The following is a 121,896-nucleotide window of genomic DNA, read 5'->3' as shown; positions in this document are numbered from 1 at the left end:
TATATTACTGCCCAGCTCTTACTTGAAGGACCTCTCACAGTTTTGGGCCATATTGAAAGTACAGTATGCAGCATTCTGAAACTGGGCAAGCATGTGCTACTTAAACTTGAATTTAACATATGTTGTACAATGTTGTATTTCGTTGATTACCCATTTATTTATTTGCACAGTGGCATTAAAACATTTGTGCTATAGTGCAAATGTTAAGTTTATCCTTAAATGAATGGAATTAATGATAATTATCTGGGCAATATCCTTGGTAGAAGGACTTTGACAGACATTGTTTACATTTAGTATAATCTCACGGTTACTTTCCAGTGTAGCAGTGGTCTCACCCTCCAGACCAGCGGCTCTTTCTCTCGCGAGATCAGTCGTTGCTTAGCAACTCACGTCAACAATTCTATTGACAAAACTAACACCAATGCTACGCTAGCTCTAAAGACTCACTTATTTTACATTTAATTTTTGATTCATATAATGGAGGTAAGTCCTTTTGGTCTCATAAAAGTTAACAACTTAACGTTGACTTATACAGTATATTCATTTAAAATAACGCTGGTTAAAGTTATTGTCAGTAAAATAAGTTCAAAGTCGTCGAAATTTTGCAAATTTGACGTCTATTAGACCGTGTGGAAAGTGAACTGTAGCAAGTTCGCTAATACTCTGCAAATATGTATTGGCTTTACCGTAATGTAAGGTATATGTTCAAATAAAGTCAACACTTTAAAATTATTTTTTTTAAAGTAAGTAAGTCAAAGTTAAAATAAAAAAAATAATTTCAACTGTGATAACTTTCACACACCATAAGTTACGTACCTGTGTAATTTGTTTTGTGCAGCCTATCTGTGGACTGGAACCTCTCTTTTCATCAGGACAGGAGCCAAGTCTAGCCTGTTAAACTCACTCTCAGCCTTCACAAATTGTCACTTGTAGTCTGTGTCTCTGCTGTACTTACAGAAACCAGGACCAGCAGGAGATGACACGTTTGAGTCCTTGGAGGAGTTCCAGATGATCCTCAATGAGCTTGTTGGGGATAAGAGCATGGACCAGATCCGGGTGGAGTATGAGAAACTCATCCATGCACTGAAGAAATCCCGTGAGAATGAGAGGAGACTAATGTCCAAATGCAGGGAGCTGAATGCAGAGATTGTGTCCACCTCAACCAAAGTCTCAGCTGCCCTGAAGCTGTCCCAGGAAGATGAGACAACAATTACTTCACTAAAGAGGGTATACTGCCAAATTATAAGAGGTTACAGTATTGTGTGGCACATCTTTTTATTTATTTAGCTATTTAGAGTTTGTATGGCTTGATGTAGCATAATTCCAAGCATGGGTATTAGACCACCTGTAGACTGAACTGTATTTTATTATATTTAGATGATATTTTACATTTTTTCCCTTCAAGATTCATCATTCCATTAACAGACTTTTGCTGTAATGTTCCTGTGCTTACACTCTAGGAGCTGGATAAAGCCTGGAAAATGGTTGATGCTGCTCATGATAAAGAGAAAAAGGACAAAGAGACCATCGGGAATTTAAAAGAAGAAGTTGCCAACCTAACAAAAATGGCTGAACAACAAACTGGCCTCTATATGGACCAAAGGCAGAGGTGACACATTTGTCCCCCCCGTGCTCTCCATAATTTACTGTGTATATTGGTAAAATGAAAGGGACCAACTGTGATGTGTATTTTCAGCGATCTACTAAAAATGAATGAGGAGGTGACCAAGGAGAGGGACCAGCTGCTGACAACAGTGGAGAGTCTGAGAGAAAAACTGAACAAGGTCATCGCAACCCAGCAGGAGTTAGAGGCCCAAAAGGAGAGTGCTCTAGAGAATATCTCTCAGGTAAATGTGGATCAAATTCTCATTGACAGAAAACAGACTTCTAATGTAACTAATTAAATATGTAATATTTTGCCAAAGCAAAGTAGACTTGAAAGTGAATCCAGTCCAGCTGTAAACCCTGGAAAGAATACCTACTGCTATGCTGAGGCTACTCTAATAGGGATCCTGAAATTAAATCCAGCTCTGATGCCAACTTGTTGCTGCTCTGTGTGTCTACATCCAGCTTCAACAGGAGCTTCAAGTGCAACAGAATGAGATTTCCCGGGAGATGAGGTTGAAGGAAAAGCTGGACAAGGAGGTGAAGCAGCTGCATGTCAACATGGAGACCAAGATGGGGGACATCAAAGCTCTGAATCTGCAGGGCCAAAGGGCCAAAGAGGAGCAGCAGAGATTGGAGCAGCAGCTGAAAGAGCTGAAGGTGAACAAAGGATTGGGGCACCTACTCTATATGGTGTAATGTAATGTAACTGTTATATAGATGAGTGATAAATTAAACATAAAACCAACATAAAGTCTGAAGCCCCCATTCAGATGCAGTTTGTTTCCTTAGGGTAGGTGGAGTGATTTCATACAGTGTATCTGTGATTTTTCATCCTCAGCCCAGTAACAATTAAAGCCCCAATTACTTCAGTGAACTCGCTGGTCCTCTTGTAATTTAAAGATCCCTTCCAGAAACATTTAAGACATATAAAAACACTCAGCTTAGAATAACAATTTTGTGTCTGATCTGTTCATGTCCATTAAAAAATTCAGTTTCCTTGTTAGAAATTCTTTAAATGACAACTCTTTCTCCCTGATTGAAAAATCCAGAATCCATTCTCAGTATATCTGCACTGGAGGCTTCAAGCTTTCACATCACACTTGTGTAAATTGCTTACTGGACCACGATTAGCTGGGAACTATATGTGATGGTGCAGATATCGTCCCTTTCTAACAGTAAAAGCAGCCTAATCAACACTCAGAGAGAGACATTTGAGTAGTTTGCGACTGTCTCTGTTAATAATTAAATTACAGCTAAGTAATTACCAAATAATACTAATATTAAAAATAAAACAGAGCCCAGTGGTAATGAAAGTCACATGGTTTACCTGAAGCATATCATTATCTATTACAGAACCAGCTGATGTAATGTGCCAGTGGCTAAATTGCAGTGCATTTTGTTTCCAGGTAGGAGTGGGAAACGTTTTACACCTACACCTGGAAGGTGTTAGGCCCTCATGAGCCCCCAGAACAGCTTCTGTGCACTTTGGCATAGATTCTCTGTCTCTGAAACTCTGCTGGAGGGATGGAACAAACATCTCCAAAACACTCCCTCCCTCCCTCATCTGGTGTTTTAATAATGGCGGTAGAGAGCACCATCAAAACCCTCCAAAACCTCCCACAGATGTTCTGTTAGGTTGAAATCATAGCATATGATTCAGGTTTCATCTTATCTTTTCTATCTTGTCACTCATCTATTCAGAAGCAAAAATATATTTAAATAAATAAGCTATAAGCCAGTTAACTATTCTATGAAACCAGTATACAAAACTAAAGGGTACAATAGTAGAATATTCATTTAAAGAACACATTACTGCCATCTGTTACCATTTAGGATAGTTAACTCTAACATTTTAAAACCAATACGCATGTAATTGTCAGTTAATCACTTAAATACTAAATGATAAAATGAATCACTTGCAGTGATTCATTTTCTAAATGACACCTCGTACAGAGACCTCATACTGTTTTGTAATAAACACACATCATTTCCTGCCTCTCCTCAATATCCTCCCTGACTGTGACAGATCTTGAATGAGCGAGCCACCAAGGAGCTGGAGCAGATGCAAGTAAAGAACACCAAGCTGCAGCAGGAGTGTGAGCAGCTCTCATCAGTCAAAGAACACCTGTCTTTAGAAAACCAGCAGAACACAAATGAACTCAAGGTACATGTTGGTCCAGCAACACACTTCTCATCAACTCACTTCGGAAAACATCCTGAAACTTGCACCGGTGTTGTGCACGCTCAATCAGTGCAGTGAATAACAAGCTGTTTCTTTGAATGTTTCTCGGTTTTTTCTCTGAAGTTTCTCAAATCTACATCAGTGGAGGATACCTGATAATGATTTTCTTCTATTGAACCATGAGGGGGCACTCATACTCCCAGTAAAAACCTAAAAGGGTTGTTATATTTGTCCTCAGCAATGTGAAACAGTTTTGTTCCCTTCAGTTAATTTCCTAGAGAGACATTGAAAATTTGTTTAATGAGTTATAGCCCTAATATGTGCGCACAACATCTGTTATCCACTCTCATCTCCTTTTTCAAAACCTTCCTCCCTCCCTGCTACCTCGGTGTAATGCTTCATACAACTCCACCCGCCTGTCAGATGAGAGAAGAAGAGGTGAATCAGATGCGCCAGGAGATTGCCAAACAAACAAAGATGAGAGAAGCCATCCAGAAAAAATTTCACCAGATGGAGGATCAGAAAGCTGATGTGGACGTGCAGAAGGAGACATTGAAAGCTCAGATCGTTGGTCTGGAGAAGGGTACGGGAGCTCGCTTTGTGTTTCACAGTCTGACATAAATCATCATCATCTGTGTACCCTGCCTGTGCCCCTGTGAGCTCATCAGTCTAAAGCTTAAATATGTTCTCAGTGTGGCATGAGATGATGAAACCTAAACATTCATCATAAGCATCATGTACAACATGCAAGCATATGATTACAAATAGACAATTAGCCAATAAGACAAAAAAAGCAGGAGCATTTGAAATCAAATGTGTATGAATGTTTGCAGTTATTTAGACTGTTTTATACCAAGTATTTATACTACTAACATTAAACATAATATACAGATGTGTATCTTCCCAACACATCTACAGATTTGTGCACACACAAGTCTGTCTAAAAACATAAGTGTGTGTGGTAGTATCCCACTCATACCCACAAGTACGTCTTCTGATACATTCATATGTGGATATGCATGTATTTGCTAATTCACAATGCCCCTGCATAGTACAATACAAAACAATGAGTAACACATTATTCCCAACACATGTACATCTGGAGGTCTTGGAAGAAGGTAAAAAAATGAGATGAGTGAACAGAGAAAACAAAAATGTGAATTAATAAAAATATACTAGTTTTTTAATAGTATTGTTTATCATTATACCAGTATAGTCATTTCTAATTTAGAAGCATTAATCCTGCAATGAAAATTCAGAGAATTATTCTGGAACAGGTATCAATCCATCATAGTGGAAACTGTGGAGCAGGAACTCAACTGTGGAACTGTAGCAGCTGCTGAAAATGTTGTTTCTTAACAATGACTGTCACAGGGAGAGCAGAGCAGGTGGACCCAAATGCAAAAGACAGCAGGCAGACGGGATGAAAGGCAGAATATTTATTGAAGAACTCAAAAGAAGCTGAGACACAGGAACATTGCAGGCTGAGCAGAACAGACCAAACTGAGCAGATGACTCGACAAAGACTGAACAGAAAACTTAAATACAAACGAAACTAAGCAGACAACAAGGAACAGGTGGCAAGACACAAGGGCAGGATGGGAACTGATACGCTGGGAAGACACTGGGACCAGGGCAGGGCTGACGAACATGATGCAGGGCAGATGTGGAGGGGAAAAACAGACAGAGAGGAGTGCAGGAACACAGCTACAGAAAACCAAAACCCAGAAAACACAATACTCTTTATACAACCCAGCATATATTTAACATTCCAAGAATAAACATGAACATAAACCCAAGTACACAACACCACAAGCTAACCAAGAGTGCAAGAAAGTCCTTCAAACCAACCAACCAAATATTATAAACGAGCAAAACCAAATGACCAAAAAGACTGGACAACAGATGTGTAACACAGAAATCCTAAAGAACAGAGTCCATGACAATGACATAGTTCTCTAAATACTATCAGCAGGTTTATCTGAGCTAAAAATGCACTTTTACATAAATAAGGGTCATCGGGGTGATGGATAGATTGCAGGAGCTGGCAGGAGGCTCAACAACTTTATGAGGTGACTGAGAGAAGAAGAAATGGCCATGTCTTATCACAGCCCATGTGTTTGTTTCTGGCACTGTGCTGTATGTACTGATCCTAGTGATGTACTTCATTCTCTTTGTACTTTGTATTATCATCACTGTCTGTATTCTCATCATTGTCACTGTCAATACAAGCTGTCCTCATCTTCCTCCCTCTGCAGATCTTGAATCTTCCCAAAAGCAAGTTGAAGCTGACAAGAAAACCATAGACGAGCTGATCAGAGAGAGAGACATCTTGAATAAGGTATCTGCTGAGACACACATTCAACCTGAGAATTAACATACATTTCCTCATGTAACTGTATATGTGTCTACGGTCCCAATCAATAGAACACGATCAAAGCTGCGCACTCGTCTGAGAAACAGCAGAACCTGGTGAAGCTCCTCGAGCAGGACAAGAAAACCTTGGAACACGAGACCAGCGGCTACCGGCAGGAGGCCCAGAAGCAGCGCAAGATCATCCAGCAGCTGGAGAAAGAACGTGACCGCTACATCAACGAGACCAGCAACCTCATGCAGAAGGCAGGTCAACGCAGAACGACTAGATTATTGGATTTCATTATTTGAATTTATTTGAATTTTACAAGATGATTTTTATAGTAGTAGCGAGCATCAATAAAGCAGGAATAAGCTTTTCCTCTCTTCTGCAGGTGCAACAAAAAATGAATGACGTAGAAGTAAAAGAGATGGAGATATTTGACTGGAGGAAGAAGGTCACTGAGGCAGAGTGCAAGCTCAAACAGCAAGAGAACCTGCTGGAGTCTGTCGTGTCTGAAAGAAACCTGTACAGCAAAAACCTCATCGAGGCTCAGGTAGGAATGAAGTGTTGTTGTCATCCAAAGCTGTTTGTTTGTTAATCACACAGTCAGCCAGCCAGCTTCTTCTTTTCCTCCTTCCGCTGTCTCTCCGCCTCTCAGGAAGAGATTGCAGAGATGAAGAGGAAGATGAAGACCATGAACAACCAGGTCACCCGGTTGAGAGATGAGATCACTGGGAAGGAGCTGGCCCTTGCCAAAGATCAGCAGGAGCACAAGCGCTTAGAGAAGGATAATGAGACTCTCAAGGTACCACAGCCCGATCTTCCTCAGTGCTTCTGAGCTCCTCATCATCATTCAGATTGGTATTTTGCCCTTTTAGTTAGTCTGCTAAATAAATAATTGTGGATTTAACTTCAGTTTGTTCTACCACAAGAAGCTCATTGTACTCCATGTGTTTTGTTTAACATTGCATTCAGTTGACAGTTGTCATGGCAAGTACATGTAGTACTGGGAAAACCACTAACCAGCATCTAAGCCAAAGAGAGCCAGTGTTTTTTCACTTTCATAACGGAGCCTGAATAGCGTTTGTGTATGCATGTGTGTGTCCTCTCTGTGTCCTGCTACAGGGGGAGCTGCAGATGATTAAGCTTCAGCTGGAGGAAACAAAGCAGCGCATTGACAGTCAGAAAGCAGAGCAACAAAAACTGCAGAAGATTATAGCCGACGGTGATGACGAGCAAATCCGACAGAGGAAACAACTGGAACAGGTAAAGATAGAGAACGAGGTAGAGAAGAAGAGGTAGAGAATGGCTGTCTTGTTTCATGTCACCTTTATCCTCAGGTTCTCATCATAACCCAGATTATTAAGTAATTCATATGCAAACAGAATATCAATGAATTTAGATGCAAATAATTAATACATTCAAAAGAAATGTCTCATGTTAACACAAAGTGTTAAGACAAATGAGAAGCACCCAAAGACAGAATGACAGATATAGTTCTGAAATGGGGTTTCCTTTCTGTGTCTCATTATTTGTGGATGAAACATCTCTCAAGGTGATCAGAGAGCGGGACAACCTGGGCAAGCAGCTGCTACACCGCAACGATGAGCGTGCCCTGCTGTATGAGAAGATCAGGATCCAGCAATCGATCCTGAGCAAGGGGGACTTCCACTACAACCAGAGGATGGAAGACATCCACCTCCTCAAGCTGGAGATCAAGAGGCTCCGGCGCAAGAAGAACATCCTGGACAAGACTGTACCCAACACACAGGACTTGAGGTAAAAGAGAGAAGAGAGGCTGAGCAGGATAAAGAGAAAAGAGAAGAATTTGGAGAAAGAGAGGAAGGAGGGCAGGACATGAGCACTGAGCACAAAGGGCAGGATGGAGAAAGAATGAGATAACCTACAGAGAACTGTATGTAGGATAGAAGTGCACGATGGAGCGATGTGGAGAGAGATACAGAGTAGGAGGTAGGAATAATCTCCATGATATGATTATGATTGTAACCAGCCCAAGCACCAGAAGCTTTTTGCTTTGCTGGTATTTCCTGTTTTTCTTAGATCAGATATAGTTAGGTATAAAGGTCAGACATCGTGTGAAATACTACAGTGGATTTGCTGTGTTGCAGACGAGAGCTGTTCCACCTGCAGAGGGAGCTGCTCAGAGAAAGGACGAGGAACAGTGTGCTGGAGGAACAGCTGAAGCCCATAAATATTCATAGATGGAGACGACTGGAGGTGAAGGACTTGTTTAGAAGTGTCTGTGTGGGTTAGCTTGAAAACATCACTGCCATATTTGTTATTTTTTTATTTATGTGAAAGATATTCAAAGGTATCTCTCCGACAGACATTTGGCCTGTTTGAGCAGAATAAACCTCATTATTCGAACAGGAAAAGGTCAGGCCATTAACATTATGTCAGTGACTCTCCCCTGCAGGGCAGTGACCCCAGCAAATACGAACTCATCCAGAAGATTCAGTCCTTACAGAAACGACTGATCGCCAAAACTCAAGAGCTTGAGGAAAGAGAACTCCTATTACAGGTAACACTCCCTTCACTTCTCAGTGTGTACACATTCTCCAGGGTAACATGGCGTTACCCTGGAGAATGTGCGATGGGATTTCTCCAAAAAGGAGCATTACCTCCCTTCAGCCTCTGTTGTTGTATTCATATGGGAAAGTCATTATTGGGAGAACAGCAGCCAGCTGCTTAGATGCTAACACTAAGAGACGATGACAGCCAAGTTAATAGGCAGACCCTCAAACATGCAGAATAATAAAAGAATAAGAAATCGTTTATTTTAAGCACTGAAACGGTGCTCACAAATGGTGCTCAAACAGCAAGAAAAATTGCATTTGTTGGGGACTATTTTCTGTGGCCAATAAATCCACATTTGGTTGTATATGTAATGAAGGAACATGTCACCCAGTGCAACAGTGTGGCTGATTGATGTGTTTTTAATAGTTTTTTGGAGCAGGAATAAGATACAGTACTGTGCAAAAGTTTTAGGTACCCTAGATGTTTAGATTCTTATCCATTATGCAATATCATCAGGGAGGTGTCTGATTGGTCCAAAATTTATTCATGACACGACAATGACCCCAAGCATACAGCTAGAGTCATAAAGAACTATTTTCAGCAACAAGAAGAATGATGAGTCCTACAACAGATGGTATGGTTTGGCCCCCACAGAGCCCTGATCTCAACATCATGGAGTCAATCTGGGATTACATGAAGAAGCACCTGAGATGGACTAAATAATAAATCCACAGAGGAACATTCTTTCTCCAGGATGGTTACAACAACCTACCTGCAAGTTACCATGAAAAACTGTGTTAAAGTGAACCGAGGAGAACTGCTGCTGTTTTAAAGGCAAAGCTGCTCACAGCAAATATTGATTTACTTTAGGTTTCTGCTGTTTACTCAACTTTGTAAGACTTAAATTGATAAATTAAAACAATTTATAGCAATATTTTTATATCCTTCAATTCTCTCAGCGAGGAATGTGTGATTACAAATATATCTTGTGCTGCTTAGATCAGTATTGTAGTAATTCTGCCTGAAAATGTTTGACTTGGACATTATTTGGTGGCAGCATCAAGGAAAACGCTGTGGCATACAGCGATGCACGCCCCCTCACAGACCGCACCCTGCAACACTGACAATGAATGAGCTCAAAGCAGCACACAGACTACACCAGCCTTTCTTGTATTCTTTCATTTTTCTACAAACACATAGTGGCTTTAAACCAGATCTGGAGTGGAGTTGCAAGTTTTGGTGCCTTTTCCTAATTGAAATAATCAGAATAAATGTTTTCTTCCTTCCTTCATATTTCCCCTCCAAGGAAAAGGAGAAGCTGTATGTGGAGCTGAAGCACATTCTGGCCCGGCAGCCGGGTCCAGAGGCAGCGGAGCAGCTCCAGCATTGCCAGTGGACGATCAGAGAGAGAACCAAAAAGCTCAAGGTCCTCAGCTCCTTGTAGTATCCCAGTCCTTCATGTTGTCTTATTTGACCCCATTAGATTCAATGTTTCCCAAGTCAACTATATGTTTTAGTCCCTCAAAATCCTCAGTGTCCATTAAAAACATGCAAGTGTAGACAACAGTTGTTACTTGTTCTGCAAATAAAATCATTCCATAAAAAATTGGTCCAGTGAAGGCCTTTGTCAGAATGAAAGCCCCAATATGTTTCTGATCTGATGAAGGCTTGTATGAAAAGTCAGTGGAACGATTTTAATTATGTAGAACAAATTGCGTCAAAACAACATCCAACATTTATAGTATATTGCAAGAAGAAATGCCAAACTTCATTAGATCTGTGTCTATTTATTTTTGGACTTGTGAGTCCATATTGCTTCAGACAGCCAATCCTTTCATTGACACATTTTTACCAAAGTCAAATGGTCAACATACAATATATATACATATCTATAAACAAAACTGATATTTTGTCTCTGATTCCACAGGCGTTGATAGCTGAGCTGAGAGTGGTCGACTCAAAGATGAATGAGTACAAAAGTGAGAATCAAAGATTGGCCAATGAGCTGGCAAACATCAAGAAGAAGTACCTGAGCCAGAAAAAGCTTCACAGGTGAGCTTAATCTACTGGTCGGTCTCACAACTTATTTCATAAAAACATTGCCTGCACACCGACATAAAAGCAGACAAAGCTATTCATTCTATTTACTTCATGTGCATTAAGTGTCACAATAAAAAATGTGACAAAAAGTCACGTCCCCTGTTTTCACATTTTTCCACTGTTTCACTTTTTGCACATGAAATAAATGGATTCATCTTCATCTCCAGGCTCTTCTGCTATTTTGTCAGTGTGTGAAGAATCTTTTTATGAAATGAGACTGTTGTTTTTGTCCAAACACACCTGACACTACTAGCAAACGCTGCTACTATTGCCTTTTTCTTCTGCATGCCTTTTATTGAAGTCAAAGCAGCATTCTGAATGAGCTGAAGTTGCCAGAGTTGTTTTGGGGAGACCTGAGAAAAGAAGACTAGAGTAATCTAACCTGCTGGAGATGAAAGCATGGATAGATTCTCTAAAGTCCTGCCTAGACATCAATCCTCACATTTATTCTCTTATGTCTTGGTGCTCTGTGTGTTTCCTCAGTGAGCAGAGGACCAAGACCAAGGTGGAGCAGCTGGAACCGCTGCCACAGCTGAGCAGCAAACCACACTTCACTGGAGGAGGCTTCAGGATCGACAACCCTGTGAGAAGATAATGGCAATTTTAAAAGAATATTCTAGCCAAGTCCATTTTTATTTATATAGCCCAAAATCACAAATCACAAATTTGCCTCAGGGGGCTTTACAGTCCCTCTATCCTTAGACCCTCAAATCAGATAAAAAATCCACCAAAAAAACCCTTTAAGAGGGAAAAAACAGAAGAAACCTCAGGAAGATCAACAGAGGAGGGATCCCTCTTCTAGGATGGACAGACATGTCATACATATTGTGTGTACAGAATAGATCAAAATAGCAAATGGCAATATGGAAAATCGGGATGAAAAAAACAATTATAGATAGATTGTAAAGAAATATTCTATATTCTATAATCCATCCATCTTCCACCTTTTACATCATTTGAAAAGAAAACACTGTCTGGTCCACATCATCAGCAAGGGTTTCATGCACCTTGTATTTAACTATCAAGCAATCATGACCTCTCTGAAAAAGACTTTCACAATGTAGATGCATGATACTGATATGACCTATTGTACTAAATCATGCTCCAAGAACTCAGGCGATACTTTTGATCACTATATAAACCCTGAGCAACACATCAAGTCATGTTCTTATTCTTTCTTGCAAAGAAACATTTCAAAACTACAGCCTGTTGTCCCTCGCTATGTTCAGCAATTTATGTCTTTCTCTCAGTCTGAGTGGACAGTAACTTTAGACCACAATCTAAATGTGGCAAAGCAGACTTTAGAACATGGTTTTTGCACACATGTCATCATCAAACACTCACAGTACAAACAGAGTATATATTGGCCTGTTAAGCACATGATTGGTTCTGAATCAGGGTTAGGGGCGCTCATCAACAAATCATTTTATGAAATGTGCAAATGTTCATGCTGCTTGTCTCTTGAGGCTTAAACTAGACTTTGGAGGGTTGGAAGACATTGTGCTATAAAACTACATATCCAGCTACATTAAATATTACCAACACAAATATGGACAAGCAGGTTCCCTCCATATAGATTCTATATGACTCTTTCAATATGCAGAGGAACCACCATGGGAAGCACATGTGAACACTCTTATGCATGTTTAGTAATGGGCCTTTGGGAAGTGAAATGTATATATAACGCTAAAATAATCAATTTCACACAAATTATTATGCAGAAAAGAGATATATTCTCCAGCAGTGAGAACAGGTAGAGCTGCAGGTGATACAGATGAAGCATGTCCTTCTCTGAGAGCAGCAGTGCAAAGGCTGAAGATTCCATTCATTATGGACAGCTTTTGAAAATCTTTGGACATCACATCTTATTTCATAAAAACTTTGCCTGCACACTGACATACAGGTAGAAGAAGCTATTCATTCTATTTATTTCATGTGCAAAAAGTGCCACAATGAGAAAAATGTGACAAAAAGTGAAGGTTTTGGTCAAAGGACCATCGTCAGCACAACTTCTACACATGACTCTAGAGACATAAACAGGCTTTCTAACTACTTCATTTTTTTGTTATGTTTTTTGTGTCACTTTTTGCACATGAAATAAATTGATTCATTTGCATCTCCAGCCTCCTCTGCTATTTGTCAGTGTGTGAGGAATCTTTTTATGAAATGGGACTGTTGTTTTTGTCCAAACACACCTGACACTACTAGCAAACGCTGCTACTATTAACGTTTTCTTCTGCGTACCTTTTATTGATGTTCTTTTATTTGTCTGAGTGTGTGACATTTGTCATTTGCTTTGTTACTGACTTGTAAAGAGCACTTTGAGAAATGAGAAGTGCAATATTGTAGGATGTTCAGAAACCTCTGACGGGCAGTAAATAAACACTAAAGAGATTTAATAAAGAGATGATATATATTGGCGACTTTTTGTGGCTTTGTCATGTCTGATATTGAAGACAAAACTTTGCACAGATTTCATTTCAAGAAAAGGATGGAAAGCAAAACAAATGGGAATTCACCTCAGGTCAGCCATTGTTTGCACTAGAAATGAAATGTCATCTGTTATAATGAAAATAATCCATCCAGCCTCAAATATGTTCAAGTCTCAGTCCTCCAGTAAGAGACATAATGAGACCACCCAGGTCTGATATTAGGCGAGGCAAATGTATTTATATAGAGCACATTTCATACCAGACTACACTGGCAAAGCACATAACAAAAACAAATGATAACAATAAAAGCACACAGAATAAAAATAATAAAAATATACAAACACCTAAATTTGACAAGATAAAAAAAATCAATTTTTAGAAGCAAGTCAAATCATAAGGACAATAATAAAAAGTGCAAGTTGGTTTGCAATAAGTTGTGCACGCATATTAAATTGTAGCTCTAGAGTTTTACAGAGTATTACACTAATTAAAAACAACGGCAAACAGGAAGGTCTTTAGCTTGGATTTGAAAGTAGTCAGTGGTGTCTCAAATCTTAGCTCTTCTGGCAAATGTTCCACAGCTTCAGCATGTTTAGTTTGGACTCTGGGATCAACCAGCCAACCTGAGAGATCCGCAGGGTTTGTACCGGGTAAGGAGATCTGATATGTATCTAGTACTTAAACCGTTCAATGATTTATGAACAAGCAATATTATTTTGAAGTTGATTCTCTGAGAAACTTGTAAGCAGTGTAGTGATCTGACACCTGGTTATATGCTGAGCTTTTTAGGTCCTTGTTACAACCCTGGCTGCAGGATTCTGGATATGCTGAATCTGTCTGATCAGACAGACCTGTGAACAGTCCGTTGCAGTAGTCCAGCCTGCTAGAGATAAAAGCATGTACAAGTTGATCTAGATCTTGTTTTGACATCAAGTCTCTAATCCTTGTGATATTTGATGGTGGTGGAAGGCTAATTTATTGATATTACATCATATTACCATCCTGTTATAACTGAGATATCATGTGGCATAAGCAAGTTATTGACATGATATCCCTCTGATCACCACAAGATGTCAGCAAAATACAGACATAATATTGACCAGTATTCTTTGGAAAACATGGATCAAAATGTGTTTTTTACATGTATATTTGTTATGTTTGTTAGGATTGTATTATATATAATGTATATGTATGGATTTTGAGACATCCAAATGAAGGATTCTCATGAGCTGCAGAATCTAATTCTCATTAAATTCTGTTCATGTTGGACAGTGCAATGAACGCACTGTGATTTGTGCTGATCTCAGGACTCCTTACAGCTGCAGTATGCTGCTATGGGCGTGTGTTTTTCAATGCGTTACTCTCTTATAATCTCCCTTTACTAAGTTATGACACACAGACAAACACATATTAACTTACGTCATTTATATAGTCCTGTGGTCTCCGTACATGAAATGATTTTTTGCCCTAAACTGTACTTGGCACAATGTATGGTAAAGCCACAGTTGTATTTTGGGTCTTCTAATCATTATAAGTGTGGGATTTATATGCAGGGGAAGATCCTCCTTTGAGAATCACTTCAGGGCAAACAGCGCCTCATCCACTGATCCATTGTTTAGACCAACACAGCAGCAGCTCGTTAGCAGACTGAAGGTGTGCTAATCAGTGAAATCAGCTGCTGAAGTGTTTGAGTGCAATGACACTTGAAATATAATCTGTCTCCATCTTATGATAACCTGCAACAGCTGTCATTATTCACTTGTTACAGTAAATGTGCATACTGGATATACAGTATGCTGTACATTCATCACAAATTTAAACAAAAAGACACTGCACATTTAATATCAAATGAATGTCACTGCAAATATAATTTATTATTACCTTGTGAGGCAGCTGGATCTCTTGATCTCTCAAGAATCCATCTTTACAGGCTTCAAGTTATGTGCTTGTGTCCGAACTACCGGTAATTCGGACAAATCAGCGTCACAAATCCAGCCGCCTTGCGAGGAAAGACGATGATAGACAAATGGTTCATCCAATCACCTGCCAAGTATTTTTTTGAAAGTGCCTGCCCTTTTCCAAACAGTTTCGATGGATGACTTGTGAGATGGTTCTGTGTAAGAAACCATCTGGCGCCTCAGGTTATCAGTGTGCAGTATGGCTATTTCCTATGTTCTTATACAAATTTACAAAAAGTCAAATTCTATATATTTACAAAACTTACAAAGGCAGAACATTTACAGCCACTTCTGGCAGTGTTTACTGTATTCAAAAAGGACAACAGAGTGAGAGCTCTCTCCTTCTTGTTCCTCTGTGTTGCTTGTAGAGTAATTCTTTAGCCAGTACAATTACAGTATAACCATGGCAACCAGCGTCTGTGCAATGCTTGGCTGTGTGAGCTATGTTGCCGTAGTAATGGGAGGCCTCTGACTGGTGAGATCTCCTTTTCTTCCTTTTCTTTCTCTTGTTTTGTGGGGAAGAAGCAGCTGCTTACAGAGACTAATGAAGTTGGTGTTTGTTGGCTGGTTTGCTATGTTGCCTCCAATGGTGTGTTTCACACTCATAATGATGAAATTTGAGTAGATGCGCTGCATACTGAGTGCTCAACCACAGAGTGCTTACTGTACATGCTTTTGTGTTACCGGTTTCTAGCGTCACACATCATAAACGAAGAATCACATTTAAGATTGATGTGTTTCCCTACTGTTGTAGGTGTTGTGAGCACAGTATGTTCTGTCATGTGTGATTTAATTTTTTATAGTGTGCAACATCTTTAACCCAGCAGGTGGGCGCAGCACCTCCTGTGTACTGACGTCATGTATTCACTGAATCAGTCCGCAGCTTCTCTCTTTGTCTTTGCCTGGTATATTTTTGCTTGCCAATTTCTAAAAGTCTATTTTGGGAGGACAAAAAACACATTGATGATTTTCTGCTAATGTCCTAATCACCAGGTAGCCTAGAGTGTGCACAAAATGGATCATCTTTATCAGTAGAGTCACAGATGGGCTGCAGGAAAATAAAACATGCAACATATACAAGTCATCAGTCAAACACACTCTGACTGCTTATTTTCTCAATTCTCTCAAACCATCAGGCTATAAAAAGCTTAATCTGTCAAATCTGCTCATATCAGGGAGAGCTGGATGTTCCAGGCCACAAAGATAGCCATATTATAATATTTCCCAGTCTGAGTGTGATAATAACAGTAATGTGAGTGCATGTGTTTATACTCCTGCAGCTGGAGGATTTTAGACAGGAGGTCTAAACCGCGACCACAGATTGACAGCAGGGATTATGCAGATTTTAGATCACAGGCTCTGATGGACGCAACATGAAGTTCACAATCTTTGAGCCTTTTTCATTAGCATCTGTCGTTGTATGTTGTCTTATACTGACGTTAGGATTCATCTTTTTAAAGATCAGGAAGAAGTTTTGCTGCGTTTTAAAATGTTCAAGTTTTCAGTATTGAATGTAGTTTATAAATTGTGTTTATATATGATTTCTTTTTTGAGAGCTGCCTGTGAAATGATGTAGTGAAGAGCAGTCAGTACAAGAGATTCTCTGGCAAAACTCACATTTTTTTATATTTCTTTAAAAGACATCGACTCTTACTGTATTTCTCAAAAGCACTTTTATCACCATAATATATAATATATAATAACCTTAATATTCAACATAGACTTAGACAACGAGACTTGTTGCAACGTTTTGTATAATGTAAATAAAATAAAATAAAAATCACTAGATCAAATAAATCACATGAAACACAACATACTATTATTCATAAATTGCATGTAATTCTTAAGATTGGTAGTAAATATGATGATTTATGTTCTGCGGCAGTGTGTCAAAACAACTTGTCATTTAATGTGGTCATGTCCATCCAACACTCTGACTTTCAAACACAGATTGAAAAAATACTTTAATTATTCAAATATTGATGGATTCAAAACAATGTGTTCTTGGTGCCGTCTCCTCTTGGTCAAAATGCAAAATGGGTTCGTATCATTTCAATCCTGCATGTGTGTTTATCCTCCCCATACTCTATCAATGTGGTATAAAAAATGACTTACTGTTTCTTTATGAGAGAGCATGTATTCTGGTTGTAAGAGCCTTTATTGAATTGAGTAGATTGTTTATTCAGCTCACAAAACGTTGTTGTTTTTTATGCTCTTTTGTGTTTGACTTTTTTCCTGTTTTCTATGTATGGGTACATGCATAATCTAATTACATATACATTGCTTCCCTGACATGTTCTCTTTTGTTTTTCAAAATAGAAAGAAAGAAAGAAGACACCGACATTGGGAGCAAATACAAGCTTGATTTCAAATTTTGATATGAGTTTTCTTCATGTTACCCATATTCTCTCTGTGCTAAACAGGTTCAAAACAATAAATTCTCTTTTGGATGTGTTATTCCACTCAGGTCTGTGTCAGAGTGATTCAGCAGGTGAAAGGGGGGCAGCTGGTGTCATAGTAAGCATGTTTTTATGTACAAGGTGGGCAGATGTACAATGTGTTACCTTGCCACAGAAACATCTCCTTCCCCCAAACCTCCTACTGCTCCCCCTCCTTCTCCTCTCCTCATGAATATTTGGGAATTAATGCATGCAGGGAGGGAGGGAGGGAGCGAGGAGGCAGGCACAAAGAGAGAAAGAGAAGCTGGTGAGAGAAGAAAGGAGGGGGTGAGCTGATATCGTCAGAGGCCTGGCAGTGCGCAGGCTCTGTATGAGCTGGGCTGGCTGCCTATTGATTGGAAAACAACGGGCTGTGGGAGGACAGATAAGGGTGGCTGTGGGCTAACGGGTGAGGGAAGGGATACAGACCAAAGCTCAGACCACGCTGCCATCTTTCTCTCCCTGATATTTTTTTCCCCGTCTTTCACCCTGGAATGAATGTAGCAGCTGCTCATCCGAGGGTTTTGCAGCGGAGGGAGGCTTAGACACAGATTTTCCTTGTCTAAGCAGGTCCTGTCTACACACCAAGCCATAACATCGGCAGCACGTCTACTGCAGGTAATCAGTCTTCTTACTGTCCGTATCATCCTGCTGTTCATTATTCCATGTTCATGCTCAGTCCTGACCCCTCTGAGGTCCTCGCTTTGCATCATCTTCCTTCCATCCTTGCCTTGTAACCATGGTTTCCTCCATCTCTCCTTCCTCTATTCTCACTGCTCTTCTCTCCCTCCCCCCACTCTCTTCTTTTTTTCTCCCTCTGATGAGCTGATGACATGCACTTGCTTGATTTCCATTTCTGCCTCGGCCGCCTGAATATTGATTTGAAGTGGAATCCATTACAGTTATGTTTATGTGGGACAAAATCTGAATGGTTTGACAGGTATTTTCAACACAAATGTGATTAAATTTCTGTAAGATTCCCTAGGGTCCTATTTTGTTTTATGCCAAGGGCCTTAATAGATGTGAACAATAATTTCATCCCATATTCCTGATAAACAACAGGCTCACACGTATTGATTTTAATAGCAGCTGACATGTGTTGGCATTGTTCTCACCCAAATTACTAAATAAACCACCAAGTGAAAAATGGCTGCACATGACAAGCTTGATTGTGTTGGAGAAAAAAAAATAGAAATCTGCTTTAAAAATCTGCAATGAAATTGTTTTTTTTGTTCGATCTGGTAGTAGTGATCGCCTCTCCCATGGTAAAATAGAGTTATAGATTTGTCTCCATTGAATTAAATGACCTCTGATGAGCTCTTGTGATTGGCTGTTTTCATACCTGCATCCTTGTGGAGCAGGGAAAACGCACCTGAGACCCCCACTCTCTGTGAAGGTCACATACAAAAAAGGCTGACACATATATCTAACATACACTGGCTATACATTCCACTATACAGACCTTCAACACAGTTACCTGCACATTTCAACACACTCCCACCTCCGCACCATCCATACTGCTGTCAGCTGGGATGTGGATGCTGGGATTTCATGCCTCGCTTTCGCTAGAGGAAAATATTCCAGCATTTTCCACATCCAGTTTGCTACACTGACTTAGCAGTAAACAGAGTGGCTACAGCATGACTGGAAAGTGCTATTAGGGAATTGAATTTGTGATTGTTCGCCCTGCCAACTTTTCAAGGAGCAGAGCATCAGCTCCTCCTGCAAAGACTCCCTGTTGTGAGGTTAGAGTCAGCTAGTAATTTCCATGTCCATGTTCTTTATTTGAGTGGACAAAATGACCTTAATTAGGTCTATTGAAAGACATAGTTGTCAGTCACTGTCACTTAAAGGAGGCAGGGGATGATACATCTCAACATGGAGTCTTAGCTATAGATCTCAAGAGAAATGAGAAATACATGTTGGAAAAATGGAACAGATGCAATAAAAAAAGACAGCAGTATAGAGAAGAGACAGCTTCAGAGAGAAAGGATGAGATCCTGAAAAACAGCATCCGGCTGTTAACAGAGCAGTACTTTGCTGAGTGGTGTGATGAGGAGGAAGAGGCTTGCACAAGCTTGTTTTAAATGGACTTCTCTGTACTCGCCCACTTACGCCAGGCCACGGTCTAGCAAAGCACAAAGGAAGAAATTTAGGCCTCACTACTGTAATTACACTGCGTCAGACAGCCTGACCCAGGCACAACTTCTCTAAAAAGTCTGTCTGCAGTAGGAAGTCCTCCACGTACCAGTGATGCTTCTTTTTGCAGCTCGACACGTTTTACGTTCTGCTGTTTTATAAAACTACATTTTATTTTTCGATCACTGATGGCCCTAAAGAGCTCAGAGGAAGAGTTTCAAGACACTGTTTTATCCTTTCAATGTATGTAGAGTGAAAAATCTACATCTATACCATCATGACAATCAAGTAAAAAGGACCAGCTTCTCTCTACAAGCAAATTCCATTTTTTTGAACCCCTTAAAAAGCATAAAACTAATCAGCAATGTTCATATTTACACTGACAATAGACATGCTGGTTTACAGCACAAAGAGATAAAAATGTTATCCTGTTCATGCTGACACTGAAAAGTAGCCTTACTGTAATAGATTACATATATGACAAATGTACCCTTATATTTTCATGTCCCAGAATCTTGGACACCTCATCAGTTAAATCCCAGTAGGGGCACTTAATTAACTGTGGTTTACCAGTAAAGCCAACTGGTTGGGTTCCCTTTGGGACCTGGTACCCTTCTGGCACATCTACCTCCACCTCCCCTTTGTCTAGACAACATGGTGCCATTCCACATGAGGTGAGGCAGGCATGATTTAGGAGACGCCAGATAAATCCTTCTGGGATATTTGTAAATCTAGCAGATGGGGACAAATACAAATCATGGCAGATTTTTGTGCTTTGACTGATCTGGTCTTTCCTTTAAAGACATTTCCTCCAACAAAGACCTTGCCTCATGAAGGGAATGCTGATAAAACATTATAAAAAAAATCAATTTTATACAATGCTGAAATCAGCAACCTCAATGCATTAAACATTATATCACCACCACTCTCTTTGTGCAGGGCTAAGAGATTCACCTGACAGGGGACAGCATGGAAGCCCCTCTTGTGTGTTTGGATGAGGAGTTTGAGGACCTCCGGCCCTGCCGGATGGATGAGCTGGACCATCCAGCACTCAACCACTCCTCTTACTCCACCACCAGCACCGTCCCCCTGGCCTCCATCACCCGCGAGGACTTCTCTGAGCTGGAGAACTTCTCTGAGATGATGAGCTTCAAGTCGATGGAGGACCTGGTCAACGAGTTCGACGAAAAGCTCAACGTCTGCTTCCACAATTACAACACCAAGACGGAGGGCCTGGCGCCCATACGCAGCCAGTCACACAACCAAGAGGATGAGGAGCGGCTGCAGGATGAAGAGTGAGTGACCTCTATTTATATAGTTAGACACAAAATTTGCTGCATAAGGTCCAGTTATTGGACATTTTCTGAAGCTCTCAGTCACATCTTGTGGCCTTCATTAGTGGCCATCTGCTAATAAGCCTTTTCAACCCTTCAGGATGCACAAATGAGATCTTAATGGATCTGCTACTCTAACAGGATTACCTGAATTATTATAAAATGGTACTTGTAGCACTTACAGTCAGTTGAAAAAACATTTTTAGATGCAGGAAATGCTTCTGGAAGCCACAGGGTTAAATATAACAATACATTTACATTCCAAACAGCATCTTATGTTACAACATTGTTAATATACAGAAAATATATAATAATAAATAATAAAATAATATAATCCTTAGCTCTGAACTAATAACATTTGCTTACTGAATCTCCATTTCAGTATTTCAGCCTTTCTGCAAAATAGGTTGTGCTTTGTGATTCATCTAATTAGGCAATCATAATAAAGTGATATAAATAAACACAATTATTCTATAGTGACGTAATAAGATACCACAGCCAGAATCTCAGCACACATAAAAACAGAAGGCACTCCTCCAGCCCTTTATGTAAATCCAATCCTGACATACTCATTATGCTGCCATTCTTGCCATCCACAGCACACACTGGAGGCCAAAACAGTGGCTCAGCAGCCCAGCACGCCACACATGACAAAAGCCAAAATATTTCCCCCACACAGACCACAACATCCCAAACAAACCAGTCAATCAGCGGCATGACCCCACCCTCCCCTCCCCGCTCCACAGTAAGGCTGCATGCTGAATTATTCAATGTGCAGTGATGTACGCCTCAGTTGGCTTTGACTCTGTCTGTTTGTCTGTCTCCGTCTCTGCCTCTCTACCAGCTGACTGCCAGATCCTCCTCCTTTAGCTAGCAGGCTCTGAGGCGGAAACACAGACGTCCTCACACCATGTGGATATGAATAGGGCTAAAAATAGCTTGACTGTCAGTGCACAAAGAGAGTGTTTGGAAAGGAATCATGTGATTTTTTTCAAAACAATATCAAATTGCTGGTAAAAATTAGTTTGTATTCATGAATAAGACTTTGATTATTGAGCACAGAACACAGGGCTGTGGATGGTTGGGAGCTCTACGTACTTACACTAATCTGCATGTTATGACCAAGACACAAGTCTAGTGCCTTACACTGGTTTGTGAAAAGCACTACAGACAAGATGAGGTCAGTTTTTCCCAATCAGACATAGTGACTGTTCCAAACCTCATCTAGACTTCTGTCTCATTGTTCCTCCCATTTAATACCAATTCTTGAAAGTGACAACTCATTCCGCTATTTCAAATCAAGTAGGTCTCATTCATTATATTTGTTCACCTCAGTGCCACACAGATTATAATCAGCCATTTGTAGAAACTAAGACTGATCTTCATAACACTGATGTTGTATTATGGCTTTAAGGAAAGGGGGTGCAGTCTTAATTAAAGTGACTCATTTTAAACCAGAGAGACTCAAAGACCTACTGAAATAATCGCCAACACTCTAAATCTGCTGTTTGGTTGAAAACAGTCTGTGGCACGTTTTGGTCTAATCCCTGCAGATGCTTGATTAGAAACGCAGATATGAGTGAGTCCGACAAGCTAGAATATTAAACAGAATGATTTCTCTTCAGTGGCTGTGGGCCAACAAACACAGCAGGACAGCTTTGTAACACAGAGTTCCAGTTCCGGCTGGTCAGACATTGATGTTTTATAAGAGCTGGATTCCAAACTGAAAATGGCGCCTATTTAGTCCAATAAGAATTGCTCGGCTGGCACATACATCAAAAAAGTTTCTAGCTTCCATGTTGTGTGGCCTACTGAATATGCGTAGTAGTGTTTCTCCCTCTGGCCCCGCCCACAAGTTCCCACTTGGCCCATAGACTTTACATTGTAATGACATCATTGATTTTTAAATCGCTTTTCTCGGCTCGAGGAAAGTTTTACAAATATAAAACCTCCATGGATCAAAATTGATAACAGAAAGAGTCATAATTGTCATAATGTCAACAGTTTTACAGATGTTTTACAATGGTGGTCTATAGGGAAAATGCTTTTTGGGCCGCAGGGGGATGTTTCACTGCAATACCGCGAGTGACCACTGGGAAAAATTGGCTATAGCTCTTATCATTATATTATACATCCATGACAACCAAACCGTGTCCTTGTGTTACGTGTGCAGTACGTCCTGTTCATGTGTTGCTGTGGTTTGTGCTGTGGTTATTACTGATTTTTAAAATGTTTTTAATGGGGTTGGTTTTATTTCATTTAAAGTGCTCAGTTTCATTTAGAGGAAAAGTTTAACTTTTTTGGAAATATAGTTGCATTCTTTCAGAAGCTTAGATGAAAACATTGATACCAGTTATATATGAAGCTACAGCCAGTGGCTCGTTAGCATATTTTAACATACTGTATAGCACTGTGACAAATGTGGTTGAAACTATTTTACATGGAAATAACATTAAAACTAAAACATTAACATGGAAAAAGCAAGCTATTCAAAGCAGCTACCTCTCAATAATCATAGAGTTATATAACCACTTTTTCCAGTGTGCGAATGACGGTAGCATTGGCGACAGTGCAACTTCCTGTGAGCAAACAATAGTCACTTTACAAGATGGTGTCATCTAATCTACTTATCTTTCAAGAAAACATAAAACATCTAAGCACAAAATCCATTATCTTATATATTACAATGCAGTGCTCATAAAAAGAGAGGAACACATTTCATATAATGAACTTTTTTATTTATATTCATCTTAAGTGTATTGAAACTTTTGGTCCTGTTTATGTGCTGGTGCTTGCAGCCATGGCACGCAGGCATGGCTGGTGAGGTAAGCTGTTAGCTGAATGGTGTCTACTGTGTGACCGGGTGTGGGCAGTGCCACTGGGAGCAGGGCAGGAGGCCTGAGCCAACCTCTCAGTGGAGGAGGAAAAAACACAAAGGCTCTAAAACAAAGGACACTTCTCTCCCAGTTTCATGCCATTCCTCCTCAGACAGACGCTCGCTCCGGGTTGCAGAGGCACTGGCACAATGATGTGAGAAGCTTTATCTAAATCTCTGCTCAGGATACCTTTTAACGAGTAGTAAGCTGTGCTTTTTTCTGTTGTGCATTGTTCCTCCGCAGTCATTGACTTGCCACGTTGAAATATTGACTGAGTTGCAGGCTGCTAAAGACAGAGCTGAGTAGACTGCCTTATAACCAGGGAGATAAATCACCTCACCAAACTCTAGTCAAAACTGTTATATAACTGTCTAACTAAACTGTGTGTGGACACACCAGCTTAAAATAGTCTAGCCTTTAGAGATAAGGCCAAAAACAGTGTTCTAATGCTTCTCTTTGACATTTTTGTGTTGTTTGAATGTTGCTGTAGCTTACATGTGTGCATGTATGTTATTTTGCAGTGTTTGGGATGCTCTAACTGACAACTACATCTGCACCTGGGACAACCCCGACTCAGAGGGACTCAACGGCAATCTTTCTGAGCAGGAGGTACATGTCACTCTATATCTTACTATGTGGTTTAGATCTCGCAAATGTCATTAAAATGCTTTTAAACAAAAAAAAAATAACATCAATGATATGTAAAACTTTAAATTTAATAATAAAAAGGTAACTATTTCTGCTTATTCCTTCTTCCTACTTTTTTTGTATTTGGTCAACATTCACTCCATATATCTTTGGGAGTAGCACCCACCCATCTCCCCCCCAGTTTTCTTTTTTTTATGGCAGATAAGGAAGGATTTGTAGTATTTATTTGTCTTTCTACTCACTACAAATGGTTCAATAATGTCTGTTGCACTAGTTTATAAGACTTTTATGGTTTTAGAGATCTATGAATGACAGGACCAATTTGTGTAGCTAGATACTGAGAAACTAACTGGTCCATTCTTTCTGATTCTTAATCTCATACTGCTGACACTTGAAGTCATGCTTGACCAACTTTGACTGGTCTGCCATTTAGCAGAGGTCTCCCTCTTCCTTCTATCGCTTAATTGGCTGTCACATTCAGCTTGGACAGCAGGCACTTACTGAAGCAGTCTAGGCCATGTTTGGGCTGGTCGAGGCTAGAGCAGATGTTTTTGTCCGTGAGGGAGAGGGTTGTTGTGTGAATGCATCATAGTGCTTATATTCAGCTAGATCCTGTCTTCAAACCCAGCTGGTGAATTCTATTGTTATATCAAAACAGACCAACAGTAGATATTCATAAATGACAGTACCCCTTAAGGCCAGTAGGATGACGCTATTCTCCTTTTTTTTCTGTGGATTTTCTATAAATTTCAGTTTCTTCTGCCACACTGGTTGTCAATGCTTGTTCTAACCAGAACACATGAGGACCACAGAATACATCTGCTAGTATTCTGTCTGTGGATTTTTCAACAAACAGCAAACAGGAAATATTTCATGAATTGTCTCACTATTGTCAATAATAGACTAACACTGTGGACATAATAACAAGATAAGACTCTACAATCATGTGAGGTCTGTGAGGCTGCACTTTGGCACAGCAGTGATTTGAGCTATATGTAATGACAGCATGCTAACATGCTCACAATGATAATGCTAACATGCTGATGTTAAGCAGTTAATGTTAACCACTGTCACCATCTTAGTTGAGCATGTTACCATGCTAACATTTGCTAATTAGCACTAAAGACAATGGAAAGCTGAGGCTGATGGGAATGTCAGTATTTTTGCAGGTACATTGAAATTTTGATCTCTTTTGTGCAAAATTTATTTCCACATTTATCTGCCAAAGGAGCAAAGTTTCTAAGTGCTCACCTTAAATCTCAGTCAAAGGCCTGTACCTATGAACATGATTTGTGACATCTCACAACTAGTTAAAAAAAGTGCGATGTGGTGCAAACACCCTGAGACTTTTTAGAAGACATCGTTTGTCAAGCAGTTAAACTTGACACAAAAATATCTGTATATTCATACATTTTGGATTTTTCAATGAGGGAGAAAGAAATAGATGTAATTTTATAAGTCTAACTAGTTAAATGAACTTTTTCATGGAAAAAACATTACAGATACAAATTTTTATATGTCAGGAGGGAATCTCTAAGGGATCACCAAAGTAATTACAATTCATGCTGAGAGGAACATTAATATCTGCTGCAAATTTCATTGTAATCCATTCAAATGAAAAGTCAGAGGATCACCAAAATCAGTAGGATTCATCCTCTGGGGCTCATGAATTTTTGTACAAAATTTCATGGTAAACCATGCAACAGTTGTTGAGATATTTTGGGTCGGGACCAAGGTGGTGAACCAACCAGCCGACAGACAGACATTACCACATCTACAGCCCATGGCACAGATTACTTCACTTGTTATAGTTAACTGTATGAAAGTCCAATATTGTAAATAAGTAAATACATTTAAAGTTTAATATAAACTATTTAAATACTTTTACAAATGGAATAGTAAATTGTTTTTTAAAAAGTAATACTAAATAATGTAAAACCTTTCAAATATTTAAGCATGAGAATTCCAAATGAGTGCAATCCCAGAATGATCTCTCCTTCCAGGATCTAGCTCTTTTGGAAAATGAAAAAGGCACACAAAAGGCAGTCTGACTCTCAGTAACCTCCTTTCCTTCTAAAACATACTGCTGCAGCCATTTGTATCATAAATGTTGTTTGGTTCTTTGCAGATTCACGAAAAAGAGGAGGAGGAGATGAACGAGAAGAATGACAACGCCAACTGCCTGAGTGAAGAGCCTCTCATCACAGCTGATCAGGTGTGTGTGTGTGTGTGTTTGAGATAAAACAGTGATTCGTCTTTGTCTTGTTTTTGATATGAAGATAAAAAGCAGGCTGTAACATGAGGCTCAGCTAGAATGGTGCTTGTGTCCTCGTCTTCTTGTACCTTCCACACTTCACACATCCTGTATTTTTGTTTTGTTTGTTTGATTCACCATCATCTTTCAGGTATTTTTTTAAGTATTCTTCCTTTTTCATTCAGAATTTGTTATATAATAATAATAATAATAATCATAATATCCTTTTTTTTAAAGTTTGAGTTTTTCATGCTGCTTTACAGACAGAAAAGTAAATAAAGAATGAATACAATGCAATTAGCAAAAAAGAATACATATAAAAGAAAGAATAAAACTAATTAAAAGTCAATATATAACATAAATTGCTTCATTCCCAATGGAGGGCTATTCCAAAGCTGTGGGCCCCTGATAGTAAATGTCCTACTACCCTCTGTCTCCAGCCTCACTCTGGGGGCCGACAACAACAAGCCGGAGGCAGTTCAGTCATTTCTAGAGCAGCTCAGCAAATAAAGAGTTACAGTATCTAAATGACTGGAGACAAAGGCATGTATAAGGGTTTGTGCATCACTCATAGAAAAAAAAAAATCTAATTTCGTCAATGCTTCTGAGTTGACAGATAGCTGGCCACGCCTAGACTTTATGCCTGCAAGAAAGGGTTGTGAGTGAGGTAAGCAAAGAGAGCTGTGATGGATTTATGGACAAATATGTCTGCCTATCATCAGCATAAGAGTGAAAAGAAATATTGGAAGTGCGCATTACTTGACCCAAAGTTAGCATGAAGATTGAAAACAGTAAAGGGACAAGAACAGACCTCTGAGGAACCCCACAAATAATATTATATTGCTAGATGTGTTATTCCTATTTTTATAGATCATAGTCTGCCACCCGGGTAATCATTATATATATTTATTAATGTGGCTATGTGTGTGTGTTATCTTTAAACTGTGTGTTTGTGCAGTGTTTCATGCATGCTGCTTTGGGAGAGGCTCTTTCTCATCACAATAAAACTACTCATGTCATGTATGACAGTGTGGGTTGTTGGGTTGCTGTTAGATCATGCTGCTATAGAAGCTTAGACAGACACCTGCCTAAATCCAACTCAAGTCTTTGTCCATCATACAGTGCTGCTGCAGTCTGTGTAGGCATCAATAATGGATTTCAGTATTATATGTACACTTTTTACTCTACTGACAAATGGATGGTTATGGATGTGTGTCTCCTCTCCTAATGTCTTTCCTGTCCGTCCTCCTGTCTCCCTTCTCTCTCTCACTCTCTCACCATCCAAGGTAATTGAGGAGATAGTTGAGATGATGGAGAACTCTCCAGATCCCGGAGAAACTGAGGAGGAGGACGAGGAGGAGAGCAGCCACTGCTCCCCCAGGACCAACCCCTCCCTGCTGGAGGAGATCAGACAGCTGTCCCAGGCCTCCAACAACAACTGCTCCTATGAAGGTAGAGCTGAAGATAAATCATGTTCATGTTCAGCCCAGAGTCACTGGCACTTTGACTGCCCAGTCTGTTTTCAGTTGGTCTCGGGTTTGAACTGGTTTGTTTCCTGTCAAAACAAAGCTTCTTTTAGGCGTCTGCTCTTCCTATGTTGCTGTACTTCCCCAGTCAGGACACAGAAGGTGTAAGATACAGGTTTTTATATTAAATTTATTGTAAATGTGAATCTATTCTTGACAAAAATGACAAAATGTTGTAGTTGTATTTAAGCCAAACAGCCAAACATGTCTTCCATTGAAAGGAACCCAACAGTAATGGCAGTACTCTTTAGGTTACAGTCAATGTTTCTCCTTGAAGCATGTCACTAAACAATAAAACACCAAAGGCGAGACCACCCCCCCTCCCCTCAGATGAGACCTTGTCATAGGCTGGACATGACAAATATCATCATCCCTATTTCTAGAAGATGCAACATGAAGGCTAGTTATGATGTGGCTTTTGACGATGAGCACCGTAGTCAAGGACAAACATACTGCAGTAAATATCCTTCTTAATAAGTTGTTTACTCTCATATTCGGTCTTCACATCTTATTTTGGAGAGATGTGGGAGAGATGTATATCATTAGTCATGTTCACAGAGTCGCCAGGGAGCCCCCCCACACATCACCATTTGATTTAGTAATCCGCAGGGTTACATTAGTCATCTCATTTCAGCATCCATGGGTGAGAGATCAAGAGGAGAAGGTGTTCTTTGACATGAGGCACCCTGTCGCCAAACATATTGCAGATCCATGTGGTTCCTGAGGAGAATTCATTTATCCTGTCCACTGTGGGAATGAGAGCTGTGTGTGGAAGAGCACAGTGTGTAAATGCATTGATATGTCCAGTCTTTTGGTGTGTAGCATTATCGTTAACTGGGTTTTTTTACATCTACATTTTAGGTATATCACTCTTGCTTAACATACTGTAAGATCAAATGAGCTGTGGGAGAACTGGATCTTTTCAGATGGAAGGGAAGAGAGAAAAATTGAAATTGAAATTCTAGCTCACAACTGGCTTGAAAAAGTTCTTGTTAGTCTTGATAGACTCATAAATCATCAATGTGGAAAGAAACGGAAAGAAATATGCAGCAAAATTATCATCAGTCAACATTAGCGATACTCAATCTGGGGATCACGACCCTCCAAGAAGTTAGACGATGAGTATTCAGGGTAGTGAGATTATTACTGCAGTAAGAAACAAGAAAAAACTAAATCAGCTGCAAAATTCTACACAGGCCTTAGATTTGTTTCTAATCTTTACCGTTTCCTTATGAAATACTGTATAGTTTTACATCTTAAGGCCTTTAAATTATTCAAATGAAACAGTCTGGGGAGAGAAAATTACTGTGTTTGAACTGCCCACAACTCACAAACATATAATCTCTGACAAAGACCTTGCTTTGTATCAAGGGGTCACAGGCAAAAGGAGGAAAAAAGGTTGGAATCACTGATAATGTGAAACAACTAGAAGTTGCCAGCTCTTTTGGTTAATGTCTTCCTTGATCTTTTTTTTGTAAATCAATGATATTTCCTCAGTGTTAAACCAAATTATTATATATAGAATTGAAAAATAAAGTCTGACTCTGAACACAGTTTATAAGTTTGTTGATGCATGAATTTGAATTTGAGTCTAAGTTTTGCTCTTTAACTCAAGCTGAACTCCATGCACTCAATGTTAGCTCAACTGATTTTTCTTGTTTTCACACCGTCTGTATGTTTTCAGCATTCTGTCTGAACCTTAGTTTAAGAAAAAATACTTTAACACAAAACAACTCTCTTCCCTCCCAAATCTCCCTTCTCTCCCTGCTGCAGGCTTGAGTCTGATGCCCAGCTCTGCGCTGGTGGAACTGCTGCACCGGGTGGAGGCTGCAATCCGTGAGTACTCAGAGGAGCTGGTCAGCCAGTTGGCTCGGCGTGACGAGCTGGAGTTCGAGAAAGAGGTGAAGAACACGTTCATCACGGCCCTGATGGAGGTGCAGAACAGGCAGAAGGAGCAGCGAGACAGCAGCAAACGCAGACGCCGGGACAAGGCCCTGAGCCTGCAGGGGCCGGGGACGGTGGCAACTGTGAACGCGGGGAATACAGGCTCCACGGTCCGCACGGAGAAGACAGGGACCATGCCTGCCAAGGTAAGAGGGAGGGTATGCTTAACACACCTTTGAATTATTTACATTCTAAGAGAGTGTGTGTTTTACAATCTTATTCTTTTGTCAGCGTCACTACACCAGTGTTAATTATTCCATAATGTATTTATCCATTTCCAGTATGCGTGCTCATGAGTGTGCAGATTTGATGGTTGATCATTCCAGTTTAAATTAGAGAACAGTGAAACCACAGTGCCTGTTAGCTCTCATTCCTCCCTCTGACTGTTAACAAAATGGATCTCAGTTCCATTAGGCTTTAAAGTGTCTGCCAGGAAAGATCCTATAGTGGAAGTGACCTGTCCACTACATACAGTAACAGTCCACTCCTGTCCAATAACAGAGAAACAACCTAATGGATTCTCCCTCCATACAAAATGCAAAACACAGCAGTAGTGTTTGTATCCGGTGACTGCTGGGTACCTGAGACCATTACTGAAGTAATATGAATGCACAGATGACTTAATGATGCAGATGCAGTATAGACAATAAAAGTAACTGTATCTCACCTTGATGTCTTGTTTGTCAGCAACATGTGAGATGCTGAAAGGTCTGTACTGTACTCCAGCAAAATGAATCACTCTTGATCAGATGTAAGCCTGTCTGTCTGTTTTACTGAGGAGCTAAGTTGTCATAGAGATCATCAGTATATATGTATCATGCCATAATGGTCTGTACTGTGTGTGTGTGTGTGTGTGTGTGTGTGTTTGTGTGTTTGTGTGATTCGTGACCTGCAGCGTTTCAGCATGGAGGGACTGTCCAACATCCTGCAGACGGGCATCAGACAGACATTTGGAAGCACAGGGAATGACAAACAGGTAAGGTGTATGAAGTATTAAAAACTCCATATACTTCTGAATATGTATGCAAAAATGTTTCAGAATACAGCAGTTAGTGTTCCTATACAGCATGTAGCATGACAAGACAATGCACATTTGCAATTTTGTTGAAAAACTCCTTTGTCATTCAAAATGTTTTTTCAAAATGAATTGCATCTACATGTTCATGTATATGTTTTGACACATCAGAAGGAGCAGGCCTTGAATTGTTAAGGGAACCCTCCTTTTAACATCAGTTCAATGCACAGTTGAGGTCATACACAGAGATCATTGGCCCACTGTAACCTGATCTCTGTTGATAGTGTAAGCAATATGCTATGGTACACTGCAAGAAATATCCATCTTAAAGGCCCACACTGTTTGTCCACATAAATCACAGGCGGATACACATAAATAAATGAAAAGTTTGACTTACAGATTAAAGACTAGAAACAAGGGGAAACAGATAGTTAGGCTCTGTCCGAAGGTAAAATTCCACCCACAATCACCTCTAAAGTGTACTAATTAACAAACTAATTTACTAGTTATAGATGACTTCTTTAATCTGTACAAAAATTGAAGAAATAATCTGGCACATAATCTTGTTATTAACTATTTACACTTCAGTTTCAGCTGCTACCCCCTGTTTCCAGTCTTAAACTAAGCTAAGCTAACTGTCTGCTGCAGCATCATCACCATCAGCTGACAGTTCGCTAAGCTTAGAAAGTGAATGTTTCTTTCCCAAAATGTCAAGCTGTTGCTATAAGTTCTCAGGTTCAATGCTGTGTGGACTCCAGTGATAGAAAGCTGCTACTGATCAGCCTCCACATTAAAATACCAGCTCATTACCTGTCAGCTTGACTGTTAAATATCCCAGTTTTTATCTTAAACCTTCTGAACCCCGACTCTGTTTCTAGTATCTAAACACAGTCATTCCATTTGAGAAGAAAGGCACCCCTCCATCTGTTGACGACCTGCAGATGCTCACAAAAAGTAAGCAAGTGAAGAACGTTTGTATCAGAGGCAAATGATAATTACTGGCTGGAAAAACAAGTGCATATCCAGTTGATACATTTTGTATTTCTTCCCCCTAGTTCTTTTTGCCATGAAGGAGGACAGTGAGAAGGTGCCTACACTGCTAACTGACTACATATTAAAAGGTAAACACAGGTTTCAACACTGCTACAAAGTGGTTGGTGAAGAATAAGTCAGTGTTCAGCTTGGATTTGATGAATAAAAATGGGTTTAAGTGGTTATAGTGAACTGAGCTTCACAAAATACAGTAGTAAGGAAGTCACGAGAATGAAAATCAAAGCTAACTTTGTTCTGTCAAATCATTGTAAAGACTTAACATTATTATCCACTCTTTCCCCTCTCTAGTCTTGTGTCCTACCTAAAGCACCGCCAGGCCAGGGGCCACAGTGTGATGGAGAATTCTTCCTCCTCCTCCAGGGCTTTTTCCAACCCTCCTCGCCTCTGGCCCGAGCTGCATGACCTCCCCTCTTTTACCATTATCAACCATGGATACTCACCATCGGCATTATCGTATTCACCTCAACTATGACTACTGCCTTTCGCTGAGCTCACCTTCTCCTCTCCTGCACATTAAGCTCAGGCCAGACCCCCCGAATGGCCGCCATCTGAATACTTAAACAAGTGGGACAAGCCAAGCCCACTTTTAAAGGACTTCACTAATGGAGCATGACATGCTATTAACAATCACAACACCACTTTGGTACAGGGATAAAAATGTTACCACAGCTTTCTTTTCCATAATTTCTTTACTGTTTTTTCTTCTTTTTTTCATTTCCTGTGAAAGAATTTAAATGTTGTCAAGTTCTGACTCTTATTCATAAACTGACCTCTTAACCACTGGGTTCTGTTGACTGTTCATTGGTTCATAAGGACTACACTGTAAGATGAATGACATGCCATACTGCATCCTCATGTGATCATCTCCCTGTGTTGTTTCAGATGAAAAAAGGAATTCATTTGAATACAAAAGCCATGCACCTTTTCTGCCAACTTAGTACTGTAGCTCCATGTGAATGAACAGAAACACAACTATTACGGGTGCAGTGCAGTGCATTACACGGCTTTCTTTTTGGGGTTTCTTTTTCTTTATATTTTACTCTCTGAATATCCAGTGCTCTTCTGACTTTTTTGTAATTTCTTTTAATTTGTATCTAAATATTTGATATAAACTGTGTTGCAGATTTTCTACTTTTATTTACTGTGTCATCAGAGTGACAGGCTACCATGCATTCCACCCTGCTCAGCCACGTGGAGGTGTATCACTGACTTTTCCTTGGATATCATCCCCTGAAGAGACGAGCTCATTTCAGTAAAGGCGTGCATATTTGCATATTAGCATATTTATGACTTCCTTTGCGCCATGTAGGTGAATGTTACATCGCTAATCGCAAATTCTAATAAACATTCTACCCTAATGGTGTGTGCGTTTGCTGTCTTTACCTCGTGAGTTTAGCAGGTCACGTGATCAATGCTGATGTAAGAAGGCTAACGAAACAAGCTGCACATGGAGATGCAAACAGACTCTCTGCTGCATGTTTTTTCTTCAGATAATGTATCAAAAACGCTTAACAAAGTAGCATTTGTTCTATCTTAAATACCAAATATGGATCATTTACATCTCTATAACTGAGCATGGTGCTTATTGCCAATGTGTAAACCTAACTGAACAACACTGCCTTGGTGGAAAATCAGTTTGGAGAAAAATAAAGTATGCCTTTCAAACATCAATTATCCTTCTTTAGAGATTCATGCACACGCTTTTTTTTTTTTTTCAACAAGCTTTTTTCTCTATCTGATCCTTTTCTGGCGCTGTGCCACGTGTGGCCCTGCTTCCTAAGAGGGTGTTCCTACCAGGAAATGCTGCAGATTGTCATTTGATTAATCAGAAACATGTTATCATAAAGTACATTATGTAAAAATGAAAGTATTTGTAAACAGGAGGGAGAGGGTCGTACTGTTGCCTCAGGATGGCAGATTGCAGTAGAGGTTATATTTGACAGTGATTGTTTTTAGATGACAGTGTGCACTTGGTCATGAGGATGGTTTCTCTCCCAGATAGATACACTTTGCTGCCCTCTAGTGACTGAGTTTAAACCCCAGATGACCTCTGGGAATGTGTCACCACGTTACATGGTATCCAGCCATTAGTATTTGAAATGTATTAGGATAGACAGTTTCAGATATAAACAATGTTTGAATAGTGATTGTAATGCAAGTGAACTGTAACTTAAATGCTAAAGACTGAATTTAATATCACCATTGACTAGATTGTGCCCCATGATGTGTGTTCAAAAATAAATGTGGATAAAGTCATACAAATTATTTATGAGGGCATGAGTATGAATGGGTTTTTCTGTTAAATCCCCCCCACCCCTTTATTGTCTCTTTATGGCCAGTGGATTAATGTCAGAGACAGTGATTACACACTCCAGAGCTCTCTTAATCTTGAATTACAGTAACTCTTAAAATCTTTATCCTTACTAAGTATTTGTTTATGGGGTATTTGTTTGTCTTTATCATTAATCATGTCAGACACAAGTTATTATTCAAAGCAGATTATTTTATATGTCTTAAAACATGTGTGGTGGGATCTTTGTTTCTTTTGATTATCATCCTGTTGAATTACAGTTAAGTTTCTAATTCTAAGTAAAGTTTTCTAATCTTTGAACATTTTTTTCTAGAACAGATCCTAAACAAAAACCTGCTTTGGAAATGAGTCAGTGCAGACTGAAATCATTTTTAAGATTTAACATTTTGACAAAACACTCATAATCACACTTGTTCATTTGTATTTTAATTGAAAATATCATACAAAGCTTTTTCCATGAACATAAATATGAAGGATACAAGTGCACACTGCACATTAATGTCCACAGTTCAGGACTACTGTATAAATAAGCACAAGTTTGGCCACCAGTTTATACACAGTAGTTCTACAATCCATCCAGATTCATAACTCACTGACAGTGAGCACTTTAGTTTATGAAACATTAACTATTTATAAACTCTGCTTATGTGCTCTTATACACTACTGTATAAAAATAAAGGCTTGTCTCGAATACATTTTAATGTTCATAATGTACACTTTTTAAATGCCATTCACAAGTTAAAACTGTATGTTTATGAACTGTAGCTGTACTCTCTAACTCTTCTTCACCACTTACATTAATCTTTCCATTTTGCTCTCATGTATTAAAAACAATACAAACCTTCAAGATACAACTACCACACATGTTTCACTGTTACTTCCCTGCAAGCTTGTGTCAAAACTGATTTCAGAATGGGCCTGTTACGTTTCCCTTCAACATCATCAATTTTCAAATGATACATTTCAGGATTGGTTTGATATTCTGACCTTCTGTGCACACTAAAGAAAAAAAAAAGAAGCGAAACAGCAAATATATTCTCCAGTGTAATGACATTACAGCAGGACAGATAGTACGATCACTATCATTATACATATTTCTTCGATTTTCAGACTCATGATATTTAAATAGGCCTTTATGTGACTTGAAAGTGACCAGAACAAGGGTAATACAGACACATTTAACACATATGTTAAGATCATTACGTCTCTAGCGATTTGGTTACATTCTGACTCTGTAATAAACTGTATAACACTGTAATAAAGATGTTTCATGTGTAAAAACTAAGTCAAAATTGTTAAAAAAAGGCCAGCAGAGCAGCCTCACAGAATAATGTCTCTGTGTTATTTACTGTGTGTAACATGAGCTACAGCTGTGTTAAAGTGTTATACATAAATTCTTTTTATTCTTTTTGTTGGAAACCTCTTTGTGGTTTAGTTTTTGCTTATTTAGCTCAGTAATATTAAGCCAACAAGAATTTGATACAATATTCTGTGGTTTGTTTTAAATTAGCAAATGTACTCAACTTTAAAGAGGAGGAGTGTATCTTCATCTTCTCATATTAGAAAATTTTTGAAAATTACTGACTAGGCACCTTCATGAGTCTTCAGAGAAAATTGTATCAACTTCCTGTTACCATTTCTTGGTAATGTTTCTGTCAATCAAATGGGAAAAAAAGACTGTAGCTTATAGGAGTGAATCAAAATGCTTTCCTACTGACCTACACTAGAAAACAAACAACATATAAAGAGAGCATGTTGACGTAATGAAGCGATACATACTGTATATCTTTGGTTCAGTATCCAGTGTTGCAGGCAAACATATTACTTCTATCATATGTTACATACAGGCTGTGGCCAACAATATGCTTTGCTGTCTGTCACACAGAAAATAAATATTATATTTACAATTTCAATGCTGTAGGCAACTTAAAATTATTACAACTCAAGTGTGGACTTGTGCATTAGCAAAGTCACCTTACTGCAATTCTGAATAGTGCTCAATATTCTAAGAAGCTTTTGCTAATCTGTGTTTAAAGAATTGAGTCTAAGAGCATTTTATAAGCTGAACCACCGACAGATGTAAAGCCAAAAAAAAGGATTAGGATACTTTGCATTACCAAACTTTATCATATACAGTATATAATGTTGTCCTATCTTTCTTTCAATAAGTCTGCTGCAGAAATATACTCAGTAATACAAATATGTTTATACATTACACCCACTCTTCACTAACTTCACTTTGTTCTACATTCTCTCCTCTGAGTAGAACTGATATATTGTGCTTACACCTGTTTTGGTCTTGATGAGTCCTCCTTTAGCTAGTATTAAATTAAAGATGATACATAAAGTACATTACAGCAGACCTACAGAGGCTCTTTCTCATTTCATCTGTATACTCATCTGTGAGACTTGAATACAAATAAATGCCCCACTTGTTTCATTCTTTCTGTTCACTTTATAAAAATTAGCATGGCAGGAGGAAAAAAAAAAGATTTTTGGAAGAAATGACAAGATGGAAAGCTAAATTTGAAAAAAACAAACAAACATTAGAAATGCTTTGATAAAGTAGAAAAGATGATACTAGACAAATGTATGAAAATCATATCTATACATAGTTTGCAATGTATACAGTGCATACAGAATATAAAAGAGACTTATGTATACTTTAAGCAAGTAAACAGTCTGTGTCTGAAAGTCTTGCCATGAAAGCATCTTGGCGCAAAAGCAAGCGTCAATAAGTGAATTTGACCTTTTCATCTACTGTAATTCTTTGCTAAATAGTAGTTAAAGCGTTCCCTTAAAAAAAAAACAAAAAAAAAGATCAGCAGTTGACCCTTTTGGACGGTATAAAGGGACAGTATTCCACTGTTTCCTCAACTTTAATTCATCTTTTCTCAACAGCACTGTTCTGCCAGTGCTTGCTGGTGTTAGACCAGAGATCCGGCCTGGTTCTGCGCAGGCACCATAATGGGCACCCCTCCCATCCTGGTGATGTTGGAGGCTGTGACTGTAGAGGTGGGCAGCGGTGGAGGGGAGGGAGCCGCCTGAAGCTGCAGCTGAGGTTGGCTGTAGGTCTGCGGGAGTGCCTGGGCCTGGGGCAGCTGGGTGTAGCGCTCTGGTCCAGGCAGGGGGCTCCCATTGGTGCTGGCCCCGGAGGACATGGGTTGTCCACGTGGCAGGGTGGTGTTGTTGTTGTAGCTGTAGTGGGTGGGGGTGGAGGCTCCGTGATGGCGGGACGGTCTGTAACCAGCCATGCTGCCCGTGGCGGTGATGATAGAAGCGGTGTCTGAGGGGGGGCGCTGAGGGTACTGCTGCAGGTGGTGGTGGTTGTTGTGGTGGTGCGAGGGATCTTTGTGATGTGGGCTGGAGGCGATAGAGGACAGGGTACCATTCTTGGAGATGATATCAGAACCCATGCCGCTCTTAGCCCAGGACACACGCTTAGGAGCCTGAGCATCCTCCCTGGAGGTGGATAAGACACAGGTGTGTAAAGCTAAGCTGTTCTCTGTATGTGTTCATTTCACAAATGTTCAGTATTTGTATCTGTATTCAGATTTATTCATCATAGATTGCTATTTTCTGTTTAATTGTTTCTTACTGAAATTTACAGTGCAGTATATTTCTCATACATATATTTACTGGTTACTAGCAGTTCCTGTTCACACTGTACAAACAGCCACCTGGATTACTTTTGATAGTGATGAAAAGCCTGTTTTACATGATTTCTATATTGATTTATGTTTTATCGTTGATGGAGATCCTGCCACGGCTGACATAAAAAAATCCTGCAAAAATTCAGATGCTGTTTACATCTGTTCAGAGTGCATTAACAACCAATTCTGTCATTCTGACTGAGCAGCGGCTACTTTATAGTTGTAAGAAAGATGAAGTCATAGCATTTTCCTGGTGATGGAACAATTCTGCCACCAAAGAAAAAAGCTTCATTTCATCATCTCATATAAATCAAATAAGATTCTGGGTCAGCCTTTGTGCAAACAGCTGTTTTGGAACCTTTCATGAAATATTCCGTAAATGCAGCCATGGATAAGCCACAGAAACTCACTTGATTTCGTTGGCCATGTCATCCTCACTGTCTCGCCGCCTCTTCATCAGGAAAACCAGGCAGATGAGGAGGAAGATGAAGCCAATCACTGAGCCCACTGTGGCGCCAGCAATCATCCCAGCATTACTGGCTACAGGAACAATCATGGGACACACAATGATTACACCAAAGCACATAAACAAAGAACTCACAAGAGAAACCCTCAAAAACAACTAAAAGTCTGATTCCAACACTCTCCTATTTCTATGTGTCTGGTGATAAATAGAATTGTTTGTGTTGCTGTGTGGTTCGTACAGGAAACGACCTCCAGGTTGATGAAGCAGCTCTCTGCTCCGGCTGAGTTGCTGGCTGTGCACACGTACTTCCCTGACATGTTAGTGCTCAGGTTGCTCAGCTTCAGAGTGCCGGTCTTCTCATCTAAAACAGCATAGAACACAGAGGACTACGGTCAAGCATGTATGCATACACATTATTCCATGTGTATAAACACGCACATGGACATACATGCACACACATGACAACACAAAATCAGAGATGCATCCACTTCTTTGACATATTAAACTTTTAGACATTGTGAATATGCTCCATTTTACATTTTACTCAGAATTTTACTCAAGATGATAATTCACAGATGAGTGTTAAAATAACAGGGATTATATACAAGACAAATAAAATCAGCTCAGTCCTTTGTTAATAATCCACCACCCAATTTGTCAATTATGGACAATGCAACAGTTGGCTTAGCCACAGTTTGTGGTGTTTTAGGGAGTTGCATACTGGAACTATTTCTTGGTAGGTTGCAGTGACTTTCAGGAATCTTTGCTGGTTGCTAACAAGACTTGCTGGAAGGCAAATTGTTTTTTAACCTTGGCAGAGCCAAGCTAACGGTTTCCTCCTGCTTCCAGTCTTTATGCTAAGCTAAGCTTGGTTGGTTACTGGCTGTAGCTTCATTTTTAGCGTACAGATATAACAGTGTTATCAGTCTTCTCATCTAACTCTCTCGAGAAAGTGAATAAGCTTATTATAAAAACATCTCTTACTATTACAGCACGAACATCATCACTGAAGAAAGTCTCTATGTTGATGTTTTTAACATCCTTTCTACTGCAATGGACTGTAATTTACTAATTCTGTAATCAAAAACTGGGCTGCAGTAAGCTTCCAGGAACCTGACTATAAAATACTTGTTCAGCAACTGCAGTAACATAAACATGCCTACAAATATTAACTGGAGATTAACAATTAGTTAGCTCCACTCACTGAGCATGGGTGAGAAGAAGACCTCAGAGGTGGGACTGATTTTCTTCCACTTGTACATAGGAATGGGCTTCCCACTGCTGGACTTGCAGCTCAGAGTCACGTTTCCTTTTGGCACTGACTTCCCTGTTAGGGAGCACTTAGGAACAGCAGGAGGGACTGAGAGGAGAGGATTACAAAATCATCATTTTGTTAGATTATACAACATACTGTATGGAATTCAGTCTTTCATAGTCAAGTTTTCGTACTGTAAGAAGTGCAACTATGGTGCAGGCAAGTTTCATTTCTCCGCATCTTACCCTTCACATCCAGACTGAGTTGGCCACTGTAGCCAGACTCGTTTGGTATGATGATGTGACAGACGTAGCGTCCTGAGTCAGTCTCCCGGGTGTCGTTGATGTACATTGACACGTCTTTTGAGGGCATGTCTTCGATGAAACCAACCCGGTCCTTAAACTGGGAGTTGCCCACGGGAGTTGAGCCCTTGGTGTAGGAGATGATCTGGACAAGAGATAAGAGAGCCAGTGTCAGATATAAAGAAACAGGAAATAAAAGAGGCTTGAAATGAATGTGCTGTACTCATTTTGTCCAGTTGCACTGAAGCAATCACATCTGTCTTTAAGAACAACAGGGGAAACAGTGTCATTGACATCCATGTGGATATGATTGCGTTTGACTGTTATCCTGGGTCAAAAGAATCAAAGAGATTTTTAATCCTAACATCTCTTGTCTAGAAAATTGTGATTGTTTGGCATTTCTTTAACATTTGGTTGAATGCATTACAGTAGTATAATAGTAGAGTATTCGAGTACTATTGTGTTCCACTGATGAAGTCCTCTCTCAAAATCATGTACTGCACATTTTGCTCCATTTCACGAGATGTGATGTGACACAGTTCTGGTGCGGAAACAGTTCCAGCAGAAAATAAATAGAAACTAGTTTGATTTTTTCTTCTGAATTTGAATAGTAACAGTAATACATCCTGAATACCAGCAGCCAATACAGTCCCACAGAGATTTGTCAACTCAGCCTCAAGCCCGGACATACAAAAACAGGAACAAACATTGAAGTTGGGCACAGGTAAAAGCCAGTGTGAAGTGCATTTTAAAGGACAAGTCCAACAATATTCTGTATTTTCCTTATTGCCAATAAGTCCGATATGTAGACCAAAACTTGATCCTACTAACAAATATTCTCTAATGCCTGATATATCTTATTCCTCTGTGCCGTAGAGCTCCACTGTTGTCCAAAAACTATTAAAAACACACGGTTGCACCGGCTGACATGTTCCTTCATTATCATGAACACACACACACACACACACTGTAATTTATTCTGACTCAATCCCACACACACTGTCCTACTGCCAGAAATACTCACTAGAGCACCAAATGTGGTTTAATCCCCAGCTGAAAATACACAAACAAATTCACTATTTCCTCCTGTTTGAGTAAAGTTGGCTAAAAACTACATTTCCTAGCTGTTTTAAGAAACTATTTTGATTATTAAAAAAATATGAAAGAATATATTTTTGCCCCATTTTTAAAGATTTACATCTTCATTAAGAACCAATGGGCTTGGAGCTGAGTATCACAGACTGGATTTTAATCAGAGAACAGTAGAGAACATCACACGCCTTATTGTTTAAGTTGAATCTTGAAAGCATCAATAATGAGAAGATGACTGTAAATACTGTGAAAACTAAATAATACTAAATACTACTGACACAGTTTTGGTCCAGCATTCTGAGCGAGTTAGTGATGGAATAGTGAAGCTTGCATACATATACATACATATAAAGTGTTACAGTCATTGAGGCAGGTGGCTATAAAGGGATGGGGGACTTTCAGCAGGTCAGCAATTCAAAGTTGATTAAAGCTGGATTTAACAACCTGATTTACTTACAATCAAACTTCACTGCTGGTTGACTCAGTTCCACTTTGTCATGGTGTCAGTGTATGGAGGTGTGATCAGTTGTGATGTGAGATCAATACGAGGTCTATATAGAGTAATAAAGACCCTGACTAAGGCAGGTTTAGGCAAACATGGAGAAAGCAAAATCCATTTATGATTTTCTCCATATTGCTGGGTGACAGGATACTGTAAAACAGACTTCACTATTAGTTTAGAAAAACAAGACTGAACTAGTAATTTAACATATTTCTAACGTTCTGATCTCAATTTATGAATTAATTTGTCAGAAGAGATTACCTCACATTAGCTGCAGGACTGCTGATCTGGCAGCGCATCACTGTAACACACACATTCAGTTCTCTACAGAGTGAGTGGATCTGGGTTTGGCTTGGATGTGACAGTTTGTTCTTTTCATTCATCTTTTTGGCAATAAATGACAGAAAAGCAGAGTGAGACACTGGATGGCTGTCCAGGTGTATGAGAGAAAAAAAGGCCTCACTTTAAATCAACTGTGTCTTTTCCAGCTCTCTGAGTTCTCTTTTCCCCTGTTTTCTTTTTGATTGTGCTCCTCTTTTAGTTAGTCCATCTGCACAGCCCAATAATCTGATCCAGACAGATACATAAGCCGAGCCACGGCCAGGTCCCCAGATAATGTGTAAAAGACACAATACAGGGTTGAGGATGGGGGGGTTGTACAGCCGGGCTCTTTACACAAAACTCCTCTGCTTCATTTTTCACTGTGACAATGATTTCATAAATAGTCTGATGTGTAAAAACACATTTATCATGACACAGAAAAACACACCCTTGCTACCTTATGGTGTATATAAATAATACAGTGCTTCTATGAAAGCTTTAAACCATTTTTGTCTTGGATTAATTTCTAAGGGTTTACAAAGGAAGAGCTTTGCCAGATTAACAGTATAAGAACAAGCAAACATCCTTCATAACTGTAATCCCACATATTATAGCCACAGATGGCAAAGTAAAACATTTTTACTGCTGGGCTGGAGGTAGCGCAGTATACTGGACAGACTAAATGTTCCTTGTTTATGGGGTCCCCCGTTTGCTTCCTTACCAGTTGGGAGTTGTTGGAAGTAGAAAAGGTCCAGAGGATTGTGTGGGTTCTCAGGTCGCTGTTCGATTTATATGAGGCCTTCAGATCCACGTTCTGACCCTTGATCACATCCATACTGCTTTGGGGAATATTGATCTGGGCCCATATGCCTGGATGGAGAGAGGAGGAGGAGAGAAAAGACAACGGTCAGTGTGAGCCTTCTTCTCATCAAGGTTTGGTCCATACGCATCATCAAGGTGTTAAAGTCCTGCATTGATGAAAGCAGAGCTACAACAATCAACAGAAACTTCATCAGCAACTATTTAGATAATCAAATAATCATTTTAGCCATTTTTTAAGCAAAACTACCACAAAAATTGCCATTTTTACCTTCTCAAATGTGATGATTTGATGCTGTTCTTTGTCATACATGACGTTAAACTGATTATCTTCAGGTTTTGGACTGTTGGTCTGACAAAATAAGACACCTGAAGACATCACTGACTCAAATTACACCAGCAATTTTTCACTATTTTCTGACATTTCATAGACCAAATGATTAATCGATTAATTGAGAAAATAATTCATTGAAAATGAAAATAATCGTTAGATGTAGCCTTTGATAAAAGCAATGAAAATCAATCTTATCATACAACTCTGTTTTAAACATGCATCGAATTGTGTCTCTACACATTCAGCTGCAGCTCTCAAAAAACCCAGACACTCTATATGCCATGTAAAATTGTCCCACATACAGACTATGTAGAGAAGTTATGATCTAAGCCCACATTATTCTGTAACAGCAACTAAAAACGAACTGTGGTGAAAAGATTTTACATCCATATCCATGACTTGAAGTGATGGTTACAGAGGTGCAGTGATCTCCTGGCAAAGATGCTCTTTAACTTACAATGTCAAAATAATCACTTCTGTATTGATTTAACTCACTACAGGCACAGTAAAAATCTAATTCAGAATGGCTTGCACACATTTCTGAGAAAGTATGACACACGACATACTTAAAGACAAGATGTGATAATCTGCAGTCTTCTTTTTTGCAACTGGTACACACATTACATATTGTTTTGAGTTTTACTTGGATTCATCATTGCAAAGTAAAAGTGTCTCTAATAATTTGTAGATTCGGTTGATTACTGTATTGAGAATCTTAAATCAAGGTTAAACTATGAGATAAATAAATTAAATAACAAAGAGCAGACTTTTGAATCCACCCGAGGCTATAAAGAGGCAAATTAAGAAATTGTCATGCAATGTGTATTTATGGCCAGAGAGAGGCAGCAGCAAGCCAAAACAGAGCTGCTACTCACAGAAATAAATGTGTAGTGTATGTTTTACATGTTTCTGTTATGAATCAGCTTATATTATGTCCTTAAAATGATTTAATGTGTCAAGTGTCAAGAAAATGGCTTTCAGTGACATTCATTTAAGTACACTGAAACTGTGTGAACTGTGCTCAGTGACTGATTGATGGCTTTATTTATATTTACTGTAATTAAAGATTTACTCAAATGAATGCCATTCCCTCCTTTGAGACATGTGGTTGCTTTGCATCATGTTGTTAGTCAACAGAAAGCCTTTCACTTATCTGTCCTTCCCAGCAATCATGATGACAGAAAGCAAGGGACAAAGATTGTATAAAAGCAGATGAATATAACAGGAAGGTGACACACACACACACACACACACACACACACACACACTTTATATCTATCACTCTCCTCTCACACAGCTTCTCTCACCCGATGTTCTCTTTTTCTCTCTCTCCTCTAACCTTTCCACCTCTCCTCTAGACAGCATTTCTCTTTGTCTTTCAGTCTCTTCCTCTCCGATGATATTCCTCCTAACAAATCCAACATTGAGGAGAGTTGTACCCCAGTCATTTTGGATCAGTCTCACACGGCTGCCAGTGTTAAGTGTGTGTGCGTGTGAGTTTTTGTTCCTCAGACAACATGCAATGTAGGAATGTGGCAGGTGTATATACATTTTTAAAATGAATGGGATTTATGTATGTGTGTGTGGGTGTGTACGCGTGTGTTAACTAGTGTGATTGACACGACCCTTCATGTGAATACTAATGCAAATGATAGAAATCTAGCTAATGACACCCACTTAGAGGCACAAACACACTCTATCAACTCCACTGCACTCAAAAATAGTGATTTTAAAGCTGCACTAGCCAAGATTTTACACACACATGCGCTATGCATACTATATTAGCCTTCATTACTGTACTGAAAGCCAGGCATTCCAACTAATTAGTACAAGTGTTTGAGCGCCACAGTTGTCACTAACAAGAATATTTCCTCATGCACAGGAAGTGATGCAATCAAATGTAAGAGCAAAGTCCAAAAGTGTTTCCCCAAGTGAGTGAATGTTCTGTCAGAGGAAACTGGACTCATCAGAGACGGCTGAAGGATGACCTCCTCATCACCTCTGCAACAGCTAGACACTACAAAGAGGAAATCTGGTCTACTTATGTCATTGCTTGTGGGTATTGAAGACCTCAGTATTCAAATAGTTGCCTCAGGCTTGCTGCTTTTCGGGGCCACCAACTTACAAAGTTTCCTAATGTTGTTTTTAAAGTCACAATGAAACTGCACTTTAGAGATTTCTTCCTTACTTAATCTGTTTCACTGGAAGTTTCACTTCCTTACTTAATCTGTGAATTAAGTAAGGAAGTGAAACTTCCAGTGAAACTGGTAATAGTGAAAATGTAGGATGTCAGCTGAAAAGAGAAAGCCAGATCGATGTGGTGTGGTGGGATTGTTAAAAAAATGTACAGGTCTTATTGAGATGAGTATTTCCTTGAGTATTTCTTTTTTAAGATACTTTACTTCCCCTCCACTACATTTCAGAGAGAAATATTGTACTATCTGCTCCATTACATTTATTTGAGCTTTAGTTACTTTTCAGATGAAGATTTGACACAATGGATAATATAACAAGCTTTTGTGATTTTTCCCTCTAAACTTCTCACATGCTTTCATTTCAATAAATGTTCAAATGATCCAATATTTCAGCAAAAATCAAAGATTAGAGAAAAATTCCCGAAACTGAAAACAGATTTGTGTATCAGAACTTTGTTTCTTCTTCTTTCCTCTCCCATTAATCATCTCACAACCCCTCAGATTCATCTGGTGACCCTTTTAGAGGGCCCGACCCCTAGGTTGGGAACCACTGGACTAAACTAGCTAACTGTATATAAAGTAGTGTAAACTAGCTCCACCTCCAGCAGCTACAACAGTAACATGCTGCTCTAACACTGATGCTTCACTATTAATAATCTAATGATGTCATATATAATAATATATCAGTCAGAGGGACCAAACCACTACTTTTACTGCAATACTTTAACTACATCAAGCTCATAATACTAGGACTAGGACTTTTACTTGGAGTATTTTTACATTGCTGTATTGATACTTTTACTTCAGTAAAGGATCTCAATACTTCTTCCACAACTGCGTCTGGCACAGTATTGGCATATATTAGTCATTTTTCATTTAATTCCAATTTTAACAAGACATCTTTTACGATTCCAGAAAAATCTTAGCTCAAGATGACTTTCGATGTATAGTAAGATAATGTGGATGATCTGGATTTGCCGTAGCTGTAATTAAAGCTTTAATCAGATTACATATAAAATGAATGGCCTGATGCTATTTCTAATGCACACCTCGTATGCTTCCTTGGCGCAGGTGAAATTAGAACTGCAACAATGCACCATGTAAAGAGATCTGTAGGGAGAGTAGGTGTAGGTGTCAGTTTCTGTGTCACTGTGGAGACGGATGGAGCAGATAATTGACAGCGAAGAGAGAAACAGAGAATGTGTAGGCTATACTCTTTTGGCAATATTGTTTGTAATTAAGAGTCATGCTAATGAAGTCATTACAATACAGACAGTTGAGGAAGGAGATGTATCGTTGCAGAAAAGATAAACGGAGGCAGGAAAGGTACTCAGAAAGTCAAATGCTCTTTAGACTCTAAGAAGATTTGCTACGGCAGTGAGAGGCAGACCTCTTGTCTGGAGAGGTGCTGACTGATGGATGGATGGCTGGATCAGTGGACAGAGAGATGACAGAAAGAAGCTTAAACATAAAGGCAATGAGTCACTGTGGAGCAGCGCTTTAATGATTGCAGTAAGCTTGTAACAGACTCCACTGAGAGGCTGTTGTAAATTGAAGTAGGATGGATGAATGCAGTGACAAATAACAATCTCACAATCATTATCCTGTAGCTATAAAGCTACTTTAGACAACAGCAAGAGGTGTTTGAATGTTTGGACTTATAGAACTAATTCAATGCTAAGTTAGTGAATTAAATGTCTTTGTGTCATTGTTGTTTATGGATTAAATTTTGTATGTCATTCTTAAATTGGAATTTGTGACCTCTAATGCGTGTAAAAGACTTCCCATTGGGGATCACCCAGACACCAACAATTCATTCGGGAAAATGGGCCAAATGTTCAGCTCCTCATTAGTGTGGATGGGCCGCTCTTCATGATTTAGTCTGATCACAAGGGTTTATTTATTAATTTTTTTTTTCATAAAAATCTTGCCAAGTGCCGCTTTAAGAAGATTTCCTGACAGAAATCCTCCCTGATTCCGATGAGAGTGCGCCCCACCGGAGGAAAAGATGAATGAAATGTATGGGGTGAAAATGGAGGGATGAATAGAAAAAGGAACAAGGCCACGGGGATCACATTCATAACATTCACTCTTCACTCTTAATTTGGTCAGTGAGGCTTAATCTCTCCCACTGTGGCAGGTCTGAAATCCACTCTGCAGGCTTCATGACGATTGGCTTTAAATATTCCATGGTGACTGATGGCAGGGCAGATGGGAAGGAGTTCGCTCAGTGTGAAGAGAATGAAGGGAGTAATGAGGTCTGGATGGGTCTCACTGGAGGTAATGGGGGAATTTCACTAAGTCTGATTTAACAAGGTGTTTCATGGTTAGGTGGACAAGCTTTTAGGAATCTTTCTGCTTTCATACGTACAGTAGACTTTATGAAGGGTCAACATTTAGGAGGTGGACATTTGGAAACATGAAGGCATATGTTCTTCTTGGTTTGTGTTGGAGATACAGCAATAATCAAAATAGATAAGAGATAAAAATGTAAGATAATGGGGACAAAATTGGGAGTAAATACTAACTGACTGTGTTATAATAACTAATGATGGTACTTCCAAACTTTAACTCTGATTGTTGCTTATTTAGTCATGAAAATTGAATGTTAAAGATAAATAATTAAGATGTGAAACAATCCTTTCAGGCGGTTTAAGTGGTTTATTTAACCAATGCCGATCTTGTACGCGTAACAATAAACTTAGAAGTGAACTTTTCCTACTGCTTATGCCTAATATATTTCATGAAGGTAGCAGGAAATGTGCTGAAAAAATATTCACTGGGAAAAAAGAAAAAAAAGAAAGCAGTAGAACATGGAGTACTGAATTTTATGTTTTCAAAAATAAAGTAACTAAGGTAACTTCCTGTCCAGAGTCCCTCTAAATCAGAACATCCACACCCTGTCTGGCTGCGAGTGCCAAAGCAAGTGTTATTAGCTTTTACTGCCAGTTTACTGCTGTGGAACTAGCAGCCTGTGAATAAAACTATTAAATAAAATGCAATAAAGAAGAATAATTTTCTGGAACTGATAATGCAATATGGCAAATATTGGCAAAATTACCTGATGTTCAGTGTGATGCTAATTTTCATAAAGCTGTTGGGGAAAAATGTATACACAACAATACTGTTTAAAAGGCCAAGATATTACACACACTTCCTCTTTAATGTAATGTGGTTTAATTACAGTAAACTATTTCCTGGTAGCAAAACAATAAGATTGGCTCATAATGTAATGTCATTGAGAGCAACAGTAAAGTGAAGCTGCCTCTTTGGAAAACAACCAAAGAGGACATCGGCCACGCATTATTCATACATCAGTGTGCGTTGATGCACAAAAGACTGTTCTTTCCCTTGATGAAAACAGTTTGCAGTGTGTGTGTGTGTGTGTTTCTGTATGTGCAAATCCCCTAATTACAGGAAACACTTCAGATTGAGCCTGTTTACTTCTAGAGGCCTCCACTGTAGATAAAGCATAAGCCAAGCAGTCTTTGATGAGGGTGACCTTAACTTGCGTCTTTCAAGCTAAAAAAGATGGGTGGAGTGGGTCGGTTGCTTCCTCTCAGAGCGTTATCAGCTACTTTGAGTAAACTGCTGAAGCGAGTGAGCTACAGATGGAAAATGAGAATGCCATAGGTGAGCTGTTGTGAAGTTTGTATCTCCCTCCTAATTTCAAATACATCTGTTCGTAATGACTGATGTGAAGAAAAAAACGAACTGGACGACAGCCTCATTAAACAGCAGAGAAAGAGTGACGGAGACGCGGAGATGATAGGATGAAAACGGGAGTGATAAAAACAGTGAGGGGGGAGAGATGATATAATCTGGATGATCCGCGGTGAGAAGTAGTTCAGCCTTGCCAAGATGTCCCCATGGTCAACCGTGTCCTCTCTCTGGGGGCAGGGTGGAGATGTGATGCTATGCTCGCTCATGGAGATAAACCACTAAAACAACTCATGGGACAGCTTATCCCAGTTTTACCAGATCTGACCGGACTGGAGGTTCCTCTGTAATCAAAGTAGGAGGAAATAAATGCGAGGATCTATCAGGAGTCAGATCAAATGACAGAAGCATACCATGTTGTTCATATTTAGGCAGGCTGGAGTCTGAGATGTCGCGCAAGCTTTCTGGCGGATGCAAAAATTTCATCTTTTTTAAAATGTTGAGTAATGTAGTGGTTATAGTTAAAAAATGAATAACAAATGAGAAAAAACAATACAGCTTCTTTGCTCCAGAGGCCCGACAGACAGAAAAAAACACATTAGCTGGAAAATCGTGTTGAGTGTCACAAAAAAAAAGGAAAATTTGTGTCCATGTACACAAATCTATGGATTAAATTTCATGACTATTTCACAAACTGCTGTGTGACTGGGTTGGATAAAACAACCATCAGGTAAAAACACTTCAGGAGAAATCACTGGTAAAAAGATGTGTCTTAAGATTACGTTTGAAAGTGTCAACAGATTTATAGCTCCTTAGATCCCCAGGAACCGTCAAGAGGTTTGAGCCAGAGGACCTAAGGGACCTAGCAGGCACATGTGTCTTAACCATGTCAGATAGATAAGACAGGCAAAGCTATTCAGTTATTGAAAAACCAATATAAGAATTTTAAAATGAATTCTGTGACAGACAGATCACCAATGTAAAGATTTTAAAATTGGAGTAATGTGTGCTGTCTGTCTGGTTTTCGTCAGAACACATGATGCTGCCTTCTGTACGAGCTATAACTGACCAATAGCTTTCTTAGACACACCAGACAGGAGAGCGTTACAATAGTCCAGCCTGCTGGAGATAAAAGCATGTATTAACTTTTCTGTGTCTGCCTGAGAGAGAAACAGTGTGACTCTGGCAATATTCTTTAAATGATAGAAGGACACTTTAGTCACGTTTCTAATGTGACATTCAAAATTTAGGTCAGAGTCAATAATAACACAGACCTGTTCCTTGGTGTTTAGTGTGAATAATCTCAGGTGGTCAGACGTTTTTTCTCAGATTTCGCTCCAATAACGATTTGTCTTGACTCAGCCATAAGGAGGTCTGAGTCATCCACTGATTTAGGTCAGAGATGCATGCAATGAAGTCGCTGATAGAACTGTGATCATTTGAACTTACAGAAATATATAGCTGGCTAACGTCTGTGTAATGATGGAAACTGATGTTACCATTTCTATTTTTCAAACACACTGTTGTCACAGAGGAAATCATTCAGCTGTTTAAAAACATTTAACTCAGAAAAGGCAGCTTGGAGATTTGTCTGTAGTTAGAGATGATATGATGTATCATATGATGTACAATAGTGCTTTTATGTACTGTAGTTAAAACATTCACCTCTACAGAAATCTATTGTGAATTATTTAGCCACATACACATTTACTGCTGAAACACATGCAGGAAATGTTTCCACTGTCACCCTTAACCCCAACGTGTAAAAATATGCACAGACAGTGAATGAATATTTGATAGCTCACATTTAGAACAGACTAACTAACGAGTACTGCTTATAGCAAATACAATATAATGGAATTAAATAAGAGAAATAAGAATGACAGCATTAAATTCAAATACACTTATCTATGTCGGAAAATCATTCAATTTGGTAACAATCTTTAAAACCTTATTAATAATGTAATTTCTTTTAACGCAAATAACATTTAGTGAAACAACCCGTGTCATTCTGCCTGTTTTCCAGATGCTGACACTTGTTCGCTGACATGATGACGGATGAGATTTTTACACTGAATTGAAGTGTAGCGCAAGTTAGTTCCACTACGATCGAGGGTGTTTTTATCAAGTGCAACATTAGCAGCACATTTACACACAGACAGAACAAAAGCATTTCATCATGAATAATAGATAAGAGAAAAGTGAGAGGAGAGAAAAGACCCACTGTAGAGACGGCGGCACAGTCCGCATACAAAGTCCAAACATCCGCTTTAAAATCGGTCAGGGCAAAGAGTTCCTGAACTTCCACTTCACACAGAAGAGCTGAGAGCATGAAAGCTTTTATATCTCTGCCTGAAGGTCACCTAGATACTTTGAGGGGATTGAACATTTGACACAGACCACGGCTGGATTGACCCACTGTGGACCCTTAGGCAAAAATACCCTGTGTTTCCTCTCAATGACCCACCTTTCCTCCCAAACAGCTCTACTCACTCCTGACACACACAGAAATAATCCAGAATGAATCACATTATTACTATTACTATTGTTCTGAGGACATTTGGTCCTCAAAAAGATAGAAGTACAAGAGTACACGAGTACACACACACACACACACACACACACACACAGGGTTCAGAGCTAGAGACCAAGGCAGAGCTCATCATCTGATAACTGTGCGATTGCTGTTCCTCCCAGTATAATTAAAGGAGAGACACAGCGGTGGGACTAGTAGAAAGAAGAATGTGTCGTCTCTGTCCTCGAGCTGCAAAACAACCAGCCAGTCATCAACCGGTTACACTGGGAGAGAGAGAGGAGAGGAGGAGGGAAAGCATCTGTTTAATTGGGAGAACAGAGATAGCATGAGGCCAGCAGGGTGAGCAGTGTGTGTGTTTGTAGATGTGGGAATCTGTGTGTGTGTATTCGTGTGAGTTGATGTTTATGTATATGCCTTTCCATCTACTTTTGATACACATCTCCAATGCTGGACTTTTACCCCCCTCTCTCACCAGCTGCAAATATGTCTTGGGATGCATACTGAATGCTTTAGTGTCTGAATTCATCCTGTACACTGACTGCTAAATATGCAGAGTGATATGTAGAGTCTACAGTCCTCTGCACTGTGTGGAGAGTCAAGCTGTCCTTGCACATTGTGTGACATTACGCGCAGTATCTATCTTTGTCATAATGTTTACATACACATGATAATGAGGAGATGAGTGAGTGACCTTCATTAATGTTGTACATGTGGCGTGTACAACTAATCATAATTTCTTTAACCTTAGACTTTAAGAAATACAATTAAGCTGTGTTTAACAGAATCTATTCATTTCTTGAAGAGTCTTGGAAACATGGATGAAGTTTACATCACCATTGGCCATTAGCCAATCACATGCTCATTCTTGCATGTCTTCTTGCTGACATCATTTGGCTTCATTAATAATTTTTCTGCTTGGCGAATGAAAAAAAAAGACCAGATTTTGTTGACTGCAGCAATTTACAGCTTCCCTCTTCAATTTTTAGCCACTAGTGAGGTGGCTGTCATGTGGACTGAAAGGTGTGCAATCCCGTAATACTCGAAAACCTGGAAAACTCAAACCCAACTGTAATCCAGCAGTGTCTAGTAGAGCCATGTTATTCATCAGATAAAGCTAGGCCAGAATTCAGAAGAACTGTGATTCAGCTACATTCACAATGTTTTGAACATGACTTACAGTACTCTTTTGAAAGCTATCATACACTAGGAACTAACAGGCTAGACTGGACACAATATCAAGAGACAACACTTTTTTATTAGTGACCAGCATTCAGCGAAACATATCTGACCCATATGACCAGCAAATTATTTGGACTATTTGTCTGTAATCAAGGTTACGTGATCATAATTACACAAGATAATATTATTATAGTGTTCTGTGGCAAATAAACATGCTAATTATTGCAGAGAAATATGATACTATCGCTCTAGAAACAGACAAAGTCCTGCACATTTTTTGCATATGATAAATAAGACAATTCTTATTCTCATATCTCTGTTCTCATATTCCTCTGCCATAGTGTTCATGTGCCTGCGTGATGTACAGGTTTCTGATAGCAGCTGAGCCTTTAGCAAGAACAGAGAGAGCTTTGGATAATTGAAGCGGGCTTCCATCTGATCAAGACATCATGGGAACTGCTGGAGAGGAGTAATTACTGGAAATGTGTCAATTGATGGAGCTTGAGGCTCTTATTAAATACATACTGCAGATAAAACCCAACCACATTCATCCAACATGATCAGTCTTATCAGGTGACAGAAACAATGGCACCTCAATTCCAATCCAGCATTAGACAAAAAGAAAATAAGTCATGCCCACAGACATACCACTAACGTCACCACAGAAGTGTAAAACTGTTCTGCTTTTGTTGATTAGAAGTGGGAGTGGACAATCCAAAAAAAAAAAAAAAAAAAAAGAGGGAAAAAAGAAGAAAAAGTTCATAATGTTTGCAAAAATTCAAAGACAGCCTCACATGACTCTACACACACACACACACACACACACACACACACACGCACTTCCTTTGCATTGTGTGGATGATGGCAGGGAGGAAAAAGCTGGGCCTCCTGATAGCGCTGTGATGGAGCTTGATTCCAGGATTAGCCTGTTTGTCTTAGTAAGTAATGTTAAAGTGTTCAGTAGTCAGGGTCAGACAGGAAGTAGCCTCCACTGAGACACCAACAGCCTTTAACACACTATATGTGGGCTGACTACTCCCACATTTACATACTAACTCATTGACCTTCACTTACTGGTAGTAATGTTATCAGCTAACATTTTACAGTGGACAAAAAGCTAATCCCATTCAGAGTAAACTGAAAGAAATATAAACAATAACTTATTATTCTTTACTAATTTCAAAGAAATGCTTTGTCAATGCTTATTTGCTCTTTTGTTACACTACTACATTAGTAAAGAAAGTAATAATCTGCACACATGCAGAATGAGAGAGGAACATAGCTCTGGGAAAGTTCTCCAAATTACATGGATCATGTCCTCCAGTCTCTGTTTGGAATAATTCAACAAGCCTCCTTCAACATAAAGCACACCAAGCTTCAACTCTTTGGGAATTAGTTAAACTCAGGAGTCCAAACTCCTGAGAGTGGGAGCATGCAGTACGCTCAATTTGCAATTGGACAACATTGTTCTTGCTAACATCATCAGCTCAGCTGATCTCTGCTGATTACACTTAACACTTCACACAAAATAACCATAAATAGTGGAATCTGCTTAACTAGCCTCAGAGCTTTCAATCACAATGACTGTGAGATGCAGTCAACAGATATAAAGTCTTTTTTTACTTTTTAACTTTTGACTTATATTGTATATATATTGATTTCTTTTTAAAACTCTATGGAGACATTGATGCCGTGGGACTGCTGAGATCAGACCATTCTCGATCTTGGATGTTTTGTCAGGCAAGCGGTTCCTCATATCTCAGAAAAAGTCAGAGGTAATTTTCGATAGCATATTCAAAATTTAAACATTTAATTTCTCACCTGAAAAAATGTCAAAACCTAATTTGGTGGCACAATACAAGGAAAAATTGTAGGACAACATGAAATGTTTACCCCAAGTTCACACAAGTCAGCTCTCAAAGCCTCCTAAAAGAAATCATTTGAGGACACTTCTGCTTATTTGGACTGTACTTGGCAAGATGCTGACAGTACTTGGGAAATGACTGATGATGTCTAACATGACGTCAGCAGGTTTACAAGAACACAAGAAGAGACAAAAACACAGATTGAGAAAGGTCTGACATTTATCTGAACTGAAGTTTTACATTACTAGCTGTAGAACTAATACTTGTAAATAAGTGATAATAAACAAGGAATTACTACTACACAGTACAGCACAATATTTACATGCTATCAACATGTTGAAAATCCTTTTGGAATGCATGCAGTACATAACAATGTGAGAATTAACACCTCAACCCATACAAAAGCCGCCATCTGGACCAATCAGTGATAAATACGCCACCTTGGTTTGACCTGTAACTGCAGTGCCACTCCGGGTTAATCAGTGTCATTCTGAAAAACGCGGAAGCGTGAGGCAACATTTCCAGCATTTATTCAAAATGTGAGCAGCAGGACATGCAACTCCTGTCGTCATTAGTGCACAATAAGCACAAGACTACAAAAAGAATGAACTGCATCCAGTTTATGGTGGGAAGACTGGATATGCCTGTGTGGTGCCATACCACAGAGCCTTTCACACACGCACATACACAGATACAGAAAAGTCACTGACAGCTGTGGCGATTAAATTTGGACAATATGGAGAGATGACAGGTGACATCCTCTGCTCAGCACACCATTGGATCATGGGGAATTCAACAGCTATTCTACCCTACTCTCCTTATTCTCCTACAACAGTATGACAATAACATAGGAGTGCGTGTTTGTGTGTGTGTGTGAGAGAGAGAGAGAGAGAGAGAGATGGAATGAGTGTGATGAAAGAGAAAGCCACCAGCCTTCAATCTGGGAATCAGGTATCATTTCTCCACTTTAATCAAAAGATGGGAAACATAATGGTGTGATGTGACTCTGCGGTGTCAAGGAAGATGGAGGGAGATGTGCTGTCACCAGTGGCTGGCTGTGTGCGTGTGTGTGTGTGTGTCAGCGGATGCCATTAGAGAGATGTGGTGGCATGGTTGGAGGTTGACATGCGGTTAAGTGAAAACAGGAAAAATAGGATTCTGTTGGAGATGAGTGAAGTAAGGACAGCTATATGGTGACTGTGTGTAACGGCTGCGTAAACTGATGACTAGTAAACAGCCGTGTGTGCTTTGAGAGGTTTGCTATCTGTGAAGCATGTTATCTCCTGTTGAGCATGTATGTGTGTGTGTGTTTGTGTTATCCCGGCATCGCACTTGATCCATAATGCATTTGTGCTGCTGCCAGCTGAGCACAGAGCTCTGAGCCAGCACAAAGCCAGCTTGAGGATGATGATTAGATATGGTGATCGTCAACATAAACTTTCATTTTAACTCCACCGATTGTCTTGACAAAACGCTTTCATCACACAAACCTAAGAGAGGCACAGGAATTCAAGCGACCCTTGGGGAACAGGCTGAAAGAGTGGTATGCTTTAAAGACACAAGAGCGGAAGAAGGGTTCAGTTTTTGGGGAGATGAAAGCAATTTGTTGGGCACTGAAGGAGCGGACAAAGTCCATAATGACGCCATTTGGTGCTCCCATGGTGCAATGCACACGCTGTGTTTGGTCCGCCTCCTCTCTCTCAGAACTAGCAGACGCAGATGTTAATGTTTGGGTTGTTAGCTCATTGTGTGTGTGTGTGTTTGTGTGTGTGTGTGACAAATCCACCTGCCTTATTAGAGAGAAAAACCTCAGGTGTTTGAATGTACAGTAAAGACACAAGCTCCTCATCACACTCTGACTCTAACCATCTTGATTGGCTTCTTCCTCCGAGTTCATTTAATTTCCCAGAAGAATCTTGAGATTTTGACAGTTTCCTCTTATGAGGATTTATAGCTTATGTCTTATTTTAAGTGCTTTATTAAGTGTTACACATCTTATAAGATGTAACTCTTTGTTGTTGAAAATGGGTTTCTCCATAATTAAGAGCCCAGTCTTGCACACCCTTGAAAAAAGCGAGGAAGGAGAGAGGAGGACGATGCTTGGAATCAAAGATAAGGGCTCTGCAGTGAGCGAGGGAGAGGCATTCATCTTGCTCTGACAGAAAGACTGATAACGTGTAGGGTTGGGGGGGAGAGAAGAGGAGGAGCGAGGATGAGCTCGTCTACCGTGTAGCGATGCTAATTGAAGATGTTGGACAACTTAACATGCTAATTTGACCTGAAATGCCAATGATGAAAGAATGTGGTTGAAACTTTCTGTCCTTGGCTGACATGTGATCATATGTTGCTGTGTGACAGTATCCACAACAGCAGCTGATGTCTGGCCCTTTTCACTTTTCACTCTGAGCAGAATAGTGGTGGACAACAGATGGAGGAAATGATAACGAGCCCTTAGACACATGTGGTGGGTTTGGATGAATTGTAAAATGAGAACTACCATGACACAGAGTGTGAGACAGGCCTGCATGAGGGGCTGGATTATATTACATTCTCAAAGAATTTCCCACACCGTGTCACAACACTTTAGCGATGCTCTTAGTAAACATGTTGCCACAGCCACATAACGTGCATAACACACACACACACACACACACACACACACACACACACACACACACACACACACACACACACACACACACACACACACACACAAACAAACAAAGTGGAAAATGTACAGGACCAAACCTCTTAAAGAGGATTACAAGTGAATTCTAGAGTGCAAATACAGTATGTTTAAGTAAGGCTCTTGCAATAATTAGGTTAGAAATAGAAACTGAATCTGAATCTGTGATGTCATATGGTGCAGCTCAGTCAAGGTCAGTGGAAAAAGCAGTCATGATTAGTTCTGACGCAATAGGAGCTTCAAAGGAATAGTTTGACATTTTGGGAAAAGAGAGTAAGCTTATAAGACTGATACCACTCTCATGTCTGTAGGGTTAATATAAAGCTGGAACCAGGAGACTGTTAGCTTAGCTTAGCATAAGCACTAGCAGCCTGGGAAGCAAGGGGAAAGATCTAGCCTGCTCTGTCCAAACGAAAAAGAATCCACCTAACAACATCTTTAAAGCTCTCTAATTAACACGTTATATCTCGTTATTTGAATTTGAACAAAAAAATAAAGTGTACAAATGACAAGTTGTGGTTTTATGTTATGGTTGATGTGTGGGACTGTTTCTCGGCCAGGAGCAGTGACTTCCTACCAAGTTCTGCAATTCATTCATTCTGAAATATGTTTCCAGTATGAAAGGTTCCGAAAGACAAAACCCACATATTTCTATTTCAAAATTGACTAATTGTATTAGCTAAGAATAGTAAACACTGAAATTTCCCACAGAAACAGCGGCTCATATTTCAGTCTGTGATGCTACTTTCCAAAACAAAACGTGCTTGTATAGTCAGTGTAGTACTGCCTCAGTGTGACACAAGACACTTGACTCTTGCTTCTCACGTTTATGTCATTGGGAGGTGAAAACAGGACGAAGAAACTAAGAGCAGTTAATGCTCAGTCAGTTGTTAAACTGTACTTCTATCACGTCACCATACCATACTGGGGCGCCCTCAGTATCCTCTGATAACATCCTGTCTTTCCTTCTTACAGAAGACATTGCATATCCTAATTAGAGAGCTCACGATCCCAGAGAGACCATGTGGGGGTGGGGGCATCGAAAACAAACAAAAGACCACTCAGAGGCGGGAAGTGACAAGCAAAGTTCACTGTCCCCAGAGGAAATGGTTATTTTGCTGTTTGACGTCTGATATCCCTTTCAGCTTGAGTGCAATGGAAAATTTTTTTTTCCACGGTGAGTCCAACTGACTGGTCCTAAAAAAAAAAACGAAACACCTGAAGATCGAACCAATAAATCAGCATGGGCGGGATATTTGCTTGGTGTTGAGGAGGAACAGTCCCTTGTGTTTTCATGAGGAGCGATCAAAGAGCCACTTGTGGATGGATTATTCAGAGGGACATAGGTCACTGGTGAAGCTAAATCTCTCAACTGTGAGGAATTGTTTACGGAAAAATACAGTGTCAGCTCCCTGTTGGCAGAGGGCCAGGAATGACGTCTTGGACCAAAAACAGAAATGTCAGACGGTCTACAAAGAAATATAAATAAATACAAAGCCAATGGTACTCTGAGAAATTAAATGAAAAATAATGCTTTTATACTGCAGCTTGGATACAGGCTGAAGATGGTGTCGCTCTTGTTAGATTCTTATGAAAGTTTCAAAAGCAAAAGAAGACTTTGTATTGTTGTCCATGAAATTCAAACATAACTTCATATGGAAGATCATTTTCTTCCAGCGAGGAACTGTTAGTGTTTTCTGCATTGCCCGCCTACTGCTACAGCCTTAAAACTGGGATAAAAAGTGCTATTTGTTGTGCAGACCTGCCAACACTGCTGTTTTTTCCGGGCATCTCCCATGTTTCAAGGCCAAACACAATACAATTTCAACTCATCTGTCACCACAACCTGATTCAAGGGGCGTGTGTGCAGCGGCTCATTGCACAGGCAGGCGGGGCAGCTAACTTAGCTGTTGTGAAAATGTCAGGGCAGGATGGCATTCCAGCTAAAAAATACTATACTCATACTCATTATACACACATACTTACAAGCATACTATAACAACACTCTCATAAACTCACACAAATACATACATAGACACATTATGTTCATGGAATGATAAATGTTAATATGAATTGATATGTATTTTGTGCCACAGTGTTAAACTGCAGTGTTTCTATCGTAAACTGATGTTTTGTCATAACATAAATATAAATAAAAATCTAAATAAATCTGGTCATTTATTTATGTATTTACTTATTTATTTTCTATCCACAACCCCCCACCCACCCACCACTGAAAAAACCTCCACTTTGACACCTAAATGTTGGCAGGTACGGTTGTGGCCTTGCAAGTGACGGTTAAGGCTAAAGGACAAGTCTTTGATCTATGAGCTGATGCATCAAATGCCCAAAAGTAAAAGCTGACCTGACATGTTCCACACTGAGTGGATGTGGTACCAGTTTCACCTTTAGTGAAAAGCTCACCTGCTCCATTGTATACACTATTAACAATGCATGTTTTATGGCCAGTATTTGTTATCACCAGCTGAAAAGTAAAGTAAAGCTGTAGACAGACCTTGTGACAATTCCAAAATTACATATTTCATAACACCATGTTTAACCTGACAGTCTTTATAAACAGTAAATCACACTCATGTCTGGAAACAACTCAACACACTAAATGTAATTCTGTTGCAGTGGGATGATGTGATCACTGTGTTGATAATAAACATAAAGCTTAACTGTGTGGCTGTATAATGTTTGAAGTCTGTATGTCCTCCAGCGACTGAGGCTCATAACAGGTTCAAGAACGAGGTGTGGCTGATAGACTGTATCATAATGAGTGTCCCTGCCATAATGTGTGAAAAATGTGTTATAATAATAGCAATTGTGCCCCATAATTATATGGCTGCATATAGTTGGTATGGCCCGCAGGGGGGTCAACTTGGCTATAACAGGTATTTGTGAATACAGTATAGATCGAACTCCTGGGGAGAAACCTGTAATTACTGTTGTTGTGGAGAGATTATCATCATCCTACTACAGCCCCTATCACTGACATGAAGCCAGACATTACCACACTAATGACAGCACAGACAATAGTGACACTGATCACAGAACATTCTCAACACCTTTATTCTCTGACTGTATTCTGTTGTAGCCCTCAATGAATGCTACGTCCCACTATCAATACTATCACTGACAGCTATCTAATCTCCTGTTAGTGTTAAGACAAGGGCCACTGAATGAGTGACTGACATGTAAGAAACTTCAAGGTGTAAGAAATACTTAACTTCTGTATGAGTTGTATTTGATTTACAGCCCCTGAACTCAACTTTTGAGAAATTTCCTTCAGGCTACCAAACACTAAGTAAGCTCTAATTCTTTATGAATCTATTATGACCCAAGTCATTATAGCTCATTCTTAAATGTCAAGATTATGGCAACATTTGCTACCAAAATTCTTAAAAACTGCTTATTGATGACATTGCTGGAAATAAATGGAGCAATTAATGATGAATAACTTTTATCGACAAGTGTTCCAGTGTTGTAAATCCACAAGTCACAAAACTGTCTGAATGTCTTTTTGATTCCAGTTCATACCCAGAAATGAACTCCACTGAATATCTGGTGAATGTTTAAGAAAAAGATGTGGTTAGTATTCATCACTGATTGCTAAGCAGCTCACATATACTGTTTATATATAAATACAGTATATACCAAGGCATCATCCTGATCATCATGAATGTGTGCACATTTGTATTGCTACAGTGATTCTTGAAATAAATATAACTTTTTATAGTCCCTTATGATTTGTATCTGGATTGTATACAGTTTTAATGCTACCAATATGATTGACTGTTGAATCATGCACAGTTGTAGATCAGTGCTTTTCTTTGTGTCAACAGTTATACTTTTCAAATTAAGTTATGAATAATTAAGATTTGAAACCAATCCCATGGTCATCATTTGTATTTATATCTCAGACAGTGTAAACTGTCAACAGAATGAACTCCACTGATATGTCAAAAAGCACATTGATCAACTTTTTTAAGTTATTTAAGTTGTTATTGATTGAACTGTTATACAATACATTCAAATCTATGGAGACCCATGCAGTCCCGCTGTATTTATACACAGGTCAGCACCTGTATACAGTACAATCTCAAAATTCTCATTATTTCACAAAGATCAACTGCACATAAACTCCCTAAGATGACATACAGTTTATGAGTCATGTACCATAATGCATTAAAAATTCATTTTGAAGTGTTTTAAAGCCGTCACTTACTCCAAGTGCATCTATAACTCCATTTCATTCAGGGTTTTTATTATCATGATAATGTAATCCAAAAATCATGCCAATCACAATCATTACACACAGCGATCACATGCATTTTCTTCAGGAGATGCTTTTCCAGTTTTTAAATTAGTACCTATTGAGAATACTATTTAAACAGTATGTGTATAAAAATGTGTGTAAAAAAACAGATATGCAGAATATTGTAAGTGGCTGACTTCAGATGAATGTTGTCTGCTACGTTTGCTCTGTTAGCTGAACTGTAGCCTCTGCAGTCTGATAGAGGCTTCTGCTGTACAAACCCACTTCAGCTGTGTACGTCACATTTTTCCAAAATAAACATAGCCTGGACTTCCAGGGTCATTACTCCGAAACGTCCACGTTGTTGGCATGAATGTAGATTCCAAATTAAAACACAGATATCACAGGATGTCTGTTTTCCTATAACACTTGTCCAGTATTAGATAAGATGTGCAATGTTTTATAGTATTGAAAATGCCATTATGATCACTAACAACAAAAGTGATTTTTTTTTAAAAGCTTCAGACTACAGGTGAATTTTAAGCCTCCATTTCATACATTATCCCAATCCAACACATCAAACACTGAATGCTGTCTTGTTGTTATTATTGTTATTATGGATAATAGAAAAATTACAGTATATTGTATATATATTACAGTTTAAACACAGCAGGATGTCTCACTTTAGTCATTATGTCTGATGGAGCAAAAACATGATTATATTTGATTTCATAGAGAAAAACACCCAGATATTGTGCCCTGAGCATACTGAGTGTGAATGCATACCATATTTTGTGTGTGCACTGTAGATACAACATAAAAGTGTGTGGACAGAAGTGGTGGCATGGTAGCTCTACCTCTCATCTCTGCTGCACTTAGACTTGATTGGGTTAGATGGCGAAGCGGCGAGGACTTTGTGCTAAGCCTCAACACTCCTAATCCTATCAGTGTTCAAAGGCAGTGCTAAAGGTAAGGCTCCCCAAAGAGACATGCACATCTGGTGCTGGGGTGGAGGGATGGTAGCAGCAGACGGACTGGGAGTCAGATTCATACATACAGCAACACTGAACTGTGCACAGACATCCACCTGCTAACACGTGTAACTGATGTACGTTTGCTACCAGCTATAAATAAAAGTGACTGACAGTAAACATGCCACTGATTGAAATCAAACTCGCAGTGAGAAATACTAACAGCTACTGCTACAGTGAAGACCAACAGCATATGTCCATTGTTGTCAAATGTTATCAATCATCAAGCAAGCTGTCAACCTGTCAGCAGGAGATGTACTGTTAATCAGATGGAATGAGATGACATGAGTTGGATGAATGTTATTTTTTTTTCTGAAAATGGAAAACAGGAGTCAAAAGAAAATGAAAAAGGATTAGAGCAATTGGTAAGTACTGTTATCAATACTCAGGACAATGTGATAAACTGTGTATTGATATCATCAATCAAAGCTACAGAAAGATTTATATGCATAAATGCTTGACTCATATCAGCTTAAATGACGAAATGTCCAATCCATTGCAACTAATCTTTTGTAGATTTTTCCTGATTTATCAAAGTTCTCTTCAGTGACACACATTCATGTTACTGACATGATGTGATTTTTGTTTGCTACAGCGCTACAACCTTAAAGAGATACAGAATCGGTGTCACTACCATTCACAAGTTCAGTTTTAAGCGGTAACAAGATTAAGAGTCCACAGCCACGCGTACAGCTCTATGAGGCTGAGCTTGCAGCGCTGCTTTGAGCTAAATGCTAACATCAGCATGCTAACATGCCCACAACGACAATGCTAACATGCTGATGTTTACACGGTGTAGACTAATGTTTAACATCTTATCCATGTTTGATGCTTACGTTTGCTAATTAGCGTTAAACATACAGCTGAGACATATGAACCAAATAAAAATTTGAGAGGAATATAAATTTTGACCTGATGATGGCACTAGATGAAAAGTCTTTACCAAAGTTATTAAAGTTAATCCTGTAGGAACCATGAACGTGTGCATGTACCAAATTTCATCCATCCAATAATCATGAGACATCACACTCCACAGATGTCATCCTCATGGTGACATCCTCACGGTGACAATAGTGAATAAGTCAGGGGATCACCAAAGTCATAGGATTTGTTCTTTGATGACCATACAGCTGAGTGTCATGCACTATTTGCAATGTGTGATTTTAAGTACTGCAAAGTCATCCGCTTGTTCCCTGTCAGCTTGTCTCTGCAGTCTTGTTATCCATGCTAACCAGGAATATTTAATTATTTCATTTTGAAGTGGAATTCATTTGGACAAAGTTGACAAGGCATCAAAGAGAATTGATAGCTGATGTGGAAATGAAGTTAGATCTAAGCTTTATATTTTGCTCATCTTGGCAGACTTAAATCACTGTTCCTGTCTGATCCTTAACATCAGTCAGCAATCTTAAGTGTTTTTTTGCACAGCACATTTCTAAGGTAAAGTTAAAACGTTCTCCAAAATCAAAAGACATAAACAAGGTTCCACAAGAAACGAAGAGGTCAGTGAGAAATGTGAAGAAAACAACAGCTGTTAGAGTACTGTACAACACAGACAAGAAAACACCAAACCCACAAATTACACACAAAAGAAGACAGTGTAAGACAGAAACAAAAGGATAAAAAAACCCTGCCATTGTCTGTTGAAGAAGGTCTTATGAAGGAATACAAAAGGTGAAACAGATTTTCCTTGCAGGGAACCTTTCTAATGGGGTAAGAAACCAAGGTCACACTTCGGCACAAAATGTTAAGAGGTGAGAAAAAAAAACTGTGCTTTAAGATGATAAAATCATCTCTGAGACCAACAGGTGACCCATGAGGTTATGTGAGAATTAGTGTGATGTGATCTCTTCTGTCAGCATGAGCAGACGTCCTAGCTGCTATGTCCTGAACACACAGACGATGGCTGATGCAAGAATAGAGAGCAGTAAGAGGAAAAATGTGAATGACATCCACATCACTAAATGAGAATATGTTGGAGAAGGTTCTTTTTTGAATGAAACAGGACTGTACAACCGTCTCTACCTTCAAATCACAAAATAGGTAAAATATATAATTTATCTGGCAGCTCAGTCACTATTAGCTGAGGCTTTCTACATGGCAGTTTTTGCACTAACTCTAACATAAGACATCTGACATACAGTATATCTAGTGTCTGTTATACTGTGATGGTGAACAGTAAGGAGGTTATACATGCATATCATATGAATCTAATACATTTACAACATACTGACATGTGTATTATCCTTGATAAAAAAAAAAGAAAAAAGTCAAGTAAACGTGGTATCAGTGTTTTTACCTTGGTAAACAATGACAGAGATGTCATACATGCTAATGTTGCTTTTTTCATTGTAACGCTAATATTGTGTGTATAACCCATCCTGCAGTTCATTTCTCACTCCCTGTAGAGCTAACTTCATGTGAGAACAAGTATAGAACAGGAATTTATTTCTAAAAAGTAATTTTACTTTACACTTATTTCTAAATACCAAAAATGTCTAGAGCTGCAATGATTGGTCGATTAATCTATTAGTTAGTTGACAGAAAACTATTTTGATAATCCTATAATCATCTTTGTCAAACATTTGCTGGTTGCAGCTTCTCAAATGTGAGGATTGGATTTTTTTTATGTGTCATACATGATAGTTAACTGAACATCTTTAGATTGTGGACTGTTAATCAGATGAAACAAGTCATCTTGGTCTCAAAAAAATTAAAATGGGCATTTTACAATGTTTTCTGAAATTTTGTGGACAAAACGATCAATTGAGAAAATAATCAGCAGATTAAATGATGATGAAAATCATTAGAGCAACAAGGACATTATTGCAAGGACATATTGTTTTCTACAGCAAGATCAAGTTCTATTGTCAGTATTGTTGTAATTGGACAATTGTGTCCGTGGATAAAGTAAAAAGAAAAAAGAAGATGGAACGTCAAATTAATTCTTTAGGTAATCGCTATGAGGTAATTGGTTTGTCTTTTTTCATTTAATGTAAGTTTTAATATACTATACTTATCAAACTTTAACATTCTGTCCTTTCCTCTTCAAAAGAATCTAATTGCTGCTGTAATCTAGTTTGATAACATCCATTTCTGGCCCTATTATAAACTCCTCCACACCATCTGTGAAGTGAATAATGAAGGAGAAAAAAATGCCAAATCAAAATTAAATGTCAGGCAACTATTTTCATGGCTTGAAATTTTGTCCTACATGCAGGTAATGAGCAAAGTGAACTTGACAGCCCCCCCCCCCATCCATTTCAGTAGGGTGCTGGATAATGATCATCTTCTCCTCTTTAAAAAGAACAGGCTATCACACAAGCTGCTTCTCCACACAGTAACACTCTCTTTCACTTCTCAGTTAACTGAGAGACTTAGACGCATCCGGTGTTTGATCCAGTGCTGGAACAGGAGTAAAGACTTCAATACTTTTTCAGGTAAGAGCCTCCATTTTCTAAATCGAGCCATTGTATGCACCACAGCCTGCTCCGCTACCCAGAATCCCTCAGGACAATGGACAATGGGGTCCGACTCCAGTTACTAAGCACCTGTACACTCATGCACATAAGCAGAAACAGGAGACAGAGAGTCACACACACACTCGCTATGAGTTCAGACCCCCTCCGCCTCTTCACCAGCTTCCATAGCAGGGATCCAGTTGCAGGAAGGATGGGCGTGGTGCCGGCTACACACTGGCTAAATTGACGCTCCTTGCTGTCCTTTTTGCTTGATTGAAGACTAGCTCTGTTTCAGTGCAGCACCTCGATATATCCATCACCAACAAAAGGTTACGAAATATTGATCTGTGCTTGCTGAGCAGCTGAGGTCTCTTCTTCTTCGATACAAGTGGCAGACTCCGCCGTCATGTCTCCATACGTCATTCCCCATCAAATCCACAGCATAAGTTGTTTTTTCTCCACCCTGCTACTACAATAGAGGCTGTTATTCCCCAGCAACCCTTTGTATTGAGATGTGGAGAAGACTGCATGTATTTATTTATTTTGGTGGCTAACAGTTATCGGTGGGATTGATCGCCGTGGGCTGGAACTGCAGCTGGATGGAGGGGAGAGCGACGACAGGAAGGAGGAATGTACTGGAAGGCCTTATCTGGGAGCGCCAGGCCGCTGTGACGGGAAGTGGAATGTCAGGAGGGGAAAGAGGAAGTAGGCTAGGATGTTACGCGCAAACACACACATATAGGCGAGCGCGCATGACTACACACAGTGAAGCAAGCACGCACACGAGCACATAGCCTTTCCTGCCTAATCGGCAGCACTAGTGAGATAGACAACCCATCTTTATCCTGTCTGTATGATTTCAGTTTTATTTCCTCTATCTCCCAATTCCTTTTTTTCTTCACTCTCTCTCTTGCTATTCCTCTGTGTCTTTATGTCAGCTGTGTCAGCTCATTTTAGACAGAATAAATGGAATGGAGGGGACAAATAGGGAAATTGCAACATTATGATTCTCAAGGTCTAGTCAATAGCAAAACAAGAGAAACTGTTTTGTTGACAGAACTGGATACATGAGGGTTCATGCAGATAGATTTAGTATGTTCTAATGTCCAACTCAAGCATTCATTACACCTATTAAATCATGTTTTTATATGGCTTTTTATTTTCATTTGTTTGAAGGTTATAAACAAATGGACATGCAGTTGTAATCTGCAAAGATATAACTGAAGCATGAAATAATCAAGTAGAAAGAACAACATTTCCATCTGAAATATAGTGGATTAAAAGCATAAAGTAGCATAGAATGAAAACAATCAAGTGCAAGTACCTCTAAATTGTGCTTAAGTACAGTACTTAAATGTATTTCGTTACTTTGCACCACTGCCTTTAAAACCATAAGCTTTTCATTTCCTGTCATGTTTATTATATCCTGTTGTGAATCAAATATAGAATGTTTTACTCTATGAAATGTTAAGTTTGCAGTTGAATCTGCTATTTCATCAGTTGTTTTACAATTGAGTGGTTCTACTTGAAAATGGTAATTCAGTACATCACCAGGACCAACCTACAATGCTGAGATATTGTAAGGTAAAATATGGTGACCTAATATCATCCCAACAGAATCCTTGTTCCAGTATGAACAGTTTTTACAAAACACTCTGCACTGTAGAATAAACACATCCCAAGTGACTAAAAATAACAGCACACATATATAATCATATTTAATTAAGCAGAAAATGTTGTAAATCATGTTTAAGTAATTAAAAAGTAATGAAACTGTAGGTAAAGAAATCCACTAGAACTAATGACAGAGGAGAGTGATGAGTGTACCACTAATGTAAAAAATAACTGTTTTCATTTCATTGAATGTTTTCCTTTAACCAGGCTCCAACGTCACCATTTTGTCCTCAATTATGGTGTAAATTGAGAGAAGCCGCGACCTAATGATGCGTCATTTTCTCATTTCAAATGAATGAGTTACTCTTCCAGGCGATAGGCTTTTAAAGAGCAACGCAGGAACTGATAGCTCAGAGTATCAAGGTCATTTACGGAGTGCTTCCAACAAATAGGTTTGTCATAAAATGCTCCTCAGAGAAAAAAAAAGTGAGGAAAAGACAGAAATAATGATAATCTACAAGCGGCAGACAGAGAGCACCACAAGTTGGTGAATCTGAGTACTTCGGAGGAAAAAGATCTACTGGTGGTAATCAAAAACAAGAAATTCCTGCCTCTTAGCTTGCAGCTAGTCTCATGTTTTCAGTTATCTACAGCTATCTCCTCAGATAACTAAAACTTGTTAAAGAGCGCTTTGAGACCTGGCAACAGCTCCGTTTGTAACACAGTACTCATCTTCTCCCAGACATAGCCTCAGCAGACTTCTTCTAACGACTTCGCTAAATCCCGTCCAGTCCTAATAGGTTATTTGGCCGTGAAGGATACTGTATGCTGTGGGCTTTCACAGTAACAGTTGCATAAAGCTGGAAAAAACACATACACACACACACACACACATACACACACAAACATCAACACTCACACCTCTTGCTGACACCCCGGCGTCTGTTGGCATTTGTGCCTGTGTGCTGGGCTGTCACTTGCTGTGTGAAATAATGCATGGGCTCTAGAGCAGGGCCACTTTCTCTCGCTCATTCTCCTGAGTGGCCTGACAGCGAGGGGCCAGCTTTGTCACAACAACCAGCTCAACTTAAAGCCCCCCCCTCAAACCAGGATCCATACCACTTTGGAGACAGGACCAGTTAATGGAACCCACTGAGTCCTCTAACTCCATTTCTAGTGAAATAAAGTAAAAAAAAATAATAAAAAAAACCAGAACAGAGAGAGTAAGAGGGGGAGAGGGTTAAAGTAGACACCAAAAGAGCAATCTGTGAACACGCTGCAATTTGTGCTGACAGGGCAGGAAGGACAATGACGCCTGACATCACCATGTGATGAAAATAACAACCACCATGCATAATGCAAGACACTCTCCTTCCACTGAACTGAGCACTTTGGACTCTCCAAGTCGCTGTCCCTCCTAAAAAGCCATTCGTCATTGGGGGAATTATAGTTTGTGTGTCTCCCCTCATAGACAACGATGGTGGTAGTGAGCATCCGTTGGGAGTAGGGGTCGTAATTATGCGATGGACAGCGGTGATAGTGATATCCTGCTCTAGCCTCAGAAGTGAGTTGTTCGCACTTGATCTGCCCACTGGGTCCCAAGGGTGGCAGGAATTACCCTGTCACGTTTCCTAACAGTTAAACAAACAAATCAGCGATGAAGACAGATGGGTCACCACAGCCAGGAGATGGTCCTGCGCTTTGGAAGTATGTACTTTATGTTATCTGATTACACACATTAAAGACACAGTGATAATAAAACACTGTTTGATTTCTAATCTCGTGTCCTATGTGAATAGTTCAGTTATCTCTTGGTTTCCATCAAACACAGTATGTTAAAAAATATATATATTTTTGTGTGTTTTTCTATCAAAATCTATCTCAACTCTCTTCCTGTAAAATAGGAGTGGGCCAATCAACACCTAAAGCATTGATACCTCTTACTTTTGTATTATCAATACTTGTGTCAATTTGCTAAACTGCCCACTTTCGATCCCATCAAACGTGAATTATTTCATGTGAATCTCACTTGTAACTTTACCACTCCCACATATTCTGTTTCACTCAGACACATTAAAGAAGATAAAGACACTCTACTTATGTTTCACTGTGACTTTAAAAGACATGTTTGGATTTTTCACGTCTATCTAAATACAATGCTCCCCTGACATACAGTATGTGCCTGGAGGGACTTATCAGCCATCTTCCTACTGTCCTCGCTGGCTGTGCAGCAATTCCTTTGTAACGCAACTACACTGCAAAAAGTTTTGTGGTACAAATGACCTTATTTGTTTTGTTTCCTTGTTCCCAGCTTTGGCTAGGAATTATGCCCTCCATTGTTCACAATGAAGTCTGGCTATGAAGGGATCACTTCATGATTAGTATGGAGAGGAGGAATGATTACACTGACCAATAACTCTATGTGAGCATTTGAGACATGCAAAAATTCATATAGCTAAATTTAATCAGAACCAGTTTGTGCTTCTTGTTCTTGTTAGCTAGTCAAGGTCTTTGCTTTATAACATATGTTACTATCAGGCTAGATTGACTGTAAGTGGACTGGGGCTCTTGATGTTCACTACCTTTAAATTTGACCATTTTAAGCTGAAAGTGCAATTACAAAAACACCCTCTGGCTCTCTGGCTGGACATTAAAAAAAAAAATTACATTAAACCACATTTCCTATTTGTGGTCAGGACAGAACCTCCATCACATCATCAGTCGAATACTCAATACACTGGTCTTTCCCTGATAAATGTGAATGTTCACAGCCCTTAAGGGAACCTAACAAAAAGCTGCTCTGATTGCTTGAAATTTTTTCAGTCAGATTCCGGCTCGCCACAGAAGACGAAAAATGGGTTAGAAGAGCAGCAAACAAACACAACCACTTGTCTAGCAGTGAATAAGTTGCACTGGCATGGTCCTGAGAAAACAACTACCCATGAGCCCTGTGGTGAAGTGTGTGTGGTGTGGCGTGTGCAAATATGAGACGATGTCTGCAGCCTTTTAGTGAGTCCTGCCGAGCGCTGGGGCGGGAAGCGAACACGCCGGTTCCTTGTGTACGGGCTGTGATTCAAATGGACATGAGGCAGCCACGACTCCAGGGGCTGCGAGGGACTCGACTACAGCAAAGCAGGAGGGAAAGAAGTCCAAGGTGCTACAGCATGCTGGAAATGAGCTCTTATGTAAGCAACTTCATCCTGTCCTCTATAATCCCCATCCCCCCTTCTGCACACACACACACACACACACACACACACACACACACACTTACACACATCTTTGAGGCATTAATAAGTCATAACTCAGATGTCTTGCTCTACTACACCCCATCTATCCTCATTACAGAGGTGCAGTCAGTTAGGCTGAGGTGAGTGCGGACGACTTTTCATCTTCCACCACCAATAAGTCTGATTCAGTTTACAGTGTGTGTGTGTGTGTGTGTGTGTGTGTATCACATAAAGTGTGTGTTTATTGTGTGACAAACTCAGGTGTTAGTCTGTGTGAGCTCCTGCGCATGTGGCATGTCAATGTGGATTACACTGTGTATGGAGGACTCACTGGACTGTTTCTGCCTTCATGGGTGCCTGACCTACCTGCTCTGATCAGGTTACATCAGGGCTAGACTGCTCACAGGACTGCAACTACTCACTTCATTTCAGATCTTTACTGGATGATAATTCCTGCTGTCCCACAGCATTTAAGGTTCAGTGGTTACGATTGATTCCAAAAAACATTTCTTTTAGAGTGAATTTCTTCCAGAAAATCTAAAATGTAAGAGAATAAGTTCAGAGTGAAGTGAAATATACAAAAATGAACTCACAAGCTGGGCATACTGGTTCACAATGGATCTCTAAAGGCGTAATAAAGAGATATTCTGAGGTTTGTACATTAGATAAGCAAGTATCATATTCTGGTTCTATGTTTGTAACATCTTTAGTTTCATCATTTCACTATAATCTTCTTTTTAATTACTTATATGCAAACAGGTCTGTGGACTATGCAGTAAACATGGCCCTCACGTCATCCTCCAGCACCAGGACTCTGCAGGGACCTACGCCAGGATCCTGTTTGTAGATTTCAGCTCCGCCTTTAACACCATCATCCCAGCTCTGCTGCAGGACAAGCTCTACCAACTGCACGTTTCTGACTGTACCTGCAGGTGGATCACCAACTTCCTGTCTGACAGGAAGCAGCGCGTGAAGCTAGGGAAACATGTCCTTGACCCCCTGACCATCAGCACTGGTTCCCCTCAAGGCTGCTTCCTTTCTCCACTTCTCTTCTCCCTGTCACCAAGAGCTACACGGTCATCAGTTTCGTCAAGCTCCTGAAGTTCACAGATGACACCAGGCTCACTGGACTCATCTCTGGTAGGAGGTTGACCACCTGGTGACTTGACAAAACAACTTGGAGCTCAATGCTCTAAAGTGGGTTTCCAAAGTATGCTGCTGCAACTGCCAAGGACAAGGGCAGATTGCAGAGTATCATCTGCTGTGCCAAAAAGGTGATTGGCTGCAATCTGCCATCCCTACAGGACCTGCACGCCTCAGTGTCCTGGAGGCGTGAGATTATGGTCGACCCCTCCCACCCCGGACAAAAACTTTTTAAAATGCTCACCTCCGGCAAAAAGCTGAGATCTGCCAAGACCGAAACCTCACAGTACAAGAACAGTTTCTTCCCCCAATAACACAGAGTTTAACCCCCCTCCCCATGGACACTACATGTTATATTAATGTAAAATCCCATAATCTTATATTTGTACATCTGTGATTTTAGATCTCACATGACACGTTACATTAATGCAACTATTATTATTATTATTATTATTGTTGATATTCAAAAGACAGAAAAAAGTTATGATGCTGTTTTTCTCATACAGCAAGGGAGAAGTAGATGAGTTAATTTGGGTGCGTTCCCTCACACTGTGTGTTTCAACAGACATCATAAACAATGTCACATCATTACTTACTCATAACACACACACAGACACACAGACACAGATACACACACACAGACTGGTCAAGTACTTTAGCTTTGTACGCCTCCCAGATTAAAGCTACCGGGCTAATTTGCTGCTATGTCACAATTCCTACATAATCCGGCTCTAATCCTCACCGACTCGATTAAACAGCTAAATCTCCAGCTCAGTATCTGGCTCTATCTGGCGCACTCTTCATTTGTACTTGCTCCTCCACTTTCTCCCTGCCCTTCCCTTCTCTCCTCTCTCTTTCCATGCCCTCCCCTCCACCTCTTGACTCTTTAACAAAATCTTCTTTATCTACTTTGCTTCGTCTGCCTTCACCGATTCACAACTGTCTTTTTTTTACTCTCCCTCGTCTTGTCTCCAACGTCCCCAAGATGCTTCTGTCGCATCTTTCTTCTGCCCTCAGCTCAGCTGTGAGGTCACCTTCAGAGGAGTTTAAGATACTTTTGGCAAACTAGGTTCAAAACTTTCGATGAACCCTAGCTCATATATGTCTTTGTTAGAGCAGTTTTAAGTTCAAAGTGGTCCGATATGTTGTCCTGTATTGGAAGTTGTGGAGAACTGAGGGAAGTAGATTTTCATATCCTTTGTGTTTTCAAAAATCTTCTTGGAAAAAAAAAATCCTACTGCATAGGTTTTGAAGCTTAGGCTTTCAGTGAGTTTAGTGAGTCATGTCTCTTAAAATATGCAAAAATGTTAGCCATACAGACTCTATGAAGAGTTTTCTCATCACAGTTTGAGGTGGGAGTAATCATTTAATCACTCAAACCCCAACTCCAGTCAGGTCTTTCTGTTTGATAACTACAGCATGTGTGTTTGCTGCACATCTGCACCTGAAAAACAGCCGCGAAAGACGCAGTAAAGCTGTGCATGAACACTGGAACCAGACATCAGCTGTCTGTGAACACCAGACCAAAACCTGTCACATCGACCAGGAGTCAGTGGATGGCTGGAGACCGATCAAGGAGGACATTTGAATCCAACACCAAAGACCATCTTTGAACGGAGACAATATTTGAGTCACATGATAACGCATGAGGTGCAGCAGAAAAAACATATATATGTATGTGGACATTGAGTTCATAACTCAACAATTTCAGTAAGATTTCGGTAGAAGCCCTTAACCTTGAGTTAGGTTTGTGGAGAACCTTTTTTATCAATATGCAACTTGGAAGAGTTTATGCATGGCTGACTGTGGCTGCAGGCTACAGGTGAAATGGTTTCTGAAGTGCAGCACTGAGCATTAAAATGACCCAGATCACCCAACAAGGTGAGCCACCTGTAAGTCCATGTGCAGGATCAAGAGACCCACACTCCAACTGCTCACTGTGTCTCACCTATTCTCTTGTCCTCCAATCACATCTGCTGTAATATTTAATATACTCAGAGCTCTTTTACTCGCATCACACCACCAGCCTTTCTCTTCTCTGTGGGTTTATGATTTATTGAAAAGCATTGGGTGGTGTCACGCACCACCCTAGCGTGCATAACCTTGGGCTGATATCACCCCACTGAGTACATGTTAAACTAGTCCGGGACACATCAGCCTCAGTGCAGACAGTGTCACTCCACACTCCTTTAGTCAACTGTTAATGAGAAGATGGAGCGCAGGAAGAAGCCAACACAGAGTATTTTTACTCGGTTGAAGGTCCAGCCCATCTACAAACAAACAAAGTACAATATAACATGTGCTCTGGATTGTTTTTCCACTGATGTGTTCTAGATGATTCATGATGTGTCTAAATTTCATTTCATATTTGAAGTAATTTGGTAAATTTAATTCAGCGGATCGTGAACCTGACAACACTCATCCTGAGCAACCATCTTTTGTGAATCTTGGAAACTGATTTCACTCAAATTTGTGCAGTTTCTTTCTCTAATGCCTAACCTTTATCTTTCTCCTATAATCATATTTGATTACACCTGATTAGACAAAACAGTAAGAACCTCTGTGGGCTGGTTCACAAGGTTCATCTTTTCATTATTACCTGACTAAATGACTTAACTTCATGCTTCTATGAAAAAGTTGAAATGCTATAAAAATATTTGTCACTGAGAAGACAGATTTTCTTTTTTTTAAACTCTAATCTCAGAAACCATGTTAAATTAACCATACGCATCATTCTGGACGTGCAGACATAAGCTTGCTATAGCCATTATTTACAGAACCCATTCATCAGATACTGAAGGGAAGATAAATGAGTCATCCAATAATGATAACAATCAAAGATTAAAATTCTGTGTACGTGTGTGTGTGTGTTTGCATCTGTATACTAGTGGTACACTGGGGTCTTCACAAGTCCACCAGTACAAACACATCTCCAGTCTTCCGTTATGCAGTAACTGATTGCATAACTCCTGTTCTAAACTTTGATGGGGCAACATAAACAAAAGTTGGAAGGACAACAGTCTAATCACCATCTACTGCATCCTCATAAAAGCAGCGGACATGCCGTCCTCGCTTTGATTCTCGGCTTTGTATACTTGAGGAGCTGCACATGTACCACAGTTGAGGTCAGTACACTCTAAAGTGGGAAGTGAGGAAAATCATTACATTTGCCTCCACTTCTAAGTCATGTCTACAATAGTATTGAGCTCACATTTACATAAAAACACCACATCATGTCAGCAGTAGTGTTGCAACTAATGATTATTTTCATTATCAATAAATCTTAAAAGTTTTCTAATGAATCAGTGAATGGTTTTATCTATAAAATCTCAGAAAATGGTAAAAAAAAACCCTTCATGATCATTTCCTACAGCTCAAAGCGACATCATCATGTCTTGTTTTGACCAACAATCCACAACCTAAAGATATTCTATTTACTATCAGGAAAAGGAGCAACTCATTTTAGAACCTGGAGGCATCAAATATTTCTTATTGTGCTTGAAAAAGATAAATGATTAATTGATCATCAAAATATAAGCCGATCTATGAATCAACTCATTGTTGCAGCTCTAGTCAGCACCATCAGCTTTTGCTTTCTGACAGGTTTCAGCTCTGCGAAATTTATAACACAAGTTATGAAACACATGCACACAATTATTATTTTTCTATGAAGTAGCTGGAAAATGACCTTATGCCATCAGCTCAACAACCTTCCCTGAAGCTTTTCTAGTCGCCTCCTGTTGCCTTGAAGACTTTCTTTAAAGCTGACACTTAACTGACATTCACCGTCAGAGATGTGACCATGCTGCTGCCTTTGTGACTCTGACTTAGTTACATCATATTTGTAGTAGTTTTTCATCTCATTTTGTGCACTTCCTCGACAAGCGGACACATTAGCAGTGATTGACATGGAGATATAGGGGAAAACAGTTCATATTGATGAGCCGTGCACGGTTCTGTCATGTGCTACGTAATGACCGAGAAAACTGCTGCAGCCACCGAATTATGAATAGCTGAAGAAAAGGAGTAAAAGGGGGAGCAAAAGAAAGAAAAAAAAAGTGGTTGGCACTTGACAGCTTGGGTCTATTTTTAACATGGGGAGGAGGTAAAAGACAGATGAGCGACAAGTTTCGACGGTTATGGGGAGTTCTGATCGTTTCTCCTGCGCCTTGCTGTGTGATGTCTTGCTCACTGACAGGTAGTGTCAGGAGGGGAGATGAGACAGAAACTAGTATTCCTCTGTGGTTTTTGTGTGCGTGCCGACGCCGTTATTAAACGGAATCTGTAAAGTTATTTTCCTGATGATTGTGATAGCGGAGGAGGTACACGGTGGGGGGGGGGGAAACTCGAGAGAGCGATTACAGATCAGACAAGGCTTGCCTTTCGTCCTCCCAGGGGATGTGTGTTAAAATGAGTGAGTGAGTGAGTGGGTGTGTGTGTGTGTGTGTGTGCATGAGGATAGAGGGGGTGGGGATATATGTATCTGCCATCATGATTAAAGTGTTCCCATCGTGGAGTGTCGTGGAAACAGTATGGGGGTGTACGACAAAGAGTAAGGGAGAATGAAAATGACTGTAGTGCAGGGCCTCCAAGAGGGACAAAAAACATGTTGTATCTAAATGAGGATTTTCATTTCATATGACAGTGTGATGAAGACATTTAATGAGGCCTTTGTGTGCATGTTTGTACAGTATATATGTGGATGCGAGTGTGGCCTTGCTCCCAGCCCTGACACAAACACAGATGCCGCATCCTTTTCCCTTTTGATATCCTCTTCTTCATCTGAGTCTGAGCTACATCACAGTGTATAGGGATGAAAGTTTCTTGGGAATACAGAGATAGAGCACCAAACGGTCAATTGCCTACCTAATGTAGATTGCCAATTGCCTTCAGCACATCAAGCATACATCCACATAAACAATCTGCCGTGTGAAAATAACTGCACAAAAAGTGAGCACTTTGCCTAATTACTCCTAATGTCTGGGGTTAATGGGCTCTCATGGATGGCTGGCCTTAGGAAATCAGTGAACGTAATGACCAGTCACTAATGAACGCTCAAAACATCAATGATGATACTCGACTGAAAGGTTTCTTTCTGTTGCCGCTTGCAAAAAAAAAAAAAAAAAAAAACCCCAAAAAATCCAGGTTTGCCAAAGTGGCTCAGTGAAACGCTGACTGTGACATGAGAGAAATCTGTCGCTTTGTGGTTCAAGTGGCGAGCATTATTCCAAATTCCCAGTTCTGAAACAGAGTCAGCAATAAGCTAAACTGCCTCAAACCCGGACTTAATCCTGATAGATTCTGTTTAGCATTCAGTTGAGAGACTTCCACCTCTTCAAACACATGTGCGAGGGGAGATTATAGGGGCTTTCTGTGCCTCTGCTGTACTGTACTGTGCTTCAGAGCACATGTACAGTGGTGCTGCTGCACAGACACAGCAGAAGAGAGATGAATGAAGGAGGAGTAATGTGTTTTTTGTTGTTGCTGGTAGTAGGGGACACAGCAAAGGCAACATTGACATTTAGGAGGCCAGCAATCAACACAGTGCATAGCATTCTGTCGAAGTTAGTACGTCCTGTACCAGAGTATGTTGTGCACTTTCCTGTCTCGTAGTTACACATCAGTTTAAAAGCCATTGTTCATAGCTGGCACATCAGAAAATAGAGCTTATGTCAAACGTTCACTGCAAGGAAACTGATCTAGCCTTTCAGAGGGCCACAGATCCTTGGAGACTTTCACAATAAACAATAGTTGCATGTGAGGACAACTGGACCTGAGCAGTGGACATCAATGCCTTGTGAAGGGATTTACTGCAAGACAGGGGAAGTGTTGATGCAAGGAAAAAAATGCATATACATTCTGTATTTATGCCCACTTCAAAAAGGCTGCGTAAATTACTGTACATTTGTGTAAGAGCATTGGTTAAAAGCACTTTGGCACTTAATCTGATGACAGCAAACATCTTTTCTCTAAGGGCTGTTGTCACTTGGACTGAAAATGAAGAAAGAGAAATCCAATTATGACAGCGTTGGCGGAGATCCCCCTGTCTATTGAAAAAGGAGCATATTAGCAGAATATTACAACACATCCACTCTCATGACTGTCTGTGTGAGAGGGTGCATTAGCCAAAAGAGAGCACAGGGGAGGGCAGCAAAGTGGGAGAGATATTTTCAATAAATAGCAATTATACTGTATATGGTGGAGCGTGATGAAGCTGGAGGGACTGCACCTCTGAGCCATTATCGGAGATAATGACATCAACTGAGCTCTCTCTCCGGAGTGTAGTTGTGTGTGACAGAAAAATAGATAAGAGCTTATAATTACATACACCACCCAGGGAGGAAAGGACCAATGAAGAGAGAAGGAGAGGGACGGAGGGAAAGATGGGAGGGAGAAATGATTTAAAAGAATGAAGAGTAAACACATAAAAGCCTGGGGCTGAGGAGGGAAGATGAAGGACTGAACACACACACACATAGAAACGTATACCAACACACATATGCATGCTCCAAAAACACATAAAACACAAAGTGAAGGGAAGAATGAGCAAATATAAAAAGTGCAAAAATCAAGAACACACACACACACACACACACACACAAACATGTTGGTGTAACAAAGCCCCCCTTCACTCTAACCCTCTTGGCTGACCCGAGACACTGACGCTGATGAGATGCTGGAGCTGCAGCCCTCAGGAGGGATGGGATGAAGGAGAAGAGGAGGAGGAGGAGGATGCTTAGATGACAAGATGAAGAGGAAAAGAAGAGGGCAAAGAGGAAGAGGAGGGGGAGGTTCGGTATGTAATAATGCTGATAAAAGACAGATGGAGATGTTTGTGTGGAAAAAAGAAGGGCAAAAGGTGGGGTACATGAATGAAAAAGAGATACATCCTTAACAGATCATTTAGTCTTTTGATAAACAATGACATAAAACGTTATTAATGAAATGGCTTGGGGTGCAGGAGCAAACATTTAATGCAGTGACTGCTGAGATGACAGGAGGTCTTGCCCTCTGGAACATCACAGACACAAGCTTTTGAAATAATGTGATTGATAGAGCGGCTACTTTTTCATGCTAGTGGGCATAGGACTTTAAAGACTGAGACTACAGGAACCCCTGGCTTACCCTAGTCCTTCATGAAAGATGCATTCATATCTCATATCACACAGGTGAGCCTAGCTCTGGAGATGCTGAGACCACTGCTACAGTTTGTGGCATGTCAGTTAGACTCTGTGCTTCTCTTGTAGAAGTACTTCACCTTGGACTAACTACCTCAAAATAGTGCTTTTAATATCGGCTGGATCAATAGCGCAATCATTTATCACTCCTGTTTGAATGATAAATGAAACAGATGGTGAATGACACCTCTGTTGGCATGTATGTGCATGGCACTTAATAGTGCACTGCACACAGACTGAGCACTCAGGATGAGGGGAGTGATATGGGGTAGTTTTATGATCAGAAGTGTGCTGGAGAATATTTTCAGTAGGGCTTTATTCCTGACCAATTAAATCACCTGTCCTTTCTTTCAAGGCTAGCGTGCTCTAGAAATTCGGTGACGTAAAAGAACAATCCGGAGTATTTCCACTACAAGACCTTCTCCCAAGGGGAGACGGTTGTCCTTGTGCAGGAGGGGCAGAATTGCTACAAGAGGAGCTTAAGAGATTTATGCACAAATCTGTGGGTGTCTTTCTATAAAAAAATCACAATACAGTTTTTATGCCCTATGTCTAACATGGCTTTTGGCTTGTGGAACGTATTGTCTGTTATGTTCATATAATGTACATATTATGTTCTACATTTTGCCTAACTTGTAGTGTATCTGTGATTAGCGGGTGCTTGGATTGCATGACTGGAAGACTGCATTTGTCCATTAAAAGGATCTGATCTGCTTGTGTTTTATTGCAGTTTACTGGTTGCCTGTTTATTGCATTACAGGAAATACACGTATTCACTTTCTTGCCAAAAGTGAGAAGATTGATCAAGGTGCTGACAGGTACAATTTTCTTTAACCTTTGGACAGAGCTAGGCTAGCTGTTTTCCCCTACTTCCAGTCTTTATGCTAAGTTAAGCTAACCATCTCCCAGCTGTGGCTTCATAATTAGCATAGAGCTAATGAGCGATATCGATCTTCTCATCTACAGTAACTCTCGGCAAGAAAGCAAATAAGGGTATTTCCAAAAATGTGGAACTAAGGAAGGTCTCTGACTTAACCTCAAACTTTTGCATAGACCTGATAGTGCAGATTCTTTCTAAGAGTGTATTTTACATGCATATTGTTAAAAAAATTTCTTCTTAATGACCATTAAACAATAGAGACCGGATCCGAAGTATCAAAATTTAACAGAATTTATTTTCTTGTACAAGAAGGACCGTTTCACAATGCAACACGCAGGATGAGCCCTATAGGCTATGTTCAGTCTAATTTCACTACCTTTACTTTTAAGCCCTTATGTTGGTCATTATAAGGGCTAGCCATACATACTGTATCTTGTTTTTTCAGAACAGTCAATCCAGATCTTCCATCATTTGATATGATAACACTTGCAGATTTTTTATATAAGCCTTTATATCAAGGAGTCAAGTCTTTTGACCATAACTTTTGAATCATTGCAATGAAAAGCAAATACGTACGAATTTGAATGCAAATTGTGTTTGTTGGGCTCTAAGAGTTAATGCACCTTTCCTCCCACTTTCAGTACAGTTCACACTGATTCAAGAAAATACACAAACACATATAGATGTGTGCCCAATGAACATGCCATTGCGCTGGCAGAAAGCACCATCATGTGTGAATGTATAGGGCCTACAGTCTCGCCAGAAGCTCTCTCTTGTTCAGTCAGCAGTCACGCATCAAACTGTCATTAAGCTGGTCACGTGAATTGCAACAAGTTCACAGCCATTTGCGGGGAGTTGATACATGGAATTCTGGGAGATATAGGAAATTACTAAATAGACGAGAGAGGATTAAGAAAAGTCAAGTTACCCAGAAATGTAATTTCAGAGAGAGAGAGAGCACTGAACATCATGTAGATGAATGATATTTAGCAGTATCAGAGTATTCATTTTCTTTTAGCGGTGTCTGAAGTAGACGAGTGCCACAGAACTAACTTGTGCCTCCTACTGTCTTCCCAACAGCACTTCTTCACTCGTTCTGCCTCAGTGAGAACACCAGTACAGCTCTGATGCCCTACAGGCCTCGGCTTAATAGTGTGACTATAATGACTTTTCCACATAGCTGCCTGCTGCCAGTGTCACCTCATACACAATTACTCCATCTGGGTTTCATTGGGCTGCTGTAATTATACTTTTGCTAACGTCATTTTTTTCTGTGCACACAGGTGTCAAACTATTCATCTCTGTGGATGCCCATATACAGCTATATGTGTGCATGCAGGTAACCTGATACACTATAAGTACCACAAGTTGTGCTCATTGTGAGGCATCACAAGCAATATAAAAAGGCTATTTTCCTAATATAATTAACAATGATGGATAATTTAAATTTAGCCCTTGAGTAGAAAGTGGATACGCCCCATTCCACGAATAAGAACCTCAACTTCTTGTGACTTGTGACTAAACGAAACTTCAAAATACTGGCTTGACTAACATTGAAAGAAATGATTACATTTTTATAAAATATAATAATACATTATATGGTTTGCAGTTTTAGAGATATTGAGCAAAGATGCTATCACACAGCAAAGACCATGCAATTAGTGAGCAAGGTGATTGTTTAAACTGTCACAGTAACTACATTGTTGAAGAGATGAGATGCATCAAGATCTTATTCAGTCTTATAACAGGTGATTGATTGATCACATTGTATGTTTGTCTTGCAGTAATTCATCCGAGCAGCTGGTTGCAATGTTGGGAAAGAATTAGTGGTGTAAAGATTAAGCGTACCGTAAAATGGATACTGACACACAACCACAGATCCAAAGCAAATTCTGCATGAAATTTGGAAAAAATCAATATGGCTTTCCAAATAATTTCTCTCTGCAGTGCTGTGCCTCTAGTGTGTGTGTGTGCGTCTGTGTGTGTGTGTGTGTGCTGGCTTGCTACATTCCCCACTCACATACCTTCTTCAAGCAATTCATTCAAGAAATTTCCCATCCACAATGCTGCCTGGAATCTTTGTATTGCATTTGTAGTCTTCAAACACACAGATGTTTTATAAAATATGGTAATAACAAAAAAGGCGACGTGTGCTTTGACAGTTAAGTTACAGAGAGGAGCAGTCAACACTAACATTAGCTGCTAATGTTACCTTAAAAAGGCCCCGGATTCCTCTTGATTACTGAAGCCATGTGGTATTTTATTTACAGGGATATACACATACAATGCTACTGAAAATACCCATGAGCAGATATCCACTGCATGTCTGAACACAACGATATCACAAATCACAATCACTTAGGGAAAACACACACCTCTATTCAACCATAAGAGCAGGAAGGGAGTACAATGTAAGCTTTCCCAGTTGATTTCAGAGATGTACAATGGTAATACGGCTATTATTGTAACTGCACTGGATGTATAAATAGGTGTCAGGCACAAAAGGTCAAATTAAATCAACATTCAATCAACATTCAAAATATATGGTAGAGTATCGGTAAAGGAAATGAAACAATATAACAGCTTGCAAATGGATATTTGATTGGCATGGTGTGATTATGCTGCCCAAACACTTCAAGAAGAAAACCGGAATTATGTCAATGTCCCTGAAGTTGTAAGTGCATCAGGCTCTGTCCCCCACCCCCACCTAAGTACCTCAAGTAAGAATAATTTAGACTATCTTGTCTAAGCCCATGCCCTCAATTCCCGTCTGTCCACGGCTTTATTAACTTCTTTTTTTTGATGGACAGGTCAGAGGGATATGTGGTTGCAGTTGTTGTTGACTTGTGGTTGCAACATCTGTCAGCGCCACTGGAAGTAAGCTGCCCACAGCGGTAGTGTTGTCTGGGCTAACTGGAGGGAAAGACAGCCTGGTAGCCTTTAGTGATATCTGAACTCCTGTAACACCAGTTTTGGTGACTGTGGTCTGTTGTGGGTTGAAAGTGGTAAGAGGTGTTATTTTGGAATTAAACACCAATATTTTACCTTCTTCTTGTTCTCCTGAGTCTGTAGAAATAAGTCATATACCTACAGTTCTATATAATAAATAAAATGTTTGATTTTAAATAACAACACAGACCTTGAAGCAGCTTTTTCAGGTGACTGTTGCACTTTAGAAATCAAAGAGCACCGTTTCTACTTGAGTGGCATAATGAAGAGGAACAAATATAAGCTGCTTTGCACAAACATGTCTGCTAAATGAATGTAAATAAAAAATAAAAAAAACTGGATGGCTTCTACCTCCAGAGTGACTCATCTCAGTGTAGTGTGTATGTTGGTGCGCTAACTTATGAACAGGGCATTATACATTCCTGGAAAATCTTAAGAATTAAGCAAAGACTTTTAATTTGATGCATCTTGGGTACATTTTCCTGCTTCTCACAAGCTCAGGAAATTTCCAACAATGCTGTGATTGAATCATACAGGATGTGATGACATACATGCCTATTTTGTTCTATGGAGTAGAAGAAGGTACAATTGCATGGAATTGATGATCAGAAAATTGCTCATCAGTTGCCATTCCACTCGTGTTTCCACAAGCATTGAACACCATACGCTTGTTTTGTTTTTTAATGTCATTAAAATCTAGTAACACACTGCAATTGCAAATTTTAACCACCTGGGCGGGTGCCAAGTTTTCATAAAGAGCTTTAACCTATAATTAAACTCTTGTGATTTGTGAAGGACTTTAGACAGATAGATCATAAATGAAGAGTCAAAATTGAAGTGACTTTTAACTTCGTATGGGTCAGGCTCCAAAAACACAATCACATCTTTCAAACTTAATTAAAAAAAAGCTTAAATTTGAAAGATATGGGCCCAAGCCCAGTTACAGTAAATACAGATGACCCTGATGACATCATCTTTATGTGTAAAATTGATGGAGTTCCCCTTTAAGAGCTTGCAGTACTTCAAGGTAGTAATACCAGTGCTGAGCACTATGTCAGTGATTTATTAGTTATTAGCAGTGGTTACTGTTATTCTCAGCCAGTCCAAGGCAGATATGAAAAGAGGTTTTTGACATCAGCAGTCTGGTGAGAGGCTGAGAGAAAAGGGAGAATACCCGGCAAAGCAGCCAGACTGGCCTTAAGAGCCACCTGTGAAGCCCCCTGTTGCTCCCTTTGCTGTAAATAGTCATTAGCCAGTGTACTGACAAAGCCTGGCTTCAGCAGTGTCACAGGCAACCTTACATTAAGAGCTGGGTATGAGGCTGACACCGCAGTCTTGCATTGTGTATGCAATTCAGCAGCACATGCCATTATCATGACTTAGGACAAACCCTACAGAAATTATGATAATATCTCTATAAATATACAGTATGTCTCGTATTTATTTAGATTTGTCAGAAGAAACATAATGCCCCGTTGAGGGAAACTATTATTGTCAGTAAAATGCCAGAGGCAAACATCAGCTGGGAATAACTATGTTTATTGTAGCCCATATTCAAAACAATACACAAAACCATGTTTTACTGTGCACAAGAGATTTCTATCTGAATTTACAGGCATCAATCACTCATGAAGGAAAAAATATCAACAACCATGTACAGCCCATGTGTGTAGGCTGAGGTTTACTTCTTCCTTTTCAAGAGAGGATGGCAGCGAGGGACAGAAAGAGACACACAAGGAAGAGGAAGATGAAGTAAGGAAGCATGTGTGCCTTTAAGAGAGTCCCCAGGCCAGGGCCCAGTGTTGGGAAAGTCACCCAGTGCCTTTCTCATGACCCCTGAGTGGAGGCCTTCTTCCTTCTGGTTCCATGGATGGAGTTGGGATGTTACAGAAAGCCCAAGAAAGCCAACCAACACATCCACACATACTGTACTGTCTGTTTGTATGTTTACCTGCACAGTCTCCTAACTGCTGCTTTGACTCTCGCTTTGACTGTGAGAATAATTCCCATCTTCATGCATTTACAAGTGACGGCACAACACCCACGTGTCTAAGCAACATGCATACATAACTAGTCTTACAGCTTTCCCACAATTTATCCCGTGTAGAGACTAAAAATATGAATGTTTGTACACTTAAAAATAGTAGTAAGTCAGTGAATATGGGGCAGGAGTTGCAACTTGTCAAACCTCTGATGGCTAAGCTGAACATGGTCTTTAGAGGTCAAACCCGCCTTTAAAAAAATGCAGCTAATTCTGCAGTGCTCCACATTCTTTAATCACAGCATTAATCCTGTGAATGTGACTTTAATTAAGGTAATATAATTAGATTAAGGTGTTTACATGACCCCAAGCTTAATTGCAGTATTTTTAGACTCAAACTAAGATTGAAGTGTCGATGTACACGTGTGCATAGCTGATGAAAAGACTTGGACCCTCGGGGATTAATGTCTATAAACGGTATATGATTATAGGCCAATAATACATTGGCAAAGTGTGGAGGTTTGACAGGAAAGGGGGGAAAAAAAGATTAAAATGTAGAGGCTCTGGTAAGATTTTTCAACTAGGAGAGATGTCTCTCACATGGCTCTCTCTTCACCCATCACTGTGAGGTTGGACCTGTGCTAATCTCCCTGCAGGTTCTTGTCCTCCTGGGCCTTGTACAGAGCGCTGGTGGGTGTAAATACATATAGGATTACAAGAGGTGCTGGCACACTTGCATGAACTGACAATTGGACAGCAAACTGCCTCGCCAGGAAGGAAAAAGCGCACTGTTGTATTTCTGTGTCATTACGTATGTAGCGATAAATCCCTCAATCTCCTTCCTCAAATCAAAAATGCACCGGTTGCTGGGGACACATACATGAGGACTGCGGGCTTCAAACTGCTGTAATCCCGGCTCAAAGTGGAAAGGGGCTTTGCCGCACATCCATTTGGTATTATTCTAAGAAATAGGCAATTAGAGATAAGGCCATAGTTCTAAGTTGGACAAACCACATTCCATGTCCTTCCCTTAGCCAGCCTTAGGGGACATAAAATATATTTTGGGATGAAGTGTTGTCAGGGTAACAATAGGGAGTGAAACAGGAAACAAACCAATGTTGTCATATTGTCATATATAGAGTATACCAGTATGCCAAGCTTTAAGACATGTTATGTTACAATGGGGTAGGATCAGTGCCCTATAAGTGGCCCTGTGTTAAAATAATACATGTAGCTAAAAATAATGCCTGCAACCCACTCTCTCACTCACTAAATCACTGAGACTTGCCACAGAAAATCAGTAGTGGCAGTGCAGCTTTGCTCTCTACCCCCCAACTCCCCACCCCCCCATCCCAATAGAGCCTTTGAAGCTTGTATGGATTGACCTTGTTTAATAAGTAAAGTCCATTGTGAGACCCACCTGGAAAACAAATGAAGATGTTCTTTTGCCAGATGGTGTGTCCAGAATAGAAGAGTAATTGTATGGTTGGTTGAGAGATAAGACAGGGCTTATATATCGTTGTGCCACGAACAACTGGCCTTCGATAAGGGACATCTAGCTTTAAGATTACTACATGTGCCCATGTAAATGCATTCACATCACACACACACACAAACACACAGTGCAAATGCCAGAACTAAAAAAGCCTTTATTTACGTACTGTGCATTGTATTGGTTGAGTGGGAAAACATCTAAAAATAGCACAAATTGGTGTTGTCCAGATTTCTACTCTGGGGGAGCAAATGTCAAATCAATCACACAAACCATTCTATAATTGTCCAGACAAACATACACACCACACTAAACTGTAGAATGTAGAAGTTCAAGTTTTATCAATTTAAGTCAGCCAGACCTACTGTATCATAGTGCTTTGAGTAATTCAGTGACTCAATATTTGTTTTTAACCACGCTATCCAGATAACATAAATGAGAGGGCCTGAACCAGACAGTTCTCATAATAAATCCCTAAATACAGAGAAGATATCTTACTCTTATTTACTGGCAAGAGTGAAATAATACTAGAGAGAAAATTAAATTGTCCCTGAATGTGATTCCTGAGACTTGGAAAAAGTTACTTGGCAGGAGGGCAAATTCATTTAAGTAATTACAATACAGTCCATAATTAGGCACACCGCCTATTGAACCTAGGCTAATGTAATCAAATTAGCTGATCCAAACACGACTTTACACTGAGACAATCGTAATGAGTTAATGCGATTGAGGAGCACTGTGAACAATAACACAGAAACATTTAACAAGAAAAAAAGATACAACTGCCGAGTGAAAGAGCAAAGACAGAGAAGTTCAGTGTCAAATTCAATTAAGAAAAGTAACAATGATGTTCAGGTTCAGTGATGGGCCAGCAGACGTCACCTCACAATATTTTAAACAATATGTGTAGCATGTTTCAAATCTTGACCCAATCTTGTCACAATATCTAGAGCCTAAGGTGATGTCATCAAATGTCCAACCAACAACATACTATAAGGAAAAGTAGCAAATTCTTCCATTTGAAATCAAATCTTTGGCATTTGCTCTTAAAAATGACCTAAATGATTAACCAATCAATCAATATAGTTCCCTATTAAATTTCTATTGATAAACTAATCAATAATTAGATTGCAGGTCTACTATAGATAAGAAGGGGTTATTTTGTTGGTGTCTAAGACTCTCTCTCTAATACAGCGTATGCAGACAAATAAGTCAAACAATCAAAAGCCAGCTGAGCTTTAAATGTGAAATCACATGCGCATGTTTTCTTTTAACCACAATCACTCATCTTTCCTTCTTTTGACGTCAACACTCTGATAACATGCCCCCATTGCTCAGAAACACCAAATGAGGTCTTATTATGTTTGTCAGAGGACGTTTGCTCTCTTCCTGCTCTGACACACACGGCTACAACAGGGACTCAAGGAGCGCACGGCCTTCCTGTTGCTGCAAGCTGCGATTCATGAACATTTCCTCTCTGTATCTTGACCACTTGATGTTTTCCAGGACGCACCTGCAGAGCGATTGATGATGAGTCAAACGCTGAGGTCAAGGTCAGCTACTGTGGTTGTATTGTCCTGTTGTATTGTGACACTGAATCACAGCCTGCTGTTAAAATTCCAGATTAGTCCCTGGGAGACATCGGAATGACCCCTTGAAATGTCTCTAAGATGTCTAAACCATAATGTCATCATGAGAGTGTGTGTGGTAAAATGGTAGCGTTTTTCAGGTAATATCTCTCCCTCAGGGTGTAACAAGCGGGCCTGAGATTGCCTGTGTCAGCACATGTGATTGTTTTGGCAACAGTGCTGAAAAGCACACACAGGCTTCGGGCAGCCAAGAGCAAATTCAGGCAAAATGTGAAGCTCCGCTCGCTTTCATGTCTCACAGGCGAAATGAAAGTCACCAGCCTGTCTCTTGGAACTAATACGCACTCACCTGAAGCAGATGGAGCGCCCTAGCTTAAATGGATATCTGCTGTTATTCTATATGAGAGTAGGATGGTTTCATGAGAGACGTCTGTGCCCAAGTTAAAACAGACTGTTAGAGGCATTCATAACTGCCAGCGACAAAAATGTAGTTCCTGTTGATGCTGAGAGTTGACACAAGAGAGATGATAAAATGATGATTGAAAGTTCATAACCAAATATGAACACAAGTCAGTCCCTTGTTTCTGTTTAAGGAGGCTAAATCAGCTAAATCAGAAGCAGTTTCCTTGACATGAACCTATCCTCAGAAAAATCCTGACAAATGTTTTCCTGTTAAGTGTAAAATGATGCTCCCTTCTAGATAACGCTATTAAATTTTTTTTACCTGAATTAATTATTTAGAACTTCTCATTCGTTAAAACATTTGCAAAATACTCGCGCAGCTGTGCCCCAATTTCTAAATCGAAAAAGATGGCAGGAGGGGGGGAAACAAGGCTGTGTGTACTATACAGCTATCAGTGAAAGTAGGAGTTTAATACATTGCTAGAGAGAGTGACGGCTGAGCCAATGTTGCAGCAGCTATAAAGGGATTATTCTTCCCTGGAAGACATAATCATGTGTAACACACTTGTTTCAAATCCTGTGAAAAACAAACAGGTGTTTCAGCTTTAAATCCATCCCTTCATCCTGTGGCACACATATAGGAGAGAACCTCCCAGGAGCACATATCATTCCTTGCACCTTTTCTGTCATTTCCCTGTTAGTTATGATGACTTATGTCAGGATGCTTTCAATACCAATCATCCAAAAAATACACTTTACATATTGAAGAATGGAATGTCTGGAGATATTTTTAAAAGTATGCTAAAAATGGGCAAAATATGAACTTTAACATGTAAATAACAGTCACCGCAGAGAGACTAGAGCTGTGATTTACTGAAAATGAGTTTCAGTATTGAGTGAATGTCACCTTGGGACACATCATTAGTCCAATTATAGATCCAATTTTTGCACATTTTAAGCATATCTGAAATATATATAGGTAGGCTATGAAGTGTATTTTTTGCTGTATGAAAAAATTACTGAAACTACAGAAACACACTCATGAATAAATTAGGAAATGTGTGAAACGACTGACCTGAGAGCCCCCACAGAAAGGTGAATGAGAGCAAAGCAAGTTTCCTCGAAGTAGTATAGACCTCCATGGTTCATGCAACCACAGTTTCCACTTCTCAATGTGTCAGTGTCCTTCACCCAGCTTTCTATATATGAGCTGTTTCGCCTCAGGCAAAGCTCAAGTCTGTCAGGTGGTTTTCTTCCAGTCCCCCAGCAGAGACGTTCGCCGGGGAAGGTAAGGGACACTTCAGGTGAGGAAACGTGGACGACTCCTGATCCCGCAGCGCAGGAATCCTCTTTTCTGACTTCAGGTGAGATGTTGATAAAGTGTAAACTGGATCACCACCTTCTACACCGAAGGTCTTCCGCGACTCTTGTCCTCTTAACGCTCGGTTGCATCTGAGAGTCCTTCCTTATCGACAGCGCTGCGAGTCCAACTCTGCAAGTTGTCATCCTGTGTCCTTTCCACAGAGAGAGAGAGAGAGAGAGAGAGAGAGAGAGAGAGACTATATATAATTACTGTACTATATATAATTAATACATATCAGTCTTAATGTTATGTTAATGTTATTTTGTTTCATTGATTCTTAATGCTTTTTCGTGATGCTTTTTTTAAAATTTAAATTTGAATTTGAATTTGAGAGAGAGAGAGAGAGAGAGAGAGAGAGAGAGAGAGAGAGAGAGAGAGAGAGAGAGAGAGACCTGCCACCTCAGCGAGCTGATGTCAAGTTTGCCTCATGAGCTTCAGAATAAAACATCTAATTTACAAACAGGCTCAGTGAATGATTTGCGCGACTGCCCTGCTTTTATTTTGAAATCAAAGTTGACTAATATCCGGTATTTAGTTATATTTCACAGCTTGACGCGGGTACACCTGTCCGCTTATGTGCAGGTGCAACAGCTACTTTTCATTTCGATGATACTTCTGAGTAAAAAAAAAGAACAATGTCAGATTTTCATGTCACAACAGATGTGATACAATAATTGTAAACCGTGAAAAATATGATTACATGGTTAAAAATGCCTCCTCGGTTTGTTTTAATGTCTTGAACAGGCTAACAATGTAACACATGGTGGCAGTGGGACTAATGCTGGAATAATCACATTTATCCTTGAATGGAAGAAGGTATAAAAGGAACTATGAATTGATTAATTCATAGTTGAATCAGATCATTTCTCTTAAATACCTGTCATATACAACAAAAAAATAAAATAATTAATGATAAAATAATGTCCTCGGTTGAAACGGGAGGGGGGCAGGAGGGGTTGTAAGGCAGGCAGGTATACTGTGCTTGTACTTGTGCAATTTGCCGATTCTAAATACCCTTGCTCAAGGTTTTTCAAAAATAAGCCTATTTCCAAACCTACACAAGTAAAGCTCCATCCTTTCCTCTAGTCTCCTCTTGAAGCTCGTCGACTCCTGTTCTATCATGTGTGAAGAGGTGAGGGTCTGAAAGCAGAGAAAGACTGGACTCAGCTTGACGTGAATTCCCAAGGTGAGCTCACCCCCCGATGTAAAAATATGGACTGACCTGTGCTCTCTGAGGTGGTCAGAACCCTTTATTTCATTTCCTAAGGTTGCCCAGTTGCCTCAGCAACAAGGGTGAGGCTAATGCATCACGACTGCTCAATTATGAGAGGTGAACAAGGGTTATCCCTGTGATTAAATCCAAAGAAGCAGGGTCCAATCCTTATAAGGAGGAGATTTTGTTGTGTTGTTGTAAATTGCATCTGTGCCTCCAGCTGAAATCTACAGCATTCAGGGAAAAGCTATCAAAACAGGCCTATTTTTATTTTGGTGTAAATATAATTTAAGCAGAGAGGCTAATACTGGATTCTGGACTAGCCTGCTAATCCAAACAGACAAAACAAAGTGTAGTCAAAAGATGAGCAAACATGACACCTGCAGGCCAAACATACTGTTTTCCTCCAGTTGATTAAGGATTACATTAAAGATACAATGTTTTCTTTCTTTCCTTTTCTTCTTTTGAATTTTATGAAAAGGTGTCAAATAGTAGTGATATACATGATGTGCATCCCCCTAATCCCTGTATCTGCCACTACTTAAAGTCCATATGCTCCTTATCAAACCAATATAGTACAAATACCATTAGTGGATAAATCGTAATAGTAAATAGTACAAATACATTACTCATGCTAAGAATGTCACATGTATCTCATGTCTGACTTGTCTGAGGTCTGACTTATATATGAAAAGTATATGGACTTACATAAGTTCATTACAATAGTGCATTATATGTTCAAACATACCCATACACACGTACAAACATGGCATATCAAGAGTGTGAATGTTCATTATTAACCTTGGAAATATTAAACATTTAAGATGTTTTCTCAAAGTCCGAAACAGGAGTTAATTTATTACATCCATGGAAAGTCCTACACTCAGGAAAAGTACAGCATTCATATCCAGGAAGAAGATCTTACAAGAGTCTAAAGTACAGCACAAGAAACCATGAATATGCAGTCGACTGTGTTTGCTATTGCTGGTCATGAGAATCAAGACTGGCACTCCCTGCAGTGAAATTCCACAGGTAATGTTAAGATAATTGAAACCAGTCTATCAACACAGGCTCTTCTAAATTGCAGTTGTAATAGTCTTTAGGCCATTTTACTGCAAATATTTGCTATTTATGCATCACCTGCATCACTCCATCCTGGACATTGGACATCAGTACACATTTTTACTGTGTATTGATAACTGCCTGCATAAAAAAAGAGTACAAAGAGTGTATGATGTCCACAGAGTCTATTGTTTTTATGATGAGATTATCTCAGATTATACTCTATATGGTAGATGTGTGAAATCTGCCTGAACCTGCATAAAAGTATCATTGGTATTGTCTTATGAGGTTATCATCGCTGCTCTAGATACTGTAGATTTGGTTTAGAGTGCTGTAGCAGATGTTTTGTTTCATTTAGCTTCAGGTCATATTTATTATATTTCAGTTTGGGACTTGTGAAGTGATGTTCATAGTTTGTGAATGGGTCATTTCCAGAAGAGTCCCCCTCCCCCTTTTTTAATTCAATGCTTTCTGCTCCAACAGAAGCAGCATGGTGCAAGTTTGACCTGTAAATCTAATGCTTTGATGACAAAACACTAATGTACATTTGCCAAAAAAAAAAATCCTGTTGTTTCTTACATATATACTGCATGATTGTAAGCCTATTACACATTCACATTACAAAAGAAAAGAGCCCTATCAAATATACAACAGCAGGGCACAATGAAATATTTATTTACATGATGTATGTATAATTACTTTCATTGAGGTACCTACAATGCAAATTAAACAATGGCAAAATGTAACATTAATTATTGACTAACTGACTGAGCGAGACATTTTATTCATAACAAAAATACAGTACATGTCTTTCTATTTGTTTTGCAGCCTTTGTGCATAAATTGTGTTACACCGGAAAAAAAAAAAAACACAGATTCTATTTACTTGTATTTTATACTGTGTTTGATTGAGTCTGAAGAAATGTTCAGATATTCGTTCCAAAGGATAATATTCAAAAGGTCAGCAGTATTGTCTCTGCACATGCATCACAGCCTCTCACTGGGTCAGTTGCGGGTTTGCTTCCTTCAGAGGCACCTTTGAATTATTAGTCAGCCTCTTCACATCTGTCACCCTGTTTTTATTTGTACTTTATTTGACATTTTATCAGATATTAATGCCTTTCTTCAGCAGGCTTCAATAGATTTTATTTATCAGTGACCAGAAATTACGAGTGCCATTTTTAGCAATAGCTATATATCGCCATCTCCTGGCCAAAAAGGTGAATTACACCCTCCAAGCCTCATGCACAACATTCAACTACGAGCTGCAATTGTATCCACTGAAATCTCATGTTACACAGTAATATGCCCATTTAGCATGCTAACATTTTAGCTACTAAGCACTAAACACAAAGTACAGCTAAGGGTTGTGGGAAGCTTCTCAGTTTAGCAGGGATTTAGTCATAAACTAAAAGTATTGGACACATAGTTAATATGGACCTGATGATGGTGATGATGCTAGAGGAAAATGACCACGTCATCCTGAGGGGAATATGAATGTCTCTACCAAATTTCATGACAAACCTTCCAATAATTGTTGAGACATTTCACTCAAAACCACAAAAGTCAACCTCATGGTGGCGCTAAAGGAAAGGTCAGGGGATCACCAACGTCAGCAAGATTCATTGTCTGGGAAACATGAGTGTCTGTACAAAATGTCATGGCAATCCATCTCAGTTGTAGAGATAATTCAGTCTGGACAAAAGTGGTGGACCGACCGACAGACGGACATTCGTTGGTATCCTTAGAGCTACGCTGGTAGTGCAGTTAAAGACGGGAAAAGTATCACATCCTGTTGATTCACTGGGGTGTCAGTACATCCGCAGAATTATCTAAATCGCCACCTAATTTCCTTGCTCTGTTCTAGGGAAACAGACATTTTTTCTGCACTTCTGCAGTCGTTCAACTTGGTGAACCTGGATTTGTTATTGCAGCATTACCCTTAATTTCTAGTTGAATATTAAAGACCTTTTAGATCATTTATTTATTAATTATTATTATTATTATTATTATTATTACAGTTACATTATTGAGGACAGAACATAGCATGATTCATGTGTAGCCATATCTGATTTTCTAAAGGCACATACAACATGAAATCTCTCCATATAAAGCAAGGAATCTCTGTCTGTCTGTCTGTCTGTCTGTATGTTTGTCCTTTGCATATCTCGAGAACTGTTCTACTTCACACTTGGTGGGTGCATTGCTGCGGACACAAGGGAGTGCACTGTTGAAATTTGGTGCAATTTGGACACACGACACATTTAATATTAATAAACTTGAAATAAACAAGCGAATAGCAAGCTGCTCCACTCTGCCGCAGCTGGGCACGGCTTCTGGGCTCTGCTACTGCATGTCATGGTCAGAGCTATACAACCCTGCCATGTAAGACAGGAGGGGATGACATCTCTCTTCAATTGATAACGTTAAGAGTTAGGCTTTGTTGTGGGTTTCCCAACTCATTTTAAAAAAGATGAGAGAAAAAGAGAGAGAGAGGGCAAGTGAACTGAGCGCAAGAGCAAGCGACAGAGAGACAGAGCTGGTGAGGAGAGACAACGGTGGAAAGTTTTCTCTAAGAGAGAGAAAGCCTGTGAATGACAGAAAAAATGTTGGGTTTCCCGACTCAATTTAAAAAAGATGAGAGAAAAGAGAGAGGGAGGGTGAGCGAACTGAGAGCTGAGGGGGAACTGAGGGGGAGCGGCTGTGTGAGGCAGGAGGGCAGAAGTTGCTGCAGTGACATATAATAATAATGAGAGGGAGACAAATAGTGCATTTAAATGGGCTAGAAGTCATTTTGCATTTTGTCCTGTAGCTGTTTGTTCCTGCAGTTATCAGATGGTAAAATGTTTTTTTAAATGTTAAATTGCAGTGTCACCGGAGCTTATAGTGAACCTGTCTGACCACAGCTCTGCAGCTCTGCTGAGCTCAGTCACCTGCAGGTTGCAGGTACTGATCATACTGTCAGTAAAAATGTGACAGCAAAGGTTTTTTAGAATGCAAAAACTAGTTGATAGTAGAATAAATTTAGATGACAATAAACTTTTGGTTTTGGTACTACTTGATCTGCTATTGATGCAGTTGATCACAAATTAATTTTACTCAGTGTAGTGTCTGAAACTGTTTTTGACTGGTTTGCCTTTATCTCTCTGGCAGAGGACTGGTCTCAAGTGATGATCACTTCTGAAAATGCTCTAAAATAACTTGTGGGGTTCCCCAAGGATCAATGTTAGGGCCAGTACTTTTTAATTTATATATAGTCTCAGAGGTAAACTTTAGGGCTGATGTGGGGTATGTCACAAATTCTGCTTTTTATCATCTCAAAAATATAACTGAAGAGCAGCACTTTCTCTCTCTCTGAGTAGGGCATGCTTTAACACTCATGGGCTACTTTATCAGATGCATCTGAGTAATCTCATGCATTCGAATATAACAGCTAAATCCTAAATTTGTCTTTAAATAATATATTCAATGTTTGTTGCCTTAGGTGAACACATAGGTATGAAACAGTAAAGCTGTGTAACACATTTTTACTTTCAAAATAGACTATCTCCTTGATTAATTGCACTCAATTATTGAGCTACTCAAAGCATTCTTCAAGGTTCACATCAAGGAGCAATATCGTTCAAAAAAATAAAGGATCATAAAAAAAAAGGAGCATTCAGTCCTCTTCCTCTTTATCTATCAGGTTCATGCACTTCACAGAAGTAATAAATGGTCCCAAACCTTTTCAAACTAAATGTTTTCTTTTTGATATATAAGTATTCTTTGGTCTCCTAGTCAGATATCAAATTTCACCACTTCTGATGCTTGTGCAAACTTTTGTTAGTTTTTAAGCACCCCTAGCACCTCAAAAATGCTAAAAGCAATTAGGGGGCGCTATAGAGTCAATGTGCCATACCCAAGCCCAATTGCGATATCAAATTGAAACACTTATTGGTAGTATCGACCTACAGTATCTGAGACAACCTACTGCTCAAAGCAATACAAAGACTCATTATCACTGTGTGGCAAATGACAGTGAGTGCCCCATTTATTGGTTTTCAGACATGTAAACATACAAGACGGTGACCTCAAAACAATCACATACAAGACGTGGTGTCAACCAATAAAATATAAAATATCATATTTATTTTTCATATACTGTATACCCAAACAAATGAACATTGCAAGTTTGCAAAAGCCGGAATGCTCAAGAACATTGATATTCTTAAATATATATATTATAGATATATAAGGTAGATTCAATATATATAGATTCAATATGGATTTATCCATTGTTTGATTCTTCTCTACACGGTCCTTTCCTGGCACATTGCACATAACCTCAGGAATCTTGTTCATAAAGGATTCAGTTTGATTACTGGTCTATGGATGAGTTAACATTTGCAGCTTATAGTCGTAACCTGACTAGAATTCCCAGATCAGTGCTCTTAGGTCTGGTTTATACCTGTTAGCAAGCAGATTATCACAACCACTGGTGTGATCGCATGTTATCTGCAAGACTGGTCTGTTTCAAATACCAGTTTGTAGGAGGTGCTGGTAACTTATCCATCTACCACAACTCCACAGCTGCAGCTAGAGATGCTCCAAACTACTGGCCACCAATACACATTGGCTTACTGTATATTTACACTACAGTGTAATATCAGAACATTTTCATTTTGGCTGATACCATGGCACAAAAAACAATCAAGAAGATAAATAATGTCCTTACTGGTGTGGCAGTATTTCAGAGTATCTAGCAAATACTACATTAAGTTCAGTTAGTGAACAACAGGTTTAACTTGTGCAGGAGAAAAACTCTGACTATCGCCAACCTTGTCAAGCATTTGAATGTGCATCAGAGCTATCATTATCCATCCAATGGTGTCAGCACGAGAGCCTAACACATAACTGAGTGTTCAGACTGCCGTATAAACAGGTGTCCACATTAGTAAGTACCATTAGCATAGCACTGGCGAGGTCCCTAATTGCACTGATGCATCCCTAGCTGCAGCCCAGTGACACGTGCAAAACATAAGGCATAAATCAGCCGTTTCAATGCTTTGTGAATTCAGGTCCAGACCCCAACAGTCAAAGTAAAGGCAGTTTTTGAATAAATACACGCTATGGTCCCCTTGCTGCCTTGTTTGCTACATCCTACTGAGGTAGACAAATGCATACTGCAGTAGTCACCTTGCCAACCCCCACACTCCCTGATGAGGCAATATTTATCTACACTAAACAAGCAGCAGAACCTTTGTAGTGCACATTAGACTAAAATAATAAGTATATACTTCTTGGATGTTGCAGCTCTGTAATACTGTTCCCATATTATATTTCTAAACAAGACATTTGCCATATTGTGCATCCTCATTCTTTTTAGTTTAAGTGATCTAATCATAAATCTGTTCAAGAGAGCTGAAAAGGTTTTTGCACACATCCATGCTTCATAACAGACAGAATTGGTCACCTTTCATGTTGCTTTGCTGGCTGTAACACTTGCTTATTATATCTTCAGTCATTACACGTCCAAAACACTGAGTAGTAGTTAGCATGTTTCTTTGTTGTTGTATTTCAGGGGGTAACCGACGGCAGTTTCGAGGCACTCCACCAGGGAGCCTGCTGAGAGGAAGTCCAGCTCCACCTCAATGAATTTCATGTAAATGGCCAAACGTTGAGACGAGCCTTCGCCTCCATCGCCATCCTCACATGTGATGCCACCGCGGCAGTTCTCTTGCAGGAAACGTGTCACGGCGGAGGGTTCACTGTGGACATAGTGCTTGCTAGAACCCTGAAAGTGCTGGAAGAGACACTGCTGTATGGTCCTATCCTCAGCTATGCCTAGGAAGCAGTAAGTGACTTTGGCCCCAGTCCTGTCACTCTTCCCTGCTGCTTCATCACTTTGTTCCCCGTTCTCTGACTCGCACTGAGGTAAGCTATGGTCTTGACTATCACTCTGGGGGGAGGTCTGAGCTGACGACGCCACCTCATAGCCAATAGCATAGAGTCCATACGCCTTGGGGATGTCCCCAGGAAGGAGGTAGTGGGATGTGCCTGTGCTGCAGCCTGCTGCTCTGGACTGGGAGACAGGGATCCAGTCCACCTCCATGTGCAGCTCCAGGCAGCGTGCCTCGCTGATGGTTATGTCCAGGAACTTGTAGTAAACATTCTTCCAGTTCATCTTCTGAACTTTGGTCATGATGATTCGGCCCTCGGGCTTCTCCGGGTTGAAGTACTCACGAAGCCTCTTGCCCAGTGGCACCTGCGAGCTGATTTCGGCGTAGTGGTAACGCACATCCTCGCGCCAGCGCGTGTTGTACCCCACCCCGAAGATGGCCAGCTTGTTGGAGAGGTGCAGCCGTGAGAACTCGGTCCACGTCTGGAAGTGCTCCCATTTCAGCTGCACCGACTCAAGGATACGTATCACAGTCTGCATCATGTCCCTTTTTCTGCAAAAAAACAAAGATACATGACAATGACAAAGTAACACAATGTGTTTCCTGTGTTAGAAAGTGTTCTACAAGCTTGAGTGTGCACTGAGCAGCTGTATCAGTTTTGGAAAGATTTGAATCAGGATTTGGACCAAAAAAACTTCATGGGGACTTCCCTAATCTCTACAGATGATTAACTCATATTGGTTTATACACAGAAATATAAACTCGCACTATATATTCTCTCAGTATATGATTATTTTGTGTCTCCTGTGATGCCTTTGATGTTATATATAGGGGCTAAACCACAAATATAAAACAAAGAGCACCCAGAGGAGACAGATGGGGATTCCTTAGAGATTTGAAAAATTCTCACTCCCAGTGATGGTACCAAAAAAGACACTCTAGCAGACAGCAATGTACAATGTCAAACCATTAACTAAAAGCATCTTAAGAACAGGATAATCTTTGGCCCATTGTATATTTGTAGGCTGAGATAATATTTACCTTAAGATGCTTTTGGGATATAGTGCTCTGATCAGTTTCCACTGGCGGAGGCTCTTCCAGATTGAGATTTAATTGGGGAAAGACGACTGCAAAGACTACAGTTTTTGCTAAGTACATCCCTCTTAGAGTAATGTCAAACAAATGACAGTATTGGCCTTTTAACAGTAATTTGCAATGATCCTGCTAATTCACAACTGACAAATCAAAGCTCTATATCAAACATTCAGTTTACAAAGACAAAAGTGAGTTTAGCCTTTGTTCGGGTTGACTTACTGGGTTTGTTCTGACAGCTCTGCTTGAATCTGTAGAGCTCTGTTTTTAGGCACCTGGATTTCTTCTAGAGATAAAAACAAGCACATGTATTAGTTCAAACCCACTGTTTATGCCGTTTACTCCTATTTGTCCACAGCTTGCTAACATATTTACCAGTCTCCATGTCTCCCTCCTGGAAAGCAGAGTCCAGCACCTGGTTGCACCAGTCCTCCTGGGAGAAGTCTTCCAGGGTGCTGCCATCGGACTCCATCTCCTGATACAGGCCGCTGCTGTTGATCAGCACTGGGGCACAGCTCTGGGAGTCCCAGCCTCCCTGACCGAACACCTTCTCCAGCTGTTCTATAGTGTAGCTGCTCTTCCTTTTGCCGATTCCATGCTCCTTCACACGGCTGTAGCAGCGCCGCAGCGTCTGTGTATGACAGAGGATAAATCATCAATGTGCTGACTGTCAACTCTGCTGGGACAGTTTTACAATATGGTCGGCTCACATCAGAGAGGGTCACATAGAGAACTTTACTTTATGCTTTCATAGGAATGTAATCTAATTACTCATGACACTCACACTGAAAGGGCAGGTTTGACATTGTGCAGAGCAGTGGAAAGAGCAACACACACTTCTCTGAAGTTCAACTAAACTGAAGTTTGACCCCAAACACACTGACCTCCAGAACGCATGTCCAGTGGGATTCTGACCTTTATGGCAGCTGGGAGGTATGATGATGGAATTTATGATTTGACTGTTGAGAGGCATGGTGGAAAAGTTAATTTTGTGCATCTCTAGAATTCCAGGACTTATGTAACTCTACTGTCCAATCCCAAGACTTTAATATTGTGATTATTTACATTCTGCTGTAGTCTGTAGCATCCTAGTTAGCTGCTTTGTATGATTAAGAGATGCTCTTCATTCTGTGCACTTCTTAGCAAACTATCTGTAAACTGTTATTGTAGGAGTTTTTCATTGCAGAATTGTGACTGTAGTAAGTACAGAGTATGTTCTTTGACATTTAATTAAATAACCTGGTCTCCTGCAGAAAACCTTGACTTACGTGTTATTTCTAATTTCTGGCAACCTTTTTGAACTCTGAATTACATTTTGAAGAACACGCCATTTCAATACTGATGCTGAAAAGAAAACATCTTGGGTATTATAGCCTGACTGATACAGGATTTTTGAAGTCGATATTGATATTAGAGATTTCAAAAAATCCAAAAATGATATACCAGACCATTTCTTCTTTTTTTAAAAAACACTACCCATACCATAAATTAACATTTTTGACAAGGTTGTTTTTCTAACGATTGCAACCAAGAAATATTCTGAGCATGATGTTTCACAGTTGAAAATAAATTCATTACTACTCTCTGGTGGACAAACTATAGATAGGCGACACCGTTTCAAACAATATCTTTCTCTATTTCAATATCTTGTTATCTGCAATGAGCTAATATCAGCTGATATATCAGCCTGACTGATTTATCATTCAGGCTCTGATGCTCATCTAATGCAATGGTGTCAAATTCATGGAGATGTCATATTAACATGAAATTTTGACACAATCTATAACTGTCATCTCTGATGACCAGTGATACATATATTTCTACTAGCTACATTGTTACATGTGCAAGTAGGCGAGAAAATAAATTAATTAATGAGACTAAAAGCTTTCAGTAAGTGTTGATTTCACCCTAGTAGATCCAATAATGTGTGGGCTTTGGGATGAGTGATGTGCATAAAAAGACTGTAAACTCATTTTGGTCATCATCATGAGATTTTTATCTTCTGAGACCCTACCTCATATTTATTTCCTCATTTGTAGCCACTGTTTACTATGATGTGTATTGATACCGCATATCAGGGTATTATGTATTGTATTATATGGTGTGTAAACTGAGTGTAGGTGGGTTTACTGCGTACCTGCATGAGACAAGTGTGGTGTGTTAAACAGTTTGTGCAAGATGAGAAAAGTCCTGATATTTAGTACAAATACAACATTTCTCAGTGTCCACAGTCTGCCACTGTGGGCTAATTACTGATCTTTGCATAGTGTGATTAGCTGTTAGTCAGGTCAACAACTGGACTACTAACGTGTTACAGACTTCTTTGGGTGACCCTCTCCTGGCCCTCATGTCTGTACTGTGCAGCCCCATCAGCTGCAGGGAGAGGTCCTGATGATGGAGGAACAACATGTTACTGTTACAGCCATTGTTATGTCCTCTCAGCCTGATTTAGTAGTTACCTTCATCCTCTCCCGGCACTGGGACGGGGTCCTCTCGTAGCCCAGTTCCGACAGAGCTCTGGACACCCGCTCGTACATGGCGGGACCGGGGGCCTTACCGGAGAACACGGTGCCGGCCACCTCCAGCTGCTGCATCCTCGCCTCCGTCAGTCTCTCGTTGCCCCAAACCGCTATCAGGGCGTTAGTCTCGGACGGGGTCCACGACATCCCCCGGCACGCCGTGAAGCTGTTGGAGGAGGAGGAGGCCGCCGTCCGGCCCGCGGTCCCTGAGCCCACGTTCAAAGGCGAAAAGCGGTTAGGCGTGGAGGGATTAGAGTGGTATTGATTACTGTCACTCAAATCCTCCGACTCAGGGGATGGCACCTCGGTTTTCGGTATCTTCAACGGCCTCGATATCTCCGGAGAATGCTCTGCGTTGCTGGACGCCGCCATGTTGCCTCTGTTGCTAAGGGGAGGGGGAGGGAAGGTGACGTCGGGCAACACGCTGGAAGGTGTGGAGCAAAATGCGGCGTGGATTAAAGCAGAGCCTCATAGGTGGATGCTGCTGGTCTAAATAAACAAACAAATAAACTCCCGCCAGAGACAGTGAAGTCCGGACTGCTGGAACACGTCAGAGCCCCCCAGAGTGCATTGCACGCAGTTAACACAGCTGCCTCAAGTATGGGGCTGAGTGTTCTGGAGGACCTGGTGCAGTTTTGGAATGGAAAATAACATAGTCCTTTCTTGTTTGTTTGAACCATAGTCTGTTTATAGAACATAAAAACAAAGGGATCTTTAAAAGTGGTTGACAGTTCTTGGTCGGTGGTTGGAAGACCTTGGATAATATGTTGTCTATGTTGAATAAATAACACATTTTCCTTTTCAAAAAAACTTTTACAATGATGCACGTGATCTATTGGAAGCCAACTATAGATTTTCTCAATCACATCTGTATAATCCCCACATTGACAACATTTTTGATTTCACCACTCTCAGTGGGTTAAGAGTTTTTCTAAAGCTGGAAGCTAATAAGAAAGTGTTGCGATCAGATCAGACACAAAGTGATCCCACATAATCTTAATCTTATCATATGGATTGTGTTCATTGGTTGTGAAGACATTTGCTTGTGTCTTGCAGGGGCTCCCTCTCTCTCTCTGACAGCTGTAGACTTGCACACAGACCGCGGACGCACACACAGTTCCATTCTACTCTTCGAGGGTCCGCGGACACAGACACACTCCACATGTGCGCACTAGTAAACAAGGCTGCAGCATGATAACTTTCCAGAGTTGTGAATATTACAAACCGCTGTGCAGTGTTTTTCGGATCAGCCTCTAAACTAAACGCAATAATCTGTTACACCGACTGGACTGCTGGACTAAGCACAGTCCCTTATTGTTTTACACAATAGGACTGTTTTCAGCAAGGGCGATCCATAAGAGCTGCTTTATTAAAAACAAACCCACCTTATAGACCTGGAATCTGTGTGTGACCTCTTTATATACAGTCAATGGTGAAGATGTGCAGCAGAACACCGAACATACCGTCAGATCTTGACTGATCTTTTTAAGTTAACGCTGCTGTGCCACGTGCGTAAATGCGCAAATCACTCTTTCATTTTAAGGATGCACTTATCGTTTCTGCTGCTGTGTGATGCTGCAGGTATTTATTAAAATAAAGTTTATCAAAGGAAAATAACCGACCGCACAGCAGCTGTGGTCAACAAACAGAACATCAGTACTGATGCAACATCCCAGATTACATTCAGTGACACCTGAATGATATTAATGTAAGATTCAGATATTAATCTAACACGTTTCAGACCTGCCTGAGTCACATTAATAGCTGCAGCCTATTCTGACAGACATTTCAGTAGATTATGTTATAGATGCAAGTAGAAGTAAAGGAAGCAAAATCCATGAAAGTTGGTTTTGGACTCTGTGCGTGCGCATCTCTGTTAATTAATGACACGCAAATTAAGGCTTTTGTGCTCTCTACAGTTTTCATTATGGACCAATCTCTGTGCTGACATGTGGTGGAAAGCCTGAAACAGTGTAAAAAGTAATTTTACTGTCTGTAATACATCCATGGCCTGTATGCGTCTTGTTATGTGCAGCACCGTATTCCCCCCCGCTCCACTCTGTTACATTGAAATACCAGTTTTGAGGAGCAGAAATATGTGGGGCTCACCTAAAACCATTCGGGGTGAAGCAGTGGTAATGGCCCCTTGGCCCCTTTACTTGCCAGTGGTGTCTTGTCTATTCTCCATGTAATCAAGGACTGATTGACACCTGGGCTGCCAGGTGAATAACTGCAATCAGCAGCTACATCGTGGTCCTGAGCGTCAGGATGGATGTTGCCATTGCAGTGTGGTGTGCAACTTTTATCACATAGTTTAATACAGTGGTTTTATATAATTTCTGTCTGTCTGTCTGACTATCTAATAACACATAGTAATTCACTTAGAAGCAGATGCATTTCAGTCTTGCTCTATACGTTATTTTAATATCCATAAAATAAGAATACATTTTATTTTTTACAGACAAAAAACATCAAAAGGGAAAGGCATAGTAGTGAATCCTTGAAACATAAAAACATACAGCTCAAAATGACGTCTTCCAAATACATGTCTGATGTCTAGTTTCTCTTTATTATTGATAAAGCCATTAAGCAGCTTACACAAGAAACAAATGAAAGCATGCAATGAAGTGCTGATGACTCCACTGCCATGCAGAATTTGTCAATTTATGCCTTGTATCACATTAAGGTATCTGCATTAATCAATACAACACTCAACCAAGGACTTGACAGTAATGCAGTGAGTGACTGTTGTGGATGTTCTGTGGTTAACACACACACACACACACACACACACACACACACACACACCCAAACACCCACAGAAACACACACACAAACACCCACAGACACACACACACACATCTTTGCAACTCGTGTGCTGGATTTCAGTCAACTTTCAGAAGACTGACAGAAATTGTCAGTCAGAGAGTTTATATGTATACTAATAACATGACCATAGACACATGCAGAGAGGGCAATGTTTATCCAATGCTTTAATCACAGTAAACAAGCTGACTGCTAATGTGTGACAAAGTTCATACTGTACAAGTATAAAACTCAAACATTAGTAGGACTCTTGTTTCCTCCTATAGTTTAAAGACTTGACACCTTATGTACCTTATATCAATAACAGAACACAAGCTGGTTTGATGTCAGCAGTAACAAAGCAAACTCAAATGAATGCTTTGTTGATTATTTTGTATGATACCCTATATCTGCTTACCTCACCCTGTACTTACCTGAGCAGATGGTAGGTTCCAGTTAGGTGAGGCTTAGAAGGTCACTGGTGTAAACTGATGGGAGAGTCTGTGGTAGCTGTGAGGTTTTAGCTGTTGTTTTTTTCTTCCTTCAATTATATATTAATTCATTAATAGTGTTGTCAATAAATGCCACCCTTTTTGCATGTACTCCTGCCTACCGACCTGCTTCTTCATCATCCCCTTTAAAGTTATCTAGTGCCAAACAATATTTTCTACCCTTTTCAGAATCAGAATCAGAATCAGAATCAGAATCAGAAGAATCCATATCCGTTTTATTAGCCAGTATGCAAGCATACAAAGAATGAGTCTTGGCGTTTGCTCTCACAAATGTAACATAGAAGAATAAAGCAAAAGTAAGGTAATAATAGACAATGTAATAAACAAAATAATATTAAAATTAAATATAAAATGTAAGATCTATTAACAGAATAGAATTATAATAGCTTTGAAATGGGATATACATTTTATATACTACTATATGTCCTGCTGCAACATGTACTGTATATTGTGCTTGATTGTAACAATAATTACCTGCTGCTAATAGTAATGTGCTTTGTGGTATGGTTATGTCTTAATGTGTCATACATGCTATTATGTAATGGACTGCTGAATGATTTTTTAGATTCATGCATTGATATACTGTATTGTCAACATGGGAAAATTTTGTCTTTGTCTTATTTGTTTTGAAAAATAACAGTTGACAAAAAAGTCATGAGTGTAGGATCTATAACACTCTATGCAGTGTGTGTGTGTATCCCTAAACAGCAATAGTGAGCCTAAAAAGCAGCCCTTGTTCAACTACTGTCCTGTACATACTGTATCTAACTCATATCATAATATAGGGTTGCTCTCATGTATTAACAATACTTGGCGGAATTTGCAGTTTTGAATTTGTTAAACATGAATCCAGAAAGTCTCAGCATAGCTATCCGCCACTGAAACTCACTGTTGTTCTCCATTACTCCACCAAGGGGCCAAAGTCCAACAGGACAGTGTCATCACAAGGCGGTCAACTACACCTTTTTATTGGATTGTCAGTAAATAATTGGTCATTTGATGGCCCAATTGATGGATTGTGTCATTGTTTACTTCATCTTTTCTGTGACATGTGTTTGATTGGCTGCCTTCAGGGACTACAAGTCATTCCAGCTTGCTCTGCCATCTGTCCAGTGTTTGGCTGTGTGTGTGTGTGTGGTCAGTGGGGTCCTGACCTGGCCAAAGGGACAGTAAAATCCTTTTTGGATCAAGTCTACACACTAGCTGTCCAATAAAGGTCAAAGACAGGAAACATTGGACAGTCTAACCTTTACATGTCAAAACTGCAGCTGTCAATGAGTTGTCAGGAAGAGATGAAATGTGCCTGAAATAGCTTGTACCATTTCTGATTGGATTTGTATTTGGACTATATATACTTTCTGGAAGTGTGGCTCATACTGGGATTGAAATCTGTCAGTATTCCATTTCCACTATCAAATGACCAAAACCACAGATTAATTGATCTACAAACAAGTATTATGTGTCCAAAGCCTGATATATCTTATTCCTCTGTGTCATAGAGCTCCATTGTTCAAAAACCATTGAAAACACATCAGTGAGCGTCACTGTTGGACTGGCTGACATGTTCCCTCATTACCATGAACAAACACACTGTAGTTTATTTTGACTCAATTTCACATATACCGTCCTGCTACCTGAAATACTCACTAGATCACCAAATGTGGATTAATCCTCGACCGAACAGTCTCGAAAAACACACCAATTAGAGCTATTTAAGTGATGTTAGCTACAATACCCAGCTGTTTTAAACAATGGTCTAGCGTTTGAGTGGATGGAAATGTTGATCTGTCCACCACTTTGGTCCAGACTGAAATATCTCAAAACCTATTGGATTGTCATAATTTCTTTTTTTTGTGCAGACATTCATGGGCCCCAGAGGATGTATCTGACTGACTTTTGTAATCTCTTAACTTTTATTCCAGTGCCACTATGAGGTTGACATTTGTGGTTTGTAGTGAAGTGCCTTGATAGCTATTGGGTGGATTGCCAAGATATTCATGGTGCCCAGAGGATGAAGCCCTCTAACTTTGGTTATTACTTTTCCTATAGTGCCACCAGCTGGTTCTAGAATTCACTTATTCAATCAAATATCTTAACATTTACTACATGTATTGGCTCACAGTTTGGTACAGACACTCATGGTTCCCAGTTGATGAAGCCCAATGACTTTAGTGATCTGCTGACTTTTACTCTAGTGCCACAATGAGATTGACATTTTTGGCTCAGAATGAAATATCTTAAAAATTATTGGATGGATTGCCATGAAATTTGGTTCACACATTCATGTCCCCCCTACGGATGAATTGTGAGAACTTTGGTGATCCTTGTCCTTTTCCCCTAGTGCCATCATCTGGTCAAATTTTCAATTTGTTCAACACTTTACTTTTGCAGGTATTTTTTCCATAAAACTAACATTCCAATCAGTCTCTGCTGTACATTGTGTTTATTGCTAATTAGCAAATGTTAGCATACTAACCTGCTAAGCTAAGATGCTGAACATGGAAAACATACCCTTTCATACATCGGCAGGTTAGCATTGTCCTTGTGAGCAGGTTAACATGCCAATGTGAGCATTTTGCTCAAAGCACGGCTCTGCTTAAATAAAGCCTTACAAGCCGCTAGTATGGCTGTAAAACGAAAGTACTGTATATATTTTTGACACGTTCTCTAACATCTTTCATAAGAATTAATCAGCTTGGGGTTGAAAGCCACAGACAGAGTAGCATCAAGTCAGAAAGTATTAAGAGACGGACTGAACACGTTGGTTTTTTCATGACAAAAAGAAAGTCGTGGAATACTGCCAGAATATCGCCAGCCTTATTTTTTAAAACCCACTGACTCTTTAGAACAAGAAAATATGTAAAAAGAAAAAGATGAATGTATTATTTTGCGGTATGTATATTTGGTTATATGCAACAATGATGTCTTCTCTAAATGCTTTACATAGATTCTTTTGGTAAGACAAGTGCAGTTTGTAGTTATATCAGTGAAATGACATGTATGCTATAGAGCTAAAAGTGCATGCTGCCAAAATAAGTGTTTATTATATTATAAAACTTTGTGCACACCACTAATCAGCAAGTGGCTCTGCAAATCAAGTTTAGATAATAACTTTAATATTTGTCTTATTAACTTCCAAATAAGCAATGTGGATGAGTAAAAGTGTGGACTGCTTATAACTTTTTCAATCACCACTTACTGTATATGTATTACTGTATCTGTCTTGTCAAGTTATTTTTGAGACCAAAGTCATGAAAATAATTTTCCTTTTTAAAATAAGCTTTAATGCATTCTCAGTGCACAATTGCCTGTTTAAGATTGTGTATTGGACTACAATGACTTCATACTTGTACTAGCTGGGATCTCAACAAGAAATGCTGAGGATGTTAAAATAAAGTATTCTTCACCTGGATTTTTAACTGGCACAGTCAAAAGCAACAAGGTCACGTCTTCTGTGGTCTCATTTGTGTTTTAATATTCCTGAAAGCACGTCTGAACAAAATAGTGAGGATCTGTGTTAATCTATGTGCCATCAAGAGACAGCCATTATATTCTTGGGACATACAGACATAATTTAAAATTAATGAAATGGGCACATGTTCAGGACACTGGCTTCACCTTTCAATGCCATCATCCCTTTGAACGCTTTATGAATTTGAAGTTTGAGAATAGCTTTTTTGTAATTACAGAATGGATGTGATCATAATCCTGGGCTTATCATCAAAGGGATGATTTGCCTTTTCAAACTTAACAGATTGCCAAAAGATTGGTTTTGACAGAGATAGAGGGAAGGTATCACTGTGAATGCCACAAAGTTCTGTTTGTTTGAATGCTGTTTCTCTTTGTGTTGCTTAATTTCATAGAGGAGGTTGTTTTGATTGTCTGAGCCCACACATTTGAAATTGCAGTTTTCCACATCACTTCATTGTCACTGACCCGAGAGAGGATGACTGTGGTCTGGTTTATTTGAACCTGATGTATTTCCCATAAATGTGGCCATTGTGGGTCTATGTGTCATGCTAATTTTGCTCTCTCCAGTTCCGTTATAGAGATTCCAGTGATTCACAAAAAGACATTCGTTGCACAAAAGAACAAATACTGGGGCAAGGAAAGTCAATGTACAGTAACTGTTACCTCAGAGAAACTGCTGGTGTTCCTGCAGTCACTGCCCTTCTGAAGAGTGAAGAGGAAAACTTTTTTCTGCAGTCGGCCCTGTTGCTGCCAGACCCAGAAAATCTAAAATTGTCCATGGATGAGAGTAATCTCAGCTGTGTAACTACTACACATGGATTTACAGCGTCTATCAACATTGTCATCCTGGAGACTGTTTCACCTCCACAAAATCAAATGGAAGAAAAGAACGAGGCCGGCTGGACCAAATTACCTTGGATATAGATCCCTATGCAGTTACCCATAGAGCTGCTACAGACAGCTAGTTTCTGTGTTTACTTTCGTTCAGACTCAGAAACAAACTTTTGGAGCAATTCATGTAAAAATCATGTTTATTTGGAAAGATGTAGGAGGTTCAGCAGCTTGCCTCGATGTTAGTCGTTTTGTGCAATAAATGTCTTTTTGTGATTCCCCGAAGTCTTTATAACTGCTGGAGAGAGCAAAATTAGCTATCAGCTTGCATTTTTTTGAAATTTTGGAATCTAACTCATGTGAAAAGAGGTCTAAAATCAACCTTTGTGTTGTTGACAGTTGCAAGATAAATTTTCCCCCTTCAGTTGGGTGATGGATTTATTTTTGTCTTCATGCTCATCTTTGATCAGGCCACATCTGTTACCCATGAGCCTCAGTATTAATGACAGTGCCAAGCAATGCCCTCAAGTGTTTTCACTTAAGCGTATCTGAGTGCAGTCCCACTTACGGCTCCAAACTCATTACTTTACATGTGTGAAGTGACACGATGATTATGAAGTTAAAGTGCGACCTGTCAACTTAAATTTAATACTGTTTTCACCCATCATTCTGCACCTGCAGGTCTATTTTTTGTATATTTTATGGACAGGCACAGGAACATTTGATTGAGCAGCGAATTCTCATACATAGTCAAAAGTCTTAATGTGGAATGATACCTGGATTAAAGCTGCCCAACATGACCCTATTAATGTTCTACATATTCAGGAGTTAGGAATGGCTAATCACCTACACTTTCTTCTCTGCCTTTTTGCATTTCAATGTATTTCTCTCTATAAATATTTATTCCAAGCTGCCCTAAATTAAAGCAGATTGAAATACGCTACATGGATGTCTAAAGCATTAAAATTTTGTGTGTATGTGCTGCTTTTAAACTGTTGTCAGGCACATTGATTCCATAATGGATCCTGTTCCTTATATACAACATGCTATAGACATTAGTATTAGAAATGACTTGAATTGTTAATTAAGTGGACAATGCAGTTGATTTATTGATTAACTGATTAATTGATAATTCATTCAACTCAACTTATCCCAACATCTATAAGCTTTCTTGGCCTTGCAGCCCATCCTGCTCCTGTATAATTACATAAAAGTTGATCCAACAACAAAAAAGGTGCTAAAAGCAGAAAAATAACATAATTGCAAATTCATATTGACTTTTTACCCCACTGTTTTTCACAATCTCTTTGAGAATGAGCCATCTGTTTAAGAGAAGGCTTTTCACATCCTCCATCAATTTCGTTGTCATCTCATTCCCATCAACTCAGCACTCTGATTGGATCATTACCAGATAGGTGTGAAATGACCATTATGTGGGCTGCTTCCCTGATACTGATTGCAGTAGACATGCTATCTTAAGCACACCAGGCTGAAAAAGAGCAGTCATGGTGGAAATCATGTCGCATCTCGCTGTCTTTTCAGCAGAAGGGGAAATCACCCCAAGATTTCACAAAGGACAGAAGTCTATCCAAAAGAAAGAAAGCAGTTGAAGTAGTTGAGCACTTGTTCTTGTGAACTTTGCTCTTTTGCTGTAACCTGTAACTTTATCATAGAAGACTATGAAAACCAGCACATTTACAATTTTGAGAACTTGGAACCAGTGATTACTTTCTTGGTGTGCCTTGGTGGCCTAGGGGTTTACCCACTGACCACAACAACCACAACATCCCCGGCTTGAGTCTGACCAGGGACCTTTAGTGCATGCCATTCACGATCTCGCCCTTTACACCCAATTTCTGTCGAGTCTGATAAAGGCACAAAATGCCCCCAGAAATGCTTTTTTTTTAAAACCATTTTTCACTGATTTGCTAATATAAAAATTAATTGGATAATTGTTTCAGCTCTAGTTTCTATCATCAATACTTTCACCTTGTAAAAGTGAGCATTTGTATTTGTTGTCTGTTTACTTGCACATTACTTGACATCTTAGAAGTCTGGCTCTGGGTTTCCTGTTTTCTTTTCCTTGACAATCAGAGCGCCAAATGAACACGCTCACCTAGACTCTGGCATTTTCCACAGGACAGTGATGTTGGATTCTCCCACATGTCCTCAAACAAAAGAACCCCTGTGAGTCCCCTGTGGACTCTCCTGATGCTGAAACTCAAACGCCTCTCTCATCCAAACCACCCCAATCAGCATTTAGCTCTTTAACTTCCTCCAGCTGGGCCCAGCCTCAAGCCCCCCTCCTACCCCCAGTGGATTCCCCTACCCTGAGCTAACCTCCCCCGAGCGACAAGGGGGCCCAGGTGCCATCACTGAACGAGACGTCGGGGTAATTTGGCTCGACGCGCCCTAACACACACACCCTCCTTACATCAGGGGCAGGGAAGGACTATCGACATTAAACACTGTCTCATTAGGTTTATTTGGACGAGACGATCGACCTAATGAGAGACGGTGTAATGACCAAAAACATCTGATCTCCACCCGCTCCAAACAAAACATCCAGGTAGGACCCAGGGTCAGGGCCAAAGTCATGTCACGCTTCTATGCCTCTGAATGAAGCGGTGGGGGGGGAGTGAGGGAATCCAAGTTCAAGCACTTCTAAAGAAGAATGAGGAGTGACAACGCAGCATATTTGAGTGAAAAGCTGCTCTTTGTCTTCTGGGTGCTTTAAGGCTGATCCATTCAGACTTTTTTTGGTGGGTCTTACTTGAATTGGGTTTAAATGAATGGTTAGTGCTCCTTGTTTGTGACTTATCACATGATTTATGCTTCTTGAGTTTGTGTTAATCAAAAAGCACCAAACATAATCTCTACTTACTCTTTCAAAATCAGCCTTCTGCAGATGTCGCATTGTTTGTGAAGCAATTTTACATGATGGAAAAAGAAAAGGAAATGGTGTTCTAACCAGTGCAGCTGAAAGTTTGTACGCCACCCAAAATGGCCAGCAGCTGGGTACCATTACCCAATTAAATCTAAATATCACAGACAGCTTTTTGAATTAGGGACATTTCTCAGCTCATTAACATCTCATGAATGTTAAATCAAGAAGCAAATAATTGGTCAGTGATGATATAGTTTACAATGTCACCACAAAGGAAATAAATCACAATCTAAATGTGGTGCTTTTGTTTTAGTTGTCTGATTTTTACTGCAAGACAGCACATTGTGATATTTTATACTAAGTTATCATGGCAAACGGATGTACCCTAGCTTTGGTTATGCACTCTCTCAAATAAGACACCCCCATTAGGTGTTGTAGCCAACAACGGCATAGACTGTGTTGTTTTGCAATTCCCCAAATGTCAGGCATCAGTGAAAAGACAAAGGAAAACAGTTGACATAAATGAATGAAGGACTGCTAATGGTCAGTGCTGTCTCTTGATCCCAGCCCCCCTTGTTTTTGGGGTGGGGTGGGGGTGGGCGGGGGGTTAATTCATGAGGTGTTGAAGGTTGGAGAGATTGAGGGATGAATGTACCTCTTCATGTTGGAGAGGAGTGTGGAGATCCACCACCCACCCATGCCCACCCCCACCTTATCTCCCCTGGATCCCAGGTGTGGAGCAGCTGAACCACCTAGGCCTCTTGACCCACGGCCTGTCCACAGCTCAATACACCATTAGCCTCTGCAGCTGACCTAACCAGTGTGGCCACGTTTCACTGTCCACTCTGGAAGATATGATAATTGGGGCCTACTGTAAGTTTGTCAATGGACCACTGCATCAGTGGTTCATGTATTACTGTTAAAAATACAGATTTTTAATGTGACTGCAACTTTGTCTTGGTGTTCTGACAAAAACTTTGGGTAAGAACATTTGATCAGTTGTCTTTGCTTTATGCTGATATGACACATTGTCCAAATTCTGATGTTTTGTGGCAGACAGCATATGTTTTGTGTCAGTATTTAAAATTCACTCTGCAACAGTCAATAGCATTCATTGTAAAGCTATCCAAATACAATTCAAACCTCAAAATCTCCCTGCTGCACCTAGCAAAATCATTTTAGTATTAATGACACATGCAATTTTAAAATTGTGTTAGTCAGTTAACTTAAACACAAAAGCATTTGAATTGACAATCCCTATCTTTAACACAGTGAGGAAAATAGGCTACTTCCAGGCGGCGGGTTATCTGATCTGCCCAACGGACCGATGCGGACCATTGACTGTAAGTTACTGATAAGATTCAAATAAAGAAACAAGGATAAAATCTTGTGATTAAGTGCTGAATAATGTAGTGGTTATAGTTCAAAATGAATAACATATGAGAAAAAAACAACACAGCTTCTGTGCTCCCAAGTCTTGACTAACAGAAAAAAAAGTGGTGCAGGCACGAGACATACTTCCAATTGACATACATTAGTTTGAAAGTCTTGCTGAGTGTCACGTGTCCATGAACACGAATCTATAGACTAACTTCTTTGACTATTTCATGAACTGCCATGAGACTGCGTTGACTTTTCAGTGCAGCATGCAGCAGACATCTTGCATCCAGCAGTTAAATCATTGATATAAAAATATTTTAATTTTGATATATCTTAAAACTAGTTAATTGCAAAGACAATAGTGGTCATCATCATATGTTACAGTTGGTGGTCGGTGTGAACTTCTTCTCTTCCTTTGGCCTGGTTTCATATAAAATAATTTTAACTGAGGTAAGCTTTTCATTAAAGCTGGAACAGAGGAAGAGTACAGCGGAAGGACAAGAAAATCCTCTGATTATATAAATGCCAAAAAATCAATATATTAGCATGCCCCTACAGATCAGAGACTAATCTGCACCACCCACTGGTTCTATGCTTAAGTACAGAGGTCCAATCACTGAGTAATTGATATGGCCTTGACAGATGCTGATGTCTTTGCTAAATGTATAATTACACAGATGAGTAGATGTTATGTGATGTACTTTCATAATTCATCCTTCCCATAGGTCCCCCTAAAGACTTTTTTTAGACACTGCATTAGGTAAAAGAAAAGTTCTGATGATATCCTGCATATTCACACTAAATCCTTCCTCAATGTGACTAAAATGAAATGTGTAATTTTTGACCTTCATCTATCAAACCCCTGTTCCTCCCCTCCCTGCATAGTAATTCACTGTCAGCACTCCTCACCTGATAGGAGCACATATGAAGTGTGCAGCTGGCATGCAAAAATCACACCACCACTCTAACTTATTACAGTCCCAAACAGAAACCAACAGAAAGATTGTCCAAACACTCATATGTCAAATCATGTTTGTGGTCATCAGATGTTTTGAAGATGGTTATTTTTCTTTGGATCCAACATTTTCCTGCCAGATTTAATATTTCTACCCATTAAGAGTTTTTTTAAGGGTCTCTTGTATCAGGGTGACTTTTGGTGTCATGACATTTCCCTTGCAGGGTTAAAGGTCTTGATCCAAATGTCAGCAGCCAGAGGAGTCCAGGCAGATGGTGAGCTGTGTTTCAGTGGCTCTATTTAAAAAAAATTGATCATGTCAATACATCTAACGAGCTGAGATACTAAAACTTATGCTTGGAACTACGCAGCTGTGATAGTTTGCTTACGGCAAAGGAGAATTTATGGGTTCATTCATTATGGGTTCTTCAGTATTACAGATCTGTAATACTCCTATCTGTAATACTCCTAAATTTGAGTCCTATCGGAGTCAAACTATTGGACTCAAACTTAGCTTTATGGCACTTACTCGTGTTGTCCTCTCCTGACTAGAAGCCTGATTGTGTTGTATCAGCTCTCAGATGTACATCGCTTTGGATAAAAGCATCTGCTGAATGAAATTGTAAATTGTAAATTATAATCTAGAACTTCCAGCTCTGTAGTTTTGGAAATTTGAGTTTAAAATAATAAGGGATTCATGCTGATGTGAGTTAAGATTTAATTTTCAAGTTTTAATTATGAATTATCTTGCAAACATATAAAACAGAACTTCCCACACATTTATTTAGATGTATAAAATGAAAAAGCATGCGGTGAACTCATGTGAAACAATATCTTGCTCAAAGCTGTGTGCATGACAAACATGTAATAGTTTGAACCTTTTGACCAAATAAAAATCTTGTTGCCACATAGAGCTGATAAACTGAAGAAACATCCTCATCTGTCACTTCTCCACTTTGTCCTCTGCAACTGAAATAAAAAGTTGTAAAGATGCAGATGCAGATATTAAGATTTGCGATGTTATAAATGCATGCCCCTGAATATATACGGCACCTATGATCCCTTTGTTAGACAAAAAGCCCATGAAATAACAAGATTACTCAAAAGAAAAGGCTCACAGAACATTAGAAAACAATCTCTTTGCTTCCCTGACAACTGCTGGGACAGCACACATCGAAACCTCCAATTTAACAGAAAATGGAGATGACGGATACGCTGGAATAATGAAGCAGAAAAAGGTATGTGACTGTCAGTTTATATGAGTACGTGCATGTGTATGCATCTGTGTGTGACTGATGAGCGGTGTGTGTGTCGGTGCAGTGTCCCTGCTGTGAGCCTAATTAAAAGGCACTGGGTGCAGAGGGGGCTGCTTTGGCACCCAACCGAGTCCCTTTATATCCCTCCTTCCCTCCTTCTCTATCCTCTGCCTTTGATTACCATGGAGCACTAATGCCTAACCCTCAAAAACACAGCCACACATGTGACCCCTCTGTGGCTGAGAAGGGTAAAGGAGACTGACAGAGAGCACCTTTCCCCCAAGCTTTATTATGATGGCTCAGGGGTGGAAAGTTCTGTTTCAGTAACTCAGGTGCATGGCATTTTCATATTTTCCCTCTGGGCTACCACATTTCATCTCATCAAAATCCAGCCAGCTGAATGACCATGGTCACAGTTGTCATAAAACCTTCTTTTTTCATGTGTTCTCTAAAACTGATATGTTAATTTGCCAGTGGCAACTTTTGATTGGCTCTGACAAAGTTCAACTCCTATTGTATGGCTATCAGCTTGTTTACCTTGCAACCAAGTCTGAATAGCACTTAGAGTAGAGCTCTTAACATGTCTGATTATTTGTACTGGAACCAAAAAAAGCCTGTGACTATCTTACCATAACTCAAGATGGATCTGATCAATGGATCCGTGGCCCAGCAAAGTGTTTAAAACACACTACTGATTACTGATACACTGATTTCTTATCTTTAATTTATTTCCTTCTTCTTTACATATGGTAGAGTATTATGTTTATGAAATTCCACCCCAGTAAGGGTGGCTCTTAACAGATGGCTACAATTAAAACTTCTGTTTACTTTAGTATCACAGTATCATTTTTCTCTTGGGACAGTTGCATTTATTTATTCCCCTGTTTGTCTGTTAAATAAATACTATCTTGGTTGGTCTGTCTATAATTTCTACCAGCACACATTATGAATCCAACTATTTGGACAAAGTGACAGGACTTGGGACTGAATCAGAGATCATGTACAGAAAAGATGGCTCACCCTCACCTGATACATCAGTGCAGCAGATGAAACTTTTGCATTTTACAGTTTATAGTCCCATGTATCATTCTCTAACTGGCTGAAGCACATTCTGGTACATGACGGATCCCCTTCCATCAGATTGCATGAAACATTTATACATGACAGATCACCCATCAGTGTTTTATATTTAAACAGCAGAGGTGAAAACCAACTTGTTTCTCAGACATTCACATTTTTTAAGGCAGGTCAGTCAGGCCAGACTGTAAAAACAACATTTCATGGATCACCATAAAATTCTGTATAGACATTCCTGGTCTTCAGAGGATGAATCCCCTTGACTTTTCCTCTTGCACCACCATGAGCATGTGGTTTTGAGTGAAATGTCTCAACAACTACTGGATGGATTGCTTTGACATTTGGTAAAGGCAGTCATATGTCCCCCTCAGAGTGAACTGAAATCATAGCTCTTAACTTTTCGAGCGCCATCATCAAGTCAATATTACAGTTTGTTAAATAATTTGTATAACCAAATGTTTGCAAAAGTAAATACATTCTCATCAGCCTGAGCTGTACTTTGTGTTTAGTGCTGAGTAACACATGTTAACATGTAAATGAACTAAACTAACATGGTGACCATGGTAAATTACACCTGCTAGCATTGTCATTGTGTGTATGTTAGCATGATGATGTTAGTATTTAGCTCAGAGGACCCCTGTGGCTAACTACAGCCTCACAGACTGGCTCAATGCTGTCTCTTAGTCTTGTTTCATATAGTACATATCCACATCTGTATTTCTATTATACTGAAATAATAAAAATTAGATTTTGCTGAGTGTAGACTTAGCCACGTCCTGACTAAAACCCACATCTGATTTTTAAGGTAAAGAAGTATTTTTTGTAAAATATTTCAGTCTTTCATTTTAGCACTGACACCACTCAGTGCGGCGAAGTGTGTGTTGTTCGGCCTTTCAGAAGTATCACAACACTTCCGCGTGGCTGTATCAAAGCTATTTGAGGTCACATCTCATAAACATCAGAAACGACCTGACTATAATCACTCAGAACAGAATATGGAAGTGTTTTTGACAACAACAGATTTGCATGATCTCTGAACTATGTTACCATGCATATTTGCCAGGCTGCTCCAGCCCAAACAGGATGCCAAGCCTGCATGATGAAACAGTCCCAAAACAGAGACCCTCGAGGGGGGATCAGCTGCCAATAACAATCCCTTCCACTTCTACATGCACAAAAAGCATACACTTAAACACACACTGTGGCCAATTTGTGTTTATCCTAGTGTGGAGTAAGGGACATAATCCCCTGGTGTAATTGCATTCGGGAGGTTTCTGAGAGGCTTGATACACCACTGAAACCACTTTAGCACTGAGAGATGCGTCTCAGGTCTCTCCAAGGTCGGTGCTTGACAACATATGTCTCTCCGTTCCTTAATCTCTCTATTCCCAAACAAGATGGCTAAAATACATGCATCAGGGCTGGTAATTAGTCAGCCCCTGTTATGCACCTCTTGATTTGACATCATTTGAAATGAGCAGCTGAGTTGGGGAACAATGGTAGATGTATGAAAAGTGACTCAAGGAGAGGGAAAAGGGAAGTAAGAGACAGAGTTGTGGAGTGTTCATTTTCCACTCTGACTTTTAATTAGAACAGCTTTCAAAGAGGTGTAGGGATGAAATTGGAAGAGATCAAGTCTGTCCTTGGCAGGAATTAGTGTCTGCAGTTTGATGGGTTCATCCTTCTGTAACTTTGGTACAAGAGACATGGGTCACTTTGACAGGAATTACTTCATTTTTTGAAGAAATGATCAAACTATCACAGTTCATTCTTCTGTTATCGTTTGTTGATAATTCTACAGATAAAGATTTTGTGGTAGAATATTTTTTCATGGTATGTGTATTAGGGTTGCCTGGTGAGGGCTGAGGTCCTCCACTAACAGGAGGGTGCCAGTAGGCATCCAACCTTGGTCCAGGGAAACAAACTCAAGATTTTTTGTACATATCCTACCTATCCAAGACAGCAATACTTTCAGACATTCCAAACTCTTTTCATCATAGTTGTTTCTCACCTCCTATTTTCTGGTGCTACTTTGCCATGTCCTCTTTATTAAGTCTTATGGAACTTGCAAACCCTTTTGTTACGACGTGAAGGACCCCAGATGATGCCCGACCCAGGTCGTCCATCATCGCTGTCACGTGTCCCCGCACCCCCATCTACTCACAGCCCACATCCCAGCATGCATATTCACAGGAACTGGTGTCCCGTCTGAGGAAACCAAATTGCCCCACTCTGTGTATCTCTTTTCTTAGTCAATATTAAAATGGGCTAATAAAGAGGGGCAAGATTCCCCCATGGTAATGGCTCCCCAGAGACCCCTGACTAATTAAAGGGCTGCCCCTTGCAATGAACTGTAATCACTCACGGCTTTGGGTAGACATGAGCTTTCTATGGATGAACAAACACGGGATGCTGGCGTGTATTGTTAAGCGTTTAAAGAGATAACATGCTCATTGCTTTAAGATTGACAAGATTTTTTCTTTCTTTTGCCTGAACTGATTTTTTGTTGTTGTTCTGTCTGAGGACACTTACTATGTGCTTACACTGATTAACTGATTGTATGAAATGATTGTATGAATCAAGGTAAAAACCATTATCCTTTATTGACTTCACTTATTAAAGTAATAATTATAAGATTTTTATACCAAAACCCATTTTTGATATTATTTATAGTCAGCATTTTTTTCAGAAATAGCCATTCAATGTCAGCCTGTTTATATTCTGTAATTACCTCTTTATATAGTAGTGTCATTGTTAGTAGCAGAGTCTGCTAGTCCTGTGCTGGATTCAAACTGTCTTCATGTACACAAGGGATTCACAAGAAACGATGCAGCATGTTATCCAGCATTTCTGTTTTTAATTTTACGTCATTGATATCAGCCTCATTGTTTAAAATGCCAGTATAAACTGCTTGTTGGATGGTCAAATAGCCTCAGAAAGCCCCTCCGATGCTGAATTAGTTGGGGCTGTGTCTGTCTATTTCTGTAACTTTCTGAAATCGACAATCCAACATTCATACCCACTTTCACAGTGATTGGCCATGCGTGGGGAGGTGATAAAGGGGCAAGAGTTTGAACTTCTCTCTTAAGCACTCTTTTTCCACTCTTAAGGTTCCGGCTGTCCTTGTTCATTTGAACAACTAAGTGCAACAATATGAATTTCTTCAAGGGGAGATTGTCTGAAAATGTGCACCATATTCCCTGCATTAAAAGGTTTATCAGACACCAAAACACTGCAGCGCCTTGTTGGATCACATTGCATTGCAACAAAAGTTAAAGTGAAGGAGTTTTTTTGCATTTTTTCGCACAATGCAAACCCAACATTTCCTACGGCTTCACACTGAAAGCATTTGTCACAGAGGTTAGTGTTTGCTTTAGTATTAAACCACACTCATTGTTACCAGGCGTCTCCAGGACTGAAATCTGAAGGATTACAACTTTAAATGTATTCCACAAAGAAGGAAATGTAGATAAAGAGAAGTAGATGGGTTTGAGGATGATTTTTACCTTCTGACACAGTATTGGTGTATATAAAAGCTAAAGTCTAGAATCAATAGTTTGTGTACTATGTGAATATTTTATAACTGAGCACAAGAGCCTAATTAGATATTTTAAAAGTTGATTATAATGCATAAAACGGTTGTATACTCAAAACTGACAGCACTCAAATAATTTCTGTCAGTATTCAGCTTTTAGCATTACCACTCATTGAAAGAGTCTTGTATTGACACTTTCATCTTCTCTGTTGCTCAAGAAAACACAAACATGAACAATTTAAGATATTTATCCATTGAGCTTCCCAAATATCAGCTGGAGGAAAAAAACTAAGATATCATGCCGGAGCTAAGCTGCTGTTTTAGCAGTGGGTATTGGACTGAACTGAGGATTGCCATGAAATCTCGTCCAAATGCCAATGTCACTCAAATCATTATAACAACAGGGGGCAATACAAATCATCTGCTGACTTCCTCAGGAAAACAAAATCTGTATTTAAATGTACGAGTCTCACTGATGAGTCATACTGAATCAATATGTGATTTTTTTCTGTTTGGCTAGGACTTGCTGTGATTAGATGAACAAAAGCTACTCTTAACAGTGATTGTGCATGTTTATTTTCCCCCCAAGTACATATTTTTCTCTGCCATGGATTTGTGTAATTGTATGACCTCAAATTATGTGTAAAACAAGTTGTTAAAGGTGGATTTTGGCAGCTTTGTAGGGGTTCTGTTGTACATTGCTACCTATTGTATCTGTATGCAAGAATGTTGACATCGCCAGACTGTATCTTGAGAGCTGATCAAGCATCAAATCTTAACAAGACTCTCCTAATGATCTCAATGAAATGCTCAGTGACTTAATTAGATGATGTGCTGTGCATAGTGCCGGAGAGAGTCGGGCGTCTGTGTCAATATGTGTGTGTGCAGGGGAGTTGAAGGGATGAGGGTGGGTGGGGTGATTCCTTTGTGTTCTAATAAGTGTAGTGAATGCCTTTAGTTATATGTGCTTTTTGTGCATGTGAACATGAGATAAAATAAAATATGGAGGGTTTTAGATTCCATGAAGTCATATAAAGAAAAATGTGATGCAAATCTTTTACTTAATCACGTTCTTGAAGTGACAAATCCAACATGTTCTGTGGTATAAGCTAATGGCACAGTGCTTTCTGTAATAATCTAAAATCTCCACTTAGCGGCCCCTAGAGGCCATTCTGCTCCTTACACTCGGGGATGGCATTGCCATAGAACCCTATACACTCCTTGGTGGAATGGATGTCTCATACTTCTATAAAATAATACATTTAATACTAC

The 121,896-nt window shown here is 39.7% G+C and overlaps 4 protein-coding genes across 7 annotated transcripts; 2 read left to right on the top strand and 2 right to left on the bottom strand.

The window, feature by feature from the left end:
- Positions 1 to 374: 374 nt before the first annotated feature.
- On the top strand, positions 375 to 20,826 carry cfap58 (cilia and flagella associated protein 58). Of its 3 annotated transcripts, XM_067607300.1 has the most exons (20): positions 375 to 483; positions 958 to 1,227; positions 1,461 to 1,609; positions 1,697 to 1,847; positions 2,071 to 2,265; positions 3,635 to 3,772; positions 4,214 to 4,373; positions 6,049 to 6,131; positions 6,218 to 6,409; positions 6,538 to 6,699; positions 6,805 to 6,951; positions 7,272 to 7,412; positions 7,702 to 7,925; positions 8,276 to 8,384; positions 8,584 to 8,688; positions 9,991 to 10,110; positions 10,612 to 10,736; positions 11,268 to 11,367; positions 18,117 to 18,230; positions 20,691 to 20,826. In XM_067607300.1, the coding sequence occupies exons 1-20, from the start codon at positions 478 to 480 to the stop codon at positions 20,694 to 20,696; spliced, it is 2,697 nt and encodes an 898-aa protein (XP_067463401.1). In that variant the 5' UTR covers positions 375 to 477; the 3' UTR covers positions 20,697 to 20,826. The 3 variants fall into 3 exon arrangements, with proteins under 3 accessions (XP_067463401.1, XP_067463402.1, XP_067463403.1); XM_067607301.1 differs by lacking the exons at positions 18,117 to 18,230; positions 20,691 to 20,826 and having other exon boundaries at positions 11,268 to 13,200; XM_067607302.1 differs by lacking the exons at positions 9,991 to 10,110; positions 10,612 to 10,736; positions 11,268 to 11,367; positions 18,117 to 18,230; positions 20,691 to 20,826 and having other exon boundaries at positions 8,568 to 8,647.
- fez1 (fasciculation and elongation protein zeta 1 (zygin I)) lies at positions 20,721 to 33,759 on the top strand. Its single transcript, XM_067607304.1, has 9 exons — positions 20,721 to 21,046; positions 24,483 to 24,570; positions 26,738 to 26,824; positions 28,150 to 28,315; positions 30,163 to 30,479; positions 31,229 to 31,309; positions 32,227 to 32,302; positions 32,404 to 32,469; positions 32,690 to 33,759. The coding sequence occupies exons 1-9, from the start codon at positions 20,721 to 20,723 to the stop codon at positions 32,704 to 32,706; spliced, it is 1,224 nt and encodes a 407-aa protein (XP_067463405.1). The 3' UTR covers positions 32,707 to 33,759.
- Positions 33,760 to 35,120: 1,361 nt separating this feature from the next.
- On the bottom strand, positions 35,121 to 90,290 carry esama (endothelial cell adhesion molecule a). Its single transcript, XM_067607299.1, has 7 exons — positions 89,864 to 90,290; positions 43,025 to 43,173; positions 40,332 to 40,533; positions 40,036 to 40,191; positions 39,070 to 39,192; positions 38,776 to 38,905; positions 35,121 to 38,174 (listed from the first exon to the last, which is right to left on the bottom strand). Exons 1-7 carry the CDS (start codon positions 89,928 to 89,930, stop codon positions 37,640 to 37,642), a joined length of 1,362 nt encoding a protein of 453 aa, XP_067463400.1. The 5' UTR covers positions 89,931 to 90,290; the 3' UTR covers positions 35,121 to 37,639.
- Positions 90,291 to 96,777: 6,487 nt separating this feature from the next.
- On the bottom strand, positions 96,778 to 104,117 carry LOC137195153 (myb/SANT-like DNA-binding domain-containing protein 2). Of its 2 annotated transcripts, XM_067607298.1 has the most exons (5): positions 104,025 to 104,117; positions 101,856 to 102,339; positions 99,772 to 100,027; positions 99,619 to 99,682; positions 96,778 to 98,856 (listed from the first exon to the last, which is right to left on the bottom strand). In XM_067607298.1, exons 2-5 carry the CDS (start codon positions 102,285 to 102,287, stop codon positions 97,956 to 97,958), a joined length of 1,653 nt encoding a protein of 550 aa, XP_067463399.1. In that variant the 5' UTR covers positions 102,288 to 102,339; positions 104,025 to 104,117; the 3' UTR covers positions 96,778 to 97,955. The 2 variants fall into 2 exon arrangements, with proteins under 2 accessions (XP_067463399.1, XP_067463398.1); XM_067607297.1 differs by lacking the exon at positions 104,025 to 104,117 and having other exon boundaries at positions 101,856 to 102,830.
- Positions 104,118 to 121,896: the final 17,779 nt, after the last annotated feature.

Source organism: Thunnus thynnus, chromosome 13 (assembly GCF_963924715.1).
Source record: "Thunnus thynnus chromosome 13, fThuThy2.1, whole genome shotgun sequence".
Classification (NCBI taxonomy): domain Eukaryota; kingdom Metazoa; phylum Chordata; class Actinopteri; order Scombriformes; family Scombridae; genus Thunnus; species Thunnus thynnus.
This window is presented reverse-complemented; position numbering and strand designations above follow the sequence as displayed.

Coding starts and splice junctions, on each gene's coding strand:
- cfap58 (XM_067607300.1), top strand. Junction 6,132..6,217: donor AGAGAGACATCTTGAATAAG/GTATCTGCTGAG, acceptor CCCAATCAATAG/AACACGATCAAAGCTGCGCA. Junction 6,410..6,537: donor CCAGCAACCTCATGCAGAAG/GCAGGTCAACGC, acceptor TCTCTTCTGCAG/GTGCAACAAAAAATGAATGA.
- LOC137195153 (XM_067607298.1), bottom strand. CDS start 102,287: ATGGCGGCGTCCAGCAACGCAGAGCATTCTCCGGAGATATCGAGGCCG. Junction 99,683..99,771: donor GGAGGGAGACATGGAGACTG/GTAAATATGTTA, acceptor TTTTATCTCTAG/AAGAAATCCAGGTGCCTAAA. Junction 98,857..99,618: donor GAGCTGTCAGAACAAACCCA/GTAAGTCAACCC, acceptor GTTTTTTTGCAG/AAAAAGGGACATGATGCAGA.
- esama (XM_067607299.1), bottom strand. CDS start 89,930: ATGGAGGTCTATACTACTTCGAGGAAACTTGCTTTGCTCTCATTCACC. Junction 40,192..40,331: donor ACTCAGTCTGGATGTGAAGG/GTAAGATGCGGA, acceptor CTCTCCTCTCAG/TCCCTCCTGCTGTTCCTAAG. Junction 38,175..38,775: donor GACATGGCCAACGAAATCAA/GTGAGTTTCTGT, acceptor ATCCACCTCCAG/GGAGGATGCTCAGGCTCCTA.
- fez1 (XM_067607304.1), top strand. CDS start 20,721: ATGGAAGCCCCTCTTGTGTGTTTGGATGAGGAGTTTGAGGACCTCCGG. Junction 26,825..28,149: donor CTCTCATCACAGCTGATCAG/GTGTGTGTGTGT, acceptor TCACCATCCAAG/GTAATTGAGGAGATAGTTGA. Junction 31,310..32,226: donor GCACAGGGAATGACAAACAG/GTAAGGTGTATG, acceptor CTCTGTTTCTAG/TATCTAAACACAGTCATTCC.